We start from the raw sequence: 144,179 nt of genomic DNA, 5'->3' as shown, positions 1-144,179 counted from the left end.
GAGATCTTTTCCATCCCACCGTTTAGTGGCTTTGATGCTATCTCTGAGGTGCACTGCCATGACCTTACAACCTTGTACTTTCCTCTCCAAAAAACTGAAAGAATTTGCCTCCTAAATCCTAGGAATGTGGCCAAGGCAACAAGATAAGACTCAAACATTATTCCAGGGTCTTGGAAGAAGACCTTCTGATGGCAAAGTGCCTCTTGATTTCTTGGAATGCCAGTACAAATTGTGTCTGTGTTGATAAAGTGAGGTCAGCAACAGAAGCCTGATTTGCCCACTCCGGGTCAGTCCATCCAACTCAGCCTCTGAATCTGCTGGCCTCTGTTAAGACATGTGTTAGGATTCTAATTTTCCTTCTCAATTATGATGTCTTACCTTGCAAAAGGAATCTCCTGTGGTGTGACAGACTGATCACAAACCCATTCACAAATTGGCTTTTCTTGGTTAAAGAATCTTTATCAAGAATCAGTTTCCTAAAGAACTGAAGATCTTTTTTCCCCCTAGCATGTTGTTAGGAAAGTAAAGTGGCACAGTCACTCTGCAAAATAGTTGGGCAGTTTCTCTAAAAAACACATATTTAGCATATGACCCAGCAGTTGCATTTATCCCAAAGAAATTAAAAACCCATGTGCACACAAAATCACACAGGATTGTTCATAGCAGTTTTTTTTTTTAAGATGACTTTTTTAAAGATTTTATTTATTTATTTGACAAGCAGAGATCACAAATAGGCAGAGAGGCAGGCAGAGACAGAGGGGGAAGCAGGCTGTCCACTCAACAGATAGCCTGATGCAAGACTCGATCCCGGGACCCTGAGATCATGACCTGAGCTGAAGGCAGAGGCTTTAACCCACTGAGCCACTCAGGTGCCCCTGTTCATAGCAGTTTTAATTGAAATAGCTAATAGATAAGGTACATCCATAGGCGGACTACTACTCAGAGAGTGATACAAAGTAATGAGCTATTTTTTTTTACTATTTTATTTATTTATGTATTAGAGAGAGGTGGGGGAGAGAGAGCACACACGAGCAGGGAGTGCTCAGGCAGAGGAAGAAGCAGACTCCTCGCTGAGCAGGAAGCCCAAAACGGGACTCCATCCCAGGACCCTGCGATCATGACCTGAGCCAAAGGCAGATGCTTAACTGACTGAGCCACCCAGGCGATCCACAAAGTAATGAGTTGCTGATACACCAACAACTTGGTTGAGACTCACGGGCATTTGGATGAGTACTAGCAGCCAATCTCAAAAGTTCACATACCTCTGATTCCACTTATGTAAGCATTCAAAATGGCAAAATTATTGAAATGGAAAACAGATTAATGGTTGCAGGGTTTACTATGGTGGGGGAAGGAACAGGTAGAAGAAGGAAATCTCTGTGGTGTTGGAATAGTTCTGCATCTGAACCACAGTGGTGATCACACAGACAAACACATGAAATAAAATGACATAAAACTATACACACACACCATACCAACGTCACTTTCCTAGATTTGATACTATACTATAGTTACATAAAATGTAACCATGACCTGTACAAAGGAGTTCTCTGTCCAGTCTTTGCAACTTCCTGTGAATCTCTAATAATTTAAAAACAAAATGTTTTTAAGTGCATATTTAAGTCACTCTGGATATCTAGGAAATGGCTGGTATAAAGCAGACCACTTATCCCCTAATTAGGATAGCTAACATGTCGTGTGTGTATAAGGATTTGTGATACATCTCTTAAAATGTTCTATCTTCATAAATGACCTGAACGAAGTTTCCCTTAAATCACTGACTTACAATAACAGTTCTCATTTTTCAGAGCTTCTCACACAAACTTAGCTTCCATCATTTAGGTAAGGGTTGGTACATCCAGGTTTTGTGAGTGCCCAGTACACAGACATTAGTTGAGTAGATGCATGAATATTAGTTAGAATAGGTGTGTAGCAATATTAGAAGACAAATCACCAGGGCAACCCAATGGGAACTATGGAAAGAAAAGGAATAATTGAAACAACTCCCAATTAAGCAGGAAGGTTGCTTCTCACTTAGGGCCATGGTGCTTGGCACATATAGAAAATGATGTTCTCTTCCAAATCGGGCAATCTGATAGAAACTATTAAGATGAACCACAGTTTTATGGGGCACCAGAGTGGTGCAGTTGGTTAAACATTTGACTCTTGGTTTCAGGTCAAGTGGTGATCTTTGGGTCACCAGATCGATCCCCACATCAGACTCTGTGTACACTGCAGAGTCTGCTTGAGACTCTCTCTCCCTCTGCCTCTGCCTTTCCCATTCATGCTCTCTCTCTCTCTCTCTCACTCAAATAAATAAATAGGGTGGACATTGGGGAGGGTATGTGCTATGGTGAGTGCTGTGATTTGTGTTTAAGACTGATGATTCACAGACCTGTACCCTTGAAGCAAATAATACCTTATATGTTAATAAAAAATAAAATTAAATTTTAAAATCTTAAAAAAAAAAAAAGATGAACCACGGTTTTAGGGAAGTTCTTAGAAACTCCTTGGAGTTCCAAGTCAATCCAAAGTCATAGTTACAGATAAAAGGATAACCAACCTTTGAAGGTCTTTCCAATACTGGTTTCAATCCAGTTCTGGAAGTGATTATTGAAAATAGCAAATCATTATATTTATTCTTGGATGGTGGAAAACCATATTTTTTTTTCCCCTGTATTTTTCCTACTCAACCTGGATAAACTCAGCCTCCAGGTCTAGTTTCTCCTGAGGTTTAGTCTGGGGTGGTGAGGTCAATGCTTCCAGGGACCCAGGCATGTCATGTAAATGTATGAAGTCCAGTAGGAGCTAGGTTTATCTAGTGAACAAAAGAGCATGCCTCACCTAAAGTCATTCAAATCCAAATGTTATAAAAAGAAAGAAAACCACACACATTGTGCCCGCCCAACAAATTTGCAACCTCTGGGCATGGAGCAACCCCCTGGGAAGCTCAATCAGTAAACAGTCTTGCAGGTGTGCAGTCACTGAGGTGGAGGCCATGCTTGTTTGTTTTCTTTTGACTCAAGATAAGGAGGTAGCCATAATGAGGAAGTGCTGTCTTTGTTACAATGAAAGGGCTCAGGGCTCCTCCCCAAGACACCTACCTGTTTAACTGTTTACTTTTGAAGAGTATGTCCTGAAATTCTAAGGTATCACCAAGGCACTGAAATGGACTACAGCCCCCAAACCAGTAGTGAGTTAGACACATTAGGGACCAAAAGATTGCTACAAAGCTTGCATGAATCCTACTGGCAGTTCTCCAGCTCCAGGAATTAGTAACATCAATATTGTTCTGGGTAAATTGTGAGGGAAGCAGAAGAAAATTTGCATCAACAGGGAGTAGTTCCTATAAACTGGTCCCAGTGTTCTCTGCTGGGATTCTGTTAGCACTGCAGTTCTAAATCCCAGCAATCACAAAATCTGTTTGCAATACTTGCCGATTGCCAACCTGCGAGACCATCCCCCATCTTCAAGCAAAATAATTCTAAATTTCTGAATGCAGCATAGATACATGGAAGCTCCCATTCTGTGAAATTCAGAGGCTCATTTGATTCAGATACAAGTCATTCATTACAAGAAAGAATGGCACTTATGTCCGTTTACTGGTAAGTAGCATTCAAATGGTTGACATCTGGTCTACCATAAAAAAAATCCTATGTAATCTGAGTCCCGATTTATGATTTTATCTTCCTCGGTCCTCTCCAGATAGAATGTTCGTACAAATACCTTGCCTCTTAATTTCAGGAAACCCAGGATTATCTGGATTTTGGTTTGTTCAACTGCCAGACACACAGAGATCTGATTTGCCCCCTTTTAGGTACTAATTTATTTATTCAATGGCACTTATTGAACTGCTACTATTTACTAGCCGCTATAATAGATGCCAAAAATAAAGAATGAGTGAAATATGGTACTCACCCTCAGCAAAATCCAGTGGAAAGAAATAAGGTAGATGGACATTGGCAATTGTCTACTTAGCATGTGTTTTCTTCCCCCCTTACACCTTCCAAAAACAGAACTCTGGCTGGTGGGCAAATCTGTTCCTCTTGTCAGCATTAGGGCAGATGAAAACTCTGGCTGATGAATCATGAGAATAGGTATCCCCCACACTCTTCAGAACGAGCTTTTGGAAGCATTTGTCATCCAATGGTGATATTGTTCATGGGTCACATGTCCGACTGCCATATCCAGTTCCCTCCCAGCCTGAGGATGCAGCTGAACTGTGGAGAGATACAGAGCTAAGAAAGGAAATGAAGCAAATGTCAATGGATTAAGACCACAAAATATATCATATGTCTGGGCTTCCCCTTATGCAAGTCAATGTATTTCTTTGTCATGTAAGCCAATTTGAGTTGGATTTCCTTACACCTTACTTGCAAACAAAATTGTTTGATAAGCTTTTTAATTTTTTTTTTTTTTTTTTTTTTTTTAGAGAATTTTAGCAGGCTCCATGCCCAGTGTGGAGCCTGACGCAGGCTCCATCTCTCAACTCTGAGATCATGACCTGAGCCAAAGTTAAGAGTCGGATGCTTCACTGACTCAGCTGCCTAGGCACCCCAGTTTGATAAGCTTTTACCAACAGCTCATCCCCTTACATGATTCATGGTTTGCACCATTTTTTAAAATCAATGATTATAGTAACATTTCATGGCATTTGCATTGACTGTGCTTCTGCTTCTCACTATGTCTCCTTTCTTTGCCCTTTTATTTGCAGTGTCCCTTCTCTTATTTCCTGCGAATTTAACCTAAAGGCCTACATGAGAAAAGGTAGGCATTGGAAATTTTCACAAAATATGATTGTTTCTGTAGGTATAAACTAAGTCATAAACATTTTTTCCAGTGAAATTATATTTAAAATTAGAGCTCGGTTGCTTTCATCTGGCGTGGCTTAAGCGTAATTCAACTGAAACAAAGCCATAAAGAGTGGATGCAGATAGAGTAGACTGTCTCTCAAGAGTGGTTCCAGATGCTAACCATGCATACTGTGGGGAGTGGTGTGTAATGCAAAAAATAGTCAAATCGCTATATTGTACACCTGAAACTAATATCACTTTGTACATCTACTACACTTCAATAAAAATAAAGAAAATGGAGAAAAGAGTGGTTCCAGCCCTAGGAGCCTGTGCATCATGACGCTTCATGTAGCACCTTGTTCTACAAATGTTAAGTTAATCCACTTCAGTCCTCCGTTGAGAAGAGCCACAAGTTAACAAAGAAGTGCATTTGAGGGGCTCAATTGCAGAATAGGCGTCCATCATCCAGATGGCTAATTCTGAGTATCTGCCCATCTTGAACTAGTGGTGGCTTTGGGTTTTTCGCCCATTAGCATTTTTACCTGAAACGTAAAGGATGTCATTCTGTGTTTAAATGATCATAGATTCAAGGGACGCCTGAGTGGCTCAGTTGGTTAAGCAGCTGCCTTCGGCTCAGGTCATGATCCCAGCGTCCTGGGATCGAGTCCCACATTGGGCTCCTTGCTCGGCAGGGAGCCTGCTTCTCCCTCTGCCTCTGCCTGCCATTCTGTCTGCCTGTGCTTGCTCTCTCCCCTTTTCTCTCTCTGATAAATAAATAAAATCTTAAAAAAAATAAAATAAAATAAATGATCATAGATTCAAAATTGGGAGGGAGTAGTAATAGGGAGAATATTCCAGAACTGACTTTGAGAAAATTGTGTTTGATTGCTAGCCCATACAGGGATTAACTGGGGATTATAGTCCGATCTTATCTTACACACTTACCCACTATCTGTAGCCTTGCCCTTCAGTCTGAGCAGCCAAATAATTTCCTGTAAGAAAAAACAGAATAGAATCCCTGGGGCCTCAGTACCCATCTACCTTCCACTGGGAGCAGTGACTGCAGGTAATCATTTATTTAATGACCAAATCCTATCAGTTAACATTCGGGAAGTAGAGCCAGTATAAAAAGTGGAAAAACAAAACATCAAAATTAAAAAACAAGCAAACAAAAACCAAAAAAACTTCTTTTTATTTCTGAAGTGTTTAATTAAAATACATTAAGAGTAGAATCCTATAATGTTTATAATTTTCCATTGAAAAGGAAATACTTCATAATAACTTTCAATGTAAATACAAATATTAAAATTGTACTTGTTCTTTATAGTCTGTGTTGCTAAGTAAAGCAAATGATGGCAATTCTATGTTGAATATTATTTTTTCTTTTTCTTTATTACCAATCCAAGAAGAGATTACCATGCGTGTTCCTCAAGCTCCTGTGGATACCGCACAGAGTTTGCTGAATATTTTGAAGTGTGTTTTTGAGGCCCCCATAGTACTCATAGACTAAATATACAGAAAAACATTAAACATTTCTCGCAATGAGGGCACCTGGGGGGCTCAGTCCTGAAGCGTCTGACTTTGTCTCAGGTCATGATCTCAAGCTTCTAGGATTGAGCCCCGCTTCTGGCTCCCGGCTTGGCGGGAAGCCTGCTTCATCTTCTCCCACTCCCCTTGCTTGTGTTCTCTCTCTCACTGTCTCTCTCTCTCTCTCTGTCAATGAAATAAGTAAAATCTTAAAAAAAAAAATTCTCACCATGATAATACCACTTTCTATTTCTATGATACCTTTGGCTTCTTTAAAACACTCCTTCGCATGCATTATTATGTTTTATTTTTCATTTGTGAGGAAGATTTTGTCACACCACTATTAAGAGATTTTAAATATGAGTAAACAGAGCATAAAATTCACAATTAGTAAACTAAAAAGGAAAACTTGAACATGAGGGGCACCTGGGTGGCTCAGTCAGTTAAGTGTTTTTCTTTGGCTCAGGTCAGGCTCCCTGCTTAGGAAGGGAGTTTCAGCCTCCCTCTCCCTCTGCTACTCCCCCTGCTTGTGCTCTCTCTATCTCAGATAAATAAATAAAATCTTTAAAAAAAAAAAGGTTTGAACTTGAGTGTTTTTGACTGCCAATTAGTGCCTTTAAAAATAATGTTCTTGGTGTGCCTGTGTGGCTCAGTGGGTTAAGCCTTTGCCTTCAGCTCGGGTCAAGGTCTCAGGGTCCTGGGACCAAGCCCTGCATGGAGCCCCGCACTGGGCTCTCTGCTCAGCTGGGAGCCTGCTTCCACCCCCTCTCTCTGCCTGCCTCTCTGCTTACTTGTGATCTCTCTCTCTCTCTCTCTGTTAAATGAATAAATAAATTTAAAAAAAAATGTTCTCATAAAAGCACTGGCCATCTTAAAGAATATCATGGACAAACTTCCCTCTGTGAGGGATTCTTCTGAGATATAGCTAAGTGACACAAGCAGCCACTATTTTAGACTATGATGAAACCATTATTTCAATTTTGAAATTGAATCACAAGTTGTTTAAGGGCAACACCCACATGACTTCTCTATGCCCCACATTGCTTAGCCTAGTGCTTTAAATATAATACCATCTCGAATATCGTAAGCCTTCTACCTCCATAAATTGGACTCAGTAGAAGGCACCTGCTAGGGCAGCTTCCATCTTCCCCAGAGGCTCTTAAACACATCAGCAGGATCAGAGGAAAGCATCTTGCTTTGATCACCTCCAACAGGGTCAAAAGAAAGCCCCAGATACCCACCTTTGCCCAGCCACTGACATTCAAAGCCTCAGCACCACTGCCTTGAATCACCAGGACAAATCTCATTATGTCGTGTATACTTGTGCCTGTCAATCACCCTAATAAGGCCCAGACTTTCAGGTCATCTGGAATCTTCCTCATTTTACCCCCACCCCCAAGGCTCTGCTTGGCCCCTATCTGACCCCATCTTCCATTCCCCCTCAACTCTCTGAACCTTCCCCACAATGCCCTCTGCAAGGCACAGTCCATCCTTTGTAAAATACCTACATCCACAAGCCTGTCTGAATGGTTCCTTCTTTTTCTCACTAGAACTGTAACTGACCTCTTCCCTGAGGATACTGTGTCCCCCGCAGCCTCTTGCCCATGGATCTCCTCCCATAGTACTTGTATCACTTGGATGTCTAATAGATGTCTTGGGCTGGCAAACAAAACAACTCCTGACCCTCTGCTGTAGAACTCCTCTTCTCCAGGGTCCCCTGTTCACTGATGGCAACTCCTCCCTTCCAGTCGGTCTAGTCAAAAACCTGGTAGTCATCCTGATTCCTTTTCAGTCACACCCCATGTTCAGTCTGTAAGGAAATCCTGTTGGCTCTCCTTTCACAATATATCCAGAATCCAACATCTTCTGGTCTAGGTTACTCCAGTAACTCTTTAAATATCTTCCTGCTTCCACCTGAGTCTGTTCCACCTCCCTAGAATCTCTTCTCAACCCAGCAGCCAGAGCAAGCCCTTAGGTCTGAACATGCCACCACTCTATGGAAAACCTACCAAAGATTCCTTGTTTGGGCCAGGGTAGGACAAACTGAGGTCCTTACAACAATCTATTGGGCCATACAGGACCTGCCCCTTAGCACTGTGGATTTTTCCTCCTCTCCCTGAGTTACTCTGTTCTACACACTCATTTACCCCTGTTTCCAGGAAGAACGAGCAGGCGCTATGTGCCTTCATGCACTTAAACTGTTTCCTCTGCTTGAAACACTCGTCTTCTAGATACCCCCCAACCCACATACCAGCACTCTTGATCCCCATTCCTTGCTCTATACTATCTCTTCTCTCTCATCCCTTCTAACTTCTATAGACTTTCTTGTGGATCCTGTTTTTGCCCCCCCACCCATGAGAATGTCATGGCAGGTCTTAGAATCTTTGCTTCTTTTGCTCACTGAGGTGTTCCAAGTGCCTGCCTAGAGCAGACGACTGACTCCTGATCATCTCGCACAAACCTGCTTCACCACAGAGCCCTCTCCATCTCCAACAATGGCAACTCCATCCTTACGTGGCCTAGGTCAGAAGGATTGGAGGCATCCCTAACTCTTTTAGCTGTTACACCCACATCCAATCAGTCAGGAGGATTTTTGACCCCACCTTCAAAATAATTGCTCAATAGTTTCATGTTGAAAGAAGAACTACTGATCCTTACAAAACTGGCTAATAACATGACCCAGTCCCACCGAAAGACCATGAGCTAATCCCCAGATCTAAGCTTTACACATATTCCACACATTGGTACCCCACCAATTACATGCATATGGGTGGTTAGTCATTCTAAATATTAATTTTAATTCTACTTTTGTCTAGTTTGACTTCTACTTTGTATACACTTCATTAACTGCTCAAGTGCTGAGAATATGTGCAGGAAGCTTTATAAATCTTATAGGTTCAGTTCAGTTCTTCTAGCTCTGAGGGCTCAGTGCTTGTTGACTGTAATGAAGATAGTGATTTCACAAACTGCAGCTAAAGTCAGAACTTGGACTTCTTAAGATTCTATTAAAAAGTCAATCCAATTGGACAAATCTTATTGAATGGCTATGTTAGGCATTCTACTGGATGCCGAAGAGAACAAAATACATTACTCTCAGATGCACATTGTCTGATGCAGAACACAGACTTTTAAACCGATAATGTCTATAGCGGGTGATAAATGGAATATGAGGATTGGTACAAGGTAAGAGAAATTAACCCCTGGTGAGCCAGAGAAAGACAAGAGCAAGTCAGAGTTCATCAGGAGTACTGGAGGGGGAGGAGAGAAGAAAACAACCCAAGCAAGGAAAATTGAAAAAAACCCTTTGTTGTTAAGCTCCTGTTCTTTATCATTAGTGATGTACTTTTGGCTATAAGAGAGCACATGGGGAAGGAGACTGAATTCATAGACCAGAACACGTGTGCTGGATAAAAATTTTGAATTAAGTGGTTTCCAAATTCCCTTGCAAAACTTTGATATTTTATGACTCAAATGATCAGGAAGGACTGTATTAATTTAGTCAAGTTTTGACTCATGGAATGCTTTTGGCAAGGTTTGCATGAATAATACTATTTCATGTGTCTGATGCCAAATTTGAAATATTAATAGACTGTGTTAAGATTTAAATCAAGTCATAAACATGTCTCCAAGAGAAGATGCAAGACAATTAGGAGAAAAAAATAAGCTGAAGCTGTTTCTTTCTGCCAACCATTAGAACTGCGAACAGCTACAATCTGTCTTTGGAATTTTCCTTGAAAGTAAAATCACGAAATAACAAAGAACAAAACAGCCTGTACCTATACAACAGCCTGGGTATAATTTTGTTTTAATTCTGTTTTAAGAAATTTTGACCACTTGTTAGGGAATGATTTTCTTCTGGAATCTGTGAATTAGTCTCAGCATGTTGCTTTTCTGATAGGCATGGGTAAAGACATTCCCATCTTCACCAGACTAAAAATAGACAACAAATTTCATCTTTCTTTGGGAATAGTGTGTTTCTTTTGACGTTCTTTCAGCGATTCATAAAAATAGAACTGGATTCGAATGCTGACTCCAGCTCATCGGAGGCAATTTTATCCGGGATCCTCTGTTTCTCTATGAAATAGAAATAGCAAGACCTGCCCTATCTCACCAGGTGTTCATATGCCCATATCAGATCTGAGAACACAGCATAAATATACAAACAAGAACTTGGACACGAATGTGCATAGCAGTGTTATTTATAATACCCCCAAAGTGAAAATAACTAACTCAAAGATCCATCAACTGACAAATAACACAGCCATATGATGGAATATTATTTGGCCATAAAAAGGAAGAAAAGGCTGAGCCATGTTACACCATGGATGAACCTTCAAAACTTTGTACTAAATGATAGAAGCCAGACACAAAAAACCACATGATATGACTTCACTTATGTGAAATGTCCAGAGTAGTAGATGGGTCCACAAAGAGTGAGTAGTGGTTTTGAGGGAAGGGGAGGAGGGCTACAGAGTCGCTGCTAATGGGGACAGGGCTAATGAAAATAGTTTTTAATCTTAATGAATGATCTTAATGGGTGATTGGTGCACAACTCTATGAATATACCAGAAACTACTGAATTGTATACTTTCAAGGGGCCTATCTATTGTACATGAATTATATTTCAGTTTTATACAGTATACAATAAAAACACAATATATGAATAATTAGCATTGTCATTATTTAGGAGTCTCTTTATTTCCAGATTAGGGATTCTTCCTTATGCTATTGTTCCTTCCCCCCACCAGAATCTCTCCCTAAAGTACCTAGAGCTGCCCCAGCAGGCTTCTGAACAATAATGAGAAAGCCATTGGTAATTAAAAGAAAGCAGCTGTGAAGGGGCACCTGGCAGGCTCAGCTGGAACATCACATAACTCTTCATCTTAGAGTCATGGGTTTGAGCCCCACACTGGGTGTAGAGATTACTAAAAATAAAAATAATAAACTTTAAAAGTATTTTTAAATTAAATAAATAAATTTACAAACCAGATGTGGAAAAAGGGTTGGCATTCGTTATGTGTGACCACATAACAAGAGCTGCTTTTTCCTTGATAAGTTGAACATCATGAAAAAAAGAGGTAGAATGTTCTTTCACTAATATCACTAATATTACTTTTCACTAATATCCCTCTGGGGATAGATGTATTGTGATATCACTTTTTACTCCATCGCTTTGTGCTTATTTTGAGCTTATAATTTCACCTGAGGAAAAGCGTGTGTGTGCATAAGCACGCATTGTGCACATGTCAGTGTGTATGAACAAAAAAGGTAAAGGCATGACACAATTTGACCAGGGATCTTGTCTCCTTCCAACTAAACTTCACCATTCTTACCATTTCATATGTGTCTGAAGAATGTTTTCTTACTTCCTACAAATTCTGAGTACTGTTATAAAAAATAATTGATATAAAAAATTGGTCAATAGAAAATGAACGATCAAAAATATAACATTAAAGCTTTTTCTAAAATTGCACAATATCATCATGCCAAATGTGGCACATTGACTTCCTATCCACAAATTATTCTTTTTTTTTTTTTAAGATTTTATTTATTTATTTGAGAGCGAGCACAAGCAGAAGGAACAGTAGAGGGAGAGGGAGAAGCAGACTCCCCGCTGAGCAGGGAGGCTGACACAGGGCTTAATTGGAACTTGACCTGAGCCAAAAGGCAGATGCTTAACCAACTGAACCACCTAGGCACCCCTCCACAAACTATTTTCAACCAAAAGGGAATATAATTTTACTCAGTTTGATTATTTTGTAAGAACAACTAAGGTATACACAATATGAGTTCTTATAGAAAATTAATTTGTAATTTACTAATTATTATTTTTACCACCCAGAGAAATAGCATGAAGCAAGAAATGCAAAGAGGCTTTTTTTAAAAAATAATTTATTTAGCAGTATTAAGTGTAGACAGAAAAGTGAAAACCTTAAAAAGCAGCACAGAAAGATGCTCCTGTCTTCATCATTATTACTGTATAAACTTGAAAAGAAAAAGATGCAGAGGGATGTTAATAGCAGCTATCTCTGAGCTCTGCGTGGTGGGCAATCTTAGCTTCTTTGTGCTTATCTGTATTTGCTCACTTTTCTGCAGTAAAGATGTAAAAAAAAAAAAAAGTGCAGTATCATTATAACAAGAAAGAAGAATGTACTTGTAAATAAAAACATTGCTGTTGTTTTAGCTCAATCTTACCAAAAGATGCCCTCCAAACTAAGGCCAGATTCTCTATGATTTTAGGAAGATTGACAAAAACTCCAAGTAAAACAAGGGCAATTTGCTCAAGACTAAGCAAGGCACAAAGAAAATCCTCTCAAGGATCAAATTTTTTAAGTCATTTATATTGTTTTACTACATTTTTCCTTTTTCTGAATTTTGGTGGTCATTGGGGTCTCAGCCTAATTATGGAATCCTTTTAGAGAAATGATTTTTTTCTCATTTTATAATGGTATTTTAAGAATAATTTGTAATTATAACACAGTATGCAAACAGAAGATGATCCTAAGTTTATTATTAAGTAGGTAGAATATTTTTGTTTGCACAATTTTTGCATTAGTAAAATCTATTTTTATAGAAGGACAAAAGGTCCAGTCTATCATGTATATAACTACTATACTGTCACTGAATCTTAACATACTCATCAATGTATAAAGAAGGCCATCCAATACACATAGAGTTAGAGCTCTGTCTTCTCTGACTCCACTCACTTGCCAGAAATTGATCTTTTAAAATATTGGGACTTTTTGCCTATATAATAAATTGCTATTTGTTTCACATCAGATAAAGAAAAAATTCAAACAACCAGACATTTTTAGCAGATAAATAACAACTAAATAAAACTGTTAATGAGAATTTATTTAGGAATTTATTCAGGAATTTATCCTACTTACATACTTATAAAGCGACATAAACTTATATTTACAATTGTGTTAATTATAGAATTATTGGAAACAGCAAGTAACTAGAGACAACCAATATATTCATCAGTCCTCAGTCGGCTAAATTAAATCATTAAAGTGCAACCAAATGATAGAATATTATGCTTTCCTTAAAAAGATACCGGTGGATCTCCAAGATACATCATTAAGTGAAAAATATAAATTATAACCCAATATATTATAAGATCTCATTTGTGTAAAACACAAAAGTGTATACATATAGGCATATCTATGCTTTAAAAGTATCTCTAAGAACACCTTTTGGGTGTTGTTATTTATTTATTACTTACAGTAAGTCTTCTTTTGGGAATCTTTCTATACATGTCTATGAATACATGTGTATATATACACACACACACACACACACACATTTTAAGGAGACACATGGATCTTTCACTCGTGTATATATATATATATATGTACATATATATGTGTATATATATATATATTTTTTCAATTTCTTTAGAGAACTCTAACACATACCAGATTCAAAGAAATGTAATCCCAGAGAAGCTAAGAAACCCAAATCATGCAATTTCTCAACTCTTAGAAGTGGCCCCTCCTCACAGTAAAGTGTTGCAAGGCTTGGAAAAGGGTTTAGACACATGCTCCTAGCACTTCTACTAGAAATATTACTGGGAAATCTGTTTATGTTAGCTGCTTTTCTTCTTTTTTGTTTCGCATATTCTTTAAAAAAAAAAAACAACCCTCAAATCTGTCCTATAAAATAAGAGCTACTGTTTACTCTGTTCCTGCTCATTCAGTGTCTATAAGTATATATAAATTGTGTGTAAAGGTTTGCTTATACATAAATGGGTTTGCTAGAACATGAAAAGATACCGATTTTTAACATGCATGCCTCCAGTCATGGCACATAACTGTAAACCCAACAGACAATACATGCATTTTTGCAGGTGGGTTGTAGATCAAAAGACCAGCCAAGCAGCAGTTGGGATAGGAGTGCCAGGATGGGGAATTATCTTTGTTCAAGTTGTTTTAATAAAATCTCAGAATTTATATACAATCCTGACGTTAACGTGGTGGGATGTAAGGACATTTTCAAAAGGAATGTATCTTATCGCTCATAAGGGAAGCCAAAGACAAAAGAAAATATCTAGGAAATGCAATTTTTCAAGGCAGGGATTAAGAACTACACTCAAACTTTCAGAAAAATGAACCACTTGATGATATCGTCCAGTGGAAACATGCAGACTGTGAGTACATATGCAAAAAATTGAGCAGTGAAAATTCTAACAGAACAATGCTTTCCACCACATGGCTTCATTTGATCTGTCCATCTCCATGAGGTAATAGTAGATCCTATTTCACAAATAAGAACTGTGAGACTTGGAGGCTCTGGTAATTTCAGAATCCTAGACTCTGAATCAGGGTAATGCACTTCCTTCCACCCAAGTCTCCCAAATGTTCTGCTTTTCCTGGCTATTGGCTTCACTGTGTTCATTACCTTCCCTGCAGTCCCAAGACAAGACTAATAGTATTCTTCCCAATCAAAATGCATTGTTATGTGACCCATAGGGTAGACTTTTTCTCTCTCATTGTCCCTTTAAAATATTCACTATCTGGAGGATGGTACTTCTGGACCCAGAAGCTTCTGATGAGGGCTCTGGAGGACAAGGTAGTGGCTAGGGAGGGAAAGAGGCCCATGCCTCTCCCTCTTACAGAGCTGCTTCATGAAACTTTGGTCAAAGCCACCTTGCTCAGGACTACTTGAAGAGTTAAGTAAATCTCAAAAACAAACAAACAAACAACCCAAAGTGTGCAAAACCATTTGGTACAGAGGGTGATTTTTTTTTTTATATTGAATCTGAAGGTCTTTAAGTGAGACACACACTCACCACAACTCCCAGCTTACACTTGGCTGCCTCCAACATTCACGACACATCTGCGGCCCCTGAAGGCATAGAAATTTGTAGCTTCCGAAGCAGATCTTTACTGCCAAGTCACTGGTGTTTATTCCAAAGTTGCACTGAATAGGGAGTATAGGGAGAGGGTATGGGTTCCAACATTGCTCCCCTCGTCTAGATGCTCAGTTCCCTGAGCTTCAGTGTGGTTAAGATTTCATGTCTCACTGTCTTCACTGTGGTTAAGATTTCATGTCATGGGGATTAACCTCATAAGGAAGCAATCTCAAACTTTCAGAGGGTACTGAACTTGGGTCTTCCTTGTTACCAACTACAAGCTCTCCCTCTAATCCTGTCCCTTCTAATAACTCCTCCCTTTTCTTTTCCCAGAACTTTTCATCCCTCCCTCAAGAAATAACCAGATAAATCAATAAGAGAGAATCTGGATAGAGTTTATGCTATATGCCAGGCACTATGTGCTTTAGTATTTTATGTAAAGCTCAAGGGAATTAACAACCCTATTTACATATGAAGAAGCTGAAGCACCAGGCATAGAATGGCATTCTGATGTCACAAACTATGGGATTCCAATCCAGATGGCCAATCCTAGCACCCTTTCTTCTTTCAACCCTAGCCATGTATCTTCTGCCTTTAAAGAGGAAAGAGCTGCATTCAACTCAGGTTGTGAAAGTCTGCCCCAGGAAGGGAAAGGAACTGGGGGTTAAGGAGGGGCAGAAGAGAGGGAAAGTGGGGGACTTCTTAACTGCAACCCTTCACCTATGCCTCCTCTGTGGAAAAGCAAAACCAAATGCATCCACCAACACAAAGGCTTGTTTCATTCTGAAAGTTGGACTGGTGGTCTAGAATAAAAATTCATATTCTTCTCATTAACATGACTTTGACTTTATCTCTTGCAAATTAATATCCTAGTCTAATGAGGCTCAGAAAGCATTCTCCCTTTTATCTAGATCACATCATGGAGCATCCCACATGAACCAGACAGTGAGTAACGCAAGGCCTGAATATCCTTCCCAAGGGAGGAGGCAGGGGAAGCAAAGGGAGAAGTTGAGGAAGAATCTCCGTGCTCTCTTTTATAATTTATTATATGGTACATTTTATTTGAACATTGATGTCTTCTTAATGTCATGTCTTTAACATTCTACATAAAAGAAGAAACAAGACACCCAGAAAATGCATTCTATAGATCTCAAAGGTGGCTCTTTCCCTGTATGTGACGATAGACTAGCTTCCTTCATGGAGGCAGGGAGTTTGTGGGTCATTGAGAAAGGCTGCTAAATGACCAGAGCTTATTGTGACCTAGAAGTCATCTCTAATGGTAACTACAGAGGTTTAGAAAAGTTAAATAAATGACTAAGAAAAACGAACAAGGCATACATGCATTCATACATTTGTGATGTACTCAGGGTAGAAAGCCATTCAAAGCTAATTGCTAAGCAAATTAACAGATGAACTGAATTGCCCAGAAATTGTCATTTAGTATGGGTAACATAATGCAGTGTATTAAATACAAACTATTACTGACCCTAGAGGAACTTTTATTTAAGGAGGAGGAGAAATTGTGCCTTAAGAGCATTCATTTTTTAAGCTCTTTACCATCTGTTTGGGTGAAAGACTATATAAAAGCCAGTAATCACCATTATCACCAATTATCTGTCACTAGAAATTTCTTTCAGTTTACCATTAGCATTAAATCTGAAGTAAGAAGCAGGCTTATTAAATCCTAGAATGGATTTTTATTCTCTGTAGAGACATGTAGCTTACAAAACACTTTTGATGTTCTTATGTCGACTCTAAGCCCTAAAATATTAGCATCTAAGCCAACGTACTTCTGTGCATGGGCCTGCCTGTCCGGGCCTCATAGTGAGAGGGCTGTATAACACGAGCTCAGTGAGGTGCTAGACTCGGGCAGGTTCCAGCTGGGTGTTACCAGGTAGCCTCTGACAACACAGTAGTAACACAGGAGACAATCTCTGGCATGGATTTTGAAGTCCCTGCAACTCTAGGATTTGGTGATTCTAGGCCCTGAAAAAGAAAGGTAATACATGTTTACTAGATGGTGAATAAAACTTTCACTCACTTACCCTCCTACATTCACACAAATGCTTAACACAATGTCAACCCATAGAAGAACCTTGACAAACATGAGTCATTGTCTGTAGTTGTAATAGAATGGCTCTTGGTTTCTTGGCTTGACTTAATCAAATTGTTTCCAGTAATCTAACTTTATTTTAAAAGAGTTGGGGTATCAGATAATCTATCTTTCTCAAGAGCTTCCTAAGCAAACTCGTATTCCAGTTGCCTTATACCTAGATTGTTTCATGCCATGGCTTGATTTCCCTCTCAACACACTGAAAGATCTAATTACCCTGCTCCTTGACTCTGGAGTTAAGAATTTATCCAAGAACGAAAAATATTTTCTAAAGAAGCATGAAAACTTCTCTCCACGATGTGTCTTCTTACCTAATGGACACACTGAAAAATCTAGATGCTTCAGCCAAATGCTTAATACCTTTGACATTCTGTTACCACCTGATACTTCCATCCATATTACCTAGTTGTTCCCTACATGAACCTTGGTTTTGAATCCAGACAATACAGTGATCCCCAAACCTCAAAGCTTAATTAATCTAGAAAATTTACTATAACCTCCTCTTCCAGTAGTAAATTTTTTCTATATTCTATGCACACTTTAAGACTGTGGTAGGTATGTCTCAGAAATATGTCTTCCCAACCTCCCTTTCATGAGAATTGCCAGGATACACCCCACACACAATGCTAGGGCTGCTAAAAGAGTAGATGTAGGTAACAGTGATTTTATCATGTGTTCCCATCCTTACTCTCAGTTGCATAAATTGTGCAGAGTAAATAGCTGACCCAAACTGAACCAATCAGATGCTTTTCCTGGGAATCTAGAATTAGCAGTCAGTTCAACACAGAATGTTATATAAAAGCCCATCTAGGGTATATTCTTGAGTCAGTACGATGTCAACATAAAGCCATGTGCCAAAGTTATGGAGGATTAGAGACCAGGAATAAGCAAAGAAATTTGGTTTTCAAATGGAAGAGATCATGCCTGTGAAATTATGCACAGAAGAATTATGCCACCACTGAAAGAAAAAGGAGCAGTAGTCCTTGGCAGCTCCTGGGGTACAGCTCTGTTCCTCACTGTATCTCATTGATGTGTGTGCTCTGTTTCTGAAAAATAAACCTCCCTTTCAACTGGAATTAATTTGAGTGGATTTCTGTCCCTTACAAACATTGAGTTTTGTCTTTAAAAAGACATCCTTGGGGTGCCTGGGTGATGATGTCAGTTAAGCATCCGACTCTTGGTTTGGGTTCAAGTGATGAACTCAGGGTCAAGAGATCGAGCCCAGTATCGGGCTCAGTGCTCAGCACAAAAGCTGCTTGAGAGTCTCTTACCTTCTCCCTCTGTCCTTCCCACTCGTGCTCTCTCTAAAATAAATAAATAAATAAATAAACCTTAAAACAAACAAACAAACAAACCACCCTCACTCAGAGGTCTCCTCTGTGATACTTTCCTAAGTTGTCCCAACTGGAACAATTCTTGCTTTACTATGCTACCTTGTCAAGACCTGCCCACTTGTCTGTTCTCACTGCTTTCTAGTCACTGCACCTCCTCCTGGAGGCTTAACCCCACCAAAGTCCTAGTGTAGATAGTGTTTTATTATCTGAAGAACTGTTCTCATTCAATCGCCTAGCACGGCTCTGATGGGAGTGAAAGCGGTCAGACTTGAACTTGTTTATGTGACCAAACTTTTATCTTTGTTCTTGTTTTGATAATTGGGTATATGAGAGCCTACAGAATTGATCTTATCTTGCCATGACCAGTCATTTTCTGAAACCACAGTTCTAAAGCAGGAGTTTTGCCAGACCTCCTTAATCTTAGTAACCTTGTGGTTTTAAAGCAGTGGTTTCCAACTGGGCACGTTTGGCAATGTCTGTTATCACAACCGGAAAGGAGAGGGGTTCCACTAGCATCTAATAGGTGGAGCCCAGAAATGCTGGCAAACATTCTGCCACACACAGGATAGCCTCCCACAACAAGGAATCACCCAATCCAAAACGTGAAAAATGTTGAAGCTGAGAAACCTTACTTTTAGTACTGGGCAAATGACCTTGAGCAAGCTACTGAACAACTCAGTGCTTTAGAATTTTCCTCTAGAAACATACAGATGTATTTCTTGCATGGTTATCACATTACCTACTGCACTCCCTTTGGAGCCTTTAGTACTTTGTCATAATTATGTTTGTACGAGGAAAAAAAACTTAAATAATTATGCCTTATCTAACTATTCTTTCCTTATTTAAGACTGCACAATATACAAAATTTTATTTATTCAGTCATCTGTCAATAGACACTTGGGTTGCTTCTACATTTTAGCTACTGTGAAGAATGCTGCAGTCAACATGGCTTTACAGACATTTCTTCAAGACCCCACTCTCAATTCTTTAGGGGTATATACACAGAAGAGGAATTCCTGAATCATACAATAATTGCATTTAAAAAAATTTTTTTAAGGAACAGCCATATTGTTTTCCACAAGGCTATCTTATTTTACATTCCCACCAACAGTGCACAAAAATTGCAATTTCTCCACATCCTCACTAACCCTTGTTATTTTCTGTTTGTTTGTTTGTTTGTTTAGAATAGCCATCTTTGTAGGTAAGAAGGGGTACCTTACTGTAGCTTTGATCTGCATTTACCTCATGATTAGTGATATTGAGCATCTTTCCATGTGTTTATTGGCCATTCGAATAACCTTCTTTAGAGAAATGTCTATTTAAGCCCATTTTTGAATTAGGTTGTTTGGTTATGTTACTGAGTTTTAGGTGTTCTTTATATATTCTGAATATTAATCCCTCATCAGATATATACCTTGCAAATATACTCTCCCAGTCTGTGGGTTACCTTTTGATTCTGTTTATACTGCCTTTTGGGGCACAAAAGTTTTCATTTTTAATGAAGTCTGATTTGTCTACTTTTTCTTCTATTGCCTGTGCCTTTGGTGTTACATCCAAGAAATCATTGTCAAATCCAACATTATGAAGCTTTTGTCCTATGTTTTCTTCTGAGAGTTTTACAACTTATCCATGGCCTCCTCTCATTTGTTTTCAGTGCTTTACTTTTCCAGATAAAATCTGCAGACAAAGTGTCCTGGGTAAAATATACACAGACTAATCACTCATCTCCAAAGGTTTGCCTACCTGGATATTTACATACATGAGTTAGGGTGTCACTTGCTGCAAGAAATAGAAAAACCATTTAACACAAGTACAAGAAAATGTGGGTAAATTAGATAGGTTCAACAAATGGCTAAACAAAACAAAGCAAAACAAAAAACCCAAAATGTGAAGCAATTCAAATGAACAAACATGTTTATGCTTTGCTTATTCAACATCCAAAACAACTATTTCCAACTTATGGCAGGATCTCTTCAAAGTGATGATTTAAAGACCAAAGCTTCTTCCTTCTTGTACCATCTTTAATAAGTTCCATTTGCCTCTAGCTGGTGAAAGGGCAGAGAGAATGGAGAAATTGTATTTGCTTCTTAACCACCTTGGTTTAAAAGTGACATGCGTAAATTCTACTTCCAATACTTAGTTACCTGGCTCTTCCTTGATGTGGGTAGCCAGGAAATGAAGTCTCCGATAGCAGAGCTGCTTGCCAATAATTTTTCTATCCCTGCACTATCCAATATGGTGGCCACCTGCCATTTGAAGCTACTGAGCACCTGGGGTGTGGTTCATTCAAGTTGAGCTGCATTATAAGTATAAAATGCACACCAGATTTTGATATTACTTAGTATGAAAAGAAGGATGCAAATATCCCATTGATAATTTTATATTGAGTACATATTGAAATGACAATACCAGGGATATGTTGGATTAAATAGACTATATTGTTAAAATCAATTTCACCAGTTCCTTTTTATTCTTTTACCATAGTCACTAGAAAATTTTAAATTACATACATGGCTTACTTTCTATTTTTATTGGATTGCGCTGCTATGGAAATTAGCCTCTTCTGTTACACAGATTATCTCATAGAATTAAGATACAGAGTAAATTTGGGCTGACAACAGAACTGGAAGAAGAAATCTAAAAGCTCCGTGGAATTAAGATGTGTGCTTTCTTTTTTCTTTTCTTCCTTTTATCTCCCTCACTGGAACCACAAGTTCACTGGCTTCTGTCTGGATACCTTCTGATTTTACTCTTTTCTCCCTCTTTCTATCTTTCTTTCTCTAGCTGTCTCTTTCATCCCTATTCCAATTAGCTGCTGCCAGAAGGGTGAGGTCAAATGACTTGCCTCCCGTTCGCTGGAAGCAATGGGAACAGGTTCTCAGGAAGAGGGCAAGGGTAGGTCGTACAAACAGACTGACATGTTTGCTCACATCATTTAAAACATGTAAATGCTACATGAGCTTGGCAGCTGTCAACATTCCCCAATTTTTATACTTACTAGATTATACTTCTTTTAAGGACTTCAGTAAGAACTCTGTGTTGAATAGATGACAAATTTTAATCTGAGGGTATACTGTTTAATTCATGCCATCACCAACGAAAACAAGTAACTAATCTTTTTTTCTGGGGCTTGTACCAGTGCCCAGAAATAGTCAACCTCTCTGACAAGCCTTGAATTTTCAACAGTGTACCCTGGACTCAATGTATATTCATATAATGTCAGATCCAGCTCATAGGATAAAGCTTGTCAAACAATAAGCAGAAATTATATGAGGGTACAAAGTTAATAAATGGAGAATACACCACAAAATGTAATCTCCTATAGTTCTAGAAATTTTTAATTTTAGTGCTGTTCTCTAGAGTTTAAAAACTGTCTCCAAGGAGCCCGTTAGAATATACATACAAGATATACATGATATGTATGTATCATATATATATGTATCATATATATAACCTAGAGAGATTACCAGATGGTTTTGTACACCCAGGAAGCATTTATATTCTGGACATTGCCCTAAATTTATTATCACCAATAACAATTTATCAGAAATGGATTTTTCAGATTATTATCTTCCATCCAGCAGAACAAGAACAAGAACAAAAACAAAACAAAGCAAAACAAAAACAGGTCCTTAAGTAATAGGATACAGGGTAGTTATAATTGCTAAAAGATGATATTTGGTTAGCTTCAGAGTATGTCCAGGAAAGACAAGCTTTAGAGGGACCCTTCAGAGGAACACGTCACAGTGCAGGCCGGGCCCGTGGGCATCTAGGAGGGCAGGGGAAGTAGGAGATGGTGCAGAAAGAGAGGACAGCAGTGTCACAAATACACATTTTGCCTCCAACTTCCTGACAGAACTTGAGCTTACACAATGATACTATTTCTGCTAGAGGCAATGGGCTTCAAAGTTAGTAGGACTCTCCTGAGTAAGTCTCTGAGGTTCTTCAGGACTCACCTCAGTAAGTGGATGACCTACCAGCAATGAGCTGATGTTTCCTGGGCATTTTTAGGACAGGCAGGATGGGCTCTAAGTTGAGTTGTTGAGGATGCATGCTTTGCTCTTCTGCCTCCTACAAAGCCTGCTCAGAGTCCATTGGGTGTGTAGGTCTGCCAGCACATTGAACCAGGCCAACCATCTGCCACCAAATGTCCTGAGAAATCTAGCCTTTTCCTGGGGAGATTCTCTTTCCTTTTTGCTGAGTAGAGATGAGGTGAGCAAGCTTCTGCTAGCTATCTTCCCTCTCAGCTTGGAATCTAGACCACCCAGAGGGGCATTTGCCAAGGAGGGGGATGAAGTAATATAATCATCTTAGGTATCTTCCACAACTCGTCAATGGCTTTGAGATCTACGCATAAATCTTGACTGGTGTCATTGGCCTTGTAACTTCCATAACAGGTAGTATTGCTTAGCTCATGTTATTTCTAGTACATGTCCTAGAAATTAAACATATATCTTGCACGTATTCACAACATTTGACTAAAACCAGATTATTGGCACTGTGAGGGCAGTGACCACTTCTTACTGTCTTGTTTTTCCTAGTATCTTTAGAGCTAAAAACTGAGTGCATAAATAAAGGAATTTACCTACCCTCTTGGTGTTGTGTTGTCTATGTTGATTGTACATCTTTGTTATAGTCATTCTTTTAGGGAATAATAAAGTCCATTTTACTTTATTCTTTCTAGGAGAAAGCTGTATCAGAGAACCACTTACTAAAACTTATTTGTTAATAAGCAACTGGGTAAAAACACTTAGAAATTTTAGTTGTAGATGACAAATATCTGTTTCCTCTAAGGTACCAGATCCTTTTGTTCTCTTGCTTTATGAAAAGAAGTAACATGGAGATCACATAGAGGTAATAAATGGTATTTGCCCAGAACTCTATCATGTTAAAATAGAACACTTGCCATATCTTATTCATTTTATTTTTAGAGGAACATCTCAGAAACTGAGCTAGCATTATCAACTGTTTTATTACTAACAGAGTAACACAGTCCCATAGTTGTAGTGTAGTCGAGGGAGCATAACTGTCATGAAACCAGAGGGGTGGGGCTCACTAATTATGATGCGCTATCTACTTTAACTGTGAAATCTGAATACAGAATTTTGCATATTGACTCCTAGGTTACAGACCTCAGATTGCAGCCAAAACCACATTTGTTTGACTCACACATACCTCAGATCTCAGTTCAAATGTCTCTTCCTCAAGGAAGCCCTCCCTTAATTCAACAGGCTAGGTCAGTATCCTTAGTTTATGTTCTCATAGCGTTAGGCAGCTTTCCTACACAGTACTTAACACAGTTGTCTCTTAGGAGCTTTTCTGTGGCATTATTTGAATACTGTCCTGTCTCTGTGGCCAGAAAGCATGCTGTTTACTAAGGTATTCCTGGAGCTTCGTACATAGGAACAAATGTTTAATTTTCAAAATGGAGTTGAAAGACCCAGAAGGCATTCAAAGAAAAGTTAAAATTTATGAATTTGTTTTCAGAGAATTTGGGTGTTTATAGTTCAGAAGAATTTTTAAAATTTAAATAAAGGGAGCAAAGAGGTAGAATTCAATTATTACTAAATAACATTATTTCTATAATTACATATGTGCACAAAAAGACTGTTTAAAACTTTTAAACACATTTAAGGGGTACCTGGGTGGCTCAGTCAGTTAAGCAGCTGCCTTTTGACTTCGGATCAGGTCATGATCTCAAAGTTCTGGGATTGTGCCCTGCGTTGGGCTCCACATTCAAAGGGGATTCTCTTGAGGATTTTCTCTACATCTGCCCCTCCCCCCGCTGGTTTTCTCTCTCTTTCTCTCTCTCTAAAATAAATATTTTTTAAAAAATAAATAAAAATAAAAACATTTGAAACAGTTCTTAACAACTATAAATCAGTCATATAATTCAAACTTATTTTTCAAAAACTTTACTTATTTTATGCTTTCTTTATAAAAGCACAGGTTAAATGCTCAATTTCATTAATGTTTCCTCCCTAATATCCTGAGTATTCTATGCTTAAGAAAAAATATTTTTCATTCATATTATCTATAGCAATATGTTTTATTAAACTGACACTGAGCAAGGATGAAAATGGCTAGGAAATTTCAAGAAATAAAAATACTGTCCACTGTCCTAGTATATATGGATTAAATTTATAGGGAACTCTATACTATCACCTACTTTAAAAAGTTTTATAGGCCAGGAAGACATCTAAAACTTAAAAAAAAAAAAAAAAAAAGTTAACCAATGAAAGAAAGAAAGCCTACAGGTTTTTCCAAATCTGCTTTGTCCATAATAAAAACTAAGCATGGAAGAGAAGTGTAAGTCATTTAGGTATGGAGAAAAACAGAAGCTAAAAACAAAACATGTCTTATTAAAACTGTCAACATCTTAATGTGGAAGATTATGGTTCATTTCCTTTCAGCCTAAACACTGATAAAATATTTATAAAGATTATTATTTTCTTAATTTTTATATGCATGTATATGTTGTGTTAAGATATCCTTAGACAAAGGGAAGAATACCTAAATGAGAAACATCAAAAATGAAAAAAAAAATAAATACAAAACGGGATTCTTTTTTTCAAAGGGAAATTCGTGAGACAATTTTCTTAATAAAAAGACTCCAATAATAAGTAAAAAGTGATTGAGATCTTTAAATAAGAGATTCAGAGCAAGCCCAATGTTCTGTTTGGGGAGAATAAAAAGGTATGGAGATCAGGAATGTTACTAGAGGGAGAAATAAGCAAATCTATAGACCTCTGAAGAATTGGTTTCCCTAAATATGAGTCTCTTTGTTGGTAAGTTGTCATTTCCTTCTCGTGTTATTCTAGCTTAACAGTATAATTTTACCTTAATCAAAAGTTAAGTAGGCTTTCCGAAATTCTTAAGTGTTTTGTTTTGGTGAATTTCATAGTTACTCTGATGCTGATTCACAGGAGTCTGGCATAAATGGTACATAATGCTAGAAAATTGAGTTTAAAACACACTTCTCTTTCATATTCTCGTTCCCATAATAGAATAGAAAATCCAGTCTGATGCTGCTCTGTTACTGACACTTCAAATAAGATTTAATTAGTTTCTCTGACAAAGCAGTAAATCTTTAAATTAAAGAGTTCAGGAGTGCTTAGCCCCATAAATTCTCTAAGGAAATTTAAATAGGAATAATAAGTTTTAAACACATATTTCTTGGTGCTTTCCATGAGGCAGCCAATGTTGGTCCTTGACAAACGGCAAGCATAAATATACCTTGAATCTGTATGAGTCTGTTTCAGGCATTCAGTAAAATTCCTCCATCCTTGCTAGTGATTACTGGGATTATCTCCCAAATAAACTATTTTCACTCATATTCTTATCTTAGAGTCTGTTTCTGGAGAAACTCAACATAAGAGTATTTGAACCCAGACATTCTGGCCACAGAGTCTGTGTGTTTAATCACTATTATATACTGCTCTTTCTCCCCCAAAATGACATATATTTTATAAAAAATGGTCTCAAGATACGTTGGGAAGAAGAATCTGTTTTCCTTTTTTTTTTTTTTTTTTAAGATTTTATTCATTCATTTGACAGAGAGAGACACAGCAATAGAGGGAACACAAGCAGGGGGAGTGGGAGAGGGAGAAGCAGGCTTCCTGCTGAGCAGGGAGCCCAAGCCAGGACCCTGGCTTCATGACCCAAACCAAAGGCAGATGCTTACTGACTAAGCTACTCAGGTACCCCAAGTCTTTGTTTTCATTTTGCATCCCAACTTCTTCTTTAAAAAAAAAAAATTATTTATTTGACAGAGAGAGAGATCACAAGTAGGCAGAGAGGCAGGCAGAGAGAGAGGGAAGCAGGCTTCCCGCTGAGCAGAGAACCAGATGCGGGGCTCGATCCCAGGACCCTGTGATGATGACCTGAGCTGAAGACAGATGCTTAAGCCACTGAGCCACCCAGGTACCCCTGCATCCCAACTTCTTGTCAAGAACTGTGAAGGGTCTGCCAGCAACCAAGTTGGCATGTGACTGTTTGATGAAGTCTGGTTGAAGACACAAGATTCCTGGGTCAGAGATAAGATACTGTATTACACACAGCAGGATCTAAAGAATTCACATTTGCAGCAGTTTCCTGAGGTACATTTCCTACTGGGCAACATGGACAAGCCCAGATAGATAATTGTATGGACACCTGGGTGGCTCAGTCAGTTAAGTGTCTGCCTTGGGCTTAGGTCATGATCTCAGGGTCCTGGGATCAAGTCCTGCACTGAGCTCCTTGCTTAGCAGGGAGCCTATTTCTCCCTATGTCCATCCCCCATCCTTATATTCACTCTCGCTCTCAAATAAATAAAATTAAAAAAAAAAAAAAAGATAACTGTGCATGCAGTGAACTGTGTTCTAGGAGAAAACCACTAAGGTTAGGAATCCAAATTTTTTATAGTAGGCAATCGGTATTCTGATATTTGCTCCAGAGACACCATCTCTGTCTTTCAAGGCTATTAGCTACAAAAAATTTTTGAAAAGATAGTCCATAGTAAAGGCAATAAATACCTCACTTGAAAGGTATGCCAGTAAGCAAGAGATCCACGAAGAATTGTCTTCTCTGTTTTGAAATTAAAAATAAAATTTCATGGTTTTATCACATAATGGAAACATGATTATGTCTTACAGAAAATTGCGAAAACAAAGGACAAAATTTTAGAAATTGTTTATTGTGCCGTTCTTAGTTTTTATGGATTTATTCTTTCGCTGCCAAGTCCTAAATACATTTTCCTCTGATGTCCACAAAAATCCTATCAGGGGAAGTATTTTATAGCTGGTGGAAAACTGGCTCAGAAGATAAGGAGCTTCACTGACACTCATCTAGTGAGTGCTGGAACCAAAAGTTAAACAGAAGATTTCTAAATACAAAGCTGCCAAACATTGGACTACTAGCACTAGAGTAGATGGACAGCTGCCTGGAACTTAAAAGATTTAGTGGCCTCCTTCATTTCTTCAATGCCACATACGCCCTTGCCAGAATTTTGGAAATAGTGTTGAAGGCATGAGCTAGGGTAAAGGAAGAGGTGAAAGCAGAGGAAAGGACATAAATATGTCCATTTTGTTTTTTAATGTTCAACTTCCCTCTTCTATGTTCTTTTTTTTTTTTAGTGGTTTACACTGTGTAAATCAGCCACTGCTAAACTTAAAAAAAAAAAAAAAAAAAAGTTCCAGAAAAGCCGTGGGTTTGGAATTGAGCTGTGAAAAACAAAATTCCAGAATTATCAGTATGGTAGCACTTTAACTCAAATGAATGCAGAATTTCATGCCTTTTTTCCCACCAGGGAAATATGCATAATTTAAGTGCATTCAAAAGCTTAAAAGCTCAAGTTACATCATTGGCCATGCTGTTTATAGCATCAGGGTGCCATTGGTTATGACACATATATGACACTCGAAAGAAGTATTTAGATCACATTCTACTACATCAAATTATAATTAAAGTACATTATGGAAATCTGTTACTTCAAGGAATCCTATAATGAATCCATTTTGTAACAAACAAACAAACAAAAGCGACCAAAACAATAAATGCTCTTAGAGAGACATTATGTTTAGTGACAAAAGCTTTGGTCAAAGAGTAGAAAATTATGGGAGTGCTATTGATCCTTTGTGTCATTTGTAGCATACAGTGGTAAATTAAACTAGATAATTTCTAAATGTTCCCAGTTCAGTTTTCCCCTTCATGGAGCTCAGTGGCTCAGTGAGCTCAGACAGATATGGTCCACCTCCCAGTTGTGTTGCTTACTGGATACACTCTCTCCTGCAAGTTAGGGAAACTTCTTACATTTTTGCCTAACTGGTAAAATAAGGATAGAAATACACACTTCAAACAATACTTATGAGTATTAAGTTAAATTAGATAACACTTACGAAATACTTTGTCCAGTGCCTAGAACATACTAAGCACTTAATAATCTTCAATCAACATCATTTTTAATTATACATTTAAAAAAATATTTTATTTATTTGATGGGGGGGGTGAGGCACAAGCAGGGAGCGCATCAGGCAAAAAGAGATGAAGAAGCAGGCTCCTTGCCTGTGTTCCCTGTCTCACTGTCTCTCTCTCGGTCAAATAAATAAAATCTTAAAAAAAAAATTTTTTTTTCAAATCTGCTATAAAGTTGAGAAAACTATGCAGTGACTATCTAGATACCCATCACCTAGATCCTATAATTAACATTTCACTAGAGTGTTCTCACCTATCTGTCTACCCATTCCCATTTCCCATCCAACAAACCTTTTTTTAATGCATTTCAAATGCAGTGGAAAACATCAGTACTGATATTGTTAAATAAAGTCCAGGTTTTGTTGGTGGTTCTTTTTTTCCCCATTTGAGGTAAAACTCAACATATAATGAAAATATGCATTTATTTTTATATTCTGGGGTGATTTAAATATTCCAAATTGACTCTTGTGGTGATTTCAATATTCAAAATCAGTCACCAACTATATCTGCTGTAACCTGTAACAGAATGTATTGAAATGACATAAAGAGGGCACTCTTACCTTACAGGTCAGCTGAACCATAGCAAGTTAGTCTTCGATGTGGGTGGGTGTCATCCAATTGTTGGGGGCCAGAATAAAGCAAAAAGGTTGAGGAAGAATGAATGTATTCTCTCCTTCTTTTCTCCATTTATTTTCTCCTATTCTTGGACATCAGCACTCCTGGTTCTTGGGCCTTTAGACTCAAAATAAATTATGCCACTGGCTTTCCTGGTTCTTTAGCTGATAGGTGGCACATGGTGGGACTTCCTGGCTTCTATATAAATAATCAGTTGCTTATAATAAGTCTACCTAGCTACCTCTCTTCTATTGGTTCTGGAGAACCCTGATTAATATCACCTGACTCTCAGGTTCTTGGCATTCAAGGTTTGGTCATGCATTGTACTAAATTCATTCTGCACACGTTGAGAGCTTTTTCAAAGCAGGGGGTGGTCCAGCAAGTGGTCATGAGGAGCCTGGATGAGGCAGCCACACACAATTCCCACCAGGGTTCTGTCATCTGCTAGTTGTGTGATCCTGGGTAAACCACATCACCACCTGACCTGACCCCGCCCAAGCTAGGAGTATTATTACATTTTGGGACCATTACTTAAAACTGCAAAAAGTAGTTTGCCAGAGTGTTAGGCCTAGACTTGCCAACACGTGGCAAGTCTAGGCCTGAATTAGTACCCTCCAGGTGCAGAGAATTCAGGGTGATACCAAAAACTATCTCTAATTTTTCAACTTTTTAGGAGTTTTGTCCTGCAACCTTGTGGTGAATAGTGTGTGAAATAGATGATTCAATGGAGAAATAGCACAGTTGTGAAATGTGCAGACCCTAGAATTAGACAAACCTGAAACTAAGAGCTCGAATCCCTCTCTCATGATTTATATATGTGGCATCCTTAGGTAAATAATTTAACTTAATCTCTCTTGTATGACAAGTTACTTGGTCTCACTCAGATAGAACTTTCCGATCTATAAGATGAGGAAAACAATAAAATGAGAGCAGACATTTACTAAATGTTATTTGCAAGGTGGAAGAGCAACTAATTTTTTAAAAAGATTTTATTTATTTGAGAGAGGGAGCACAAATGGTGTTGGGGGAAGCAGACAGAGAAGCAGACTCCCTACTGAGCAGGGAGCTCCAGGTGGAGCTTGATCCCAGGACGCTGGAATCATGACTCGAGCTGAAGGCAGACACTAAACTGACTGAGCCACCCAGGTGCTCCAGAGCTAATGTTTCTTAGATCATTTAATTTTCACAATGATCTAATGAGGTAGGTAGTGTTATTACACCCTCTTCATACAGGGGCACCCAGATCATTCAGCTAATTAGTGTGGAGCTTGGGGTTGAATCCAGAGCTCTCTGTCCCTGCACGGGACAGAATTGTTGGGAAGACAAAGTGAGAAAAACTGAGTAGTGAATCAGACATCTAGCAAATGTTCAGTGGTAGCCCTTCTTTTCCTCTGTATAAGTGCATCTGATTAAAACACCCAGAAAATGTACTTTAGATATTTTTTTTATTTTTAGGAACTAAAATGAAAAAAAAAAAAAACTAGAATGAAAAAAAAAAAAAGAAAGAAAAAGAAAAAGGCAATAAATTATTAAGAATAGATCTGACCTAAAATACGAACTTCTGTTCCCAAAAAGAAGTCTCCTTGTTACACCAGTTCTTTACATCTTGGAGAGACACACACACCTTTACTATCAAACAGTGAAAATGGGATCAAGAGCTTGAAAGCTCGCGTGCCTGGGTGGCTCAGTTGGTTAAGTGGCTGCCTTCAGCTCAGGTCATGATCTCAGGGTCCTGGGATCAAGTTCTGCATTGGGCTCCCTGCTCAGTGGGGAGCCTGCTTCTCCCTCTCCCTCTGCCTGCCACTCCCTGTGCTCATACTCTCTGTATCAAATAAAATCTTTAAAAAAAAAAAAAAAGAGCTTGAAAGGTTCCAGAATGATCAATAAACATTTCTGCATCAAGTATAAACATTTCTGAGCTAAAAATCCCAATACAAAGTTCTCACATACTCCCTTGAGGGGCTAAAATGAACCCAAGGCCATAGTTCATTCTTAGGAAATGTCTTTATTAATTTCCATGGAAATGTAGAGAGGAGCCAACCTCTTGCTCACAAGCAGGAAGTGGAGTGAAGAAGAAACTCTCAGGATGTCCACGCAGTGCCGGGGCTAGGAGAGGAGGAGTTCCCAGAGAGCCACACAGGCCCCTCTCCCCGGAGTTTTAATTTAATGCTTTCTTCCCCATCTATTGACTCAGATAGGGCACGTTATGTGAATCCATTGGTCACATTATCTTCCCATGCGCTTTACATACAGTTGCTTGTCTTGTTGGGAATACAGGTGAATTGATAAAGTTGCTTTTCCCTTTTTAAAAGATCCTGCCTCTCTAGGGAATTTGCTGGTTTCCAGGTACACTTAGTTTCTATGATGTAATAATTAATGCTAAGGTGTTGCAGGCTTAATGTAGTTTTCTTCCCACAGCATTTACTTTTGGAAAGATCTCAGAACCTAACGCTTTACCCGATCGTGGGACCGTTTGTTGGCTTTGGGGCTGAGAGTGGAGTGTTTTGGGGTTCAGAGAGACAGTTAGGCGCCTCTCACACAGTATCCCATGTCTAATTCTCTTGCCCACCTAACTGGATGGCTGGTTTAATCTGTGTTTTTGTGCATTTGGCTTGCTTTGTTTTGTTTTTAGAGGGGAGAGTTTGGAGGGTAACAAGGTCCCTTCATCACCTGTCAAATTGCCTGATGTGGGCAACCATTTTGTCCTTATTTGCTTGTGGCTACCTTTGTCTATACATCTCACGAAGCAGGGAACAAAGAACAAGGTTTTTGCAGCACCTCTGAAAGAGAAGCTTACAGTCCCTGAAAGGAGTGTGCAGGTGTCTGTGTAAATGTGCATGTCCATGGTGTGTTTTTGAAACAAGCTGCACATTTCTATGGGTTCCTCACTCTGATGTTCTTCTCTTTGATCTTATCTGTGTTTAAGGGTTATTCTTTCAGTGTATTTCAAGGCCCAAGATTGTGCTCCCTTGCCCACTTCATTAACCAAACACCCTATTATTCTGTCTCTCTCTGTCTCTCTCTCTCTCTCTCACACACACACACACACACACACATACACACTTCCCACCAAACTTCCTCAAACTCATTAATTTCTATGTAAAAATCTCTTCACAGATAAATGTGCTCTGTACACATAGGTGGTAGTAGTTGACTCACAGTATTTTACCCCAGTATTTAGTATAAACTCTGCCTATTCACTCTTGACACTGTGTGTGTTAAAATAGACATGTAACCTAGTCTTAGCCAGTGAACCATGAGAGTGTCTCCTGGGCTGCTTCTTGGCATAGTTTCTCATCTGGTAACACACAGTCTCTCTTCTTCTTCTAGTCTGGACTTTGTTGTGTCTGGTGAAGAGTTACCCATAACACCTAAAGGTGCCTCCCCCCCGCCCCCCCCGAGGCAGGGCCTTGAGAATTGCCAGAGAGCTGGGCCAGAGCCCTGTTGGACCATGCCTGGGACCCGTACTAAGTCTGGACTGCTTTTACGTGACATAATGGATTGGATAACTGCTTAGTCCAATTTGAGATAGGTTTTCTGTTCCTGGAAGCAAAAAAATAACTTAGCTAATTCAGATGTACTTTTTTTCTGAAAAATTTTAGTTGTTAATAGTCATCTGATTTCATCTATTTCCTCAGATGCTCATCTACTTGAGTGCTTTGATAAAACCATAAGATAATTGCTAATCTTTGAGTTCAAACTACATGCCAGGTATGGCTATAGAGGAAAGTCTGCAGGCTTGTTTTAAAAAGCGATACTGCTTATATTCAGTTAATGTGCAATCCTTCCCTATTCCTACCCAGTCACTCGCTCCCATATATCACTGATTAGTGTCATGTTACGTGCTAGCTGTTGAAGTTCACCAAAATCTGATAGTGAATGAGTTGATTCAATAAGAGCCACATGGACCATTTCTTTGGCTTCTAAAAGTCTGGGCCCAATTATGGAAAGAACTGCCTTCTTATCAGTAGACATAAAAATATTCCAGATAATATAGCATCACTCTTTGACCAAAATCTTAAGGATGAATTTAGTTTGCCACGTACTTATTTTTCAGTTATTGTTATGATGTAAGGCCCAGCTTAGCCATCCTCTTGTATATGACAAGAGTGACAGGGCAGTGGGGAAGGGAATGATAAATTGGCCCATACGTGACTTACAGATCCAAAGTTTATCATTTGTAAGTTTTAGCAAGAAAGAACATGGTATAAGAAAGATAGTGAGGAGTAGGGATACATTGCTTTGTGTGTTTATTTTTAAAAGTCTCTTATTTAACCTTCAAAGAAGTATGACAGATTTAAAGTTTTCCTCCTAGAATTGTGGTGAAACCAAATCTCAAAGCACAGAGACAGTGTCAGTAATTGAAAGTTTGTTGAAGATGGTGACCTATTTTGGAAGTCAAAGCAGAGTTCCCACCACTGTTTCCTCTTTTCATTTGCTTTTAGGGGCCTTGCTGCTCCTAAGTCTATAAGGACAGATAACTGGGGAACTTCCTCCCCAGATAAGAGAAAGCTAGTGAATTGGCCAGAAGGAGGAAAAGTTGCCAAGAAGATGAATGCAGATTGAAAAATGGATGCAATTGAGAGGATGGACATATAGGTACAGATACGGATGTAGCAGGTGATGGGGCTGGGCACTGGGGTATAATAGGTGGAGCAAATGGGGTGCTGCAGTGACTGCATGAATCTAGAAACCAGTTAACACTTGTCTGTCATTTACCAAACCTAGACTAAAGGGTCAAAATGGTATTAGTCGGGCCCCTGGGTGGCACAGTTGGTTGAGCATCAACTCTGGGTTTCAGTTCAGGTCATGATCTAGGGGTCAAGAGATCCAGCCCTACATCAGGTTCCACGTTTAGCATGGAGTCTGTTTGGGATTCTCTCTTCCTTTCCCTCTGCCCCTCCTGGTTGTGCTTGCTTTCTCTCTAAAATAAATAAATCTTTTAAAAAATAGTATTAGTAATTAGCCATGGAATAATCACTAATAGCCCTTGGATTCAAACTATGTGGCCAGTGTTATACAAAAACTTTACCTACATTATTTAATTTGATCCTCATACTAGCCTCATGAAGTTGGCACTACTCTTAATCTAATTTTACTGATGGGAATGAATGGCACTCGCCTGATACACTGCAGAATGCAGATTAGAATCCAGGTAGTTTGATTTTGGAGTTTCCACTCTTACCCATGGTGCTATATTATTTCACAGTCTAAAGTATTGTCAATGCACAGACAAGAAATCAGGATGGTAAGAGAAAGCATCCCCCCCAATTAAAGGACAAATATTACAATAATTAATTTAAAGAATGCGGAAGTACCTTAACAATCCAGGCATCTAAAGCAACTTTTTCCCAAAGCTAAATGTTCATGGAGAGATAGGCACTCTTCAACAAAGATTAGGATTTCAGTAGTAGAGTAGTACTACTTTCAATGTCTCATAAATGAAAATTCTTTAAAAGATTTTCAACTAGATTAGAGTTGCCAGTTTCATTTAAGAAGGCGCTCATGTTGTCTTTCTCAAAACTGCCCATTCAGTGGGTCTTCTGCCCAATAGCCAGATGAAGATTCAGAAACCAGTAACTTCAAAGCAATTTCTCTTTAGGAATTAATTCATTATATCAATATGTAGCTAGAAATTGTTCCAAACAATTTTTTTCTTATTTTTTAGTCTCTTAAAGGTTATTCTTCACCTCTACCAACACTCCTTTGTTTTATCCAAATTTTGATTTTTACTAGTTCAAGATATAGTAAAGAATACCATTTAACTATGAACTAAAGATAAATAGCTTATCGAACAAGTTTGACAATAATGTTATTTTATTACATTTGCTAACTGCTGACCATTGTATTTATAATTCACACAATTACTATATCTAGTGTAAAATTTAATAGCTTCTTTGGAACCATGCTTTATCTCAACTCCAAAATTAACTTACTTCACAAAGACAGAGATGATGAGTTATCAAATTCAACATGTACTTTACTTATCATGAAGGAAAGCAATACATATTCATAATTGCTCTCTGGAGGTTTCTTGACATAGTTACTGCTATCGGTAAGAGGAAATTTTTTCCACAAAATAAATTCTTTTTCTTCAAAATAAAATTACAAAATTGCAGGCAATACCTATAATTTTAAACAAGAATTTATATTGTTAAATTCAGTTGGCTGTATAGATATTTTTATTCCACAATATTAACTTGCTTGATAAATATGAAAGACAGAACACTGCCCAGGCTAACTACAAAGTTTCCAGAGCTGCCCGTGAGATGATCTTATTTAGCATGACAAAATGATGAAAATGGAGATGGGTTTTTATGATACAACAGACATTTAAGATTTTTAATTCAAGATGTAACTTTTCTCACGTGCCCTCACATCTCACAGGCTTCTTGTTCTGGAGGTATATATTAAGGACAAAGTAGAAAATGTACATACAGAAAACCTACAGTTTTCATATATGTAAGTTTTGGGGGTTACATTCTCAACAGGATGCTCCTATAACATGTCATCTTAGAAGCACATATGAATGCTACTACTCTATAAATACGTATAAATTAAATGGCCTACAATACCTATTGGTTGTCTATTGGAGACAAGGAAGAAAGTAGAAGATCTAGCCCTTATTTTCAATGAAGTGATGGTATCTCTAAACCTCCTCCTTTTAATCTGAAAACGATACATCTTTCCCTAACAGTCTTTGTCTCTTCAAAACCATTGAACAGGTCTAATTGAATTGGTAGGCTGTCAGCTCTTTCAATATCTATACAGTCAAATTAGTGATTAAAATGGGTTGGTATCCTGGATACCTAGAAACTTATGGTCAAGAAGAGGCTATTTCCTTTTGTTGGCTTCTCACAGCCTGTGCTATTTTAGACTGGGATGTAGAAAAGGCACTGGCCCACTCAGCCTCCTGGCTTCTCTGACTGCACATGTTCCATACAAATAAATGAAAATAGGGCCACTGTTCTCCTGTGTCAGGACATGGTCAGCATCAGTAAGAATACCACCCAGCAGGCCTGCAACATCTAGTGAGTTCCTATTGCAGCCCTGCGTTCTCTGCTAGATCAGGTGGCAGTTGGTATAAAAACTAGTATTTTGAAAGTTCATTTGTTACTTAAAAATCACAGAACTCTATTAGATATGGAAGAATAGTCTGCAGCTTTAGAGAATATTTCATACATGTTTTGAGATTGCTGGTCTTCTAGGCAGGAAAATCTCTGATTTCAGGACTGGAGTGTATAGGAAGTTGTTGCCAAATCCAACTTGGGTCTGTGGTTTCCAAATTTTGAGATGTGAAAAGGACTCTGTGTTCAGTGATGGCAGGTCTCGTGTGTCTTATTCCCCTTAGTGACTAACATCTAGCAGACTAAAATAAGCAGTTCTTGAGTAAATGAACAAATAAATTAGCAGTGGATTTCTTAATGTCAGTGGCAAATTCATTTTGAAGAGTTTTTCTTAGCCTATTGTGGGTAAAAGCCTAACAAAAGATGCAGTTGACAATAATTCTTTTAAGATGCAGTCAAATTTTGCTTGAGCAAAACCAGCATATGAAAAAATCTGGGTTCACAAAACAAATATATTATCAATTAAAAGGTGATTATATGCTTTGCAATTACATGGAAATATGTACTAATTCAGAAGGTTCCTAAATGCTGGCTCATTACCTTTTCTCAGGTTCATGATGAAATAACAAAAATCAGCTCACTGTATTATTTTTCATAAGAGTAAATTAATTAAAAAACTATCCTTGGGGCACCTGGGTGGCTCAGTCTGTTAGGGGTCTGCCTTCAGCTTGGTAGTAATCCCAGGCTCCTTGCTCAGCAGGGAGCCGCCTTCTACCCCGCCTGCCATTCACCCTGCTTGTACTTGGTCTGTGTCTCTCTTGCTCCCTCTGTGTCAAATAAATAAATAAAATCTTTATTAAAAACAAAAACAAAACCAAAAACGTCCTTTATTCAAAAATTACCTTCTCTTGTTTCCATGGTTAAAATACTTTTTTTAGAAAAACAAGATAACAAGGCTAGTCTATGCTAATTATTCTTTTCTAATGCTCTTACTTGCCAAAATAAAGTTGCCAAGCATGTACTAGTTCCTCAGCTTTTTGAAAAATGTTTTATTGTTCTGAGAAATCCAAATGTTGGAAACTGACTTAGTTTTAAAATAAGATTCATTTATAAAGGATACAAGTACTTAAAAAAATACATACTGAATGAAGGAGAATAGATAGTATACACTTGGCCTTAATTACCCATGATAATAATAGCCAATGGGTGTAGAGGTGCTCCTCCATGCAGAGCACTGCTCTTAGGGCTTTTAAAAATGTGTTAATCATCTAAATTTCACAGTAGCCCAAGAAAGAAGTATTATTTTTTCCCCCATTTTACAGATGAGGCCTCTTGCCCAAAAAGACACAAAATATAGCTAGTAAACTGATAGAGCTGGATCTAGAAATGATGGTCTTTTATTATAAGGAAACTGGGCCATACGATAATGCAACCAATAGAAAAACATTCAGTTGTTATTATACTCTAATGATTATGGAAATGAAGATCCAATCAGCATACAGATTATAAACTCCTACCCAAGACTCCTACTATCTTATATTTATATCAGAGCCCTTCCCAATCCTACCTTATCAACCCAATTCTTGGTGACCTATTTTTAGCTTCAGTATTTACAGAGGTATTGCTTCAAGCAATATCCTTATTTCTTAGACTCAAATTTTAGTTAGCAAATACCAGAAAACAAAGCAAGAAAATAAGGAGTAGTCAACCAAATAGGGGACGAAAGCACAACATTCCTAAATTCGGTCATCATGATTAAGTTAACTTGGGCCAAATTCAACCTTATCGCACACACACAAAAAGAACATTTGTTTACTTAAAGAGTATAAAATTCCAGCTTCCAAATGCAGTGAAAAAGCATTAACACCGTAGCTTTTATAAAGGTATTAAAAAGTATTACAATAAATAAAGTATTAAAACCTCAACTTCCATATGCAACTATCCATCCCAACAATAGGTTAATTAAAGGATTACAGACTTCAGTGAGAACTCACATATTTTTTTGCAGTGTCAGAAGTGCAAATATAATATCAATTCAGCGAAGAGTTATATTGGGAAGCAAAATTCATAACAGCTAAAAAGATAAAGGGCAAAACTGATGAATCCAACTAGACCTTTTGGCTACAATGACAAAAATAAAAAACCTCCAAAATTACATCAAATTTTGGCTTTCAAACCGATAACACTCTTGGTAATGGTAACCATGATTTGGCAGGTTAAAGACAGGTTTCTATCACCCTATCCTCTATTTTTCAGCACTTACCAAAATATTGCACTACATGAAGGGAGCTGTCATTTTACTTCAATGATAACGAAAAAGAGATTTTAACGCTATTAAGTCCTGGGTTCCCTTAGGAAAGATCAATGAATCAAGAGGTCTTAGGGCTTCTGCAGTTTAAGGAAATTTTGTGGATTAACATCTCCACCCCTCAGTCCTGAGAGGATTGTGCACATCCGATCCGACGACCTCGTATACATACAGTACGCTAATTTCTAACAACTGCAGGTAACTCCTGCACAAACTCTTCTTTCCACTTGCCGGCTTCTGCTCAAGTAACCCTCCCTAGTTCACCTGCCCTAGAAAACTACAGAACCAGTTCTAGGACTTAGTTATCCACCTAGCTCCCCTAAGCTCCTCCCCGAGACTGCCCCCCTCCTGGCCCGGCCCCGGCCACAGCCTAGGCCCTAGGCCCTGCCCCCCGGGCAAGCCCGGCCAGACCCTAACCAGGCCCAGCCCAGGAAGACCCAGCCCACTACTGAGACCCAGCTGCGGCTCTCTGAACTTCCCCCGCCCACCCCGTCCACGTGATCAGGGCCCCACCCCCCTCCGCGCTCCACCAATCAGCAACCACCTCCGCCCATAGCTTCGTCTCCTACGCTCCCCTTTCAAAAAGGCAGCTTTCTCCTCCCGCCTTCAGCCCCGCCCCTTTCCCATCTCCCCGCCCTGCTGGTCCCTCCCACTCCCTAACTTCTCATTTCCCTCCTCCCCTCCTGTTGACCCCTCCCGCTCCCAAGCTTCGTCCCGCCCCACCCGGGGCAGCGCGCTCGCCCTCCTCTCGCGAGATCTAAGCGTCCCCTCCCGCCGCGGCCGCTTGCCTCCCCCTCCCGTCCTCCCACCCCCCTCCCCCCAATCTCTCCACTCTCCGGCTCTCCTCCCTTCCTCCTCCCCCCTCCACCCTCTGGGCCGGATCTCGTCTCGCTGAGGCGGAGGAGGAGAAGGAGGAGGAGGACGTTCGGCCTGCGCAGTGAGATGTTTGTCCGTCGCCGCCGCCGCCGCCATCGCGGAGGAGCGCGATAAAGGGAGCCGAGCCGGGCGTGAGGGGGACCCCGCGGAGCCGCCGCGCCAGCGCAGCCCCCCAGTCGAGCCCGAGCCGCCAGAGCCCGAGCCGCTGCCGCCCCCGCCGCGGCCGCCCAGCGGCCGGCCAGCTCCCCAGCCCAGCCCGGGGGCCGCGCCGCCGCCGCCCCCAGCGTAGCCCCTCGCCTGCCCGCCCGCCTTAAATGTGACACCGGCGCCTCGGAGTGCGACCCGAAGCCGCCGCCGGGGAGGGGACGAGCACCATGTCGAATCTGAGCAAAGGCACGGGCAGCCGGAAGGACACCAAGATGCGGATCCGGGCCTTTCCGGTGAGTCTCTCCTCGGCGCCTGGGACCCCAGGGCCGGGGGCCCGGCGGAGAGCCGCACGCGAGGCCCGGGCTGAACTCCCCCAACAGGCCGCAGGCCCGGCTTCCCCTCCCCCACGCCGCCGGCCGCGGGGCGCGAGCCTTCCCGGCAACGGGGCGGCGCGGGGCCCCGGCGCGGCCGCCCTCCCGCGCCGGAGTCCGGCGCCGCGAACCCGCCCGGGAGCTGCTGCTCCGGCCAACCAGCGGGCGTCGGCTGCGGCCAGGGCCCCTTGGCCGGTCCCAGCACCTTCGCACATTCCTGGGGTATAGGCCCAACCCCTAGTATTCCTCTCCCTGCTCACTTCCCGGGACCACCAGACGGCAGGGACGAGGGCTGTGGAAGTCCTCCGTGTATGGGGCGTGTGTAACTTTTCACGTGTGGTCTCGCTGCAGTTTGAAAAATAACCTAGCCCCGAAGGTGGCCAGTCAGACCTTTAGGATGATGAAGGGGACTGTCCTCTATCTCTCTCTTCCCCTCCTCAGGAAGGGTTTTGCCACCAGTCTACCCCCGACGCAGTGACAGTGGTTCCCTGTAATGCTCAGTAGTAACGTACTAACATCAGCTGTAATTATAGCCTCTTTCATCCACAGGCTTCCAGAGCACTTTACAAACTCTCTTGTGCAGGAATTGCCCCGCCACTCGAAGGAGGGTCAAGGGGAAGCAAGAGAAAACACATTGGACAATTGTGTCTCCATTTCTTAGCCATGGAAGCCCAAAAGAACGAGTCGTCACTACCCCGAGTTGCTCTACTCTATATAGTTTTAGTGACAGCAAACGTGTTGTTTAGAAACTTTCTTTTTTAGCATTACGTTGAGTCATATGGTTGAAGTATTAAGCATGTAGAGTATAACTTTGGATGTCATACCTGATTCAGATAGCCAATGGCAAGCAATTAAACTGTTGTAACAGAAACTGGACATACTTGCTCACATCGCTACAGTAACAGGTATACGTCAAGATAGACAAACTAGCAATCGAACTGAAGATTTTAGAACAGTAAAACTAGAGAAAGATCTTGAATGTTTTAGGATTATAAACATAACCTTGTGAAGGGGGAGAATGAGGTTTGAATTCACTTTTTTAAGCACGCTTTTTCAGAAGTGTAATTTGTACTGAGGCAAGACTTACTAATACCAAAGGGACCTAATGAAGTCGATTAGTGTGTTTTCCCTTGTAATAAAATGAGCTGGGTTTATGAATTTTTGGGTAATGTTAGCTTTGCTGCTAAGTCAGTTGTGAATTTTAAATAGTTTTATACAAGTTTTCTAGGGAAAATTTGCCATTTTTGAAGTCTGAGTTTTTCTAGTTCAGATTTATTGCGAAAATGTGGAATAGCTCACATATAACATTAACTCAGTTTTGTTAATATTGTGATTGACCAGTTGTACCTTTAAATATGATCAGCTTTGTCGTCTCTTTAGGTTTACCTTTTCCCCTGGTCTTCATTTCCTCATTTGTTCAATAAATAAAGAGTACTGTGTGCCAGGCACCGTTCTAGGAGCTTGAAATAAGTACTGCTTGAAGTTCAAGATCTCTTCTTTTTGGATGTTGTATATTGTTGGAAGAGACAGGAGAGAATTGCATTATGCCTTTAGTTAAAAGAGTATAATGTATGATAGCACGCAGTGCTGAAACTGATTTTTTAAAAAGTAGTGTTTATGGTTGTGAGCTAATTTGGACCTTTTCTGTTCATAACTTGTTGCCATCTAAAATTTTCTAAAATCTTTTAATGAAGTTTATAAATGATTTGTGTTTGATACTCAGTTTAATGTCAGCTAATTTTTAAAAGCATAATTTTTCATTTTGTGAGTTAATCTTCATAAGTAGTTTCCACTGAAAAGAACCTTTATACTTTTTAATATAAAAATTTTTAAGTCCTGGTTCCTTGAGCCCTCATTAAGAATAGATACATGCCTCAGTTGTATGATATTTCATGACTTACCCTTTGGTGAATGTTTGAGTATCTTATAGACATTTCAAAATTTCTTTATTCTTCCAGGTTAGCAGTCTTCTAGTAGTAAAATGTGTAGTATTCTGTAAAGAAGAAATAGTATTTATGTGTGTACATATGTACATTATTTACAGCTATAGTATTTGCATTAATCTTTGGACATATCGTAGGTACTGTAGTTTAAGAAAATTGTAGTTTAACCAAAGGTCTCAGGTGCTCATTTCAGATTCTGTTTTATGAAATTGAGGTGTAAAAAGTGTAAAAATATGTTTTGAGGTTGTTTTCATTGCAGAATAGAGTGGTAAGTGAACTTAGAGGTTATTTTATATACGTGTAAGCCTATTCCAGATACAGTCCCATCAGTAAAATCAGGCTCTTTTTAGTGTCTTGAATGCATATTCTAAGTGTGCCTTCATCATTGTTCACAAGACTAAAAGTTCATAACACAGTTTTATGCACAATTTTAAGTAGAACTTTTCATAAGGTTTTAAGAGAAATTACTTATTTTTAAGATGGAGAACAATAGGGACTCTCTGGATTTAAAAATTGTTGATGGAGTTAGAGTTTATTTCAGTTTATAAGTTTTCCTGCCCGGCACAAAATACATGTCATTTCACATCTTTTTTTTTTTTTTTTCCTGGTACCCAAAATTAACAGCAAGGGCCACAAAACTTTTTTAAGGAAGGAGGCTGTAGTTGTGAAACTCCTGGAAGCTATATGGATTTGGATCAGAGTGCTGCCCCAAGAAGTTCCTGCTCTTCTTGCCTTGCTGTTGCTGAATGTCTCACTCCAGAGTTTTGTTCCACTATGTAGGATTAGTTGCTGTCAGGTGAACCTTTTGTCCTTACCTTTGAAAAGCCATTCCTCATCACTTGTACTTTCACATGGGTTTTGTCCATATGGGCTTGAAAAATTTGATTGGATTGGAAAGGCTATGTTTGAAAATATTCTTCTCTCTCCTAATAGTCCTTTCTTACCTTAGTCTTCAGAGTTAGCAGTCACATTGTGAAAGGGATTGTCTTTAGAGTGTGATCTGAAAGTTGTTTCAGCGATTAACAAAGCATGCTAAATCACGGTGAAGAATCTTTGAGATGTCCACTTCATAATCCTAGATGAGCTTCACAGAGCTCCACCTGTGTAGCATAGACAGTGAGTGATGTGGAGGTTATTGTTAGATGGAAACCGCAGAGTGAATGACATTAGAAAGAGATGAGTTTTAAGATCATATGCGATGTACCTAATGCAAGAGTTTAAGTTTCAGTGAAGATTATCTGATGTTTGTTAGCAGTTTTCTTAAATTTTTATAAAAGTTACTGGACAATTTGTAGTTTCAAATAATGCAAGTTTGAAATTAGATCTCATTTATTCATTGTAAATGCAGCAATTGCATTTACAATTGGGAACAGTTAATGTTTTTGTTTTTCCTAGCTGTTGTAAAATTTGCTAGCTTTGGGGGAACAGCTTTGATCTTCATAATAGATTTCTCTTCCTTAGAGAAAGTAATTGTTGTCTAGGACTACCTGAAATATGTACAGGAAAGCTGAATAATAGTCTTGCAAATCACACAGGGTGGGGAATTAAGAATTTTTCATTCTCTAACAGAGAAATTATGGAGTAAGGTATAACAGATTCATTAAAGTGTTGCCTGTACTTAGATTGATTCTTTCTGTTTGATAGTTTCAGGACAGCGAGCTATGTTGTAACTGTTAGTACCTCTCTGGCTTTAGAAGTTAAAAAACAAAAGCTTAAAGTAGTTATTTATAAGGTGTTTATATTCTGCATTATCTTCCTAGATGGCAGTTCAGAGGAGCCTGGAAAATTAAAGTACCAGTATTGAATTTGAAATTATTTTAGAGTGTAGAATATAATGTAGAATTTGGCCTTTTAAATAAGGTCAGTTCATTGAGACAAGGTAGAGAAAGCTTCGTTTGTTTGTACATCATTCATTAAATGTAGCTAATAACAGCATTTCTCTAGTTCATCAAGGTTATATAGTTAAGACTAAAAAAAGTATGTCCTCCCTTTGTTTTCTAAATTGCTTCCAACTATCAGATAATTTTTTATCTCATTTTCAGTGAAGATTATCTGATGTTTGTTAGCAGTTTTCTTAAATTTTTATAAAAGTTACTGGACAATTTGTAGTTTCAAATAATGCAAGTTTGAAAATAGATCTCATTTATTCATTGTAAATGCAGCAAAAAAGTAAAGTTACTAGTAAGCACAAATCTCTGAGGTATAATAGGAATTGCAATTAGTGTCTATCAGTGTATTGTGAAAACTATTCAGTCATAATCTGTCAAAGCAATGAATTCATTTTAGTAGGTTTTCTAATTATAAAAATAATGCATATTCATGATAGAATACTTAAGTATCTAAATTTATAAATAAGGAAATAAAAATCACATCTAAATAAGCAACATTTACATTTTGTTGTATTTTCTTTTAATCTTTCATACACTTCTGAGCTCCCAGTAAAATTGAGGTACAATATCAGTTTTTTTTTAAAAAAGCTTTTTAAAAAATGCAGTATTCTCACGTTAAATATATTAAGGATATGATCTGTAAAGACTAGTATTCTGTGGCACCTCAGTTTGCCTAACCATTTCCCAACTGCCAGGTATTTTGATCGATTCCGGTTAATTCATATTTCCTCTGTTATAGATAATGCAACTATGTTTATTTAGGCACATAAATATTTGAACCTATCCATGATTATGGAGTTACTAAGCCAAGCAAAATTGGTACATATTGCCAGTTGACCTCCAGAAAAGTAGGAATAATAATAGCTAACCCTCAGTGAATGCTTATCATGGGCCACAGGCAGTGTTCTCTGTGCTTGGCATGTGTAAACTCATTTCATTTGCACAACTCTATAGAGTACTACTACTATCCTCTGTTTTACAAAGGAGGCCTTGAGAACCTAAGAAATTTGCTTCAGGTCACTGTGCTTGTAAATGGCAGAACTGGGATCCTAATCTGGCTCGTAAGTGAATATTCTTCAGAATTAATTATACCTGTCAGGGTTTCTACTGTGTAGCAGTGTCTTAGCCAACATTTTATATCCTTAATTTCATAGGTGAAAAAATAGTACTCTAATGCTTTAGTTTGCATTTCTTTGACTACTCATTAAGAATAAAACTATGGATAGCCTTTTTTTTTTTTAAGATTTTATTTACTTATTTGACAGCGATCACAAGTAGGCAGAGAGACAGGCAGAGAGAGGGGGGAAACAGGGTCCCTGCCGAGCAGAGAGTCCAATGTGCGGCTTGATCCCAGGACCCCAGGACCCCAGGACCATGACCTGAGCTGAAGGCAGAGGCTTTATGAGCCACCTAGCCCCAAAACTATGTATAGTCTTTAACGGAATTTTCCTTCAGAGTGAACATCAGTGTTAGGAGTATGACTAAAAAATAGAATGAGTATAATAGAGTATGGTGGGCTTTTGGCTGCCAGATTTTGAATGTCATTTACACCTTTTCCTAGCCACATCATCTTTAACAAGTTACTTAACCCCTTCTAGCTTCAGTTTCCTCCTCTGAAATGAAATTATCAGTGGGACCTTTATCACACAGTTGTTGAGAGATTTAAAAAAAAAAAAAAAAAAAGCATTAGTACCCTGTCTGGCATTCAGCTGTGGTTACTGTTTAGGCATGATTATGCCACAATTTAAATGTTAAAATTGTTATTTTTGCAAATAGTTGTATTATAATATTGTTTGCTTGCTTTAGTGATGCTGTGATTTTTTGGGTACTGTTTTTTATTCTGAAAAGCCTGCAGGGCCGATTTGAACCACACTAAAAAGTCAGTCTCAAAGGATAAAGGATTAGGTACCACTGGGGCACTTGAAAAGAATGCTATTGGCTCTTGGGGGTAGTTAAAAAAAGTTCAAGTAATGATTCTTACATAATCATTAAAGTAAATATGTCATTTCTTAGGTAACTTTATTGAAGGAATAAATGAATGTCTGCATACACATTCATTTGGTGTGTACATTCTACTGTGTACTTAAATGTTATCTAAAAATACATTTTGTTTTTCTTCGTTTCCTCCCTTTTTTTTTTTCCATTCCTTCCTTTTATTTATGTTTTCACTCGTGAACTAGAGTGTGGTCCCTGCCCAAAACTTACACGAGACACCCTTTTGAACCACAAAATATTTAGCATCGTGTTAGACACAGTGTGGGTGGTTAGTGAATGATTAAATGAGAAACTGATCCTTTAAGCCAAACCATAGTAATTGATTAATTGGGTAAGTTGATGGAAGTAGTACTCTGAAATGTTTACTGCTGTTTTTGCCACTGTAAGTGAAGTCTTAAGATGTAGTCAATCATTAATGATTTGAAGTCAATCTGGTCTTCTGAAACAATAATGACTTGAAAGTAAAGATAGTATGATGCATTTGCAGTACCGTTGGCTTAATCTTCAGAAGACTAAACCCGTGGCCCAGTCTTGTCTGTTAACTAGCTGTACTCTTACCGTTTACTCCCTCCACCATGGTTCCTTCTTCCCAACCTGTTTAGCTGTCCACTGTAATCTACTTTCATTGCGGATTGACTCTCTGTATCTTCAGCCTGTTCTCAGAATTCCTTACTGCCTTTTCATCTGAAACCTGGCTTTGCCCTGAGAATACTGGCTTATCTTCTTAAATTGAGGTGTCTGTTTTCCTTGTAATCCTTGAATCATTGGGCCCACATACAATATATTACCACATTCATCATCCTTTTTTGTGGCTTGGGCCGTTGTGAACTACTCTTTGTACATTTCCTATGCTTGTCTCTAACTTCTTAAACATGTTCCTTCAGTCATTGAAGACTTTAATACCTTCCTCACAGATATTCATTCCAGTTAAGATCTTAATTGTATCCACTGTGGCATAGACATTGATTCGATTTAAAATAACGTTTATTGGGCGCCTGGGTGGCTCAGTGGGTTAAGCCGCTGCCTTCGGCTCAGGTCATGATCTCAGAGTCCTGAGATCGAGTCCCACATCAGGCTCCCTGCTCAGCGGGGAGCCTGCTTCCCTCTCTCTCTCTGCCTGCCTCTCCATCTACTTGTGATCTCTTTCTGTCAAATAAATAAATAAAATCTTTTAAAAAAAATAACGTTTATTATGTGTTCCTACTGGAGGTCAGGCACTATATACAATGATGATCAAATGGTCCTGGCCTCCTCTTACTACAGTGGTGTTCACTCTGTCTTAGAGCTTGTTATTCCATTGCTTTAGAAATCTTAAACTCCAATATTGCATTGTATCCTAATATCTTCATTTATTAGCTATAATAATGAGCAGATTGCTTAACCTCTTTCCTCCTTTGTAAGGAGAAAACAATAGCACCTACTTTGTAAAAATAGTTAATACATGTAAAGCTCTTAGAATAGTACCTGTTGCAAAGTAGACATTGTAAGTAAATGCCAGTTGTTATTATTTAATTATTCTGTTCTGCTTTCTGCTTGTTTCCTTCTCACATTAATGTGCTCTTGGTCCTCAAGAAGACCCCCTTTGTTCTCCAAATGATGATGCCAGTTACTAGTTGCCTCTTTTTCTTTCTCTAGAGCAAGTCCAGAAATGGCACAAAGTATCTTGGATCATTCCATCCATCTGTCTTCACTGCTTATATTTTTTAGGCTGTTGTGCACTCTTGGGGAAAATTGGAAGATAGTGATATCTAAGCTGGACTCTTAGGGCCCCTTGGCAGTTTTTTTGTGTGTGTCCCTGGTAAGCTCCCTCTCTCTTTTCCTGTGTGAGCTATTCCAGACTTTAATCACTGGTCTTAAGCTCTTTATTGAGAATTCTCTTATCTGTCTTCTTCCAGAAACTTAACTACTGCTTCACTGTCAAAAACTAATGTTATCTTGTGTAAGTTCTTCAGCTTTCTTTTTCAATTGTAGCCTTTAACCTGTATCTTTACTCATTCTCTCAGTGCCTTACCTCAGGTCTCAGAGAAGGAAAATGTTCTTTTTCTGTCTTCCCTGTCATGCTATAACTACCATACTATTTTTCTTCCTATCCAAAAAGTCTTCAAAGAATAGTCTGTATCTCTTTTATTAGAATGTGTATGTTTTTTTTAGAGGCGGCATCAAGTCTTTTTGTATTGATCTTTGTCAGTGCAGCACAATAGTATCCAACAACGTTGAACCAATGAACTAATACACTCTTTATTTTCTCAACTTTAAGATGGGAGCTGGAGCAGTCTTTTTCACAGATTAGTTGTGAGGATTAAAAGAAATATCAGGAAGTGTTTTCTAATAAACAGTGGTATCACTGAGACATTTGAATGAATTTTCTAATCGTAAAGTCAGAATTTTCAACTAAAAAATGTATTATGTTTTATGTAGGACAGTTACTTTCAAACTTGAAGAGCGTCTCCAGGACCCTGGAGGCATAGGAGGAGTGGAATTAGGTGTAGCTTCAAAAATCTCCTTCTCTTGTTATTTAAAGCTGTTCAGAACCTGGCATTTGTATACAAGATTTCATTTTGGAAAAGTTCTATTAACCACTGCTTTAAAATCCAGCCATTTTAAAGTTGAGAAGAGTCCTGCTTGCCCAAGTTGAGACAATAGTAAATTGAGAACTGATTCTTTAGTTGCTTTAACCCCTAATTCAGACCTTTTGCTACTAGAAATCATTCCTTTATTTTTTAAAGTCAGTCTGAAGTTGAAAATGTAGTTAAGTAAAACTTCGTGACTTTCATTCATTTAGTACTTGTGATCACTGAAAAAGGAATGGACCCAAATTTACTTTTTAAATGTGAAAGGTTACTGTTGAGCAAATGAGTAAGGACTTCAAAGGAATATCTTTACCTACTTTAAGAAAATACAAGCTCCTTTAGAGATATTTTTCGATAAAAGCAAGGCTTCATTGCTAAGAGGAATTCTTTAACATAAGATTGCAAGTCATTCTTATTTGAAGCAACTCTTAACTGGGCAACCTTGCGTATGTATTTGTCTGTCCTCTTGAAAGTAATCATGATAAATTCTTTTTTCTTTCCAGTTTATGGATAGTATGAGAAATTGCTTTATAACATTAGTAACAACAACTTGTTGAATGTCTACCTTATGTTAATGTGTTTTAGGTGCTTTGAATTATAATTACCTCAGATCCTTACAACCTTTAGATGTTGTTATGATTTTAAATCTTAAGGCTCAGAGAGACCTTGTAAGGTATGTGTGATATTGCATATCCAACTAAGAAAGGGTAGAGCTGGGATTTAGGTCACAGGTGTATCTATTAAAAGATTCATATTCTTCCCCCTACACTACACTGCGTAGTTGTATTCTGTTAAGCATTTGCTAGATTCTGAAACGTTTATTTAGTAGGAATATATTGAAAAATTAATTCTAAGAATGCCATTCAAATTATTAGCCAGGGGCAGATCCTGGGGCCCTAAAGCTTATATAATGCAGTACTCTATAAAAAGAATTCAAAATTAGTTTTCAGCCAGTGAAAGGAGCTTTTGCAAGTGTAAGCCTCTCTCGATTCAAGGTAAATGCACCTCTCATAAGAGAATAAATGTTGTTAAGAACTTTTAGTCAATGGAAGTATGTTTTCAGTAAAATTTGAGTATATAAATTGCTTAAGGGTATCCCAGTGTGTATTGCATTGAATAAAGCAAAGTTACAACCTATGAGAAGGACACTAGTTGACATATTGGTGAGTTAACACTTTCCTCTTTATAAGGCTGATAGCACACTTTTTAAAACTTTTTGAATATTTATTGAATTTCAATTCAATAGGAATTTATCTTACTAAGTATGTTTCAAAAAGGGATTCTTTGGCATTAACATGTTAAAATACTTTTTTTTTTTTTTTTTTTTTTTTTTTTTTTTTTATTTATTTATTTGACAGAGAGAGATCACAAGTAGGCAGAGAGGCAGGCAGAGAGAGAGAGGGAAGCAGGCTCCCTGCTGAACAGAGAGCCCGATATGGGACTCGATCCCAGGACCCTGAGATCATGACCTGAGCCGAAGGCAGTGGCTTAACCCACTGAGCCACCCAGGCGCCCCAACATGTTAAAATACTTTAATATAATCTTTATTTTTTGTGTTTGAGAACATATTAAATAGTTTAAACAGTAAAACGAATTCTGAAGCACAAGAATCAGGCACTTAAAAATAATTCACTTTATGGTATATGCAAATGAGACATGAGAGAAGTGTGCAGTTTTTTTGTGGGGGTTTTTTGCTGAATGCTAGCCCTAGCCAAATAAACAAGTAATTTGGTTGCTCCTGTTTGTATTCATATTTTAATTTTTAAAAGCTAAGAAGGATTTTGAGAGACTATTCCAGTCTTACGTAATAGATGAAGAAAGGGAGGTCTACAGAGGATGATTTACCAAGGGATACTTTCAGGATTTGAATTTACGGAGAACCAGGACTAGAAGCCTGATTTAAATTAAAGGCTCTTTTTTCTAGACCGAACTGAAACATGCCTGTAGCCATAATAATTCAGTGGTGACATTAGCCTATACAACTATAAAAAGACATCTTAATATTAAACACCCATTGAGTTGACCTGAGGTTAGCAGAAGGACACTTCATTCAGGACGCTTGGATTTCTTCATTGCTCTGATTAGCTGTGTGATCCTGGTTAAGCCACTTAGCCTCAGTTTCCTCATGTGTAAAATGAGATTTTTCTTTTTTAAGATTTTATTTACTTATTTGACAGAGATCACAAGTAGGCAGAGAGGCAGGCAGAAAGAGGGGTGTGGGAAGCAGGCTCCCCGCTGAGCAGAGAGCCCGATGTGGGGCTCAATTCCAGGATCCTGAGATCATGACTCCAGCCGAAGGCAGAGGCTTAACCCTCTGAGCCACCCAGGCACCCCTAAAATGAGATTGTAATTTGTGGTTATCTTAGGCTCATTCCAACTCTAAAAGTTTCATTTAAATAGGTATACTTATGCATAAGTCAAGGAATGGAATGCTGGTGTGTTCTGTTGTGGCATAAAACATTTTGTGTAGTGTTGTGAAAGTCACCTACCTATGTTTTGGATTTAGAATTTTCTTTAAAATAAATGGTTTATTTCAGTGATGATGGTTAAATAGTACGAAGCAGTAGGAAATTAGCTATGTTTTTGTGTATTCTTTTTTGTTTGTGAATTGGTAGTTTTGGAGAAATTTTGAGCAGATTTGATACCAGATTTTTGTAATAATTTCATACGATGGGCTTTTGTCATATCACATTTGCTAACTGGTAATTTATACTTTATCACATTTTTCCCCCTCTCCCTTTGGACTGGGGGTACCTGATAAATTTGTATAGCTTTTTACACATTATCATAGTTTTAGAAAAACAGGGTTTACCCATTTCAAAAACAACAACGATAATAAACAAGTTACCTAAAGAGAAGAAAATATTGTCACTTTTGATTAAAATTAATAATTTTTAGATTGTAGGATAGAAACATGAGATTTAGATGTGCACTTAGATATAAACTAGAAGTGATTTTATTAATAGGGAAGGTCTCTAATTATATCTCTGGATAAAATGTGTTTCAGGGTGCCCAGTTGGTGGCCTTTAGTTTTTCATTTGCAAAAACAGCACCAATAGTAGGACAGTGACAAACTTCTTGCTTCAGTGACAGTACTTAAAATTGCATTTTACTGTGATTATCATCAGACCATGAAATGTTACACGTACCTTTTTTCATATAAGCAAAAGTCATTGAAATACATTGTACTCAAGTCAGTTGTGTCTTAACATGGACTTCAGTAGGCTAATCTGAAAGTTTGATCTTTGGTATTTGAAAAAAAAATGTTTCAAATTGATTTTTGAACAGCCTACTCATGCTGAGGACTTAAATGCAGATTATAATTGAACCTTCTTTTGATAGTTCAGCTTTCTCATTATAAATGTTACTGTTCCATAATGATATTAGAGTCCAAATGAATGTTGATCAGATTCAGTTTGTGATTCACAGAATTATCCCAGGCTCCTGTGCTTTTCTAATTGATAATCTTTCTCTCTGCTCTTTGACAACAGTTTTATTACTTTTAGCAGCACAGTTCTGTGGCCATCTGATGTCCACTGTAACCACAGAAAAGCCAATTAAGCAAACATCAATCTCAACTTTACATTCAGGTTAAGTTATTAAATAAGTAAGGCTCTGTGTCAGTTTTGTGTAGTAAAGAAAACAAATGCATAGAACAAGTGCTGTGTGCCAGATGCTTTCACAGACTTTGTTAATTGCCACAATAGTACATGATCATCTCCTGTTTCTTCTGCCACAAGCATGTGAAGCAAGTAAATTCTGGAAAGTTAAATAACTTGTGCGAAGTCTGAATATCCCATTGTACTCTTCCCTTAACACTTGGGTCTTTGGTTAGATTTTTGATGGTTGAGGTTGCTTAAAGATTAACTGTTGGATAAATGGGATGCTTGCAGATGTTATAAGTCATTGTGTAGTTGTTGGTCACCAAATAAGATTCATCATTATTATTAACCATAACTGGACCAAGTTCAAATCATATTTTTGGAAAGTCACTTAGGCATTTTGCCATGTAGTATAAAGGATACAATAAAATAAAGGAAGACTTTATATTGCTCTGAAGTGCTTATAACCTGGGAGGGAGCGTCCTTACATAATTTATGGCTTAGTCGTATCTGACTTGAATACTGCCATTCCTCAGATATTTGTACCAGAGCAACTTTTTTGAGGCTGAAGCTCAAAATTATGATCAAGCATTTTTCCTTGTTTATTTTTTTCTAGCTGTGTCATTCTGAATTGCCTGGAATTTCAAATTTTCACCCTTTTCCCCACCCACCCTGTTCTAAATTTCTTGTCAAATTATTCACAGGGAACTAAAGACTTCTTGTGCTTTGTATATAGTGGATGTAAAGAATACAGTTCTCTTCGTTTTAGTTTTAATTGGCTCATGCTGTAGTCCTCTCCAACTCTTATTACAGATCCTACAAGATGTGTAAGTATATAACAGACTGATATCCTTCCAAATTCACACTTTTTTTTTTTTTTTTTTTTTTTTTTAAGATTTTATTTATTTGTCAGAGAGAGTCAGTGCGCACACAAGCAAGGCTGGGCAGCAGGCAGAAGGAGAAGCAGGCTCCCCGCTAAGCAGGGAGCCCAAATTGGAACTAGATCCCAGGACCCTTATCATGACCTGAGCTGAAGGCAGCCACTTAACCAACTGAGCCACCCAGTTGCCCCCAGATTTAGGCATTTTGAAGGTTTTTACGTAATTTGAAATAATGTAGATGAATAATCAAAAATGTTTTGAAAAAAAAATACAGACTGTTAGGGTTGTTTTTGTTATTGATACTTACTAATGAGGATATTGTAATCCTGGATTAAGAAGAGGCAAAAGGGGGTGGAGGTCATTTTTAAAAATCAAAGTTTTGTTTTGGTTTTTAAAAGTCTCATTAAACCATAAGCACTTAATGCTTAATTATACCTTTTCTTTAAAAGAGCTTTTGTTTCTTTTCTTGCTGAATGAGTTTACTTTCCCTGCTGATCACTTTATAACTTAAACTTGTTGGAGCAGAATACTGTATATGCTTAATAATTTGCCAACATTAAACGTTTGTGTGTGTGTGCATTTTATTATGTTATTGCTTTTGTTGCAGCATTAACAAAATTCCTTCCTGAGTGTTTTTGCAATTAATGGAACCTAAGGAAATCAGTTTCATCAATGAGTTTAAAATCCTGTTTGAATACTTTAGAATATTATTTTAAAGTACGTTTTAACTCTATTTTAAAAAATACACAGTCTCAAGGCTTTTAAGTTTTGTGACTCTGAGTGAAGTATGGACTGATGTTTTTATGGTTAACATATTGATGACATTAGAGTTCATTTAGCCCTTTTAACTTTCATTGATCATTAATGTTGTATTCCTTACCAAGATGAGTGAGAATTTAAAGTTCATCAGTAACATAATTATTTTGCCATTGTTACTGACATGTTCATTTGATGCCAAGACCAAGGCATGCATATGTAAGAATCTGCACTTAAAGTCCATTTCCTTTCACATATTGTTTTTAGACTTGCTTGAGTTAGGGAAAGATTGTAGTTTATGGATCCTGTCCTGGGGGGCCTTTTCTGGATATGATTTTTCTCCTAGTTAACAATTTATTAATAAAATCAGTGACTAAGCAGTTAAATGCATAGGAGAATCTGAAAACACTGCTTGATAAATGAAATTTAAGAGTTTGTTGCTTGTACATTACTATATTTTATTTGAAAAGGACATTTTATTATTTTAGAATTACATTAATTTATTAATTGCTTAAATTTAATTACATTAAATTTTTTTTCCGTATCTTTGTGCTTACTAATTTAAATGCTCAAACTTGCATTAGTATAATATAGGTAAAGCAATATTCATTCACTGGACATTTGTTTATGGCCATCTAAGTGACATTAAAGAAAAATGCATAGCCCTTTTAGTATCTCTTAGTCTAGTGGAGGAAAAAGATGCACAGCTGTTTATGAATCAGTATGAAGCGTAGGATAGATACGACCTGAGTGTTAGGAAAGCGCTGAGGAGGGAGTCCATTTTGCTTGAGGTGGTCAGGGAAGGAAGATACATATGTGATATACATATATGAGCTGTGTTCAGAGGCTATATAAAGAATTGGATAAAGAAGAGGCAGAGGAGGGGCCTTTAAGAAGACAAGGGAGGGTGGTGAATGAGCTGGAGGTGTGTCATTGGATTAGAATAACTATTGATTTAATGTTGTTAAGGAATAAATGTAAGATAGGTAGTGATGAGTGAAAGTAGTGAAGTTAGAGAAGTAGACATAGACTAGATTTTGAATAGTTTTAAAGTACATCCTTCCACCTCTGTAGTTAATGAGAGTTAGGTTTTGAACAGGTTTATTTTTTAAATGGTGATTCTGAAGAAGATAGATTCTAAGAGGTTATTCGAGTTTATAATAGTTGGAAGGCTGACATGGTGATCTAGGTGCAGTTTTAGAATAGTATGCAGGATGAAAGAATGGGAACATACTTGAGAAATAATCTGGGGTCCTCTGTTGGCTGCACTTCATGATTGAATGAAAGAGGATGAGAGAAGAAAAGTTAAGCCTTGGCTTTTAGCATTTATAACTAAGTGGCTTGTGAATTAAAGAATACAAAAGGAAGATATGTGTGTGTTTGGGGTTCAGTTAACAGGGATTTGGATCTGATAAGTTTGATCTATGTCTAGAACATTTGGCTTGAGATGTCCAGCAGGCAGTTGAAAATGGTAGTTTTAGACTTTGGAGGACTGTCTGGGCTGGTAGTAGAGATTAGGGAGCAATTAATATATAAGCTAGTAGTTTATTCTTTGAGATGTGGACCAAAATTCATTGGAAATGTGATAAGAGCTCAGGACTCATCATCCAGGAAAAAGAAATACGCACATTATATTTGTAAAATTTTGTGTACAGTTTCAGGAGGCTCCAGAATCCCTTACTAATCTGGTGTCTTGTAAATTTTAGAATTTTCTATGTGAGGGTAGTCATTGTAACCATGATAATGGATGGCAATGCATAGTAGCCCAGAGTAGAGTGAAAAGAGTCAGGACAGAGCTCTGGGGGAATAAAATGTTTTAAATGGCACCGAAAAATAGGAGATAGAAAGTAGGGAATAGTGTTTCCAAAAGAAGGCTACACTATACTGACTTGTATGCATACTTGTACTTTTCAGGTACTTTTGTTTTAGTTCCTATCTGTTTGTTTATTAAGCTTGAAAAGTTATTTTATTGTTTTTTTTCTGACAGTTGATGCCCATAGTTGGCAGTTTGGAGATTCTATTATTGGATATTTTATTTAGTCAACTGTGAGGGATTGTGCTGTACCCTGAGCTGGGTTAAATTCTACTGACATTGTTATTTAATCTTCAGGGTAGTGCCTGAGGTAGATACTGTTGTTAAACCTACTTTATAAGCAAGGAAATAAAAGATTTTGAAGAGTAAAGTAACTTGCCCAAGGTCACATGGCCTGTTAATTTAGCAAAGCCATGATACCAACTCAGGCCTTTTGGACAGCAGAACTTATATTCTTTACTGATATACCACACTGTGTTTACCAGGATAATCAGTCACGCTGTGATATGGTATCCTGGATTAGCACAGTGAAATGTAACATGAGTCCAGAGGATTGGACTAGATCTGGGGATATATAAATTCTAATCTCTGAGATTTGGAGTCAGTAGTTTAATGTCTCTGGGTCCATTTTTTCATTTACTTGAAAATTTTTATACCTAAACATTGTTGTCCTGTGACTCCATCTCTGCTCTGTCTATAAAGCATGAATACTGAGGAAAGTACTATGTAGAAATCTTGGATTATAAAACAACTCTTGGTTTATATATGTGAGAAATGATTTATTATAATGTAAGGGCATTTCTACAATATTCAAAGTCTCTTGGTTTATGTGTTTTAAGTTCTTTAATTTCTAATAGAAAATTTAGTAATTTGTTACAGATAGCGACCTTTTTGTACATTTTCTAGCTTTCATGTGGTCTTATCATACAGAGCCTGAAAAGATCATTTGCAGTTTTGCTCAGCTATTCGCAGTATGGTTACCTCTGGAGTTTAGAGTCAACATTAACTTTGGTCTTCCTCTGGAATTTTTCTGAATGTTCTGCTTTATGTGTTCATTATTTAATGTTTAGAGATGGTGTCTTAGTCAGCTTTTTTATAACCTCAGTGTATAGAGTACTTGAGGCCATGATTGTCATATGGACTTGTATCTTTTATTGTGAAAAGTTATGAACAACTACAGCTTATTAAACTATTTTATAAGGATGGCATTCTGTGTATCAGAATATCTGATTAAAAAAGAGTAGTTTCGATCTAGTGGTAAATTCTCTTAAGGCCTTTTCAAAATAGTATTTACTAGACCTGGGATTTGAATAAGATTAAAGTAATAAAAAGGTTGGTTTTTTTTGTTTGTTTTGTTTTGTTTTGTTTTGTTTTTACAGAATTCCTTTTAAGCACTTCAGAAAAGATTAGAATAATAAGGCTCTGTTGGAGTCGTTTGCTTAAGAATCCTCTATGATTGAGGGTTGAACTGATATTTTACTGCTAGAGTAACTGAAAGAACTATTTTGGGGTTATCTAAATTACTTACTCTTTCACATTCATACCCATTGAACATAGCTTGGAGGGAGTGTGGTTTTTTTCCCCCCCATTAATGACTTTATTGAGGTGTGACTGACATGCAAAAAACCATACATATTTAACGAATGTAAGTTGGAAGAGAGTGTGAAGCCATCACCATGATCTATGCAGTAAACATATTTATCACCTCCAAAAGTTTCTTCTTAACCTCTTCAGAGAGGATTCCACTCAGTAATTTCTGTCCATCCAAGTCAGAAATAGGTGTGAAGCTGATGAATAATTGTTGCCATGTTTCCCAGGTTGTGAGTGCAGTACATGGTATAATAACAGCTCCTTAGTCAAAGATTAGCAGGACATCATTTCATCAGCAAGTATGAATGTTTGTTGTATGCCATGTATTACTTCAGTGGCTGAGGGATTCCTCAGTGAAAAAAATTGCTGCCTTCATGCAGTGGACATTGAATGGGAGGAGGGAGGTGGGAAAAGAAATAAGGAAAAAAAATGACTATGGGGTTGGAATTTGGGGGTGACTAGTAAGAGGAGACTGCTATTTTAAATGGAGTATGAAATTAAAGCTTCATTTTTTTTTTAAAGATTTTATTTATTTATTTGACAGAAAGAGATCACAAGTAGATGGAGAGGCAGGTAGAGAGAGAGAGAGAGAGGGAAGCAGGCTCCCTGCTGAGCAGAGAACCCGATGCGGGACTCGATCCCAGGACCCTGAGATCATGACCTGAGCCGAAGGCAGTGGCTTAACCCACTGAGCCACCCAGGCGCCCCTAAAGCTTCATTTTATGGTGATGGTTGAACAAGAATTTTGAGGTTGATAAAGTGAATGAGCCATGCAGATACCTGAGGGAAGAACATTAGAGAGAGAGAGTAGCAAATACAAACATCTTGAAGCAAAAATCTGTTTGACATATTCCAAAGAATGGCAAAGAGAGTCTGCTGTGGCTAGAGCAGGGAGCAAGGAGGAAGAATAGATGAAGTCAGATTATCAGATCCAAATAATGTTCTGTAGTTTGTATAAGTACTTTGACTTAACTTCAAGAGAGATGAAAAGTCACTTGAGGGTTGTGAGCAAAAGAGTGACATGATTTATGTTTTTAGAAGGTCACTGGTTGCTCTTTGATAGTGGGTTAGGAGCAGACCAGTTAGGGAGCTTTTGGAATACCTTGAGAGATGATGGTGTTTTCGACAAGGCTAGTAGTAGTGGAAAGGGTGAGTAGGAGTTAGATTCTAGGTACATTTTAGATGTAGAGACAAAAGAATTTCCTATTGGATTAGAATCAAGTTGAGGGATTACAAGCTTTTTTTTTTGGCCTTAGCAACTGGAAGGATAGAGTGGACATTCGCTTGTCAGAGAAGACTGCTGGGAAAGCAGAATTAAGGGCAAGGATTAGGATTTCTGTAAGTTTGAGATGCTAGTAGATATTCAGTTAAAAATATGGCTGAATATAGGACTCTGGTATCAAGGGGAGAGGGCCAAACACAATATATAAATATTGATGTTAACTTAAGCCATGAGCATAGATGAAATGAGCTTCACCTGAAAACTGAGTTGTGGCTAGACAAAGAAGTTCAAGTTTGGAGGCTGCTGGGAGGGAAAGAACTAGTAAGCAGACTGACAAATAGAAACTAGAGGAATGGGAAGAAAAACACAAGATTGTAGTGCTTGGAAGGCAAGTGAGGAGTAGGAGTGATCAGCTCTTTCAGTTGCTGCCAGATAGGTCAAGAATGATGAGAACTAAGACTCTAGCCATTTAGATTTTGCAGGATGGAAGTCACTGGTGACCTCCTTGGGTAATTTCATTGAAACAGTAGAGATGAAAGACTTACTGGAATAGATTCAAGATATAATGAGAAAAATGAGACTTGGAGACAGTGAATGTAGAAATGTCTCAAGTCTTGTGATTTTGCTGTAAATGGAAAACACAGGCTTGGATGGTACTGGAGAAATGGTGGGTTTGTGAGCATTTGTTTTTAAGATGGGAAATTGATGATTTTGAACGTGTATAGAAATTGTCTAGCAGAGAGGAAAGAATCTGATGATGCTAAGAAGGGAGATTGATAAAGGGAGGTCCCTGAAAAGATGAGTTGGGATGGAACTAAACTTCATTCTGTATAGGTATCACTTGGGGTCACAATGCAGATTATAGTTCTGTAGGCATGGGGTAGAGCCTGAAATTCTGCATTTCTAGTAAGTCCTCGATGATGCCTATGTTTATGGTCCCTGTTTATAATTTGAGTGTAATAACTTTGTACTTTGAGCTCAAGAACAGTAGAGTAGTAATATTGATACATAATCATATGGATTGCTGGATATGGTTGGGGTTTGTACAGTATGTCTTCAGGTCGTTTCTGTTTTCTCAATGGAACAGGAAGCAGGTCATTATCCAAGAGTGAGTTTGGGAGGAAATGGTGTAAAATCATCTAGGAAGATAGTCAGTAGTCTAGAATGTAGGATTATGGGGTTGCACCCAGGGCCTACTTGGTGGTTAGTGATAATGAATTTAAACTGAGACATGTTGAATATTGGCGTATATATGTTATTCATTTACTTTGATTTCCACGTGGTGCATGTGAAGAGTAGGTGGGTAGATGGGGTTTAGAATAGCAAGTATTTCGGTCTGGAGAGGGGAAAGTGATTCATAGGTATATTTCTTCCTGGGAAAGGAAGAAAATAAGAATGCTAGGTTAAACAGAAAGTGTGTGTGGGAGGATTGTTTGTTTTGTTTTTAACTGCAGTTCTTCTTCCAATCTTTAATTTGCTAAGGAGCTCTGTAAATCTTCAGGAGAAGAAGATAGTGTTCATGTCCTCAATTTTTTTTTTCCCTAAGATTTATTTTAGAAAGAGTGCATGCAGGGAGGACCGGGATGGGGCAGAGGGAGCAGAGTGAGCAGGAGAGAGAAACTTAAGACTGCGCTGAATGTGGAGCCCATTGTGGGGCTCTATCTCACTATCCTGCGATCACGACCTGAGCCCAAACCAAGAGTCTGAAGCTTAACGAAGTGAGACACCCAGGCACCCCCTGTATTATTTTTAAAATCATGGAACTCTTTCTGTCTCAGTAGCTCTCTGAGCTTGTGTTCTACTAAATAAACTAAGGAAAAGTGTGCTTTACACTTTTGGCTAAATAAAGCAAGTATTAACATCAGGGATTATGATTTCATTTAAATTGGAGGGGTTTAATGCATATAAGAAAGGAAGGCGGTCTTAAAGTATTTTTAAAAAATTGCTCTGTCATCTCTAAAAAATCTTAAATGTACCCCTTTATTATTGTTAAAACAAGAAGTCTTATAAGTCATACAGATTTATAATCTTAGGCATATAATAAGATAATTACTATATGGACAAACACAGATTTTCAACCATTGGTGTTTCTTTTTGTCTCTTTTTCTCTTTTGGATATTACAGATGACCATGGATGAAAAATATGTAAACAGCATTTGGGACCTTCTGAAAAATGCAATTCAAGAAATCCAGCGTAAGAATAACAGTGGTCTTAGTTTTGAGGAGCTCTATAGAAATGCTTATACAATGGTTTTGCATAAACATGGAGAAAAGCTCTACACTGGACTAAGAGAAGTTGTTACCGAACATCTCATAAATAAGGTATCCAACTTTAAAAGGACTATTGCTAATTATATGGAATCTAGAAAATCCTTTATATACTATATTGTACTTTGACTAGAAATACTAGTTTTAAGGGCTCCAGGAAGCCTATAGAAATATATAGTAATCAATTAATAGTTGTATTATAATGTAGTATAAAACCTCACTCAAAACTTATGATCAGCTAAATCACAATTTTTGATCATTGAGGGAAGGTGAAGTTTGTGATTTACAATAAATACATTCTCTGTAATCATAATTAAGGAAACAGACTTTCATTAGTTTACGAATACTTGTTTATTAATATATGAATTAGAGATCATTATTTTTTCCTTAAAATGCTTAACCAGTCAGTCCATTTTATCTTTCTCTACTTTCTCTGTGTAATAAAACAACATTGTTTAAAAAAATACTAAGACTTTACACCAGTTGAAATTGACATTATTTTAGCTGAGTTTTATAGTAAATGTGAATTGTTTTTTGAAGTAAATTAGTGTTGGGCTATTAAAATTATAAATATTTCTTTGGTGCTAAAAAGATATTTTTACTTTTTAAAATATTTATGTAGAACAAATTCTTCTATTGCAAGTATGTCTTGCTTTAAGATTGTCAGATAAAATAGAAAATTACCATAGGTAAATAAAAACTTCTCAAAGTTTTTGTGTGGTATTAGGGTTCATTTTTTAAAAATTTAGAAACAAAAAAATGGGAAAAGTTGTACCAAATAGTACAATGATCTCTTGTATTGTAGATACACCAGTTAACATTTTGCCACATTTTTGCTAATCTTTCTATTGATACTTGTTATTATTACTATTATTGATATTACTATTATTGCTGAAGAATCAGAGAATAAATTTTAAATTCATTTACCCTCAAATGCTTTGGGATGTTTCTCCTAAAAACAAGGAAATTATCTCACTTAACTGAAGACTAATGTTTGAAATCAGGCAGTTTAACATTAATATAATACTGTTATCTAATATAGTCCATATTCAGATTCATCAGTTGTCCTGTGTAACAGTGATGTCCTCTATAGCAGTTTGTTTTCTGATCCAGGATCCAATCCAGGATCACACACTCAGCTCCAGAGCTTCTTGTCTTTCAGCACATTGACATTTTTCAAGAGTATGGGTCAGTTTTGTAGATTGTCCCTCGGTTTTTGGTTTGTCTGATTGTTTCCTGATGACTAGTTTCAGGTTATGCATTTTTGGCAGGAATAATACATAAGTGATGTTGTGTCCTCAGTGCATCACATCAGGAGGCACATGATGTCAGTTTATCCCATTATTGGTGATGTTAACTTTGATCACTTGGTGTCCGCCAGATTTCTCCACTGTGAAGGTACCTTTTTTCCCTTTGTAATTCATAAGTAATTTGTTCAGATATATTTTGAGACTGTATAAATATCCTTTTCCCCAAGAAACTTTTATGTGATGGTTCTAGCACCCATTGATGATTCTTGCATGAATCATTATTACTGTGGTGGTTATAAAATAGTTACTTTCTATTTCTACTATTCCTTCCATAATTTCTTTCTCTTACATGGGATTACATGAGGAGGTACCTAGTATCTCATGAAGCAAGGTGATTATGTTCTTTATGCAACCAACAGTTTCTTTAGTGCCTACTGTGCACAGCTTTCTAGGAATATACAGTGGGTACAAAGATTTGGTATCCCTTATTTGTACTGTGATCTGAGAGATGATGCAGGCATTTAGATAACAGTGTGAGGCATTATATAATTAAGTGGCAAATGAAATCAGTAGGCAATAAATGGCTTAGGAATTCAAATGAGGGAGAAATTATCTGGGGCTGTAAGATTAAATGGGAAAGTATCAAATTGAACCGAGCCATGAGACATTTGGGATATAAGTGAATAGTGTGGAAGGCATTCCAGGATGGCAGATGTCATGTGATTATACAGAAATAAGTTGGATACGCTTAGGTGGTAAATGGAGTTTGATTGAGGTATGTAAGAATTTATGGGGATTAGTGCATTCTAATATAGTGGTTTGGGAAGAGATTGGAGGAAAAACTTGAATGCCAAGCTAAGGAATTTGGGCTTAACAGTGGAGGTTTATTGGAGGTTTTTAAGTGGAAGATAATGTGACAGAATATTTTAAGAAGATTAAGATGAAAATGGTATAAATGTAGAATTGGGTGTTTGCTGGATGTTTGCTGGAAATTTTGAGTAAAGTAATAGGCTAGACATGATTGGATAGAGGGTGTGAGAGATACGGTTTTAGGTAAGATTGGATATTTTTATAGTTGGAAGATACCTTAGATATTATTTTATATGAGGGAAGTTGAGTGTGAGATCATCATAAAATGCTCAGCTAGAAATACCATGTATTTAGAGATAGATTTTGAGCTTGAGCAGAAACTTAAACTGAAGATGAAGATTGGATGTTTGGTAGCATGTACTCCGAGGAAGAAGTATTGGATTTCAGAGAAAAAAAATCCTAGAGCCAGAGGACGAATTTTCAAAAGCGAGTTATGGTACGTAGGTGTGGGAAATGAAGATGACTAAATAAAGAAACTTGGCATCAAAAGGAAGAAGAAATGTAGAGTGCAAGAGTTTTGCTTAAAGCTCTTGAAGGGGAGATGATTGAAGCAGCTGAGTTCTTGGTTATGGAGAGAGTACGGATTTGAGAACAGAGAAGCAAAGGTTTTAGCAGCAGTCCCATATTGAATGGTGGTAGTGGTCATAACTTACTCTTATTTAGCATTTGTATGTGCTAGGTTCAGTTCCAGTGCTTTTACCTCTGTTAGTGGTCACAACCTAATGAGCAGGATATGACTGTTCTCTCTGTAAGTGGAGAAACCAAGGCACAGAGAATTAGTGATTTGCTGAGATGCACATAGTAAGCGGCCTAGCTGGAACAGTACAGGCAGTGTGGTTTCAGGCTAAGTCCTTGACTCCTCTGTAGATCTACTCCTGAGGCATAATGAATGGATAAGTTGCAATAAACTCAATGAAACTGAGGGTGTAGGAGAGGCTTTGAGTAAATTGGCTCAGTGTTTGTAAAGCTATAGTCCTTTAATTCTAGTTCTTGGTTTATTTATAATTAAAATGAAGGAGCTAGTAGTAATATCTCCTGAGATTCTTTAGTTCTGAAACTATTACAAATCTAATAATTAAGCCATGCATCTTCTGAAGATGAGATGAAGAGACTTGGAGTAGCCCTTCTTGGGAATATACTAAGGAATTGGCAAGTGAGGAAAAAGATAGCCCAATAGGAGTTGGCCTGAATGTGTGATTTGTCTTTTTTGTTTGTTTTGAAGAATTTGCTTTGCAGCTTGGGCATAGATGCATAAAAAAACATCTGTAGTTACATGCTGTATTGAGAGCTGGCTAACCCAAAAAGTGAGGAGAAGAGAGGAGACCAGAGTGGGAAGTCAGTGTATAAGTGATTTTTTTGGACTCCGAAATATGGTTAGGTAGAAATTGAAGTCATGTGACCAATAATTCTATAACTGTAAAAGCTTCGGCATACTTGTGAGTTGCTTAAAGTGATCCCATATCTCAGGTTAGCTGTTATTATTTCAAAATATAGGCAATTCCTTATAATATGTTCCAGAGAACATATATTCAAGTTAATTGTGCTAAAGAAATTGTATACACTAAATTCTTTTTATTTCTGTTGCATAGGCATTAGTCATACATCACCAGCATCTGAAAAAGTTTTTTAATTTTTTGTTTCTTTCACAAAACATTTGACCAGTTTAAACTAGTCAATTTCTGGCCAGGAAATATACCAATACCAGTGTATCTAATGATTAATTTTATTATTTCAGTTGAATTAAATCTTTTAACCTCTGCTAGTGTCTGCTTTCATTTTTGTGTTCTTCATAGATCTTATTTCATTCTTAGTCTTATGAAAACATTTAGTAACCATACAAATACAGTACTACTATATGAATGGGACAAAGAAGTTTGTTAACTGATAGGCAGAGCCATTATGTAATAGCCTAAATGTGCTCTGATGTAGGAAGTGTCTTTTTTTCCTACCAAATGTGCAGAAGCACAGTTTGCATAAAAATTGATATTACCTGTTTATACGGTGCACTTTCTGACTAGAAGGTGAGAAATTGTTTCAGGTTCAGGGTCTTTGGTATGAAAGGAACCGTATTCAGTCTCCCAGAATGTATTCCTTTTTGTGGTTCTGAAAACCTTATGTGTGGTCTAGTCAGGTTGGGTTTTTTGTTTGTTTGTTGGTTTTCTTTGTTCATTATGCTTTTAGCACTTTGCAACTACGTAAGCAATAATACTTTTTTTTTTTTTAAAGCAAAGTTACTTTCTACTGAAGTGAACATTTTAGTGCTGTGGTATATAGGCAGCCAGGACCTATTTTTTCATGTTGAAAGATTCAAATGAAATATAATTTTTACTCAGAGTTTGTTGCTGATATCCTGGTTGCAAGATGAGAATAGTAAATATCTGAGCAGCATCTTTGATAAAACAGCGTGGCACAAACTATCAAGGTGGATGAATGGAGGAACTTTACTGAGATTAGGGTAGCTAATTGTTGGCTTTAGAAGTAAGTTCACAAAATTGAAGCAGCCATAGAAAAGCTAAATGCTTTTCTTTTAACTTGGTAGTATATTCTTCCGATCTCTACAAGAATGTTCCCTTTGAGGAAACTGAGACCCAGAGGAATTCAGTGAATTTCTCTAAACCACAAAGCAAAACTTGGAGTATTATATGGCCTTTGTGCCTTTCCATAAGAAAAAAAATCTCATTTTGGTAAATATGAAAACATTTCAGAATTGACAGGGTTATCTTTAACTTTTGTTTCTAAATAACTTTAAAAGCATGGTTTTACTGGAGAAAAAGTTCTTTCCAGTTTTAAGGATTTTTAAATTATAAATTATTTTGTCAAAGCCTCAAAAGTACCCATGTAAGACTTCTTATTACATAATTCAACATCCAGAAGTATGTTATTTGCCAGCCTCTGACTTAGGTATAAAAAATATGTTGGAATGCATTTGATCCCTGCAGTCATAGAACAGTTAAACGAGTAAATAAATGTTTAGTTATAAAACATGTTGAAGAAAACAGGATACAGTGATAGAGGAAAACTGTATATTCAAGAAATGACTCTTTGAGTAAGAGGGAACTTGAAAAGTGAGAAGGTGCTCATGAGGAGTGTTCCAGGCAAAGGGGACGGCTGTAGAATGTTTTTTCTTTGCAGGACCAGATAGTCAGTATTTTTAGTTTCCTGAGCCATAGATTCTGTTGGTAGTTCCTCAACACTCTCCTCTTTTAGCACCAGAGGAGCAATGGACTATTTGTAATGAATGAATATGGCGGTTTTCCAGTACAACTTTATTTTAAAAAGACAGCAGACCATCCTTTGCCAATCTCTGGAATAGAGAAATTAAAAACAAAGCCTGTTGTGAATGGGGAATTAAGTATTGTCAGTGGGGAAAAATGGGACCAAGATGAGGTTTGGAAAGAGAGGCATTGAAGCCCTGGTATAAGGGCTTCATACTTAATTACATGTACATTAGGAAGCCATTCAAGAATTTTAAATAAGACAGTGACATGATCTGATACAGATTTTTAAAATATTACTTGGGTTGTTGTGTGATGCATAAATTAGGGGGCCCAAGAGTTGAAGTGAGGGGAGTAGGAAGGAATAATCCAGTAATACAGGTGAGTGAGCAGTAGTGGTGATTTATACCAGTGTAGTGAGAGTGGGGATAGAAGATTACAGATTCAGGATACTTTGAATGTAGAAAGATTGTTACTTCTTAATAGATTGGTTGTAGGGAATGAGGAAGAGGAAAGAATTCAAGAGGACTAGGTTTGGTTCTTGGGCAACAGGGTGTTTTCCATTTTCTTAATATACGGATGAGGTAGAGAAAGGAACTCCCTTTGAACAGGTTGATTTTAAGCTGCCAGTGAAATTGAATATGCAAATCTAGTTCTCTGAGAAATTTGAAGTGGAAATGTAAATTTGGGAATCATGAGCGTATAGATGAAGTTACACAGAAAAGAGAAACAAGGAATTTAATCCTGAGGATTTAAAACATTTTAGGTAGATTTAAGGATTGCAGTGGAAACTGAAAAATGACCGGATCAAGCTCTAACTTTAAGTTATAAAATGATGTCAACATTTCTTTAGCAGAGTTGTGGTTTTTGTAACCATTTTAACTCTGTGTGTTTGTGTGTATGTTTAATGGCTAAAGACAATTTTAAAATTAAACATAGTGCTAATCAATTCTGTTACTTGTGGGTAGGGTTAGGTAAGGGTGGAACCATCTCCCACCCTTTGGCTTTATTGAGGTGTAACTGACAAAATTGTAAGATATTTAAGGGTCTTGTTGATTTTTTTGGAGTCATCTTTTAAAAGATACCTGTTTGGGATTTAAACTTGACGGAAAGTGTTTAAGCTCATAGTGAAGTAACTGAAGACTTGCTTTTGCTTCTTGTATCCACTGTTGAACACTTCATGTTTAATAATATGAAAAAATTTAGAAGTAGCTGTAGTGGAAAAAGTACTGGGTAGAAAGTAGGAAAAACTGGGCTTTAGGCTTAATTCTGCTACTAACAGTCATGAACAAATTACTAGACTTCTCTGGACTTCAAATTACTAATTTATAATTGGGATTGATTTTGTTATCCTAAATGGGCTTTAAAGTTATATAATGATTATGTATTCTGAAAATTTTATTTTTTTAAGACTTAGGAATATTAATAGTTTTAAAGTTTACTGTTGTCCTTTTCTGTGCCATAAAACGTATTTAGCATAAAAACATTTCCATTTTTAATTGTTTCTTAAAATCGGGAGAGAAACTTTCTTTGGTTTTAATATGGAAAGAACTTTATTCCAATTTTGTGATGCTTAATAGGTTTCTTAGATTCGCCTTATGCTTAATTTTCTTTTCTCACCCAAATTATTTCTCTTTAGTAATTGAATAATACTATGGTAGCCTCATAAATGAGCTAATTTTTGTACTTTGAAAGTTTGAGCAAAAACGATGCTGACTTTAGCTGTACCAGAAACAGCTTCTTCTTAATAAAAAGAACATTGATTTCAGTGATTTTTAAAAGTATTTCTTTTATATGTAAGTGATGAATTATGTTATTTGTAAGTGTGATATGTAAGTGATGAATCACTAAATTCAACTGAAACTAATACTACACTATATGTGTTAAATAACTGGAATTTAAGTAAAAACTTGAAAGATTAAAAAAAAAGAAGAATCCATTCTATAGATACATTTAAATATGTGTATAAAAAGTGTTTGTACTAATATTTACTGTAGTATTGTTTAAATGCTAAAAAAGGCTGAAAACTATATAAATGTTCACTAATAGACTGTTGAATAAGTGGATTTATATCCACACAATGAAAAAAAATGAAGTCTTTATATCCATATATCCTGTTCTTCAAATATTCTCTTACTTTGGATGGAAGGCAGAATAAGGGAGCTTGATCCTGCTGACTTTTTTCATTCATTTAGAAAACTCCCTATTAAGGACCTCTTATGTACCAAGCAGTGGTCTAATAATAAGCATTTGCATTATATGAAAAGTCCCTGCCTTTGGGGAACTTAAGCACTTGAATCTGTGCCTAGTAATCTGATCAGTTCTAAGCACTTTGTTTTACAGGTAGAGAAACTGAAGCTTTGAAGAATAGTTTGAAATTTTAAATGGCTTTCTCGTTTGAGGTTTTTTGGAGTTTTTTGTAAGTGTGGTAAACTGAAAAATCTTTTATAGCACCTTATTATTTATTTTTTGTATATAGGGTTTCATTTGCTGAAAATGATGTCTCTATATAAACTTTTCTTTAGTATATTGATTTTTCTCCCCATTTTTGAAAGGAGAAAGAGAAGAGCCAGGATTTTAAATGTTATGTTTATTCACCAGTAAATTAAAGTGTTTCTATGAGGGTACTAATTGCATGTGGAAATGAAGTTTGTATTGTTGGTAAGCTTTGGACTGTTTTGTTAAGCCAATTACTTAATAGACTTAGCATTTATAATAAAGCTTTTTTAGTTCTTTTCCTTTCTTTCTAGGCAAATGTGAATAAGTGTAGTGGTTTTTATTTTAATGACATTTAAGTACAAAATATAAGAATAATAATTGCAGTGAATTATAAAAGGACATTGATAGAAACACTCAGGAATAAGATTGTTTGCAAAGACAGATTCATTTCAGAAGCCCACAGATACTGAGTCTCTTGTGTTTCATCTACCAAAAAATAATTAAGACACTATGCCTGTCAGCAAGAATCTTCCAGTTTTAGTGAGGTAATCAGATTTGAAGGAGAATTATTTTGCTTGAGGAATTCAGGGCAAAGTAGAAAGAGCCTCCACTGTTGATGAGCCTTAAAGAATTATTAAAGGTTCATCATACGAACAGAGTGAAAAGATAGTCCAAAAAATGGCATAAATAAAAAAGGCAGGTAAGCATGAGCATAGTCAGGGAATATCAGTGTAGATGGACTATAAAAGGTTTCAGATAATTTTGGGGGAATGAGAGTGGTAAAGTAGGCTGGATTAGGTTTTAGAAAGACATAGGGAATTTGGGTTTTATCCTGTTGGGTGGTGGGAGCTATTGGTTTTTTGTTTTCCAAAAGATACTGACTGAAGTGAAGATGGAGTGAAAGATTTAGTAGACATGCCATCTTAAGTGCTTCATTGCTACATATCTTTTGTTCTCCTGCCATCTTGTCCTTATTTTCTAACTTTTTAAGTTGTTGAAAGAAACAACTATTAAAATGAATATTGAAGTAACTTAGGGTGATGACAGGAGGAAAGCTCTGTCTGAGCTAGGGGTACAAACCTTTAAGAATATGATTTGGAAGAGCGACTGGAATATGATTAGAGGAATCCCCAAAGAGAAAGAGATTTGGGGGGATAATGAAGGGAATAGAGAATATTAGAGATTCAGGAAGATGGCAACCGCGGGATAGGAGGAGCCTAAGAAATTGAATGTTTGAAAGGATTGGAAGAGAAATGGTACTGGGGAGAGCCAAGGTTAAGGTGTTACTTAATTTCACTACTTTGTACTCAGAGAAATCCCGATTTTTCTAACTCTTTTTTTTATATTAACTGAGGACATATTTTTTTAAAATGATGCTAAATTTAGATGATTTCTTACTTGCTTTAACATGTAGCAAATACTCTTTATGTATGGAATTATAAAAATGCATTCTCCTAATTTACCACTGTGTGCCCCTGCTTTGAGCCTCCTGATTCTCTACTGCTATTCATTGTATTCTACTTTGTATTAAGGTCCTATGAATGCTAGTATTAAGCTCCTCTATCCCCCATAGTGGCTAGCACCCTCCTTTGCTTGTTGGAAGGAATCGTTATATATCTGAATTGACAGTTTGAAGAAAGATTTTTATGTATTCTTTTGAATTAAGAGCTTCATTTTGCACACTTCAAAGTGAGTGGGGAAATTCTGCCACTAGGAATGAATTTTAAGTTGAAATTACAGGTAGTGTGCTCTTTATAAAATGTTTAAATTTACATTACTAAGTATTATATATATGTTAGTAAAATTATTTACAGAAGAATGTTCTGACAGCAGTCGAGAAACAAGTTTACCCTGTAGTAGCTATCTTACTGTTTTTTCCATGATACTGTTATGATTCCTCCAATTGAGACTGCCACCTTTTTTTCCTGAATGTTAGTGAAAATAGTGAGAAACAATACTATCAGACTAGAAAATATCAGGAAGGCAGTGAATTTTATATCATTGAGGAATCTTTTGACGTTAGTGAATTCTTGGAAAGTTTAAAAATACCAACAAAGTTTAAGAGACCAGCATTTAAGATTAATGCTCCTAAGCTTAGTACAGTTTGCTTTTGAAATACAAAAATTTTAAGGTTGTTATGTATTGTGAGAGAGAGCAGTATCTATTCAAACTTACATTGAGTATACAGATAATAGATATTAGCTGCTTTACAAACTCCTCTACTTATAAAGTAAAGGGATTCCTTCCAGTTAACAGAGAAATTTGTTTTATAGAAGAAAGGAAAGCAAGAATCCAGTAGAAATTGAGAGTTTAGGAAGTACTATATAACATATGTCACCATATTTATGTATATGTGTTTTGTGTCACATGTTTCTCAAAATCTAAAGCACTTGGGAATGCAGATCCTGATTCAGTAGAACTGACCTAGGACCCAAGATTTTGAGTTTCTAACAAGTTCAAGGTGATGATGATGATCATGATGACAGTCTTGAACCTTATTCTATATAAGGACCACACTTACAGAGTAGCAAGATCAAATATTTATGTGATACTATTATAAATAAGTAATATCAATAACATTATGGTTACAACAAATGCTTATATGACATTTACTGTGGGCTGGGCCCTGTTGTAAGCATTATTTATATATTAACTCATTTTATCCACACAACACCTCCTTGAAGTAGGTGTTGTTATTATTCCTATTTTGTAAAAACTTGATACACAAAGAAGTTACTGGTGGTTATGTATCTATTAAGTGTTGGATCTGTGATTTGCATCAGACAGGCAAACTTTTCAGCAACTGCTCTCCTGTGCGGCCTCTATTCCCTATATAGGACTGTTAACATAAAAATAGCAAAGTATTACACTATTTCTTTTTAATCTTTTAAATTAAGAGTTCTCTGGAGAAAGCGAAGAGCTATGGAGCTTTTTAAAACCTATGTGTGTCAGATTAGGAGAGGTGTCTTCTACACTTCATGGAGATGGACTTCTGTAGGTAGCCACTTTTATCGACAGGTTTATGTCATCACTGATGTAAGTTTTTGAGCTCTTCAAGAATAACTCTTTAATGATATTCTTTAGAAAAATAGGGTTTACATAACTGGTAAAATTTGTAAAGCGACAGGCCCCTGAAAAAATTCAGATATATGTGGGAACTTAAATTTTTGATCATGTAAATGTTGCATATTTATCTAAATAGTCAGATGAAATAAACAATATTTGTTTCAGAATTTGGAGACCAGAGGGTACTTAGCAGATATCCTTTGGCTCTTAATTTTTTTTCCAAAAGATTGGAAAATGCCACTTTTTAAATTCTATGGAACCAGTATAAATCATATTTACTCAGGGAAAAATGGAGCCTACCTTGCAGTAGTATTAAGACATCTTAGTGGAGCAGGAAATAAATGCCATTGTTCTAGTCAACCCCGGTAATAATATGCGTAGGAGGAGCTACAGACCAGGTAAGTTAACTAACTTATTCAAAGTCCTGGTTAGTAACTGCCCTGAAAGTTGTCCTCAAATACTAATTTGATTTTTTAACTTTGAGTGATGGTTAAAATACTTTAGATTTCTAGGAGATTATATGCCTTTAAAGTGTTAGTTTCTCTGTGGTATTTTGTAAATGTTTTTTGTGTAGTTAGCATATGCTCCATGTATTCATGACCCATTTTGTGTTTTTTTAAATTTTTTTTATCGGGAGGCCTGGGTGGCTCAGTTGGTTAAGCAGTTGCCTTCGGCTCAGGTCATGATCCCAGCATCCTGGGATCGAGTCCCACATCGGGCTCCTTGCTCCGCAGGGAGCCTGCTTCTCCCTCTGACTCTGCCTTCCACTCTGTCTGCCTGTGCTCGCTCTCGCTCGCGCTCTCTCTCTGACAAATAAATAAATAAAATCTTAAAAAAAATTTTTTTTATCAATTTTTTTTTTTTTAAGATTTTATTTGTTTATTTGATAGATCACAAGTAGGCAGAGAGGCAAGCAGAGAGAGGAGGAAGCAGGCTCCCTGCTGAGCAGAGAGCCCGATGTGGGGCTTCTATCCCAGGACCCTGGGATCATGACCTGAGCTGAAGGAAAGCAGAGGCTTTAACCCACTGAGCTACCCAGGCGCCCCCACTTCGTGTTTTTAATACACAATGTGTATTTCAGTATTTCAATGCAGAATAATGCTAAATACAGTTTTCTGTACTTCAGAGATTTGTATTTGAATTTAAAATTGTCCTGAGTTTTGAGACTTTTTAAGAAGGAAGTCATTAATTTTCAGTAGTCCATATCACATTAATTATATGGCTCATTTCTAGTTTCAGTGGACTTTAGAGCTAAAATTTTTATAATTAGTTTTAGCCAATGAATTTCTTTGTGTTACCTAAACATTTAATTAGGATTGGCTGGCTGGGATTTTGCCCAGGCATTGAAACTGAGGGGGTGAAAGAAAATTGTAATTAATGATTTAATTGTGTGTGTTGGCAGCAGGGGTGGGGGGAGAGACTTTGCAGATTATTATTAATGTCTTTGACTCTCCAACCAGCCAAGAACTCCTGGCCCAAGGTAGCATCCTTGTCAAGCCATGAAGATACTTAGATAAGAAAACTCGAGGGCAAAGACTGGGAACTTGTAGGTCTTGGCATACTCATGCCTACTGGCCTCTCTTCTCTTCCTCCTTTTCATCCTCTTCCTTTTGCCAATAATTTGATTGAAGATGTGTTTCATGCAACTTGGACATTATCAGTGAACAGATTTTAATTACAGTGCTGAAAAATAAACATTTTCTTTTGATTTAGTAATTCCACTTTAATCTTGGCTGAGGATGTAATTAAAAGGACAGGAAAAGCTATGTTCACAGAAATGAAGAATGTAGTATGCCAGTTTGAATTATTCCAGAGTCATTCATAGGTTGACACCCCTGAAGTAATTAACAATTATTTGGTAATCAGTTTGCCTTTTTTTTTTTTTTAAGATTTTATTCATTTATTAGTACATGGGAGAGAGCACAAGCTGGGAGGAGGGGCAAGGGAGCTAGAGAAGCAGACTGACAGCCCCTGCCACTGAGCACTGGACTTAATCCCTGCAACCTGGAATCATGATCTGAGCTGAAGGCAGTTGCTTACCAACCGAGCCACCAGAGCACCCCTCAAAGTTGCTTTTAAGAATAAACATTGTGACATCCTAGCTTATGTTTACGGTATAATAACTAAACGGCACAATTTGAGAATCATAGTTGTTGCAGATTTTAAAAAGTTGATATTAGCCTTTTATTTTCATATACATTTCTATGAATTTTAGCCCATGTGTATAGATTCATATAAATGCTGCCATAATTAGTATAGAACATTTCTTCACCCTAGAACACTCCCTGTTTTCCCTTTGTAGTCCTATCCTCCTCCTTCCCTGAGATTTGGCAACCACTGATCTATTCTGTGACTGTAGTTTTGTTTTCTCAAGAATGTCTTGTAAATGGAATAATACAGTCTGTAACCTTTTCAAACAAACGTTTTTCATTCAGCATAGTTATTTTGAGATTGCTCCAAGGTGTTGTATGTATTGGTAGTTTGTTTCTTTTTATTGCTGAATGATACATTCTGTTGTGTGAATGTACCACGGTTTACATATCCATTTACCTGTTTATTTGTTCAACGAGTTTTGGATGGTATGTAGTTTTTTTGTGATTATGAAGAGAGCTACTGTGAATATTTATTTAGGTTTTGTGTGTATGTAGGTTTTCATTTCTCTGGGATAAATATTTATGAGTGGGATTGCTAGGTCATACGCCAAACTGTTTTCCTCTAGGGCTATACCACTTTGCATTCTCACTAGCGATGTGTAAGAAGAGTTCTAGTTGTTTGGCATCTTTGTCAGCACTTGGTGTCAGTATATTTTATTTTAGCTATTATAATGGGTATCTTATTTTTTAAATTTTCATTTCCTTAATGGCCAGTGTTGTTGGACATGTTTTCATGTGTAAAATTGCCTTTATATAACCTCTTCGGTGAAGTGTCTTTTCAAGTCTTCTGCCCATTTCTTAATTGTTTGCTTTCTTCACTGGGTTGTAAGAGTTTTTTTTTTTTATCTCTAGAGAGAGAGATTCTGGATACAGATCATTTGATATTTTCTCCCAGTCTGTAGCTTGTTTATTTATTGTTTTAACAGTGTCTGCGAAAGAGAAGTTTCTGATTTTGATGAGGTCCAGTTTATCATTTTTTCCTTTTATAGATAATGCTTTTGGTGTTAGGTTGGCAGTTGGTTAAAATCTCAGATGACTTTTTCTTCCTGCATTTTATTCTGATAGAACCTTTTTTCTTTGAATTGTTATCATGCTATGAAATGCTGTAACTAGGTATTTTTCTCCTAAAGCAGAGGGTAATGTTGAATGTTCATTGTTCTCTAAAAAATCAGGATTCAGAATTCTATCAGTATTATTACAAGTATACAAAACATACTTGTGTTGAAAAAAGAGAGATTGTCTTTTCTTGGTCTTCGGTCAGCCCCTGAATCTTCTTTGTTTTTTAAATAGACTATTTTTTCAGTCATTTTTAGATTCATAGCAGAATTGAGACGGTATAGTCATTTCCCATATTCCCACTTCCTCGCCTACTCTCAGTAGCATCCCATTCCAGAGTGGTACATTTGCTACAGTGACTTGTCATTATCACCCAAAGTCCATAGTTTATGTTAGGGGTCACTCTTCATGTGTTGTACATTCTGTGGATTTTAATGATTGTATAATGAAATGTATCCACCATTATAATACCATATGAAATATTGCATTACCCTAAAAATCCTCTGTGCTCTGTCTGTTAATCTTTCCCTCTACCCTAACTCCTCTAGCACCTTGATGATCTTCTTTTGATTTTTTTTTTTAAAGATTTTATTTATTTATTTGACAGATAGAGATCACAAGTAGGCAGAGAGGCAGGCAGAGAGAGAGAAGGGAAGCAGGGTCCCTGCTGAGAGAGAGCCTGATGAGGGGCTCCATCCCAGGATCCTAGGATCATGACCTGAGCCGAAAGCAGAGGCTTTAACCCACTGAGCCACCCAGGCGCCCCTCTTTTGATCTTTTTATAGTCTCTTTTGTTTTGCCTTTTCCAGAATGTCATGTAGTTGGAGTGATATGGTAGGCAGTAGCATTTTCAGATTGTGTTCTTTCACTTGGTAATTTGCACTTAAGGTGCCTCCATTGGTGGGTTAATGGATCATATCTTTTCAGTGCTGAATAATACTCTGTTTCTGGATGTACCACAGTGTATTGTTTCACCTATTGAAGGAAGTTTTGGTTGCTTCCACGTTTTGTCAGTTACGAATAAAGCTGCTGTAAACATGTGAGTCTGGGGTTTTGTTTGGACATAAGTTGTCAACTTTTTTGATATTTATAGCAAGGAGCCTAATTGATAGATGGTATGGTGGGAGTATATATAGTTTTGTAAGAACCTACCAAACTGTCCTCCAAAGTGGCTGTGTATCATTTTGCATTCCCACCAGCAGTGAGCAAAAGTGCTTGTTAGCTACATTCTCAGCAGTATTTAGTGTAGTCAGTGTTTTGGATTTTGGCCATTCTGCTAAATGTGTAAGGGTGTCTCATTGTTGTTTTAATTTGCAATTTCTTTCTTTCTTTAAAGATTTTATTAAGTATTCTCTACACCCAACATAAGGCTTGAACATACAACCTCAAGACCAAGAGTCGAATACTATACAGACTGAGTCACCCTAGGTGCCCCTCATTTTTCAACTTCTTAATCAGATATTGGACATCTTTCAGTATGCTTAATTGCCATCTGGTTATCTTTTTTGGTGAGGTGGCCAGGTCTTTTGCCAGTATTTTAGATTGGGTTTTCTTGGTGACTTTTATTAATTCCTTGTATATATTGGGTAACAGTCCTTTACCAGATATTTTCTTTCAGTCTGTGTCTTGTCATCTCATGCTCTTGAACAAAATCTGTTGCTCTTCAAGGGATTTTAATTTTCTGCCAGGTTCTTGATCTACTGCTCTTGGCTACGTCTGTATCTTGCTTTTTGCAAGGCTAAGTGCCATGAACCAGCCATCAGTTTTCAATTGCTCATTTTAGCCTCATTGTCACAGCTGGTCCCATCCTATTCTCCGTTTCCATGGTTTTGTTGCTTGGTTTTTCCTTGTTTCACTCCTCAAATTCTAGCTCTTCACCTGGATAACCTTCATGTAGCTTTTCCTATATAGTAATGGTGGATATACTTGGTCTGCTTGCCCCCTACGGTACTGGTACCACCTCTACAGCAGGGTTCTTTCCTGTTTGCCTTTGCTGATGCAAAAACTAATTGTGGTTATGAGGGTGTGAGATTAACCATGTTATTCACACACAACTGACCCCAATTCCTATCTCTTGTAAATTTTATGTATTCTGTTAACAGTTTGTAAAATAAGAGTTAAATCTTTTTATCCCCTACTTAATGTGTTTTTTGGTTTAAATACAAACTTACCTTTTAAAAAGCCCATTTTAATCTTCATAAAGGTTGAATTTTCATCTCATTCCTACCTTTTATTATGTATATTTGAGCACATATTTGTTCACTTTTCATAGAAGGACAATTTTCTGAGGCATCACTAGCAGAAGAATTATTTATTCATAGAGTGATCTGAATAATTAAGAGAATGCACCAAGTGTATATTAAGCATTTATTTTATGTCTTCTAGTCCTGTATCTGTGTGTGTGAGCGTAATCATTCAAAAATAAATGTAACAGAGGGCGCCTGGGTGGCTCAGTGGGTTAAGCCACTGCCTTCGGCTCAGGTCATGATCTCAGGGTCCTGGGATCGAGTCCCACATCGGGCTCTCTGCTCAGCAGGGAGCCTGCTTCCTCCTCTCTCTCTCTGCCTGCCTCTCTGCCTACTTGTGATCTCTCTCTGTCAAATAAATAAATAAAATCTTTAAAAAAAAAATAAAATAAATGTAACAGAGTATGTCTGACCAGCAGGAGATCTTCTGGGGCACCTTTACAACTCTCATGTCCTGTGATAGAGGTTAATTATTGTGAATGTATTTAATATTGAATTTTATTTACACTTAAAAATTACTAAGATGATAAAGTTTACATTATATAAAAATGATGTATCATTTGTGCTTAGGTCATTGGCCAAAGCAGATCCATGACCACATCTAACTTCAACAGTAAAAAAACAAAGTAAAAATAACAAAATGAATAGCAGCTATTTTCTGCTAAGTAAAATTCATTGTTACTGATTTGTCAGGGTAATTTTTTGAGGCATGATGCAAATAAAGCAGTTTTACATTTATGACACATTGTGCTAGTTGATCACATTTTTATTTTGTTGAAAGGCAGGTGTAAGTATAAATATTGGATAAATACTTGAGGTGTTTTATTTGGAAGTGTATATAAATCAGTATATAAAACACGTGTCTTTTAAAAATTTTTTAAATTTGAGTGGTCAGTTTTTCATTCATTTAACAGATATACCAAGCACATTTTTGCATTCCAAAATTAGCGTGACTTTGTTAACATGTAACTTGAATTTATAACAGAGGGGTATTCAGAAGTTAACTTAAGTCATTAAGAATAATTGTTAGATATATAGTACTGTTTCCCTAGTATTGTCATTATTTAATTTAATTGCTATTCAGAATTTAGTGGTTCACTGAAAGTATATGAAGATTGGTGAGGAATTTTATAAATAGGCATATTTTCAGTTTGTGGGGTTTTTTTAGTGTTATCTGTCATGGGAATTTGCATCTGACAAGTGCCAGACTTAATGAATTGGAATAAATGCTTTAGTATTCACTTTACAAAAAAGTATTTTAACACAGTACTATCTATGAACCAACGTGTGTGTCACTTTTGATATAGTCAGTATGCTTATGGGTGATATGTTTTAAAGTCAAGGAGCTTATTAGTCTTATGAAGAAAAGATTACATGTGATACAGTGCTAAATTATGTGATATAGGCTAGTGATTTTCAGACTACACATTTACTAGAAGAGACATTGTTTCATCACTAAGATCTCCTAACGGGTGTTTTTCTTCTAATATGTAAGAAAAATTAGTTACAGTTTTCTCAATTTTAATTTATTCTCCCGTTTGTGGGTATAGTGTGTTTTGTGTGTGTATATATATATATTTTTTTTTTTTCTTTCGGTCTTCGGCACTTGCCACTACTTGTTTATACTTGTTTATAGTAGTGCTAATATGCAGTGACATTTTATTTACTGTTTATAATTCAAGTTTATAGGTATCTATATATCTCAACACACATTAAATAATTTGTTTCTCACAAAACACCATGACTTCAGATTCTCCCCAACCTAAAAATCTTTAATCACTACTAGAGGTGTTTGGGAGCTAGAACGTGTCTGGTTAGGGCTAGACCATGGAGGATTTGGGTGGGTTGGAATAATTAGGGAGGTTGGCAGTATAGTCCCAAAGTTACAGGAACTCAGAGGACAAACTGCTTCTTTATAATAAAGCTAGAATCAGTCTAAATTCCATTTTCTAGTCAGTAATCATATCATTGGACAGATAGCGTAGCAGGAAGTACTAGTAGTTAGGAATTTATTGGAGAAGGTGGCAATATGCTTGGGGACTATGGAAAGGAATTCTTGGAGTCTGAGTAGTCTTAGCAAGATTGCATTGCAAAGGCACTTCAGACTCACGGCAACTTGATGTGCAAAGATAGATACCCTGAAAAAGCTTACCATGTTGATGGTGGATCATGGTATTGGAGGGTAGGGTGAATAAAGTAAAGGGTCTTCTAGATGCCAGGCACTGTTCTAGGTGTGGGAGGCACACATGAAAAAAGACAAAATCCCTGCTGGTGTGGATCTTGCATTTTAGTGAGAGGAATAGTAAGTAGATAAATAGGTAAAACAGTAGGCAGTGACAAGTACTGTGAGGAAAAATTAGTGCAAAGAGTGGAGATAGAAGTTGTTTGAAATAGGGTGATCAGGAAAGACCTCTTTGTGGAAGTGAAACTTGGGTAGAAAACAGGGGTGTAAGCTGTGTGAAATGTGCAGAGCAAAGGGTAGAACACAGTTGTTGGATGCAGCCCCACAGTAGCTGGAGCAGGGTGAGTTAATAGTTTATGCTCAGTAAGTGTTGGCCGAGTGCCAGGCACTGTTCTCAGTGTGTCACTAGTGTTCATTTAACCTCTACAGCAATTCTGTGAAATGGATACTGTTTCACATGTAAGGAAACTGAGGCACAGAGCTGCAATAAATTTACCCAAGGAGACACAGCTAGTCAGGGAGCTGGAGTTGAGCCCAGTAGTTTGACTCCTAAGTCAACATTTTTAACCATTCTGCAAGGATGGGGAAGGGGAGGTGTGGTAAGAAATTTAGTTGGAACAATAGCCTGGAACCAATTCTCTGGGGCCCTGTAGTTCCTTAAAGTATTTAGGATTTTATTTTGACTGTGATGTTAGGTTGGAGGGTTGAGAACTGCCCAGGAGGTTGCTTTATGATTCTGGAGATCAGGAGATGGGTCTGGACTATACAACACATTTGTTAGTTATCTGTATTTAGGTTATATTGTAGCTTAAAATATTTCTACTGGCCTATAACCTATTTCTGTGATGTAAAATTGAATATTCCATACGATTTTATTGAACAGATATGTGCATGTATACATATGAGAGTGTGTTTGTGTGTGTGCACGTGTGTAAAATACTTTAATGAACTCTTCTGTTAATAGGTGCGAGAAGATGTACTAAATTCATTGAATAACAACTTTCTTCAAACGCTAAATCAAGCTTGGAATGATCATCAAACAGCTATGGTGATGATTAGAGACATACTAATGTATATGGTAAGTAGAGCTTTTTTTGTTTTTCCTTTAAGAAGTTGGGCATTTCACGGGCACCTGGGTGGCTCAGTCTCTTAAGCCTCTGCCTTTGGCTCAGGTCATGATCTCAGGGTCCTGGGATCGAGTCCCATATCAGGCTCTCTGCTCAGCAGGGAGCCTGCTTCCTCCTCTCTTTCTCTGCCTGCCTCTCTGCCTACTTGTGATCTGTCAAATAAATGAATAATATCTTAAAAAAAAAAAAAAAAAGAAGTAGGCATTTCAAAACAGTGTCTGTCTTCTTTCTGTCCCTTTAGTTGAATGGCACAGGTCAGTGTGGAAGGTGTTACTTTAAAAAAAATAAATAAATACTTCCTTTACAGGGACCAGCCTTAGCTTATATGAAGTAGAACCTTAATTATTCATATATTTAATGATTAGAATGGAAGACTAAAAGAGAAAGGTCTAATTTTTTTTCTCAGTATATAACACTTGTACTTCAAAATGGAAAATGCTGAATGTCTCTTTTTGAGTAACAGTGGTTGAATGACAGCATGAGAGACGAAAACTTAGTACTCTCTTACATGTTTTTAAAAACCTAATGTCTTTACATCTTCAGTGATGAGGTGTCATTTTATACAAATATGCTTGTAATAATTATATTCTAATAGCTGCTGTCTTAATAGTAAATCTTTGCAGTATATGTTATTCAGATACATATTCCATTTTTTACCTGTTACTATTGTTTTTTGTTTTTGTCAGTCAAGGAGAATACCGTATTCAACAATTTGGAAAACATTGACACGAGCTAAGCTGTTTAATGACTATAAAGGAGATTAAACTATCGAGTTTTTTTCTTACCTTTGTGTGATTATAGAACGGAGCCAGATTCATCAAGCTTAATTACTGTGTCAGTGCAAAATTAACAAGTCTAATAACTTTTCTTGTTACTTCAGTGTTTATATTTGGGAATTGGATATACGGTTTTCTTCTAAGGTTTTACTCTCTGTTTTTCAAATTTTTATTTTCAGTTTCTTTAGTTTGATTCTAGCTATAGTGATGAGAGCATGTCCTAGTTTCTTTCACTTGCTAGCATAAAGCAGTGGTTGGAAAGAATTTCCAATGAGAGTAAACAGCTCTGGAGTTTTTTGTTCTGCTCAGAGAATGCAGTCAGGCCTATTACTCCTGGTTTTACAGGGCTTAGTGGCAAGGGGGTCAGGGAGAGGCTACTTCAATTTTTAGGGGTTGGTAAAAAAGTAGAACAGTATTTAGCCTTTCTGAGCCTCATTTTCCTCTTCAGGATGTAGATTCATTCTGTGCTGACATTTTGAGGTAAATGAGATAGCATGTGAAAACATACAATGCCTTGGATATAAATGTGAAGTAAGTTAGCTTATATTGTTCTCATTAAGTTCTAGAATTGACGAGTCTTTAAATTTTAACACTAACAAACAGTAAGATAGAAAACCACTTGTAATTTTATGGTCCATTACTCTATTGATAAAAGAAGTATTTCAGGATTATACACACAGTCACTCTTACATGTTTTAAAAAATTTCTGCTTCATTTCACTTCCCTTTTGGGGGGTGGGGGTGAGGTTTCCCAAATGAAATGTCAAACCTTGAATCCTGACTGCTATGTGACGAAAGTCAAGAAACAAATCAGTTTATTCCTTGGCTTCCTCATTTATAAAATGAAAATAATATTTTGCTTATTGGGTAGGGTAGCCATGATGCTTGAAGGTGCCATTCATATAGAGTACTATAGCCCCTGGACCAAGTAATGTGCTCCGTAAAAACTCACTAGGATTAAGGTTTCTTGTCCCTTTATCCTTTCATCAAACCTGTGTGATAGGACCACAGCCCTGGATAAAACCAGCAACTTACCTTTCCTGGGCCTCTGCTGGAGGAAACTCCCAACAGGGTAGATAATTACCACTGTTTGTCCTTTGTCACAATGTCCAGTTGACCCTGCACACTGTCCAGTTGTCTTATTTCCCCTCTACTAGTTTCTCTCCAAACCTCCAGCTTTCCTGCTGGCCTCCTCACTCTTAAATGATATTGCCTTCCATGTCTCACAGAAAAGAGCAAGCATCAGGTGGAACTTATATTCGTTTCTTAACCACTAAATCTACAGTTTTACCTGTATTTTTTCCCTTTTGTGTTTTTCCATTTCCCTCTTGTTTTAATGGAGGCATTGTCTTCCCTCATGTTAAAGGCCAGTTTTCCTCTTGTGCTTAAGCAGGATCACATCCCTTTCTACGTTATCAAAAACCTCACGTGTTTTCAGCTTCTACCTTTTTACTGAGTCTTATTTATACACATGAGACATGCTTAGACCACTCACATCCTCAGAATCCTACTAAATTTTCTGTTTTACTCTGTGCTGCCTCCTAGAGTCATTGTCATTCACAGGCAAATGTTGACCCTTGGCTATCTCCCTTTTCTCATCTTTGATTCACTTTGAATACATTCCAGTTAAGCTTCTTCCTCAATTAATGCTCTTTAGTCTTGCTCTTAGGAGGATCACCATGTCCGAAGCAGAGATCACTGCAAATCCTTGTGCTCCTTGATTTTTTTTCTGCATCACTGGGGACAGTTGACTACTCTTTTCTTTTCACATGCTGGCCTTTGGTTTCAGTGACATAGCACTCCCTTGGTATGCCTCCTGCCTTTCCGACTGTTCCTTCTCAGCTACTCCTCCTCCTCTGCCCTTTAAGTAGAGGCAGTCTTAGTAACTTAGGGCTTAGTAACCTGGACTTCCTCCTCCTGGTTCACCTCAGCTCCTGCTGTAGCTTCGGTTAGTGCCTCTGTGCAGATGATTCCCAAATCACGTCTCCATTCTCATTTTCTGAGATTAAGATTTGTTATACTCATTTGTCAAGTTGATGGCCATCTTTGTTGTCTGAGAGGGACTTCAAAGTTGGCGTTTCCAAATGAATGCAAAATTGGTACCATTCTATTTGTTCATGCCAGAAACCTGGGAATTACTCTTGTTAGTGTCTTCACCCTCCATCATATATTTCTAGAATCTGCAGCTTTTCGATTTTCATAATTACCCAGCAGGAAAGCACCTTCGTTTCTCTCTCAGAGCATTTCGTGACTAGTCTTAGAACACTTGCTGTGCTCTTAAGAGTGCTTAGTTGAAAGCATGTGATCGAGTCTGCTGAAGTTCTTATTGCTCATCTTGAAATCTTCATACATGTCTTCTGTGTGGAAATGTTTCTAGAACGTTTCCTCTCCGTATGTGATTTGCTCCTACTTATCCTTTAAGTCTCAGTAGATTTCTGGTAAGGATTCCCTGACCTACGCTGTGTACTGCCTACTGGCCGCAGTTGCTCTCCTTGTACCCAGTGCTCCTCCTTTGTGTCATTTATCACAGTCATCATTAACAGCTGTTTAGGGCCTTGTTTCCCCATTAGACTGAACATTATGAAGAGGGGCCAGTAGTGTCTTGTTACCACTGTGTCCCCAACACCTATCACAGCTTGCACCAACTAGGCATTCAAGTGTAACTTGAATAAATAGATGTACGTGGACTCTTTTTTTAAAAATAGATTATAGATTATAGTAGATATAGATTATAGACTTACAGATTTAATAGATTATACATTTTTAGTAGATTATAGATTATAGTTTTTATAGATTATAAATTAATTTTTAATAAATTATAGATTACAGTTTGCAAAATGCCTTTTTTTTTTTAAAGATTCATTTATTTATTTTGACAGAGAGATCACAAGTAGACAGAGAGGCAGACAGAGAGAGAGAGAGAGAGAGAGAGAGAGAAGCAGGCTCCCTGTTGAGCAGAGAGCCCGACGCGGGACTCGATCCCAGGACGCCGAGATCATGACCTGAGCTGAAGGCAGCGGCTTAACCCACTGAACCACCCAGGCGCCCGCAAAATGCTTTTTAAATTATGCTATTGTTTGTCTGCCTTCGGGTCAGGTCATGATCTCAGTGTCCTGGGATCAAGCCCTGCATTGAGCTCCCTGCTCAGTGGGGAGTCTGCTTCTCCCTCTGCACCTCTCACCCTTTGTGCTGCTTGTGCACACTCACGTACTCTTTTTCTCAAGTAAATAAGTAAATAAATAATCTTTTAAAAAATATACTATTGTTGGGGTGTTGGAGTAGCTCAGTCAGTTTAAGTGTCTGACTCTTGATTTTGGGCTCAGGTCCTGATCTCAGAATCCTAGGATTCACCTGCATAGGGTTCCATGCTCAATAGGGAGTCTGCTTGTCCCTCTGAGCCTTCCCCTGCTTCTCCTCGCTCTTTCTTGAATAATAAAATCTTTTAAAAATACATACTGTTAAGGATTTGGAGAGAATTTCAAGTGTTGTTGATAAGATATCTTCACATTCCACAAGATAGAATTCTTTCATTTTCATGCTCTTTTATTTTCTTTACTTTGCCTTTTTATGCTTAGTATTCTGGGCTTAATTAAATAAGTGCTTTTTAAAATTAAGGTAAAATTTTATACATTGAAATGTGCAGAACTGGAGTTAGAAAATTACTTTGACAAATACAGGCATTTATTTAACCAATACTTTGGTCAGAAAATACAAATGCTTTTAATTGCCAGGAATCTAAGGACTTTTTCCTCTTGATGTCTGCATTTTCTTTGAAGAGTTTTACCATCGTTCCAGAGTTCTCAGGTGACATAACCTGCTAGATAGGGCACATATCTGAATCATACTGGTTGAACTGTCATGGATCCTAGACAGATAACCTTCTGATGGTGAATACCTGCTATAACTGTTGGAATTCTAGATCTCAGGCTCCAAGAGGGAGGAGAGAAGATTCTTCACTATCTACCTACCTACCACCTACCTACTCAGCTAGCTGACTTTTACTCTTTACAAAGAGATGTCTGTAAAATGTCATTCATCAGCCTCGATGTATAGATACTATGGGACACATTGACTCTTGAAAATGAAAGTGGAATCATTGGTTATATGGAGGCAGCCACTGGTCACACTTTGTTCCACATAACTTGGTTTTGCGGCGTGTGCAGCATTTCAAAAAGAAATGTGTACATGTCTCTAGATGGAACATGTCACTTCTGGTTTCTGCCACTCTGCCCCTTCCTAATACTTGAAACTTACATGTTGAACTTCTAAGATTGGTTTGTGGCTACTTAGTAAAAGTTTCATTTTCAGTTTTAATTGTTTAAAAGATTAGTGATTGGAGAAAGATGTGAGCATTTTACAAGAAAATTTGTCCTGGTTCTATAATAGTTTTAATTGTCAATATAGCGCATAAGTATATGTTACTATTCAGTTAATTTTTCTTTGTAAACTGTAAAAATGACGGGATGCCTGGGGACTCAGTCGGTTAAGCTTCTGTCTTCCACACGGGTCGTGATCCCAGGGTCCTAGGATCAAATTCCGCATCGTGCTCCCTGCTTAGTGGGGAGCCTGCTTCTTACTCTACCTGCCACTCCCCCTGCTGTCTTCTCCCTGCCTCCCACTCTCTCTCCTTCCCTCTCTAACAAATAAATAAAATCCTTTAAAAACTATAAAAATAAATATAGTATGAAGGGAAGTTAAAGTTATGGATGGTATTCTATAGGCTACTTTTGAGCAATTAGAATTAATGGCAAAGGAAATAGAAAAACGTTTTCTAATGTAATACATAGGGTTACTGGAAAGTTAGTAGAGAAGTTTTCTGCATAAAGCTATGGCAACTTTATTTTCATTTTTTTACTTGAATTTGTCCATACTACAGTCATTTTCACAAATAGCAGAGCTATAGTGTCATTGCAGGTTTTCCTTAAAGGGAGGCTGTGAGTTCATAGGCACAAGGTAAGAGTTAACCCAGGAAGGGAGGGTCACTGCTTCTTTGAGCTGTTTATTTGGAAAGTCATTAAGGATGAGTAAAGAGGTCAAGCAGAATGTAGCAATAACATTGTGAAGAAGAGAGAAGCTAAAGAACTTTTGATGCTCTTGGTCTCCTTTGTAAAGTAGAAGGTGGGACCATTGGTTTAGGGACTGAAGTATGTGAGGTGTTAAAGAATGGTTAAAGAAGGCTGAGTAATGATCCCCCAGACATGCCCATGACTAGTGTCCGGAACCTAGGGATTGTTACCTTATAGGGCAAAAGGAACTTTGCAGGTGATTCGGTTAAGGATTTTGAGAGGTTGAGATTGTTCTAGGTCATCCTAGTGGGCCTAGTGGAATCACAGGGTCATTACAGAAGGAGGGTCAATAAGAGATGGAGGTGATGTAACAGAAGCAGAGATTGGAATGATAGGCTTTGAAGATGGAGGAGGAGCTATAGCTGAGTACAGCTAGCCACTAGAAGTTGGAAAAGGCAAGAAAGTGGACTCCCTCCTCAGATCATCTAAAAGGAATCAGCCCTGTTGATATATTGACTTAAGTCCAGGGAAACTGATTTAGTCTTCTGAACTCTAGAGCTGTGAAAAAGTAGTAAGCTACTAAATTTGTGGTCGTGTACTCAGCAACAATAGGACTAATGCAAGGAAAAGGTTTGGAGGCTCTCTTGTGCTGGGGTCAGCTCTTTGTAAATAAATGGATCATCTCGTAGTTAGTTGTAAGGGAGTAAATTAGGCAAGAGTTGGCACAGAGTTTACATAGTAGAGTTGATCAGCAGAGTTATTACTTTTTCCAGGTGTACTTGGCAGTCTTAGATAAGAATGCTCAGGTAAATTTAGCCTTACGGTGGGGGGGAGGATTTTAATGTAGTAACATTATCGAAACGGTTGATTGTTGATTGTGAGTCTGTGCTCTTTAATAAGTAGGCATCTGAGTCATAAGATCCCAGGAAATGGAGGTATTAGGTATTAGGGATGAGTAGACCTGGAGAGCCAGTTGAGAGTAAGGAGCAGGTTCCTTTCAGTGTAACAAAGTAGGAAAGGTGTGAGGAAAAAGATCTCCAGGGCCAGAGATATTTGGTGTCTTCTAATGAGGTTCAGGGTTTGCCCATATCCGTATGTGGGTGAAGGGAGTCCTGATAAAGGTGGGGGTAAATATTTAGGCACCTGTAAACAGCATGTCAGATTGGTCATTCTTGTCAGTGTCAGAGTTACCAGTGATAATAGGTGGCAGGAAGCAGAGTTGAAAGAAAGAAGTAAGCTGTTCGCCGAAGCTACCAAGAATTTGTGTGTTTTGGGAAGTCAGAAGATAGGGTGAGAAGGATGAGAACACTGAGATGCTGAAATTCTTCTCCATGTTTTTTCCTGTAGGTTTTGAGGCTTTGAATGTTTCTTCTTTACAGCATTCTAGATTGCACATTTAGAGAAGTTTGAAAATGACTTTATTCTGGAACAACACAGATAGGTTGCTTAAGAGTCTTTTTGGCACTTCCTCTGCTCTTAAAATGTCATATTAAATACAAAATAATAGAAAATAGGATCCAGTGGCTTTGAGATTATTAAGGTTCGCACCTGTTCAATATTTTTCCTGACAGGAACAACAGACTTTCCCCATCTGTGCTGTAGTTTTTGTATTTGTGACTGATAGTATAAATACCTTGGCATTTTTTTGTGGTTAGATCCCAAGCCAAGTACTAGACCTTTATGTTTAAAAAAAGTCATCATCATAAATACTGTTGAAGGTCAAGAATGTTGTGCTTGATAATGAGGATTTCACCTTGCCTTCCATCTCAGTTACTCTTTCTGACAAATTGGTAGACCCGTAAACCCCTTGATTACCATGCCCTGACAACTGTTTTTGTGTGTGGAGTGATGATGTGGCAGTCCATGAGGTTGACTTAAGGGAGGCACGTATTCATTCAGCATGAAGTAGGCCCTGTGGTATGGTCAGAAATAGAGCACATATTTCTTGAGGTAGTAAAGGAAATGAAACTTTTGTTCATAAAGGGTACTGCCCCATGTTGTCTGTATGTGCACAAACTTCTTATGTGTACAGATTTCCTGTGTGTGTGTGTGTGCGTGTGTGTGTGTTTCCTGTAGGAAATGGGGAATAGTGGAGAAAAAAATATTTAATGATGAATACACTTGGCTTTAGTTCCTACATTGTCATTAATTCGCTTAAGTTACTTCTCTAGGTAAAACTCTTTAATTCCTTATTTATAAGGAAAATAGATTTATTGGGTAAGAGCTCTGGTTTTTATTTCTTTGGGGTTTTGACCCTCTACCAAAAGTAGGTATCTGCATCTACATACCATACAACGTAAACTTTTGTTTGCAATTTCAGGTGGTTTATGGGTTCCCTAAGGCCTGTCTATGGGATCGGGTTGAGGATGTGTTGGTTAGATCATTTTAAGTTTTCAAGTCTTTCAACTCTGACATTTTACACCTTTTTTTTTTTTTTTTAAGATTTTTATTTATTTGACAGATCACAAGTAGGCAGAGAAGCAGGCAGAGGGGGGTGAGGGAGCAGACTCCCTGCTGAGCAGCGAGCCGGAGGCGGGGCTCCTTCCCAGGATCCTGGGATCATGACCTGAGCCGAAGGGAGCGGTTTAATCAACTAAGCCACTCAGGTGGCCCATACACCTTTCTAAAACTGAAAGTGATCAGTTACTTGTGTTGTTTGTAATAAAGGAAAAAACAAGAGGTGAGAGTAGATTAGTATTAAGCTGATGACAGTTTCTTTAAGAACTCTTAAAGTGGGTTGATAGAGCATCAGTTGGCTAGGAGTCTATCCAGTACTATTCCTTGTAATAGCACCTAACACTTTCAAAGCCCTTAGTGTGTGTCTGGCATTGTTTTTAGCATATTTAAGTATATTTCATTTAATTCTTAAATTGTTGCTATTTTTATTGTTGCTGTTTTTAAGCAGTAGTTTGGGAAAGCAATAATTTTTATTTTTTACTAATAGAATTTTTATTCTTAAATTTCTTTAAAAAAGTAAAAATACTTTTCTGAATATATAGCAATATATACTCTTTATTACATGACTGCATCTCTTTTCTAAATGTTTTAAATACCTGACCTTCGAGGTAAGTATTGTACTCTCCATTTCACAAATGAATAAATCAAGGTCAGAGAAGATAATCTGTCAAGATCACACAGTTACAATATTACTAGAATAGTGAATCCAAGTCTTTTTTTAATTCAAAGCCCATAGTCTTCACCACTTGGCCTGAACCACCTCAGTGCAGCAGAATTATGTGTATGGACTCTGCTTAACAGAATTTCTGATATTGTTTTTTTTAAAGATTTCATTTATTTGAGAGAGCATACGTGAGCCCACAGGGGAGGAGCAAAGGGAAAGGGAGATAATCTCTAGCTGACTCTGCACTGGAGCTCAGTCCCACAACTGTGAGATCGTGACCGGAGCCGAAACTAAGAGACACTTAACTGACTGAGCCACCCAGGGGCTCCCAGAATTCATGATGATTTACTCAGAGTTGAGCTAACATTCATTTACATTCATTTACCTTCATGCTTATGAGGATAAATTCATTCATTCAGCAAGTATACAATGAGTGTATTATGTATCAAGCATTGCTCTCAACAACTGTGATTTCTTTTTCCAAGTTCTGTCATTGGGCAGTTTTATGATGCAGACATCTGTTTGGGCAGATAGTCTTAGTTCCCCAAATGGAATTGAAGAACATTGACTTTTTCCATGCTCCCAAGTGTAAGCTATTGAAGCATATTAGAATAGTATTCTGGTTTCGTTTCTTCTTATTTTGTTTGAATCTGATATTAAAATTCTCCTTGAAGAGTGACTTGGTTAAGACTTAAGTTTCCCAATTGTCATCAGAAGTTACTTAACACCATCATTACCAGAATATCTAGAAAATCACCAAAAATATTAGATGCCTTAGTGTTTATTCTATCCAGTTGATAGTACTCTAGCCCTGCAGTAATTTGAAAGTCCTCTTCTAATTTTTTTGACACTTTTGTTGACATGTAACATAAATAAAAGTGGAGAAGTCTGTTGTGTGCATTTTTTTAAATGTGGGTTTTGTAGGATTTTTGCTTTTTAGTAATTTGTGGGAGGTTTTTATATATGCTGGGTAAAAGGTCTTTGTAGATATATGTTTTTATTGTTTGTCTGTTTTTGAGCTTAATGTGGGGCTTAAACTCGCCATCCAAGATCAAGACCTGAGCTGAGATCAGAAATCAGGCACTTAACCGACTGAGCCATCAAGGTGCCCTTCTAGATGTATTTTATATAGTTTAAGAGATACTATATTCCATTCTGGGCATGCCTTTTTCCCTCTCTTTTAATGGTGTCTCTGAAGAGAAGCTTTAAATTTCAGTTATTTACAGTTTTTCAAACTGCAGTTGTTGAATAAAGTGCTATATAAACATCTCTTTGGTTAAATTTGTTTAACCATATTCAAATTGTCTACATCTTCCACATCTTCCCTAAATATTTTTGTTTGCTTGTCCTGTCAGCTCCTGAGAAATGTTAAAATCTTTAGATTTGACTATGGATTTGTTTTTTTCTCCTTTTAATTGACATATTTTGAGGGTTTTGTTATAAAATGAATATAAATTTTAGGGCTACTTGATTTTCCTGTTGAGTTGACTCTTATTTTTATGAAATATCCTTCTTTATTTCCTATACTTCTTGCTTTAAAGTCTACTTTGTGTAGTATTACTATATGAGTTTTATTTTGGTTGTTGTTTATATGGCAGATTTCACCCCATCCTTTCTTTTCCACCTTTTTGTGTCCTTAGCATTTATAAGCCCCATACAGTAATAGGCTTTTTAAGCCATCTGACAATTTTTGTTTTTAGATTGAAGCATATGGCTTATTTATGTTTAATATAATTACTAGTACATTTGGGTGCAAGTTTGCCATTATATTGGATTTTTTTTTTTCTGTCTCACCTATTCTTTATTGGATTTTCCCAGCCTCCTGTGCCTTTTTTTTAAGATGAATGGAGTATGTTTTATTATCCATATATACTACCTTGTGTTACTTATATTTATATATTCTCTTTCTAAACTATTTTTGTGGCAACCTTAGAGATTATAACATAGATCCTTGACTTAGAGTTTACTTTATATATGTATATATTTTAACCACTTCCTGGGGGGGGGAGTCTTAGAATGCTTTGACTTCCTGAAGTTTTTTCCCCCTTGGTTTTTAGATATTTGGTACTGGGTATTTTTTTTTTTTTTTTTGGTATGGAGGACAAACCTGCAAATTTTGTCAACATTGTGCATGAAAAATTGGGAGACCCTGGATGGTATCTTCCTTCCAAGGAAATGTAATCATCTTCTGCCAGGCAGGCATAATATGGGCAAATCACCATGATCTAGTTGAAGCTGGCTTTTAGGCTCTAAGTTTGTCTATTTTGAGTTTCCCTTTATTTCTGAATCGTGTCTTTACTCATAGAGAATAGCTATCTGGGGTCTAGATGTTACCATGCCTTGAATTCCATCTTTTGTCTCCTCACCATTTCAAGTCTGCCAGTTGTGGTCTCTTCAGCTCTTTAGCCTTCCAGTGCTGCTTTGTGTTTGGTGTTTGGTGTCTTGCCCATGCTTACGTGGTTTGTCAGTAAACATCTTGACGAAAACTGCTTGCAAAAAGTTCTGGTTCTTCTATGCATTTCTTTCTTTTCAGACTTTGGCTTCCTAAGTCTTAGCTGCTTGATAGGCAGCCTACCTGTGACTTTCTGCTGAGCCTCTCGTTTCCAGTTTCCCAGATAAAACCAATAACCCAAGGAAAAGACTGAGGGTGAATGTTGATCTATTTTCAGTGTACCTACTTGCCTTTTTTTCCAGAATCTTGGCCCCACAAGTCCAGGTTGCCTTTGTTGCTCTTTGATGCTTTTAAACAGTTGGTGTTTGTTTACTTCCCATTACTCTCCCTTGAGCCCGTTGAATTCATCATTGTATTTTCTATTTATATGATCTTGACCAATCTAGATAACTTATATAAATGGAATCACAGAGTATTTCTCCTTTTGTGACTCAGGTTTAATCCATGTTGTAGCATGTGTCAGAATTCCCTTTTTAAGGCCAAATAATAATTCTGTTTTATGTGTGCACTTCATTTTTTTTTAAAAAGATTTTTTATTTATTTGACAGAGAGACAGCCAGAGCAGGAACACAAGCAAGGGGGGGTGGGAGAGGGAGAAGCAGGATTCCTGCAGAGCAGGGAGCCCAACATGGGGCCCGATCCAGGACCCTGGGATTATAACCTGAGCCCAAGGCAGACGCCTAACGACTGAGCCACCCAGGTGCCCCTGTTTGTACTACATTTTGCTTATCCATTCATCTGTCAGGGAGCACTAGGGTTGTTTCCATTGTTTGACTATTTTGCATAGTGCTGCTATGAACATGGGTATTCATTGAGACCCTGTTTTCAGTTATTTTGAATATATACCCGGATGGTGGAATTGCTAGATCATATGGCAACTCCATTTTTAACTTTTGAGTAACCACCATGCTATTTTCCATAGCAATGACACCATTTTGCATTTCCACCAGCAATTCTCAAGAGTTCAGTTTCTTCATACCCTTGTTATTTTCTGTTTTTGTTTTGTTTTGTTTTCTGATAGTAGCTATTTTGATGGGTATGAGGAGGTGGTAGCTTTTTATTTTCATCCAACTTTTATAGTTGTTGGCAACTGTATATAATTGGCAGAGGAATTGGTCTTGTAAAAGCTAGTCTTTCAGTATTAGAAGTGGAAGTAAGTGGAATAGCATTTTAAGGTTGTTGTTACTATTAAGATGAGGAAAGAGACAGATGTTAAAGTCACCCCTAGTAAATGGAAGAGATTGGATTGAAATAACCTATCTGGCTCTTAAATCTGAGCTCTTTGCCAATGAATTCTATTGCTTCTTTAATATAGGCCTTCCGGGATGCCTGGGTGGCTCAGTTGGTTAAAATAGGCCTTCCTTTCTAAAGTCTTACAACCTCATTATTCAAAGATCTGATTTCTTTTCTTTTTTTTTTTTTAAGATTTATTTTGGAGAGATAGCAAGAGAGAGCAAGAGCGGTGGAAGGGGAGCAGTAAAGGGGAGAAGCAAACTCCCCACTGAGCAGGGAACCAGTCATGGGGCTCAGTCCCAGGACCCTGGGTTCATGACCTCAGCTAAAGGCAGGTGCTTAACTGACTGAGCCACCCAGGCTCCCCCAAGATCTTGATTTCTGTTACTTGATTACTCTTCTGGTTCTAATATGGGTTTTTTCCTGCTACCATTAGATTCTTGAATTTTAGAGTAGGGAACAGTGCTTTTATTTTAGGATTTGGTGCAATTTACACAGCCTTAGAGAAACATGACCGAGGTTTTGATTTATTAGATATCCTAGGATACAATTCTTAAAATACATGGAAGTTATTTTCAAGGAGAATTTCTCATAACAATGTTGTTTTAAAAACTTTGACAGCCCTGAGAGAGATTTTAGACCCATTTTACAGTGGTGGAAACTGTGACTTTGAGCTTTAGTCATGGTTGTAAGTTTTCAAGCCATCTGTATTCTTTGCTTTTCTATGTACTTTACCCAGTAGCATTTTTAAATCCAGAAGTGTTAATCTGTCTGAGCAGTTTACTATTTCCTCTCTTACTGGTGCCCTTTCCACAGTGTAGTCAGGACTAACATTGTGGAAAATACTGGGACAGTCAGTTCTTTAAACTTTGCTCTAATTAGATTGATTTTTTTTACTGTAACTGCACTAGAAACTTTTTGTTACTTTTCCCAGGTTTGGTTTTTTTTTTTTTTTTTTTGAAATTTTCTATTTCTGTCTTCATAGTGTTAAGCCTTCTTAACTTGTATTTATTTCATGGCTTGAAAGTGAACCCGCCCAAAGACACTTACATTTACTTGCTGATAGAAGATTGCCTAGTGATTAAGCTTGGGAAAGCAGGTTCAAACTGGTTCTAACAGATAGTAGTTATTTGTTACAGGGTTATTTGCTTTGTTGTTGTTGTTGTTTTAATGAGCTAAACTTTTCAGGGTTTGTCTCTAGTTTATAAGCAGGACAGATGCTTACTATTTGTAAAGATTTTACCCCTGTTTACATTCTTCATCTCCTTCTACCCTCTTTTTAAAATATAAATTTAAAAAAAAAAACAAAAAACCTATTGGTTAAAAAAATTTGCTGAACTATTTCTTGCAGGTAAGTTAAGTATTAAGAATTAGTGTTTCTTTGTTTTTGTTTTTTTAACTTCATGCTCATGGTTTTGGTCTATTTTGATTGTTTTAATACCATTTCTGAGTAATGAATCTCTTTAACTCACAAAGTCACTCCTTGACTTTGTACAGGTTTAGCTTTCATAAGCTCTGCATGTCCACATAGCATGTCTTGGTATCTCTAAGAATATTAGCATCTTGGTAACTGAGTAAACTCATCAGTTAAGGGGGGAAGGCAGATATTTCTCAAGATGGTGGGAGTAGTAATATCTGTGGCTTTGTGGGGCCAAACACCTTGTAGGCAGATGTCCTGTTGTCGACTGGTAATGTGAAGAGCCGTAGGTCATGAGTAGACATTTGCTGAAGATTTATGTGGAAATCTTTTGGTTGGTTGAGGTCTCCGTTTTTTGTGGCAGAGGAAGAAAGACTCTAATCTCTCTACTTCAGTTCCTAGAGACCTGCCTGCCTGCCCTAGTTGATGCTTTTAAACAGGTACTTTATAATTTATCTAGCCTTTATAGTTGTTCTTGGCAGGGAGGTTGGCCTTGCAAAAGTATTCTTTCAAGACTAGGGATAGAAGTAAGAGGGGTAGCATTATTGTAAGGTAGTGTGTTGGGTAGCAGTTGGGTTGCAGGTACAAAAGCAGCCTGGCTTTTCCCCAGGTTTATGAAAACAGGGCCAGTGAGATAGTCCCATCATTATTTATTCCTCCTCACCTCTGGGTTCATTTAGCTTGTGAAGAAGATTGCTTGTTGTAGGTTTGCTTGGCCTAGGAATAGCAACCCTGAGAGAGAATCATAAATAGAGATTGAAAATAGAGTTTATCTCTGTAGCAATGAAACTCCTATCCCTTTAGTAAATCTAATGTTTGACTCAGACATTAAGTTTTCATACGTGTTTTTTAGAACATTATACATTTAAAGTGGTGTATTTTCTCTAAAAAAGGCAAATAGAAGCAACCACCAACTTTCTGTCTCTACTTAGCTTTCTTCAATAGGTAAATGACTCCTGTTGAATTCATACAAACTATATTTTGGTTAAAAAGCCTAAAATTAAAATATTGCTTTTAGGTTATTCTTTAATATTTTTTCTCTCTTTTGGGATGATTTCATCTTGTCCTTCCTTTGAGGTTGTGTTCTTTTAGCTAGTTAGAGGTTAACTAGAGGTGAGATTTTGGATCTTTTTAAATTAAATATTCACTTAGAAACATATATGCAATAAAAGTCCTATGGTGATTTAAATAATTAGAACTACATTATTGTATTACATAAACTCAGCCACTTATTTTTTTAAGAGTTTATTTTATAATATTTTTTAAGTAATAAACCCAGTGTTGGGCTCAAACCCATAACCCCAAGATCAGGAGTCACACGTTCACCGACTGAGCCAGCCAGGCACCCCTAGCCACTTATTTTTTTTTCCTGTTGGAATCTATTAGGAAAATGCTATTGTGTACCCACAGGCTGAATTCCTTCTGATAATACCAGTAAGCAAGAAATAGCAGATTTCAGCATGTTTATTTAGTAAATATTTTAATATATATCATGTGCAGATCACAAGTTTATTGTGTGTGCATTTCTCTTTAACATACGTACATATAAACACTTGAGTATATGCATGTATGTCTTTTATTTTGCTTGGTGGTAATTAGTCATACATATCTAACATTTAATATAAATAACTTATTACTGGTTTAAATAGCCACACATATTTTGTGGGTTTTCTCTTGTCCATTTATTGGTACTCTCAAATCTTAGGGGTAACAGGTTTTCTTAATATTACATGTCATTTAATTGCATTCACTATATACACCTTGAGAGTCTCACATTAAAAGACAAAGGTTTAGATCTTATACTACATCTGTATTTCTTTTGTCTCCAGTCATCTTCCATGGATATGAATGTTGTCTGCCCTACTCAAACACTCTAACCACCTGTACCCATCATACCTGGCTTCCTTTACTAAAGCATTGTTTCTTCCCATACAGAATATATATGAGGAATTCATCATTTGCAACCAACCCTTTTTCTGCCTTTTTGCCAGAGGACTTGAGCTAGACAGCACTATCGGCCAAGGGGTTATAGATTCACCCACATCACTGTGCTTAGGATTGGAAAGAGGGAGACTGGCAACAGAAATAGAAAGGGAAAAATGATAGTGAAGTATATCTTGATCCTTCACATATATTAATTTTTGATCAGAGTTAAGCTTCATAGGAATTATACTAGAGTTTTAGAGATTATGTTTACCGTCCCTTTGGGTTGCCCAAGACCAGAGAGGATAAATGACTTGCTCAAAGTCACATAGCCAAGGTTAATGGTACAGCCAGAGCTCACGTGAAGAATTCCTAACTCCACATCTAGTATTTTTGTATTCAAAAATCTGCTGTAACTGACAAATCCACTTTAGAAAACAGTTTAGTAATTTCCGTATGATGTGGTACTTCCACTTCTAGAAATCTGTCCCAAGAAAAATGAAAGCATATATCCCCAAAGGATTGTACCCATTCACAGCAACATTGTTCATAGTAAACAAAACTGGACACAGCCCCAAATACCCATCAGCAGTTGAACTAAATGTGGCATATCCATACAATAGAGTACTATTCAGCACTACAAAGGAATGAAATACTGATAAATGTTAACACCATTATGAACCTCAGCAACTTTATGCCTGGTGAAAAATCACACAGGAAAGGTTACATATGATTCAATTATATTAAATGACCAGAAAAAGAAATTTGTAGAGAAAAAGAGAGAAAGCAGGGGTACTGGAAGTGGTATTGACTACAAATGGGCCCAAAGGATTTTTTGGGGTGATGGAAATAGTTCTAGAACTAGATTGTGGCCATTGTTAGACAACTGTACTCTTAAAATGAGTGGCATATAAATCATACTGCAGTAAAGCCAGAAAAGGGGGAAACATTAAAAATATTCCACTCTAAAATTCATAATTTACTCTGAAGATTACATTATATGTGCCTTTTTGTCCTGTAATTCTTATAGATAGTGCCCTTTTACGAAAAACAGTACAATCTGACCAAATTCTTTTGACATCTGTCTTAAGAACATTTGGTTTCCTAAGAGGTTAAACTTGCTAGTGTCATATATATGTTATATATGATACTAATCTGACCCCCCCACACCCTACAAGTACCATAGGCATGTAGTAGAGTTGGAACTTGCAGTGCTTGCTGGAATTACCAGTATTTTCTATTCTGTGAAACAGCCTGATGCAGAATTCTGTCACTGCTGTTTCACTGCTTTCAGTATCTCTTCTGTATTTTGCTCTTACCAGTTATTTGTGTTTACTAAGTCAGTTGTATTTATTTTCAAGTCTGTTTATGTCAGTTGTACTTGTTATTAATACATAATTTAATACCCTGTAAATCAATAAAATGGTGTTAAAAATGATAAAACTTTTTCTTTGGTAAACTAGATTGAATGTTTTAGAAAGACTTGACAAAGGCAAGTCACTAAATATTGGTTCAAATTAGATATGAGTAATTAAAAGAATAAGGCAGGGATCGTAATAATCTAGAAGGACTTTTTTACATTCAGATTGCTTCACAAATGTCTCTAGTTTTCATGCTCCATCTTAATGAAACAAAGTAGAAAAATTGCTATGAGGTGAGAGTGTTTGTAAGAAAGAACACTGAACTCCAGTCACAGGATTCTTGTTCAAAGATGGAAGAAAGTTTTGATAGCTCAGTGAACATGTATTGTTTTAAATTAAAATTTTTAAGATGCAAATATGTGAATGTACATTTGTTTTTCTCTTTTTACCAACTATGTTCAGTTAAGCAGCCAGTTACTAGCTTTGATTATTTAGGGTGAGAGTGATACTGTATATGGTACTGTTTAAAACTGTAAACATCAAATTTACAAATGATTTATGCAATAGAGTATTTTTATAACACAGAAGATTCTTGGTGCTTTTTAAATGTTTAGATTTATGTCAGCTTTTATTGTGTGCATCCTGTTTCATGCTGAAAAATAAGGCAGAAGCTCTTGGGTGGCTCAGTTGGTTGAGCATCGACTCTTGATTTCAGCTCAGGTAGTGATCTCAGGGTCATGAGATAGAGCGGTATTGGGCCCAGTGCTCAGTGGGGAGCCTGCTTAAAATTTTCTGTCTCTTGGGGCGCCTGCGTGGCTCAGTGGGTTAAGCCTCTGCCTTTGGCTCGGGTCATGATCTCAAGGTCCTGGGATCGAGCCCCACATTGGGCTCTCTGCTCAGCAGAGTCTGCTTCTCCCCCACCCTCTGTCTGCTCATGATATTTCTCTCTATCAAATAAATAAACAAAATTTAAAAAAAAAAAAGGTTTTCTGTCTCTCCTCTGTATTCTCTGTCTGTCCCCCCCCCAATAGTTGGGGAGACACAGAATTTAAGATTTTGAGGTGGACATGTAAAGCTTAAGAATTTATTGGAGAGAGAACACCAAATGGGGGATGACCCCAGTGCTGCTGGAGTGTCCAGGGATGGGTTCTGGAATGGGAGACGGTAAGAGCTTCCTCATAGGATTTGGCAGCCTCTGCTCAGGGATAGGGCTGGGTCCAAGGCTGTGGAGCTTTCAGGGGCAAGGTCAGACAAGAAGTGGATCCCCATCACCAAGCTGGGCTTGCCTGGTCAATGACACGGGGATCAGATCCCTAGAGGAAATCTCTCTTCTTTCTGCCCATCAAGGAGTATGAGATTATTGAGTTTTTCCTAGGGTCATCCCTCAGGGCTGAGGTTCTCAATGTAGTAACTCTGCAAAAGCAGACCAGTGCCGGTCAGCAGACCAGGTTCAAGGCATTTGTTGCCATCGGACATTAGACTGAATACGTTGGTCTGAGTTAAGTGCTACAAGGAAATAGCCACTGATATCCAGGGTCCCATCATCCTGGTCTAAGCTTTCCAGTATCCCCATTGGGGAACAAGATCGACAAGCGCCACACTGTCCCATGCAAGGTGATTGGCTGCTGTGGTTCTGTGCTAGTATATGCCTCCTCCCTGCCCTTAGAGGTACTGGCATCGTCTCAGCCCATGCTCAAGAAGCTTCTGATGATGCTTTTGGTATTGACTATTGCTCCCCCTCAGCCAGGGGCTGCACTGCCATCCTGGGCACCTTCGCCAAGTTCTGATATCATTTCTAAGACCTACAGCTGTCTCACCCCAGACCTTTGGAAAGACTGTGTTCACCAAGTCTCCCTATCAGGAACTCACCAGTTCTTGTAAAGATCCACACCAGAGTCTCTGTGAAGAGGACCCAGGCTCCTCATGTGGCCACCATGTTAGTTTTATGCAAAGGAAAAAAACGAAAGCATATTTAAAAAACAGAATTTTATCAGAGAGTCATCTGTGAAAATTCTGAACCTATTGAAGTTGCATGATTTTAAAAATGTGAGCTTCTGCCAAGATGATACAGAATGTAGAAATGTGAGCAGCAAAGATACTAATCAAAGAGTGGCTTTCCTTGTAGCCAGGAGGGGTGTGCCCTGGAGGAGCTGAATGGAGGAGGTTGTGGGAGTGATGTCACATGAAGAGAATGGTGCTAGGGGAGAATGTAGTTAGCCCTTGTTGGTCCGTGCCATTTCGGTTGCATCACTGATACCGTTGAGCTTCTGTTTATGTTCACCTGGTGGCTTTGCTTGGTGTTGCATGTAAGGACAGTGTTCCTTAGAAAACTTGTAGAATCACAGTTTGCAGTGGTTCTTAACTGGTTTGGGATCATAAATGCCTTTAAGAATCTGGTGAAAGCTAGTATTATGTACCAGCAGACACACAATAGTTTCATAATTTTTGGAAGTTTTGAGACTGAGGCCCAGAGAGATCCTGGTTAAGAACAGAAAGAAATTCTGTTGCTAATCCTTTTGTGAATTAAAAACTTAGTAGTTTTATTCCAGTGTATTTTGGTATAAATATGGATTTTCAAATAATGCAGAAAATAGGACTTGCATAGCGAATAATTCTGGAATTTATGTGCTGTATAAAGTTGAGGACATACCTGTAATCAAGTTGGCAAGAACTTGAAAATAAGAGGACTACAAGGAATCTGTTTGAAATGACAATAACTAGAGGTGTTCTAATTATGTAGTTCTCAGTGCCGCTGTATTACAAGCATTAAAGCCTTTTAATATTTACCAGTAAGCAATCAGCTTAAGTTACATGGATCTTTATTTATTCAGCTCTTAATTTTACTTCATAGAATATGATCTTTAAGTACGGTATTTAAGGAAGTATGAACCATGTTCATGCATGGTATGGCTCTGGAGAGAAAGGAAAATGTTTCTACCTTGCTGTCTACGTTTCTCCTCTGTTTTCTGCTCACCTGCCTTTCCCTGGATGTGGTGGTTCCCTGGCACTTTTTTTCTTCAGGTTTAATGGGTGATCACCTATAGCCAATTGTTTGTAAATTGTACAGTTATAAACTGTAAAGACTGACTTTTATTCATTTGGGAGGTGCTAAAAAATTCCATGGTGCTTGAAATAGTTTGAAGTGTTTCTCACCTGAAAAATGGGCTGCTTCTGGAATTTTATTTCCTGTATTGTAGCTCACAATGATTATTTTTATGTTTGCAGGAATTGTGCACATGTTTCTATGATTTTGTTTTCACTGCAGGACCGTGTATATGTACAACAAAATAATGTGGAGAATGTCTACAATTTGGGATTAATTATTTTTCGCGATCAAGTTGTACGTTATGGGTGTATTAGGGATCACCTACGACAAACGCTATTGGACATGATTGCAAGAGAGCGGAAAGGAGAAGTTGTAGATCGGTATAATCATCTTTTTATATTTTTATGTTTCGTTTTTTTTAGTGGTTAATATCTTGAGAACCGATTTACCGTCTAGGACATAATGAAAATCCTCAAAAACATTTTTACAATTAATAAAGTTATCTAGATTTTAACTTAAAAGCACATAGCCTATTATTAGAAGAGACCATCCTGAACTTTTATTTAATATACTTTTAAAAAAACAAATCAGCCATTAGTCTTCCCTTTTGGTTTTTCATGTATTTTTTTATGCTGGCATTTTGTTCTTCTTTACTGTGTGAGATAACATTTTTTGTTCCCTTTGTCTTTCTCTTTAAAAGGCTTTAGGCTAGCCTTCGTTCTTAACACATTTGAAGAAAAGTGTTGAACATAATGTACTCAACTCTCCCATGCCCCTTGTGTTAGGTCACATTGTCTCCCCTTCTTGCATGGCTGCAGTATCATTTTTGTGACACTGCAGCTAGAACGGCTTGAAGCATGGAAGACTGCTTTCTCTGTGTGTCTGCACTCAGAGCAATAGAGGAAGACTTGTAAAATTCTTTTTATTTCAGCTTTGGTGCTTGGGCAGGGTTTCCTCAAAGCCTTTGGATTAGGAAAAAAAATTTATAATGCCTCAGAGTAGCTGCGTATTGTACCCGTGTCAAGCAGTATAGCCTCCCCTCTCTCGTTACTGCTTTCTGATAGTTTTTTTAACTGCACAGAAATACTTAGACATTTTAAGTGCATTTTCTTTCAGATTTTAAAGTTCTAACAGTATGAGGACAACTTGAGATAAATGGCTCTATAGTCAAGATACGCTTTTGGATTAAAAATTACTCTAAATCCTTATGTTACAAATGAGTTCTTTATGGGAGCTGGGTCACTTTGATATAAAAAAATGTTCTTAAGGTCTTTCTAGCTACTTCTCTTGCCTTTTTTTTTTTTTTTTACTTGAATCTTTAATATAACTTGATTATCAGGTGGTTTAACTTCTTTTGACAGAGGCGCAATAAGAAATGCTTGCCAGATGCTAATGATTTTAGGTCTTGAAGGACGATCCGTCTATGAAGAAGATTTTGAGGCTCCTTTTTTGGAAATGTCTGCAGAATTTTTTCAGGTAATCAGTGTAGATATAAATAAGTGCTTTTTTAAGATAGTCTCAAAGTAACCGAACATAGCTACTGATTTGAACATTTGACCCTTTTCTCCTAAGGCCGTTTGAGAAGGAGGGTAGGTACAGAAAATACCTTCAGACACCTACTCCCCATGCTCACATTCCAGGGAAGAAACCCATTGAAAAAAAATTGGAAGAGTTTGGAGTTACATACACAATTTTTTAAATTATGTGTTATAACATACAAACTTAGAAATAACTATAATATTTTATTATCTTTACATGTTATAAATTATTTACCATAAATTCACAGGCAGTGTATCACTAATAAAGTCTCACTCTTCAGGCTTTTGGTAGTATTAAGTTATTTGTAAAATAAGTACAGAAATGTGCATGATCTCATAGTGCATATATATATATTTTAAAGACTATTGATGAGGAAATTAGGAATTTTGCAGTATAACAACCCAGAACTAGCTAAATTGCTAAAAGTGAAGTTAAACTAATACTAATTTGTAATGAAATTAACAAAATCTAAGTGTAAGTAAGATAATGATAACAAGGCATCCTCCTGAAAACCTCAATTACAGTAGGATAAGCTTTATAGTGTTAAAACAGACTTAGCTGAACACTGAAAGATTTTACTCCCAGTAGTAGGCTTTTTAAGAAATGAATGAATACAAAGTTAGAATACTTCTTAATAGTTCAGTATAGGTCATTCATAAGAGCCATTGGATGTATTTAAAGATGGAACTCAGGTTTTGGTGTCATTTACACATAAACAAAGAATGGACTTGCCCTTTTTTTTTTTTTTTTTTTTAATTCATTTGTTGCACATCAGGAAGACCTTTGGGGCTTGCACTGGTGAGCCTGGACCTTCCTTTATGAACTGTTAATTTTATAGGAGACAGGCTATATTTTCTAGTAATGTAACAACTAATGGTAGATGTATTTGACAACATTTTTGACCTTTACATTTGTTTTAATTTCCTTCATTACTTTGTAGATGTACCAGCAGAAGATTAATTGTCAAGATTCCAAAATGTGCTGCACTGATATGTGTATGAATGTGCATATATACATAATACATACTATTTTTAACAGTGAATGGAGACATGGTCTCACCAAGAGTTTTATTTGGTGTGTTAATGTCCTTAGAAACTGTATTATTTTCAAGGATTAAAACTACTTTTTGTAAGAAAGTGGGAAGTATTATTAAATTTTATACATAGTTTATATCAAGAGGTCTTCTGTTTTGTAAATCTTAGATATATTCCTGCTAATTATATGCTAATTCCTGATTAGTCCTGCTATCATATAGGTTAAGATAATTCGGATTAATATTTACAGTTTAGTGGAACTTCTGTAAGGCTGGTGTTAGCAGACAAGATTAAGAGTTACTTAAAAACTCTGTTTCTCAAACTTCAGTGTGTGTGTGCACACATAACTCCTTTGAGATTGGGAGTGGGGTGGCAGTTGGACTTAACATAACTAGCAGTATGTCAGCAGAACTATGATAAACATTTATGAGTCTTTCTAATTATACATAAAACAAGTCAAAAAAGACACTTCCACTCTGATTTGGGGTCAGTTACTTCATTCTATACTTTTGACCCGTAATGGCATGTGCTTGCTTTTTCTGCTATTTGAAGTACATTGGCAAAGTTTGAAAAAACACTGCTTAAGGATAATGTATTGATGTCTCTTATGTGATAAGTGCTTTCAAGGATATAATTCAGACTATGTGGATATGTATGATAAACTATAAAATGTTAATAGTGCTTATGATATTTAGCTTGGCTTGTGATAAATAATTATAGAAACACAGTTAAAAGAAGAAACACATTTTGCTTCTCTGTTTAAAAAAAAAAAAGCAAAAAACGTGCTTTTTATTTGCAGATGGAAAGCCAGAAATTTTTAGCAGAAAACAGTGCTTCAGTATATATAAAGAAAGTAGAAGCTAGAATTAATGAAGAAATAGAACGGGTGATGCACTGCCTTGACAAATCAACTGAAGAGCCAATAGTAAAGGTGGTTGAGAGGGAGCTCATTTCCAAGCACATGAAAACCATAGTAGAAATGGAAAATTCTGGGCTAGTACATATGTTGAAAAATGGAAAGACAGAAGGTAAGTGTCAGCAATTGAAATACAGTTAAATCTTTATAATTCTGCCAGGTTCTTAGTAATTTTTAAAAATTTTCCTATAATTAAAATAGATTTAAATGTCAGTCTTAAAGTTATGTGTGTCATTAATTTATTAATTGTTACTTTGATGAGGTTTAAGTGTAAAGCTTTACACTTTATTAATGAAGATTTTTGGTGTTTCTTGTTAATTGAATGGCTCTTTTTTCCTATCTTTCTTTTTAGTCTTCTCACTTTTTTGTTTTTCTTAGCCCAAAGGTCTAATATTCCTGTTTGGTTTTTTTTTTTTAATGTACAAGAGACTAGGGTTCAGCATTGCTCCATAGTCTCTATGTGATTTTTTTTTTTGTGATTCTTCTTAATGTGACATTCCAATCATAAAATTTCTGTAGGCTTTCCTTTGGCAGTGAGTTGTGATAAGGGGGCTGGAAATGGAAAAATAATGTCTTTCATGTGACATTTCAGATAGATTAAGTAGATTGGTTTTGGGAACTTTGAGGTTACAGACTTCAGAGAAAGAAGAATTGCTTTATAAAAGTAAAGGTACACAGTTTTGAGATAACTGTAGCATTTATTTTTATTGGGTTTTTACCCTTTTTTTCCTAAAAACAGTATTTTATGATTTCCCTATGAGAAATTATAAGTAAAAGTAATAGTCACTGTTGTCCTTGTTTTTAATTTCTGAATTTTTACTTCAAAACTGTGACTTTGGAAATTACTGATTTGCTATTAAAAAATAAACAAACATGGTACTCGTGTTATTTTCCTGCTTCTTAGGTGATATGTTAGTGGCATTTTGCTACTACTTATAAAAGAAACACATATTGCCTGTTGAAGTTAAGAGCTTGACAGGGAATGAAAAACAATTTTTAAGTGAACAATTTAAAGGGGAGGAGGGATGTAAGAGGAGAGAAAAAGTAAGATGATGGGAAAGGAGGTTGTTTTCTGTGCTTCCTCTAGTGTAGTCCTTGCTTTGTGTTTTGAAATGCTTATATTTCTACTTATTTCTTCCTGAAAGTTGTATGTAAATTTATTTGATTAAACCAGAGAATGTTGCCTTTTTTTTTTGTTTTGAAGATTTTATTTATTTATTTGACAGAGATCACAAGTACACAGAGAGGCAGGCAGAGAGAGAGGAGGAAGCAGGTTCCTCACCGAGCGGAGAGCCTAATGTCGGACTCAACCCAGGACCCTGGGATCATGACCTGAGCCGAAGGCAGAGGCTTTAACCCACTGAGCCACCCAGGTGCCCCACCTTTTAAAAGATCCTTCTTGGGATGCCTGGGTGGCTTAGTCAGTTAAGCACCTGACTCTTGATTTCGGCTAATTCATGATCTCAGGGTCCTGGGATCGAGTCCACGTTGGGTTCACGTTCTCACTGTGGAGTCTGCTTGAGATTCTCTCCCTCTGCCCCTGATTCCGCTCCTGCTTGCACTCTTTCTCTCTCTCAAAGTAAATAAAATCTTCAAAAAAATTACTTTTGGGGGGTTATAACTTATGCCAAATGTGAAACTGTAAGATTTGCTGTATATAGTTTACTTTAGGACATACATTGCTGAACACTTAACTTTTAATACAGTTTGATCTTTGAAAGTCACTGAAACAAATTTTAGAAGCCCTTTTTGTAAAGCTTGGATCTAACTTTTTTTTAAATATATGCAACTTTAGTTTTAAGTTCTAAATAACTGTTAAAATGAAGACCTGGAGAGGTAAATTATAGCCTGTCCGTCAAATGTGGCCCACCATCAGTTTGGTTAGGGGGGCAGAAAAATCAAAAGAAGAATAATACTTCACTGCATATGAAAATTAAATGAATTTTTAGATATCAGAGTCCTTAAGTAAAATTTTATGGGAACATAGTCTTGCCCATTCATTTCTGTGTTATCTGTGGCTTCTTTCTTGTTACAGTAGCAAAACTGAAGTAGTTGCAACTGGGACCATATGGCCAACAAGTCTATAAAGTATTTACTCTCTGGTACTTTACAAGAAAAAAATCCCCAGCCCCCAGTCTAGAAACTGCTATTCTAATTACATTTTCAAAAGTTCTCTATTATAAAGCTTTTTATATCATTGTATGGTTTTGACACAGTCTCGGTAAGTTCTTATTTCAGAGAAACAGCAGACATAATAGGAAAGCAGTTTAATATTGTAAAAAATAATAGAAAAAATGGACAGAATCCAGAATTACTCATTCTAAATAAGAATAATATAGTGAGATAAACCACTTTTTAAAATATAGGTATTGGCCTAGGAAATCACCTGGTAAATACTAGGGATTGCTTTGAGTGAAATACTAAGGAATAGGAATATATGCTAAAAGTTTCATATAAACTTTGTCATGGTGTGTAATGAAATAAATTCTAGTATATTTTATTTTATTTATTGTCATGTTGTTTGAACTTTGAGATAGACATACCCAAAGATATCTGTAAGATTTTTAATTGGTTTTTATTATGTTGACTACTAGTTAACACAATAATTGAAATTATTCTTTTGATAGATACTGTGTATTATTACTGGACTTTAGATTGGAATTGTGTAGGAACTCAAAGCTGCAGTTTTCATTTTTTTGTGTGGCTTTTTTATTATGCTGTATGGGCGTCTTCCATGTGAAGTAAAATGTTTTCAGACATATTGATGCCCTCAAAGCATCTTATCTGAAAGCTGTATTTCATAAGTTGCAATAGTAATCTTTAGCCTAATTTTTTTCCTTTTGTCTATTTTGCTGGGTGTTTTTGGTAATTTTTTACATGATCAGCAAGTGGTAGTGAAAAGTTGAAAAGTAAGCTTCTTTAAATTCACAAGTCAGAATAAATAGATTCACATTTTTTTCTTAATTCTTAATGTAGTTAATTTGTATGTTCTTTCTGATTGCAGACCTCGCTTGCATGTACAAGTTATTTAGTCGTGTGCCAAATGGCTTGAAAACAATGTGTGAGTGTATGAGTTCCTATTTGAGGGAGCAAGGTAAAGCCCTTGTTTCTGAGGAAGGCGAAGGAAAGAATCCTGTTGACTATATCCAGGTAAGCGAATACAGAAGATTTTCCTTAAGTCTGTGATAAAATAATTTTGACACATGCTAATAAAAAGTTCACTTTTCCTAAGCTGTATTTTGTATTTTTTACTCTTAATTTTCCCAGTGGAAAAATGTAGTATATGTAATTATCCTAAATATTTTAGGATTTTGTCAAGTATGTATGTTTATATCAGGGAACCAAACTGCTACTTTTCATTCATTAACCTGTTTGATGAAGACCTTGTTTAAATTGTTTCAGGAATGGAAATCACTACTTTTTTATATGCTTTAGTGTTCTGTACTTTGGGGTATGAGAAAAAAGTAATTATTTTCAGTTAAATACTTTCTGTTTGAAAATATTGTGTTTTTAAGCAATACTATGAATAAATTATGCCTCAAGTTTTTCATATTTCAATTTAAATAATTGCTTTTTAAAGCTGATTTTTTTAGGCTTTACTCAATCAAGACAAAGAAGGTTGTTGTGGGGAAATAGCACAGAGGTTCTTTAGTTCATCTTCAATAGAGTAATACATAAATGGAAAATGGACTATTTCCCTCATTGCTGACATGTTTAATATGGGCTTAGATAAGTCTTGAAAATAATAATACAGAACCTATAAGTTTAATACCGCATGCACCCATTTATTACCAGCAAGATTAGATAAATATACCTGATAGTAAGTGTATTGTTTATAAAAAGAAAATTATTATATAATGTATCCTGAATTTCTTTGTTTCTGTTTGGAAGGGCTTATTGGATCTGAAGAGTAGGTTTGATCGCTTCCTCCAGGAATCGTTCAATAATGACCGGCTCTTTAAACAAACTATTGCGGGTGACTTTGAGTATTTTCTCAACCTCAACTCCAGGTCCCCTGAATACCTCTCATTATTTATTGATGATAAGCTGAAGAAGGGAGTCAAAGGGGTAAGTATTAAAGCATTTGAAAACACATTATGTTTTATTTGTAGATTTAAAATTGTATATAAAATTAGGAAATACGAAAATAGGACATGTTGTAGGTATGAAATAAAGCCTCTTCCTTTGCTTTGGCTTTAAATTTGTGCTGTGATGTTTGAAAAGGATTGTTTAAGGTATCTGAAATGGTTAAAAGTATTTTGACATTTCACTTAATGTATAATTTACATCAGAACCAAACAGCTACACAGCCACAATTGTTCAACAGCCTGTGGACTGTGAGGGTTTGATATGCTGTAGAGATAACAGGGAACTAGAAGACAACTATCATAGCATGGAATGTTGCTTGCAGTCATCTGGTTCTGGGAGTTACGTATCAAACAATAGTACTTGGATACCAAGAATGTGAAGGAGTAGATTAGAGTTGCTACCAGAAACTAGTTTGAAAGCCTTTATTATGTATCTGGGATCTTGGAGCTTACTATTACTATAGCAAAGAAAAATTAAGCATATTGTGATCACACATACATTGGTCTTGTTAACTTCATCTTAGTGTATGTGAAACAGAAGGGGAAACGGCAAATGGCCATAGGTTTTCAGTCAGCCATAACAATTATAACAATGAAGAAACAAACAAGAAGATCACAATAGGAAAGAACATTCATTTAGTCTTCATATTTTTAAATGTATGCTTAATAAAATCTGCTACAATATCATTTTACTCTTATTTAAAAGAACAGAGGCCTTTTTAGTTTTAATTAAATAACCAATTATTACTCTTCTCTTTGCACAGAAGAGCTGATAGGAAAATACCTGTCTTTTACTTTTTAGTTTCTGCCTAAATGCTATAAAAAAGCATTGTAAGATTCTTTTTTGTGATTAAAATTTCATTTCAGGGGCACCTGGGTGGCTCAGTTGGTTAAGCCTCTGCCTTCGGCTAAGGTCACAATTCCAGCGTCCTGGGATTGAGCCCCACGTAGGGCTTCCTGCTTTGTGGAGAATCAGCTTCTCTCTCTGACCCTCACCCTCCAATCCAGCTCATGATCTCTCTCTCACTTGCTTGGTTTCAAATAAATAAAATCTTTAAAAAAAAAAAACTTTTTTTCATTGCATTTGTTCTTAGTGATCCGTTAATCCAGCCAGTATCCCCTTATTTGCTCCATCAGTGGTAGTCCTCTAGGGAAGGGAACTCCAGTCCCTGATCCATACTGCACTAGATGAGGATGTAGAAGAGTGGTGCTCCTCTAAGAGGCACGTTCTCAAACTAGGTCCCTCCTGACAACATCTGAACCAGACTATTTACATGGTTTACTTGTTTTTGTTTTTGGGGGTGGGTAGGGGAGAAGGAGAAGGGAGAGTGAGAACCCCAAGCAGGCTCCAAGCCTAGCACAGAGCCTAATGCAGACTCAGTCTCACAACCCTGAGATCATGACCTGAGCTGAAATCAGATGCTCAACCGACTGAGCCACCTGGGTGCCCCTGTCCTGTTTTTAAACAGCAGATGAACTGTGGTGCTATTTTTTTAGAACTAAAGTTTTATAGTAAATAAATTGTCTTTTCATTGATTTTGCAGCTAACGGAACAAGAAGTAGAAACAATATTGGATAAGGCAATGGTCCTTTTTAGGTTTATGCAAGAAAAAGATGTATTTGAACGTTATTATAAACAACACTTGGCAAGGAGACTTCTCACAAATAAAAGTGTTTCTGATGACTCTGAAAAAAATATGATATCTAAGTTAAAGGTAAGGTGTGTATAAGCTGGAATGTTGTGCCCCTAACTAATGTTTATCACATGATTGAACGCCACAATGTGATTAGAAAATATTTAATTGATTTAAAATGGTTATTTCTGTACATTAATAAAGCTTTGGTTTTTTGAGCATGTTGCACTTAAGTTTGTTTAGGTTCTAGGACATTCGTAGTTTGCTGGAATTCCTTTTGATGTGGCAGGACACATTCACAGAGATCTGGGGGAGGAGGATTAGTGTGAGGGATACAGGAAAAGGAGTATCACCATTTAGTTTGATTTCACAATATCACCTGAGCTGCCTATTCAACACAGAGGGTTGTTCCATGCCTTTAGTGAGTGTATTGGGATCCCCAAAAGAGTGTGAACCTGCATTTTAAAATAAAATCCATGGGTTACTCTTAAACACACTGAAATTTGGTAGCCATAGGCATAGTGCAGCTATTGGAAAGATTTAGAAAGGCTGTCAGTTACATGAAGAATTTACTTTATATATTTGCATATAGAAAAATCCATTGTTTATTTTTGTATATTTGCATTTTTCTTCCACAGACTGAATGCGGATGTCAGTTCACTTCAAAACTGGAAGGAATGTTTAGGGATATGAGCATCTCAAACACAACTATGGATGAATTCAGGCAGCATCTACAGGCAACTGGGGTAAGATTCTCCATTAATTTCTACTTATGTGTATGTATCTTTGTGAAGTCTTTTGTAATGGGCATTTCCTCCAAGTTAAACTGAGCTGGTATCATTTCTTTAAATACTATTAGTGGCAATATTTGTATTGTCTATTTATACCTTAAAAAATTATTCTCCCCCATATAAGCCCCTCCTTTTTTTTAACTGTTAATGTTAAAATTTTTTTTCTTATTCTCCTAAAACTTAGTTTATCCTCTCCACTTGAGGGAATGTGCTGAAAATTTAATAGAATGATCCCACTGTTTATAACCATTATAGATCGTGGAAAGAAGACAGGGCCTGGGCAAGCTTGCTCCGTTTAGTTAGTACTCTTCCTCTCACTTTACCCCCTAGGATTGTGAGATCGTAGAATTGTTACCTGACCTTCCTCTATGTACTTCAGTGTTCTCATCTGTAAGACAATCAGCATAAAGGGGTCTCATGTTCTCAGAGCCTGTGAGAGATGAACAAGGGTATAAAAATGCTGACATTAGTGTGTTATAAATATGGTTTTGTATTGTAACTCCCAGAAGGGCAGTAAAGCTACAACTTACATGGCTTTGGAGTCCATAGGGTTTTTGTGAGAATTTAATGTTCAGAATTTTGTTTCATTTTTTTTTTAACTGTTTTTCAGCTTCACCTTAAGTTTAAAGAACTCCACAGGTTTTTCTTTAAAAGTTTTCTTTCACAAGTTACCATATACAACTTCATAATTAAGACTTATAACAGCCATTTTAAAAAATTGGAGGTCATTCCTCTTTCTTCTCTCTCTCTCTTTTTTTTTTTTTTTTGAGAGCGAGCAAGCGAGAGCATGCAGGGCAGGGGGCGTTGGTGGGGAAGGGCAGAGGTGGGGAGAGAGAGAATCTTAAGCAGGCTCCATGCCCAGCACAGAGCCTGACAGGGGCCTGGATCACAACCCTGAGATCATGACCTGAATTAAAAATGAGTCAGACGCTTAATCAGCTGAGCCTCCCAGGGTACCCCCATTCCTTTGATAATAAGGTATGAAACCATCGCTTAAACTGCTCCCAGTCTCAACACAGACATATTGTGTGAAAATACCTAATTCTTTTTTTGTTGTTGTTTTTTTAAGATTTTATTTATTTATTTGACAGACAGAGATCACAAGTAGGCAGAGAGGCAGGCAGAGAGAGAGGAAGGGAAGCAGGCTCCCTGCTGAGCAGAGAGCCCGATACGGGACTCGATCCCAGGACCCTGAGATCATGGCCTGAGCCAAAGGCAGCGGCTTAACCCACTGAGCCACCGAGGTGCCCGAAAATACCTAATTCTATAGAAATAGATGCCCGAAAATACCTAATTCTATAGAAATAGATGGGGGTGGGGTGGGGTGGGGTGGGGTGTGTGTGTGTGTGTGTGTGTGTGTGTGTGTAGGCAGGCATTCTAACTCATTCCGGTCTTTCCCCATTGTAAATAGTTAACATAATTTGCCTCATAAAAGTTTATTGTGGACAAGGGCTGAGAGCAGGAAAGATACAAGTCTGTGACAAATAGAAACCTTGGGCATGAAGTGTATAATGTGGTTATCCTAGATGCTTTTTTTCTTTTTTAGATAGTTTAGAGATTTGTACTTGATGCTATCTGATACATTAATATAATTATATTTTCATGTGATAGCATTATTGTTCCTGTTGATGTTTTTCTTACACTAATCCTACACTTACTAAGTGCTATAGGGATACAACCTGGTCTGAGTAAATATATTGTTGAAATAAACCATCTGTAAGAGATATGTTCCTGGATGGGTTTAACAGTCTTACTCTTCAATATTTAAGTGTCTAATTACCTTGTCTGTGATCGGTGAAGGTCTTTTTATAAGAAAATTATGATGTTCACTGTTGACCACTTCGTTACTGTTGCTCATTTTAAAAAAGGGGAGTGGGTTAGTTGTTTAGCATGATGATTTTATCAGATCCTGTTTGCCTTTGTTATTTTCTGTTATAAAGTTTGTGAATTTTTCATTTATCTTAATAACCCAAGTATATCTTATAGTCTATGGTAGAATATTTATTTAATAGTTTGTTAACTGCAGTAAATAGAGTGCTTATCAAGATTCTCAAAGTTACATATCTGTTCATCAGCTTGCAGTTTCCACTTACTGTAAGGCCATTATTTGCCTGTAGTTGCTGGCTTTTTATAATTGTTTATGCTAAGTATCTTAAACTGTGAGTCTTTTTAAGCCTTAATCTGCATTAGGAACATTTGATGACAAGTGGCAAAATAATCAGAACAAATACTGAGCTTTCTGAAATCTTTGAGTCCTTTTAAAATACCACCAGTCCTCAAGCAGACCTTTCTCTAACTTTATTAAGTGCTTTTGGCCTATTGCAATATATCAAGATAGTGGCTCTTCTATTTACTTTTCAAAGTAATAGAACACATGGTTTCTTAAAATTCAAGTAATATTTGTGGTATATTTTATTTTGATAAATCTTAATTATTATGCTGAAGGAAGTTTTAAGTAGTAGTCCATTTTTTTCTTGCATTTTTATTTTAAAAACTGGAACAGGGGCAGGGAAACCAGGCTTGCTATTATATTTTTGTTTATTTATATCAGCAAGTCATATCACATCCCAGCAGACTTTTCTGATACCTCAGTCTCTGTATACTTGCCCCTGTCATGTACTATCTTTGCAAATAAGTTGAATGTCTTCAAAATATTGCTTAAAAAGCTACAGGAAGAGGAAATCGAGATGACTAAAGCAATAGTTTTTTGAGGTTGTTTTTGGTTTTTTTTCCATTTAACAAATAACTCGTTAAGTGCTTTCCATGCCGAACATTGTTTGGGCACTGGGTATACAGCAGAGAATGGAAGAGACTTCATTCCCTTCCATGATGGAACTACCATTCTCATCTGGAGACAGATGACAAGCAAGCACATAGCACCTTACCTGCGGTTAGGAAATATGGAGGAAAATTGTAGTGGCATAGTGGTCAGGGAAGGCGTCCTCTAAAAACTGACATTTTGAGGAAAGATTTGAAGTTTAGAGAACAAGCTATGTGGGTACATGGGAGAAAGGAGAAAAAACTGTATTGTCTTGGGTGGACTGAACCAAGTTGTGACACCATTACTGCCACTTGAAAATGCACCAACTCCCAGTGCCAACCTCTCTCTGCTCATCATCTAAGATTCTCTCCTGTGGCCCTCTCTCCTCCATGGCATCTAAGATTACTAGGTCAACTTCTGTTTTATTTATTTACTTATTTAACAAAGAGAGAGAGTGGGAGCACGAATGGGGTGAAGGCAGTGCAGGGAGCCCGAGATGGGGCTTGATCCTGGGACTCCTGGATCTTGACCTGAGCTGAAGGCAGCTGCTTAACCAGCTGAGCCACCCCGGCGCTCGGCCCCCCACCCCCACCCTGCCAACATCTTTAAAATTGAGTAGTTACTTGGTAGGTACTTGTAAAGAATCTGAGTGTGGCATACTTCTTGATATTTATGAAGTTTAACTGTCCCTTTAAAAAAATCTGCATCACTAATCACCCAGGTTAGGTAAATACAGAAAAATGGTTAGAACAAGCTATGAATATCAATAGTAAAGATAATATTTCACCCTGAGAAATTCCTACAATGTGCTTTCTAGTTTTCTTAAAAATTTATACATAAAGAAGGAAACATCTAACTGTGACCGTAACACTAGCATATATTTTGTAGAGGTGGTTATCAATTATCCAGTATTTGTAGAGCACACTGTATAGAACTAGATCTGCAGTACCCTATGCAGAGGTGGTTAAATTAAGAACTACATATGAAAACATGGAAGTTTTGATCATTGTAGTTGAAATGGGAATGGGATATTAGAAATGGGTTGTTAAGATGGTAAAAATATTTAAAATATTTAAATAAATAAAAATATTTAAGATGAAAGATTAATATCCTTAAAATGAAACGTTCAAAATCCTCTTTAAAATGATACTGATAGGGCCCATTGACATTTTAGCTAAAAAAACCCATAAGGGTCAAAACTTCACTCTTCTCAGTGACACCAGTAAGACTTCGTTTGTATGCTAAGAGCTTTCTTTTGGTCATTATTTTAAAATCAGCATCTTAAGCAATATAGGGTATTTGCCAGGATAGTTAAAATTTTGAAAACACTGATCTCATCTTTAAGAAGATTTATTTGTTAGATATTGGACATGGAGCTGAATACTTGGATAGCTCTAATGCAGTGTCTATATGGAATGGAAAACAAATTCTAGTTAATTTGAGGGAGACATCTTTTTTATCTTTCATACAGGTATCTTTAGGTGGTGTTGATCTCACAGTCCGGGTGCTCACAACAGGATATTGGCCCACTCAGTCAGCCACACCAAAGTGTAACATCCCGCCAGCACCAAGACATGCTTTTGAGATATTCAGAAGGTAAACATAGATCAAACTTTGTAAGTACAAAAATTGTCCAGAGTTGAAATAAACTTGGGCATAAGTGTGTCCTTGATTGAGGATGAATTTACTCTATTTCTTACCTCATGTTCAAAAGGAGAAATTGTTCTTTATGGTTTTTAATATGTAAAAATGAGTTTCATAAACTCTTTGAAGAGAACCGTTTTCCATGGTTAGTATAGTTTGCATTGTTGATGTCTGCCCCTGGCTTAGAGCAAATTCATGGCTGGGTTACTATGGAGAAAAGTGATCTTATGGATAGTAGCAGATGAGCAGCAGGCCAAGGGGCAAAGGATACTAATAGAGATTAATGTTTCTCTTACACGAAGATGCTTACTAAGGGTTGTTATCCTGTAGTTTATAATTCCAAATGTATAAATTACATGATTCTCTAAAACCTGGTTTGATTTGCTAAAGGTTTTACTTAGCCAAACACAGTGGTCGACAGCTCACACTCCAGCATCATATGGGTTCTGCAGATCTCAATGCTACATTTTATGGACCAGTTAAAAAGGTAAATATTGATAGTTTGAACATACTTACATAAAGTAAATTAAAGTTAGTTTATAGAACTCATTGCTGGTTTTTGTTGATCTGGATAAATAATGTATTTCTCCTAAGAATTTCCCTACTTGTTTGAAATACTCTAAAGGGGAAACTGGCGTTAACTTCTGTTCTCTCAATTTGGCTAGCTTCATTGGACAGTATGAAGACTGTATCAGTAGCCCTCCTTCAGGAATATATAATACAATTGTGCATTTTATTTATAAGATTAAATTTGAGACAGTATTGCATAAGAAAATAAACTGTCCCTTTTCAAAATTCTCAGTCTTTTATAATCCTTACTTCCAATAGATCAAAACCAGGAAAATTAATGAGATTTGTGAGATAAGCAACATACTAGTAAAGTGATTATTATAAAAATTAGCAAGGCACTAATGAATTGCCTTTGTTTTTAAAATGTAATTTCTTTTTTATATCAAAAATTGTGAGGTTTAGACCGATAATTTACTTTCATTGCTTGCGTTTAAATCAAATCAAAGTCATTTGCCTTCACATAGAACAATAATAAAAAGCTCTTAGAAAAACATTAAGAAAAAATATCCAAGTTGTTATTTAGGCAGCAAATAAGTTTTATTCTTTATTTTAATAAAAGTGCTACTGGTTTCATATGTTACTGTAACACATTTTTTTACTACTGTCAATGTCTACACATTCTGATTTTTATATTTAATTGAAATGGGAAGTATTCTTTGCAATTCATTTACTGAATAGTGTTTGACACTGCTATACATTTGAGTGTAAGTGGGAAAGTTAAGGATACAAAAAACTCAACTTTTAATTACTCCTTGCTTTTGTGTTAGAGGAGAGGGTTTTTCCCTAGATAACCATGTTTTCTTTTGAAGTTTTATTAAACAGATCACTGGGTTTTAAAAACAGTTCATATGTTAATTACTGAAGACTTAAATTTCTATTTTGTACTTAAATCATAGAGCAGGAACAAGCTTAAGGATGGCAGAGGTTTTCCCCTCCATCCTGTGCTGTTATTTGATCTCTTGCTGTGATCAGACCACACTGAAGGAAACCCCTACTACTTTTGGGAGCTTATAAAATGGCAGTGTTATCTTTTAAATCCATTATCCCATTGTGTACTATTAAAATAATTACAGCTGTAACGATAAGTTATGTTGCTTCATTTTATCAGATACATTAAAATGTTCATAATGAGGAAAAAAAGGACAGTCCTTTAACAGAAATTTAGTGTGTGTGTGTGTGTGTACACATACCCATACACATACCCATTTTTTAAGTGACATTTCCTTTTCATGTAGAAATTAGTTATATAAGGGAAGAAAGAGTTGGATAATATAGTGCTTATCTTTGAAAAACATACAGTTAAAGGTATCAGGAGATAATTTTATCTTGTTTATGTTTCTTAAATAATGAAACAGGAAGATGGATCCGAAGTTGGTGTTGGAGGGGCACAAGTAACTGGCTCTAATACGCGGAAGCACATATTGCAGGTCTCCACTTTCCAGATGACCATATTAATGCTCTTTAATAATAGAGAAAAATACACGTTTGAGGTATGGTGTGGTTGTATAAATTTTAAGCATTGTATTGTCTCTGATTCTCACCTGTTACTGGAGTGTTGCTTATTTGAGTAACCCGTAAAGCTGTTATTATTTGAGTATTATTATTATTACTGTTGTTAGTATTAAGTAACCTTTGAATGCTGTTTGAGAAAACAGCATAAAACTGTAGTGAACAGTTTATGAACTTTATGAACACCATACACATATTAGGTCCCATTTCATTTAGTTTGTTAAAAATTAACTTTATGGAACCATAAGTTTACATGATAAAACATGTCCCGTCTGAGTGCATAATTTGATGAGTTTTAATAGATCTATGCACTTGTATAAGTGCCATCACAATCAAGGTATGGACTATTACTACCTAAATTTTTATACGCCTTTGCAGTCAGATCCCTCCCCCTGTGCTCAGACTGCCAGTGATCTGCTTTGTGTCATTATAGGTTAGCGCTGCCTTACTAGGATTTCAGATCAGTGGAATCCTAGAGTATGTGTTGCTGTTGTCCAGTTTCTCTCACATCACATTTCTGAGATTTGCCCATGTTAGTGTGTGTATAGTTTCAGTAGTTCATTCCTTTTTATTGCTGAGTCCCATTCACCTGTTGAGGGGCTTTGGCTTCTTTCCAGATTTAGGCTGTTAGGAATAGAGAGATGTGTTAAACTTCTTTAAGAGACCCATACTGTGTCCCAAATGTTGTGCTGTTTTACATTCCTGCCAGCAGTGTAGAGAAGTTCCAGTTGCCCCACATCTTCTAAAAAATGTAATAAGTCTTTTAACTGTTTAACTTGGTAAGTGTAATTGTATCTCATTGTGGATTTAATATGCCTTTCCTTGACTCTAAAGATGTTGGGCATCCTTTCTGTGTTCCTGTGCCACTTACATGTCTTGTTTGGTGAAGTGTCCTTATCTTTACTTGTTGTTTAAAAGGTTTTTTATAAATTTTAGATACAAATCCTTTGTCAGACCTGTGTGCTGTGAATAGTCTGTCATTTGCCTTTTAATTTTCTTTAAATGACATTTTTTGAAGAGCAGAAGTTTTTAATATTGATAAAAGTCCAGTTGCCACTTCTTTCCTTTCGATATCATAGCTAAGAGATTATTGGTTACCCTGAGGTCACAAAGAATTTCTTCTGTATTTTCTTCTAAGTGGCTTTTTTAGTTTTAGCTTTCACATTTAAGTCTATGATCAGTTTCAGGTTAATTTTTTTATGTGGTTAAGATTAAGAATTAAGAATTATTTCACCTGCTTGGGGTGGCTGGCTGACTCCGTCAGTACGACATATGACTGGATCTCAGAGTCATGAGTTCAAGCTCCATGTTGTGGGTAGAGTTTGCTTAAAAAATAAATACATAAAAATGAAGATTTATACCCCCTTACACACACAGATAGTTGTTCATTTCCATTATCATTTGTCAGAAAGTTTGTTCTTTTCCCTTTAAATTACCTTGGCACCCTTATGAAAAAAAATCAATTAACCATATATGTGTGGGTCTGTTTCTACACTCTGAGCTGTTTCATTGATTTTTGCATCTATCCTTAGGCTAGTTACATACCAGTTTGTATTACATTACATTAAATTCATTTGGACTTTTCCCTTACCTTTAATGGGTACATTAGAGTTGAAATAAAGATCATGTGATTCTTAAGTTTAAATTGAAGATAAAGAATAAATAGCTTCGAAAAGCTGTAAAATTTTATACTTAAAATTGAAAGTCAGTTTTTAGATCTAGGTGAACATAGAAATAAGTTAAAGTTCGAAATCTAGAGCAAAATTAAATTGTAGGCCTATTTTAATACCTGCCTTCATACTTGGATTTATGTGAAAGATGTAATTAAGAGATGATCATTTTTATGTGATACACCTCAAGGAAATGTTTTGAAACCCAAGTGTTTTAGGTCAGTAGCTAAGCCAAGAGGTTTTGCTCTTACCTTTTTCCAGATGTGTCTTACCTAGGGAGTAATCTTAATTCAAGGACAAGTTACATGTGACTTACTCCCAAGGATATTGATTAAGCAGGTATTGAGTCCCTTACTCAAATGGTAAACCTCTTCAAACAGAGGTGGAATTAAATGATCTCTCACAGCTTGAATGTTTTAATCTGTACCTGCCATGGGTAATACATTTTAAGCAAAATAAATTGCTTGATAAATGCTAATGTTGGTTTTCAGAGTCCTGTTTTGTAAAGAGCTGGTGAAAATGGAGAAACAAAAACTAATTTTCTAAAGCCATTATTAGAATTACTAGTAATTTTAGTGGTTCAGGCTTACTCTTCCCTTTCCCAACTAGCTTGAGATCACTAATGCTAATGAGCATCATTAGGTAGAGGATAAAATTAAGCAGAAAATTCCTCTAATGTTTCACATTTTAGCTAAGTCACAAACCAGATGCCTGAGTGTAAATGGCATATATATGCTATTCCTGTGGCTCCCAAAGCCTTCTGACTGCTTGCATCTTGAACAGGGGGCATTGTGAAAGGCACTTGACGTTTGTACTCATACCACGTGTTTCATTGTAGTCTGCCACGTACGTTAGCCGACTCTTACAGAAATCATCTCCACAAATTAGAGAAGATAGTTAAAAGTATTTAACTTTAATGTTTTTTAAGAGGAACCTGATTTTTAAACTTCAGTGTTGTTTCTTTACAAGTTCAGTAAAATGGTGTATTAGTTACTTAATGCTACATAACACATCTTAAAACTTAGTGGCTAAAACAACCACTAACAATTCATTCTCTTTCCTGGTTTCTGTGGGTTAAAGATTTAGGTGAGGGTCGGTTGGGTAGTTTTGTCTCAGAGTTTCTCATGAGGTTGTGAAGATGTCAGCTGGGGTGTCAATCATCTAATGTTTGTCTGGGGCTGGAAAGTGCATTTCCAAGCTATTGGTATACTCTTCTTCCACAAGGCTGACAAGTTGATTTCCTCTGTTAATACATGGGGAAATGTGTCACATGGACCTTACCACACGATTGTCCTTGCATCCTGGTGGCTAATTCTCCCTGAAGCCAGCAATCCAAGAGACCCAGGCAGAACCTTGAAGTGCCTTTATGACTTAGCCTTAGAAATCAGATATTGTCACTTTCTGATTTTCTTGATCACCCAAGTCAGCCCTGATAGGATAAGGGGATCACACAGGGGTAAAACATACCAGAATCATTACAGGCCATCATGGAAGCTACATGCAAAAGATGGCATTTATTCATAGTGTCACATTCATCCACAGTATTCAGGCTGCTAAACTTTTTCCTCTTCTTAAGTATTTCTTTAAGTAACAGAAGTTTGTATTATTTAAAACGGTTAAGATCAGGACATACATAAACTGGTAAGTCTATAGCTTGGACTATTGTAACCTGCATTTGGTTTTTGAAAGAGATATGGGTATTAATACATATTTTTCTGAATGTTCTTTATTATAGTTCTTAAGTTTTTCTGAGAAAGAGTATGAAGTATAAAAACTAATGGACAGTAGCAAAATTAACGTCAGGCAGTAGACTATAAATAGAAGATGATCAAAATTAGGCAGTAGACTATAAATAGAGAATGATTGAACAACAGTGATAATTGATATTTTGTTAAGAAGTTACAGCAATCACTAAAGGCATATTTTCACATCATATAAAGGAAAACGGTTAGAAGTACAAGGTGAAACACACAGTTCACAATCATACACGTCCCTCACAGATGTAATGACTGACCAGGCAATAAAAAGGAAGATACAGAAGATTTCATAATTAGCAAATTAAAGTGAAAGCTTTAATTTATACAGAGCTGTATATCCTACTGTGGAGAACTTTGAACTCAGAAACAAAACACCCATATTGCTTTTGGGAAATATCCAAGGTTAGCATAACCTTATTACTGAAAGTGAATAAGGAGACTACAAAAAAGAAAAAGCTGTGTAGGTTATTCAACCTTAAATGCACAAATCTTAAATCAAATATTATCGAGTCCTATTCAGCAGTGTATTGAAAGAATTATTCATTGTGTCCAAATAGGATTTATTCCTGAACTGCAAAGAAGAAATTTTTTAGTATTGTTAAATTTTATTATAATAATTAAGTTTACTGACCACTTGCTGTCTTATCAGACATTTCAAGAAGAAAATCAGTTAATGATCTCTATAGATGTACAAAAAGCATTTGTAGAAATTAGTCTTCATTTCATATTTACAGGATGTGGAGGACCCTTAACCACCTAACAATAGAATGAAATACCTTTAATATCATAAGGGTATATCTGATGAGAGACCTAAGCAAGCAGTAGTTAATAAAATATTAGACCCCTTCCCATTAAAGTTAGGAACAAGCTTTAAGATATCTGCCTTTATTACAGCTACTCAGTATTGTTCTATAGGTCCTAACTAACACACCAAGGAAAAAAAATGGTTTGGTAAAATATGTGGAGGTGAGAAAATTTGTAGACAATGTGTAATCAACTGAGAACATCGTCTGAGGAGAGTTCAGTTGAAAGATCAACTTGTCGGTTTGTTCCCGGGTTTCAGCACCCTCCCCCCGCCAAAGAAAAATCAACTTGTCTGTAAATCAGAGTTGATAAGAAAATGAGATGAGGAAAGTTATATTTTAAATAAGAATCATGATCTTCCTAGGAATTATTCTAACAGGAAAGGTAGAAGACTTGTACCAAAGGGGCAATAAAAGCAAAAGAATATGAAAGGGTAAATGTGCTCAGATGGGAAGTTTACATATTATAGAGTAGATAACCCATGTATGTTTAATGTTAATACCATTGTATGAATGGGCATCTTCATGTACATACATGTGTCTTTGTATTCCTGTGTGTGTATGTAGATGTGTAGGAAAAAAGTCATAAAGGATGCACACTGAATTGCAATAGTCACTTCCTGCAATGATCTGTAATTGTAAAAAAACACCTAAGAAGGTATTTCTAGTTCTTTGAATATGATTAAACAGTAGCATATGTAAATAAGTCAGTTCTAGCATGTACATAATAGTTACAATCAACATTCTGATAGCACCTATTTAACTTGCTGGAATTAATAACATACATAGCATTTGACGTGGCTAACTTAGGCATACAGAGATCATTTGAGGCAAAGGAATGTGCCTCATCATCACTAAATTCACATTTCTCTGAATCCTCACTTGCCAGACAGTTCTGTAGAGCAGCCTGAGGTGTTGCTCAGATTTGTGAAAGAATGATTCTTCAAATCAGTTATATAATCAATATCCCCATCTTCATGCCCATTATTCTTGAGCTGCTTTTGAGAAACAGCTTTGTACAGTAAATCAGAGCTGTATATCCCACTGTGGAGATCTGGTGGCATCATACATTCCTGTAGATGTGTAGGAACTAAATCATATTTCTTAACTCTTTTTCATGTTAAGAATTAAGTATTAGGTGTTTAATTTTTTTTAATTTGGTCATACAGGCAGTAAATACAGTCAACTTGGATTATAAATTTTGATTGTATGATAGAAGGCCTTAGCTCAGGCTCACTTTGCTTCTTTCTGTGAAGAAAGTTGCTGAGCAGAAGTACTGTGGATTAATTGGGGAGAAGGATTGTAGAGTATTTCCAAAATTAGCAGTCCTTTGTTGGTTAACACTTTATTTTTACCTAAATATTAAAGCAGGTCAGTAATAAACTCTGCTGGATGACATTTTTAGGCCAGGCCTTGTAACTCCTGAAACAAAAATGTACATGTCTTTTCAATATTTTGTAATTTGAAAAACTTTCTCTCTAGTTTCTCCAAATAAGTGAGATTTTAATGAAGAGTCCTTATTCTTTGTTACAAACTCTTTGTTGTAAAGGGAGCTCTTTGTTGCAAATTATCTCTTCAATGGAATTCCTTCTGACTACTTACTGCTTGGTCAGTTCTACTTTACTAATTAACTAATCTACTATAATCTTTCAAAAAGTCTAACTGTGTTAATCTGATGGAATTTCAGGAAATTCAACAAGAGACGGATATCCCCGAAAGAGAACTTGTTAGAGCTCTGCAGTCCCTTGCCTGTGGTAAACCAACCCAGCGGGTTCTTACGAAAGAGCCCAAGTCCAAGGAAATAGAAAATGGCCACATATTCACAGTTAATGATCAGTTCACATCCAAACTACACAGAGTCAAGATTCAAACAGGTATCTGGGATTATATGGTTCCTCTTTAAAAAAAATGATCTTTTTCCTCAAAAGAAATTATTATCTGTTGGAGTTCTTTCTTTAAAAAAAAGTAATGCTTGGGCTGCCTGGGTGACTCAGTCGGTTAAGTGTCTGCCTTCAGCTCAGGTCCTCATCCCAGGGCCCTGGGATCTAGTCCGGTATGGGGCTTCCTGCAGAGCAGGGAGTCTGCTTCTTCCTCTCCCTCTGCCTGCTGCTCCCTCTGCTTGTGCTCACTCACTGTCTGTCTAATAAATAAAATCTTAAAAAATTTTAAAAAGTAAGGCTTTTCTGGTGCTGCATGACAATAGGCTTAAGGAGTAAAGTAGTTTTTATTCTTATGTGTTCCTGTCAAAATACAGTTGAATCTAAGTACAGTAAGCATTTAAAAAGTAATTGGTACTGTAAAAGTGTACTTCTTTCTGTACGGTTTTCAGTAACGAAATAGAATTTTGTTAATATATTAGAAGTTAACAAAATAACTTTTTAACTGGCTGAGTTAACCAATAATGGACATCTATTTTTATCTTTTTTTTTTTTTTTTTAAAGATTTTATTTAAAAAAGTAGGCAGAGATGCAGGCAGAGGGAGAAGCAGGTTCCCTGCCGAGCAGGGAGACCAATATGGGACTCGATTCCAGGATGCTGGGATCATGACCTGAGCCGAAGGCAGCCGCTTAACCAACTGAGCCACCCAGGCGTCCCTGGACATCTGTTTTTAAAACTGATTTATATATTTCTCAAAGTGTGGTTATCTAGTGTGATTTTTAGATGCAGCCATTTGTTTTAGTAGAGAATCTTTTAAGTTTCAAAACCTTGAAACCAGTATTAGCTCTCTACTTTAAAAACATAGAAATGATCCTATTGTGAATGATTTTTAGTATGTTTTTACTTTTAATTAATAATGAGCATCCTGTTAATTATACATTTACCATAATGTATGAAGTGTGTTTTTGGTGTATTTAAGGGGGAAAAGGCAGCTTATCTTTGTGAATGTTTAAAATTCTAATATATAGTTTGCTCCCTGATTTCAAATTTAGTGTTAGATAAACTTCCCAGGGCTAACTTCATCCATCACAGCTGTGCATGAAGTCTGTGTATTGAAACAGTACTTTAAAATAAGTTTTTAAAATGATTGCAGTTCTTTTGATTTACAAAAAACTATGTTCACATTTTACACTAATAAAAAGATGAGGTCTTTTTAAAAATTATTTTATGTCAAATATGTAATTGATTGCCAGATTACGTTCATTCAAAATGTTACCTACACCCTTCTGCTGACCTTTTTTACCCTAATTGGTATTTGTATGCCCTCTGAAGCAGAGTGGTGTCTCTTTTAAAGCATTGTCTACTTTGTCCCATAGTTGCAGGCCATATCATTGTATCTTCATCACCGAAATGGCCCCATGTTTGGACACAGATGTAAATTGAAAATAAAATAGAACTACACTAAAGAGACTCATGGAATAAAATACCTTGTTTTCCCCAGTGTGAGACATAAGACTTTATAATTTGGGGTAGATTCATGTTCTGGATCTTAGGACTTGTTTGTATTTTAGATTTAGAGGAAGATGTTCGGGGATGTACATACATCTGAATTACCAAACTTCACCATGCTTTAGCCTAAGTATAACTCTGTAATCCCAGATTCCATCATGTCCAATAGTAGTAGTTTCAGATACTGTTATTGTTATCAAAAAAAATAGTCTTCTCTTCATGGATTTTTAATTGTGGGTGGTGGTGGTCTTGGTGTAGTATTTTAGATCTGATTAAAATAGAATTTTTTAGGAGCACCTGGGTGGCCTGTTCAGTTAGGTGTCCAGCTCTCAATTTCAGCTCAGGTCATGATCTCGGAGTTGTGAAATCAAGGCCTGAGGCTCTGTGCTAGGCGTGGAGCCTGCCTGGGGTTTTCTCGCCCTCCCTCCTCTGCCCTCCTCCCACTTTCATTCTCATTTGCTTCCTCTCTCAGATTAAAAAAAATTTTTTTTTGATGTTAAGTGTGTGTGTATAGTACTTTAAATCTAATTAAAATGGGACTAGAGTTGTATATGATAAGAAATTTAACTAGATGATGTCTTTAAAGTTCTTTTCAGCTATAAAATTCTGTGAAGAAATAATGTTTTCATTTTGAAATTTACTTAGATCATTATCATCACTTAAAAATATTTAGTATAAGTTAAAATTTTCTCCCTGGTGTTAAGTATTGTGACCACATAGGTTTCCTTAAGTTGTCAAAATACAGCCCTGCCTTTTGGCTCATAATCAAAGATGCAGAGACTCTTCTGTCCTTACCCAATTCTGCCTTTTCTATAGTCATTAATAGAAGTTCAAAGAAGTTAAAAGTATTAATCAAATAACACAACCTTTGAAAAGATTTGTTGTAATCTACAGCGGTTTCCATAGTTCACCAGTCACCACCACTGGTCACGTTTCCCTTGCCCTTTACTTGATAAGCCAGATACATATGTACCCCATTACACAAGCAAATGCCTCTGTTACCTTCTTCTTAAGGCAGGGTATGGTGTGAGGCTCTGGGAGTGAGCTCCTGCCCTCACATTTTATAAAACATTTAAATTCAGTATGTATCACCACAGTCTTTCCATTTATTTTGGACTAGACCTCTTTAGGCGGCCAAAACCAACAGAACAAAATAGATTGTTTTAAAAAATTATTTCTTCCTCCAACATTTTATTTTAAATATTTTCAAATCCATAGAATAAGTGAGAAACACCATAATGGATGAAGATATATGGCCATCACTGGTATTTATGAGTCATTAAACTTTTTGTCCTGTTTGTTCTGGTGCCTTTGACTCTATCCTCGCCCTTTCCTCAAATATATACATTTATGTATATATTTGCTACAGCTATTCAGCAAACATCACACTTCTCCCTGCCCCAAATACTTCAGCATACATTTACTCCTTTAAGCTATATATTTTCTAAAATAATTGTAATACTATATCATACCCAAGAAAATTAATAATTCCATACATATTTATTTGCATAAATAAATATTTGTGTACCACCCATATATATTTGTCCACAGTTGTCTCAAAAATGCCTTTCAGGGCCACCTGGGTGGCTCAGTTGGTTAACCATCTAACTCTTGATTTCAGCTCTAGTCATGATCTCAGAATCATGAGATCAAGCTCTGAGTTGGGCTCTGCACTTAGCACGGAGTCTGCTTGAGATTCTCTCTTTTCCATCTGTCCCCCACCCACACTCACACACACATACCCACTCTCTCTTTAAAATAAGTAAATTGTAAAAAAAGAAAAATTGTCTTTCATATCACTTTTTAAATCCAGGATTCAATCATGGTGTCCGCATTACATTGATTTTTATGTCCTTTAAATTTCTATTTACTCTAAACCAGTATCTTTTTTTTTTAATGACATTGACTTGTTTGAGGAAAAGCATTATTTATTCTTTTTTAGTAGGTCATCTTAATCTAATTTTACTCTTTTTTTGTTAAGATACTGATTATCTTTAATTTGGGAAAAGATACTGAAAATAGAATTCTTAACCAAGGGGTTCTAATGAGAAACACCTGAATAGATATGCACACCAGAATGATGTTTTGCTAAATTGTAGTGTCTGCTGTCTTGTTGGTGTGCCTGTGCCTAAGTCAGCAATGTCTTACATGCTTCTTTGTAATTTCCAGTTTTTGCCTCCAGAAATTTCATACCTATCTCTTACTGATGACCAAATGAAAAATCAGATGCCATTTTTCTTTCTCTTACTTCAGTTAGAGCAGAGTTGTAAAAGAAAGGGACTTCAGTATTTAATCCCTGAGCAGTTACCTTGAAGACAGTAGGGAATAACGGAGTAAGACTTCTCTTTCCCAGAAGGCTGGAATAGAGTATGCATTAGTGATAATGAGATTGTGATGGAAAAAAATTAATAAGATACATGATAAATTTTTAGGTAGTCTGTGACAAGTACAGATAAATTACTTATTCCTTTAACTGACATCTTAGTGGTACTTTCTAACTATTGAGTTAACTGCATCTTGCCAACACATAACTCTTTCCTTCCCTTAAAGTGTCTTGGGGTGATGTTAGTAAAATACTAGTTGGCTCTGCAATGAAAATTATTTTCTGGTAATTTTTCTACTAAGTACATCTGGCTGCCATTTTTCTTCCAGAAGAGGAATCTATTTTATAAAAATAAAATTGGTTTTATTATCTCTATAAAATTAAATTCCTAATATTTAAAAAGAATAAGTTAGAATTGTAAGATTTTTTAATATCCATGATTATTAATTGTTTAAATATTTGTTAAACATTGAATTAGGCACCTTTTGAATGTTTACTTGAATTAATGTATACTCATATTGAAATTGGTTTTTCTTTGTAGGTATTTTCTAAATTATATTGTTTGTTTATATACTGCATTGTTTTATTAATGGTAGTTACATGGTAAGTGTCTTTCTCTTTTAGTTGCTGCCAAACAAGGTGAATCTGACCCAGAAAGGAAAGAAACGAGGCAGAAAGTGGATGACGACAGAAAACATGAGATAGAAGCTGCTATTGTGCGGATAATGAAATCCAGAAAGAAGATGCAGCACAATGTATTAGTAGCAGAGGTGAGGGTGCTTAAAGACTAGATTAATGTAGGAAAAGCAAAATAATACTATAGTTCACATTTAGGAAATCACTATATTTCAGGTTGTTTAAAATACAGTTTTAAAATTAGGAAACCAGAGTTAGGTAACATTTATCATTAAAAGTATGGCAGTTACTTGATAATTAAACACATCAGTACATCCAAATATGTGCACACTTTAAGAACTAATATATTCGTAATAGAAAATTGTCACACAAAGAATAAAAAATTTTCCCTACTTAATATGAACAAGCTACCATTATTTTTAAAAGTCAGTGTTGGCATTGGAATGGGTAAGAATGATTAGGGCTGAATAAAGTATTGGTAGAGGATAGAGAGCTAAGTGAAGATGAACGGAAGTAGAACCGATAGGACTTACTGGTCATGGGAAACAAAGGGAGTCCAGGACTCCTAGTTTTCTGGTTTGGAGGCTAAATGGAGGGAGGGAGGGGCAGCGTGCTACTCTGTTCTGCATTTGCGATATTTTGTACAAGCTGACTTTTATATCACATTGGCAGAGAAAGAATTATATGAGTGATTGGTCAGTCATTTCAAAACTAATGCCCTATTGCTAATTAGGTAACTCATTAGTTTTCTCAGCCATTTTCATGGCTCTGGTAGAGTGACATTGATGGCAGTGCTTCGAGAAGGAAGTAGAGCTGAAAGCACCAGGAAGGGGCCTTGTCCTTTGAGATGCTGGCTCATGGGAAGGAGCAGAGAACAGTACTAGGGGACTGAGTGTTAAGTTGGGGTGTCCTGGATTTTGTTTTTCTGATGGGAAGATACTCATGTTTATGTCCTAGGAATAAAGAAGGAATAAAGAAAATGGGGGTTGAGGGACAGTTGAAAGGTGAGAGGACTGTGCAGGGAACACAGGTGGGTGCTAGACGTGTTGACAAGGATAGTACTGACTATGCCTCTCTCGAGAACCCAGGGCAGGGTGCCGGGGTGTACTAAACAAGGGTGGATACAAGTGTGAATAAATGTGTATGTGTACGGTGTGGGAATGTGAGGAATTGCAGACAAACAGGATGTGAGGTGAATGGTGCTCAGGAAGTTGCTGAACTTGAACACATGAAGTTTGTGTTACCAGTGTGTACCAGAGAGATCGGTGTAATGTGAAAGCAGCCACTGATAACAAAGGAGTGTGGCTGTGTTCCAGTAAGGATTTACAAAATAGGCCGCAGGGCTGTTTGGCCTGTGGGCCACATCTTGTTGTCTCCTGGTCTGCCCCAAAGGTGTAAAAATGATGACTTTACTCAGCAAAGAACCCAAGTTGTAGATTCTGAATGATGTAAATGTGAAGCAGATTTTTGCTGAAGAGTACCAAAGGAATCTGGGATTTGAGGGTACTGTTCAGAGTGTAGCTGAAAGTAATCTTGCCTGCAGTCTGGACCCCATCAAGGAGGTAGGTCAGAAGAAATTGTTAGTAGCTTAGAAGAAAGGGTCAGAGGATGAGAGATCTTATATGGGTTGAGAACAAGTTTGTTGATACTGGAGGGATAATACCAGAAGGAAGATAGATTTTTAGCTAGAGGCAGAAGTACTGAAGTTCACATTTCAAAGAATTGCTGATCCATTGTGGCTCTGGGAAATGGAAATGAACTCTCCAATAGGAGTAAAAGGAAAGCTGGCTTTTGGGTGGATGGGTGTTCTGCAAGAGAGGCACGAAGGGTCAGTGGGGAAAACGATCTTTGCGGGCAGAAGGTTTGGTTCTCATCTCTGACTCCTGGCTCTGTTTACAATAATGCATGCATGTCAGTCTTACGGTCTGGCTGTTTTCCTCATTTGTAGAAGACAACCCACTTTGCAGGTTTAAGAGCACGGAATAAATAAATAAATACAGAATGACTGATAAACAATGCACAGACTTCAGCTGCTGCTGTAGTTACCATTTTATTTTTACCGATGTGTCACAATACCTAGAATCCTGACAACAGCTGGAGAAAAGAATGACAACAGTAGCATTTACCAGGACCAGGAAGCACCATTAATTCATTTAGCATATGCAATGACTTTACTTTCTCAGGAGCCCAGTGGTCATAAATGGGAGAGCTAGGATTTGAATCTAGAGACTCTGGGGTCCAGAGTCTGTTCTCTTATATACATCATGGTTCCTAAATTCTGTGAGTTGGGAGTAACGGAGAGGTTAGTACATTTAGACCATCAGAATGGTTAAACCATAATGTGCTATGCATTCATATAGTCCAACTAATTCAGTTACTAACCCACTTCAGCATTCATATTCTCATGTGAAGGAGGCATGTTCTAACCCATATATTACATTTTCAAATAAAACCTTCTTAAAGTTAAATTTTTGAATTTGGTAATCTGATTAGTAGAATTTGATCTGAATCTTAAAATGACACATCACTTCTTTTCAAAGATAAGAATTTTTGTGTGTTTATATGGAAGTGTTAATACATTTTAAAAATTTTCTGGTAGGAATTAGTTTTTTTTTACTTTCTCTTTTAGGTAACTCAGCAATTGAAGGCTCGATTCTTACCAAGTCCAGTTGTTATTAAGAAACGTATTGAAGGACTTATTGAGAGAGAGTATTTGGCACGAACACCTGAGGATCGCAAAGTATACACATATGTAGCATAAAATGCGTTCAGAAATTTGATTTATTCTTGGACTGTACTCTTCCGCATGGACTGAGAAGTTCTTTTAAATCATTAAATATTAAGACGACCATCTCTTCTATTAAATTACAGTACATGTTCTAGACCATTCAGATCAAGCCTTTACTCCCTTTGAGAGTTTTCAACATCAGTTGATTGAGCTTCAGGCTTTACAACATTTATCCCTGTAGAGATCATCTTTACAGTTCCTCGGGAAAATGTGAATGTGCCGCGTTTTGTTTTCAATACTGTATGAAAACAGGAAAAAATAAAACAAAAATTTAGAAAATACAGCTCATTAAAATAAAATTGTTGAATTTCATTTCCCCAGGTCTTCAGTGTTGATGTAAATGTGTTTTTGTAGTGTTGCTTAGCACTTTGCGCATTGTATAAGTTGGGTAACAAAAATGGTAAAAGAAATGACACAGTTCCCAGTTATCTTGCTCCGCTTAAGACACTTCTTTAGCTAGTCTTGTTTAATTTAAAGGTTTGATAAATATACACAGACCCAAGCATACATTTGATGAGCATGCTTTATTCTACCATATGCACTTACTAATCTTCTAGCCTTATGACCAGGAACCTTTATTTTGGGCTCTATACACTTCCGGATTTGGTTTTCCCCTCTTGTATTTTGAGATTCCCAAATTAAGTCCTCTCATGATTGGGTTTTGTTTTACGTTATCTCTAGAGAGAAAATATTTTAGTATGTATAAATTGTATAATAATTTTTTGCTGTTGTACTCACTGCTAATAGTGGATTGTATAGGGCAGTGTTTTTATTTCATTTATTATAGACAAAAATAAATGATTTAGTATGCACACACCCACTAATTCAAGTATGTCAGAGCACAAAGTTGGCAGCTGGTTGTATTTAATTCAGACCCTTGAAAAGCACATACAGCCGATACTTTGTTTATAAATATCTTTCTTAGGTTGCCCCTCTCTTAAATATATATTTTGGTGAAGCTGGGGTGCACTGTTAATTTTCTGTTTAAAATGCATTCTAAAGATGCAATAAATATGATTACCTTGGTATTTTTTAACGAGATCTTCAGTTCTTGCAGCTGTGTTTTGGGGAGTGATTAAGCAATATTTTTCAAACCTGATGATTCTTGGGTATTTAGCTATTGTCCTCCAAAGAGTCATCGTTTCATGTTTTCAAAGATGTACTTTGTGCTGAAGATTCATGTCAGTTATCCTGTGCTTCCAACTTTCACCAATGTTTTTTACATGATTGATCCACCAAGGATTATAGTTTGCTTTAACTTCAAAGTATTTTTATCTTCAATTTTATTTAATTTGGTTTCATTTTTTTTTCATAAGACAGTGTTTCAGCCGTGTAATTGGGGCAAACCACTATAGGTTGATGTTGGATAGAAAAGTGGAATGTTACTAATGAGTTGAAATAACCAGCTCTTGGCTGACTATCAGTACTGTTGATACATATATTAGAATGTATGTCTCAGAAGATGGTTTCTGTTTAAATTTATGGTCAAGTTACAACAACTGAATTCTAAAATGGATTAAAAGCTCCACATAAATATTTTCCCCCATGCGTCTCTTGGGTTATAATTTTCCTTTTAAACTTGGCAAATATTCTCTTACTGCATTTAATTTTGTCTCCATTTGTACTGTAGAATTATAAGCCTTATGCTCTTAATCTCTACATTTTCCACTTGTACATGATGCAGTTAAGATGTAGATGAAAACTATCATGAACATTATTCTCAGGATACTTTTACCATACTTGAGCACTAGTAGGGCAGGTGTAGAATGGTGAGCCGAAGGGTTCCACCCTTGTGATTTCATAATTGGATTTCTGTAATGGGAGGGTGTTTGTCTATAGGAAGATACTGGTAGTTTAGGTAGCACAGTTGTTTCGTTGCTCTCAGTCCCCAGTTAAATAATTATGACACCTTGGGAAATAGAACAATTCAGATTGTTGAGTTAATAAATATGAAAGGTGTAAAAACTACATATGAAATTTCAATAAATGCAAATTTAAGTGCTACTTTAAACCACTAAAAATCAGTAAAGTTAAATTTATATTTTGTCTCAAGTATGGTTGTACAAATCAGAGGTAGATCTAGAGCTTTGAGATGCTGGTTTGGGAGTACAGGTTCATGTTTATGCTTCTAAATGCTGATAAGTACATTGAAACACGTTTCTAAACTCCAGTTGGGTTGAATGGCCAGAGAATGATAACTGCAGTGAAAAACAAAAATGGGTCACCTAACACAGTTACACGTTTTGACTCTTAATTATTATTTTAGCTCATAAAGCTCGTAATGGTACGTGTTGACATTGCTTTCTTTTCAGCAAGTGGTCATTCATGCTGTTTTTCTCAGTTCTTTAATGTCTTAATTTCAAAGAATAATACATCCTAATCATTTAATCCTGTTGATGTGAATAAATTTTGATGACTTACTTGAAGAATTTCGAGGGTGGATACATAGTTTTCTAACTGCAAAAATGATGTAATCTTTGTTCACTTGTTAAGTTGTATTCTCTGCTATCATTTTCAAATCCAGGACAGTGTTTATTTTGAATTGTTATATAGTTATATTATTTAAAGATTGAAAATTCATTGCAATTAGGGAACACAGCCTCACAAAATAAAATGTGGTTGTGAATACAAGGATTCTTTATGTCAGTGAATTTTAAAAGGGGATGGGGGAAGGGACACCTGTCTCTCCAAAGGATGTATTAGAATCACCTGTTGTAGCATTGTATACCTAGACATGTACGGCTCCCAAACCCCCAGGATGCTGATAGACCTTCTCCATAAGAATCCTTGTCCTAGTAAAGCACTGTTGATATTCCATTCCCCCAGTGTGTATGTTAGGTATCAAGAAAGGCTTGGGAGACCAGCAGAGTGAGTTCAAGATGATGCCTGCATCCCCAGAAAACTAGTACATTGGCATCATCTGGGGTTTCTAAGTATTATTTAGTTCCTCAATTTGGAAAATAATTTCAAAATGTTAAATCCAGATGATGCTATTTTTGTTACATTTTTAGATACTTATTTTGAATAGCTGAGTAGTACACAGGTTTTATTTTTGCCTATCTACTGTAACTTGAGACTCAATTTTTATAGCCTAATTTTATATAAGCTATCTTTTACTGCTATTAGTTTGTCTCCACTTGGGGAGGAAAACTGTTAGATAATGAAGATTGAAGATCATATATTTTACTATATGGTGCATATAGTAAATAGGTATTTTGTATTCCATGGATATGAACATTAAAACATTTCAGGTTAGCAAAATTATTATGAATTATTTCTATTCCCCAAAGCAGGGATAAATAAAAGTGTTAAGCAAATAGTTAATAACAACATTTATGTCCTTATTACCACGTGCCAGACATTGTTCTGAGTGTTTCATGTGCATTAATTAGTCCTCACATGAGCTTTATAAGATGGAAATTGTCGATTATGTCAATGTTGCCTAAGGGTACTGCTAGGAAAGGGCACAGCCAAGCTGGTTGGGCCTGCATTTGATACTCTGTTCTAACACCTGAGATGGTGTCACTTGATGTGACTTTCTGTTTATAAATTCATTATTTTACTCCATACCTCATTCACAGGAAGGAAAGTTCGAGGATATGGCAAAATTACTCTTACTTAACAAACTAAACTTAGTACACCACGCATCTTGGTATGGAAACTTTAGATACTTCATCTTACTGGTCATCAGTTTTGGGTAGGAAAGGAAATGGAAGGCAATCCCTGCTATTCTGGAAGCTTAGTGCAAGTTTTACATACTTGAGTGGGTTGCATGGAGAGATGCTTAAAATGGAACTTAAATTCAAATCTTGAATTCTAAAAGACATTTTCTCCTTTGCATGCCTTGTACCAAATCCATTATCTAGCTAGAAGTTTGAGGAGACGGAATAGTGACAGTGAATCTAACAGGGAACGGTGCAGAGATGGATCATGAAGCTAGCCCTCAGGAGAACCTGAATAGCTGGAAAGTCTTGAAAAGTCCTTGGTGATTTTAGGGATAGCAAATTCGCAATGGTGTCACTTAAGTGTCTGATCCTCATACTAGGGCCTTAATTGATCCTCCAATGAATGAGTGGAGCAGACATGGCCTTGTAATTTTATGGGAGGAGCTCAAAACAATCTTGCATATTTTTTAATAACAAATTGTTAAATTTGAATAGTTGGATAACAGTACAGTTCAAATAACACAAAACTATACTCAATTCTTGCAGTGTGGGAAAATTAAAATTTGAAGTCTCAAAATTCTTTTCTGCAGTTGTACTTCTTCAGTGCCTCAGCACAATGCCTGGCATGTGGTGGTTGTAGGCGCTCTGGAAGTATCAGACGAATGCACTTCATGATCACCAAGTGTCTTAGCAGGAAGTTTTAAAGGATTCAGCTTCAGAAGTTAAGATGTGTACTGCGTTATTGGAGGTATGACAAATAATATGGTGTAAGAATTGTGTTTTTTACTTTCATTAATAATTTGGTCTTTGGTTTGCAACTAGGTAAAAAGTGGAAAATGTAGACCAACCACTCAGTTGTTCAGATGATATTTAATGCTGATTTTAAAGCCCTCTTGACTTTCACAACATCCTATGAAAAAACTCAGACTTAATGATACAAAAACTTATTCAAGAGCCTATGAATAGTTAACTAGGGTGTGGGGATTTGGGCCTAAATCTGTCTGATTCCAAACCCTATTCTTGTAGTGAGTGTTAACGTGTCCCCAGTGACTGACTTGATTTTGGTTAAGTGTAGACAGAATTTTATAAATTGAATTTGAGTCTGAGGGTAGATTTTTTTGTGTGTATTTTGGTGGAAGTTTCTTTTGATTTATTAGAAAGTATTCCTTGGAGAATCTGATATTGTAAAACTTATAGATTGTGCACAAGAGAGAAATTGGTAATACTAGCTGTGTGTATTGGTATATATGGTATATTCAAATTACTGCATTTATAAAATTTATATAACTGATGTCCAATATCAGTATCTGTAGAATTCATCCTAAATTTTATTTCCCATATTGATACTGTCCTCTATTAAAAAATAACCACTAGTCCAGTTTTTAAATGGAATGGGTTTGTAGGCCAAAAGTGACAGAAAACTTAGCAGAAGGGCATGGAATCCAGCTAAACGAAGAAGGAAAAGGAAGTGGAATGGCCTTCAAAGTTAAGAAAACGAAGGCACACTATGTTCACGCATGCTCTCTTGTTTGTCTGCAAACCCATTTTGCAGTACTCCTACATATTCTCAATGCTTTTTTTTAACAAAAATTGGTATTATCCAAATTTGTAATAAGGCATCCATATTCACCAAACTGACTTGGGCTAATTAAAAAATAATGTAATCCATTCCCAAAGAACTGGAGGTTTGTAGTCATTAAGGTTATACAAGCATACTACAGAATGTTAATTAAAAAAAAAAATATTCCCAAAGCAGATCAGCAAGTGGCACTGGTATTTTAAAACCTAACTGCACACCAGGGTTTTCTAGGGAAGCTTTAAAACAAAACTAATACGTCTTGTAGATTTTGACTTAGAAAGTCTGAGGTGCTTCTTTTGTTCAGCTAAATTTGGGAACCATTGCTTTTGATGGTAGTCATTAAAGCATATAAATTCCTGATATGACTAAGAGAATGTTCATTTGATATACAAGTTGTGAGGTTTTCTTTAGCCCCTTACATGTATTTAGTACACCTCAGCTGGTTAAACAACATGTTGATCAAGAATTTTGATTCCAATGTGGGCCAATTAGTATTAATCAGATAACAGTATTAATCACAACCCACCAGTTGTCATTAGTGGATTCTCTTAAATGGGCGGGGGAGGGGGAAGAGTGGGGTGGTGCAGGGAGGAGGAGTCAGTAATCATGCCCTCATAGTCAAAGAGTAACCTGTGGTCTTACAGTTATAATCAGGCATTCCCATGGAGAGTAACTGAATCCAGAAACCCAGGTATTCAAAGTTCAGTTACCTTTATGCCACTAGTCTAAGAACCACTGGTTGTGAAGCAGTTTAATGAGATCTGGGTAACAAAAATTGGTATGTTTTTGCTGCCGACTTTGTGAGATCATAAAGTATAAGCCATAGTCTCCGCTATTATCGTGTGATCCAAATGGTATGAAGTGTTTCCAGTGAAATTTAGGCTTTTGTTTGACAGTCATCCACATAATTTGACATGAGGGGACTCCCTTAAGAACATGATACTCCCAATTCCCTAATAGCCAAATCTGACTTTTGGATTATTTCTCAGTAATGAGCTTTATAGAATCATCCATATTCTCTTATGTACTAGTAATTTAGTAAAATACATGTTTTTAATTGTTTTTTCTCAATCTTGAAAAAGTTGAGAGTCTTGAAACGATTCTTAAAATGTCGTTCCATCAGTTTGGTGTGTAGAGTAAGTAAGAGCTAAGTGTGTAAGGAGACCCACAAGCTCATCCCCAGGCAAACCTCATTCTCAAGGTTGGTAAAAGAGGGAGGGCCCCCTTCTAGCTTTTACTGTGGTCCCTGAAGGTGCACTTTGGAGAGTCCTCGCTATTGCTGTTGTGCTTAGTACCCTGGCCACAATTACTGCTGTTTCAACCAAAGTGCTGGATACACAGCTGATCAATGTTCACTTGTCTTTATAACTTTTACTTCTCCATTGGCCTCAACTATGAATTCAGTGGTAGTCTGGATGACAAACAGCATTACTGCTCCCAAGGGAGATTTTTCCTCTGTAGCTTCTCTTAGAAGATTTGGAGCTTGAATTTACCAAAGGACTAGCTGGTGACATGCTCTCACTGTAACGGCTCTTACCTGCCTGTTACTTAGTTCTCAAATGCTAACTTCATTCCAGCCCACTAATAACAACAGCATAGCCCCTTCTATATAGTTAGTAGATCTACATATTAACCCAAGCTGTTGCATTAGCCTTGTTAAATACATCGTGCTATAATCAACTGAATTTATGGTCTAGAAACTTGGATTTATAAACTAAACTCGTTCATAATATTCTTCCCTCTCTTTTGAGCTAGTTTAACCTCTTGAAATATAATGTTTATCTAAATTACTTCCTGCAGCCCTTCCTTAAAAGGCCCATTTTTTTTTCTACTTCTTTTTTTGGTAATGAATAGGACCAAAAAGTGAGTTTACTAAAACAGTTACAATCCAATCACGTTGTTGAAATCCAGTTTTGTGCAAATGGTCTGCACATGTTTGTGTGCGTATGGATATGGGTATATGTGTGCACATGGGTGCACAGTTGTGTATGCATGGTGAGTGACATCAGATCTTTGGAATAGTACATAGCTGATAGGTAGATTGATCATTTCTGTTCTAAATTACTAGGTATATAGTTTATCAAGTGGGAAACCAGTTAATAAAAAAATCAGTTAAACTTGTTCTATTTATTTCACTACCTTTGCTAAGAAACAGTGTATTATTAAATATTAACAAAATTCTATGTTAGGCAAAAATATACAGGTACATGTGAGCCTACATAGATGGAACTCTTTAGGAAATTTGTTCACTAAGAAATAAAGTTGTATTTATAAGTTAATTCCCCATGGTTAAGTGTGTCATTGTCAGATATAACAATGTAAATAACTCCCCTCTTCGGTAAACAACACCAACAACAACAACAAAAACCCAAAAAAAAAAAACCACTAGAAATAGATAAAGATGTCTACATATATATGGAAATGTGGTATTTAGTATAACCAGAGATTTACATAATTTATATTCTTTTTATAATTTCAGATGTCAGCTTTCTGCAACTGATACACGTCTACAGCTTTTTGAAAAGAGGTGGGTGCATACATAACCTGATCTGTCTCTAACAACTCTGGGTCCGTGGGCATCAATTGCGGTAGTTCAAGTTCTGTGCCTTTGGGTTGTCTGGCTTCCCTCCCAGTCTGGTTGTGAGTTGCCTCCTTTTTTAGGGTACCTACCTCTGACAGCCCCCTTGCTTCCCCGCTCTGACAGCCTCCTTGCTTCCCCTATACTAGAGAAGAAGCAAAAGAACTACAGAGCACATTTGCTGTCTAGGAGTGAATGAGGCTAAAACAAGGTGGGGAGGAGGAGAGGGACTGGCTTTGTAAGAGTTTGCCTAGATGTTGGAAGGAAATTGCGGTTTGGGTTCTGAAGTGTAGGGGAAATCCAACCTCCAGAATAATGGCATGTAATGGTGTAGTGTGAAATTGCCATCTATCCTGAGTTCTGATTCTTCAAATTTCCGTCATTCGAGGTTTACTAAGAAAACTTCTTTAGAAACGAGTGAAGACATTGAAAAGGGACCATGGAGGATAGGGTGACAAGACTAAATCCTACAAAGAATTCTGATTCGTTCTTTAATTCACTCAAGACAGAGTGTGGCGCAAGCAATTTGTGAAATACACAGGTTCTTTTTAAAAGTTACAGGTATTAGTGGTGGGATGTCCCATTCATCCCCAGGTGGAATTGGGATGTCATTACTAAATGCAGATTCCCCATGTGCTACATAGTGTTTTCATGTATAACCTACTCCATTTAAAGAATGTAAATGTCATGAAATATGTTCACACTATATTAAATGACATTTTTTTCATAGAATTCATTTGTGTAACCATTTATTGTGTATTTTTACGTGTTTAGCCATATTTAAGATGTATTTTCATATGTATTTATCTATACATCTATGTACCATATAGAGTTTTAGACACTGGAGACTCAACAGTGAACAAAACAGACAAAAGGCTTTGCCCTAAAGAGGAGTACACTGGGGAGAATTGTCAATCATGCTAAATTATATAGTGTGCAAAATGTATGGGCTGTGAGAAAAAGTAAAGCAGCTCAAGGAAATGAGGAGTGCCATGGTCGAGGGGAGGTCACATTATAATTCTAAATAGGATGATGAGGGCAGCCGCCTTCAGAAGGTTGTGTCTGAGCTAGATACGCCCTGAAGGAAGTGAAGGAGCAGGCAAGCCATGCCACTGTCAAGGAAGAAAAGTTCCAGGCAGAGAAATAGGACAGGTCAAAGACCTGCCTAGAATGTTCGATCAACAGGGAGGAGGCTGATGTCACTGGTGCAGAGTGGAGGAGGGGGAGAGAAGTAGGAAATTGGGGGGGGGGGGTTACTAGGGGGCAGGAACCTGGAGGGCTTTGCAGGCCTTTAAAGACTGGTTGTTACTGGAAGAAATTGGAGAACTGTTGCAGGGGAATCAGCACGGCCATGACACAAATCTCACTCAGGCTTTAGAAAAAGATGGCTCCAGTTCGCTGTTTTATAGCTATTGCAACAGTCTCAAGGTGAAGACAATGAGAGCTTGGACCCAGGTGATGGGCATGGCTGTGCTGACAAGTGATTAGATCCTGCATGTATTTCACACATAGAACTGAGGAATACGATGTGGGCTCTGAGAAAGAACTGTCACCAGAGCACTGGGTCTGAGGAACTGATGAGATAGTATTGCCATTCCCTAGTTGGGGGTAAAGGTGATTGGGGTAGTTTTCCTTTCCCGTTCCCCTCACTTCCTTTTTTTGGTTTTTGACTGTATTTGGGGGTAGGGGGAGATAGTCATTTTTAGGTTCATAGCAACACTGGTCATTTTGTTTTGAGGAAGGGGTGAGCTGTGGTCACTTTAGAGCCTTTTAAGTTACAGTTTCTGGTAGACAACCAAGTGTGACATCAACTAGGAGTTGGCTGTGCACATTCAGGGTTTAGAGCAGGAGAGTAGGCTGGAAATACAAATTCCAGAGTTGTTAATATGTAGATGGTATTTATAGCCATCAAACTGGAGGAACTCACCAAGGATGTGGTCAGTTATCGGCACACCCTTCCATCTGTGCCAGTGGATCTGAGTCCTTTAATGGTTTTCCTTTACCAGGTGACACAGTGTTAAGTTTTGCAGTAGAAGGTACTAGTGAGGCATCACAAGAGGAATGGTTTCTTGTCCTGGGCCTGATGTTCACCCACCAGGTTTTGAGAGGGCACTTTTTGTTTTTTTCATCCAGTGCCCCACTTGCATGTTTTTCCCACCCCTTGGTATCCGGGGTCTAGCTCTTCCCAGCATTTGGCTGCCCCACTCTTGCCCCAGTGCTTTCTTAAGCCCTTGACCCAGTCATGGCAATTTGGCTGCAACCCCCAAGCAGTATGGGCCTATACCCTACAGCACCAACCACTGCTCCCTCACTTCTCCCCTCAGCCCCCCCCCCATACATGCTGGGAGGCAAGACTACCCTCCCTTACAGCAGTCCAGGCATCTGGGCTGAGTCTGGCACAGAGGGGTACAAGATCCCAGCAGAGCCAGGCCTTTCGAACTCCCGGTTGCAGCAGTGCCTTGCAGTGGTGCCTCAATCCCCTCTGCACATCCAGTCTCCTTTGTTGGACCAATCCCCTGTTATCCCATCATCAGCCTCTGCTCATACCCACCTGGGGATTTGTTTCCCATGGCCTTCCCGACACAGACACCCAACGCCCAATGCACACATGCCTGTCAGCCTCGGCTCACCTGCCTCCCAGAGGCTTGTTCCTGCTTGCACGGTAACAGTGAACCAACAAATTTCTCCTTCCACTGGGCTGCAGTTTCTTCAGGGAGGGCTGAACCCCCTTCTGAGCCTGTCCTTCTTCAAGCACTCTCTCTTGGCTTACACCGCCCCTTACAGTTATCTTGAAATCTGCACAATTAGTTTTCCAAAATGGCTTACTAATTCCTTATTTTAAACTTCCTTCATTTAAGTTACGTGTGGTATCCATCACCTGAGTGGGCCCAAACTGACAAGAGGAGTTGATAGTAAACAGAAGAAGAGGTTGAGGGATTTGAGGTCTGGAGCACCCCACTGTTAAGAGGTTTGGAAGAGGGACTAAGGTGAGACGGAGTAAGCCAAATGGCCAAGGAAGGAGGAAAATAAAAAAGAACATGGCGTATGGGACGCCTGGGTGGCTCGGTGGGTTGAGCCTCTGCCTTTAGCTCGGGTCATGATCCTGGCGTCTTGGGATCGAGCCCCACATAGGGCTCTCTGCTCAGCAGGGAGCCTGCCTCTCCCTTTCTCTCTGCCTGCCTCTCTGCCTACTTCTGCCTACTTGTGATTTCTCTGTCAATTAAATAAACTAAAAAAAAAAAAAAAAAAAAAAAGAACATGGCGTATCACTAGAGCCAAGCAAAGAACACATTTACAAAGAAGGTGGTTATCAGCTATGTCAGAAACTGCTAGTTAGTCACGTATAATGAGAGCTGAGCGTGAAACTCAGGATGTAGCAACATGAAGATCACTAGCAGCCTTCACAAAATTGGAAACATTAGAAGGACTCTAAAGAGTCTATCTACCAACCTGTCACCCAAGGCAACACTGCCTTTGAGATGCCCTTGACAGATCTTCCACCTAAATCTAAATATCTAAATTTGCTTGCAAATCACTATTTAGTTAATTTGTTCTGTTAACTTTGGGGCTTTATATAATACAGTTTTTATAAAAATTAACTTTTCAAATGATCAGAGACATCAGCTATTGTATAGAGAGCATAGAATATTGAGATGTCCTCAGTATTGTATATATCAAGTAATATTTATTGAGCATCTATTGTGTTGCAGGTGTTAGTCTAAGAGCTGGGATATGGTAGTAAAATAGGGAAGCAAAAAGCTTGTCATCATGAAGCTTCCATTTTGGTGAGAGACCAAGTAATAAATTAGGGTGTTTTCAGAATGATATGCACAATGAAGGAAATTGAGTGCCAGGAACAGTAGGGAGTTACTTTGCAATGGTATAAGGATTTAGAAAAACCCTCCCCAAAGCAATTTGAGCATTTGAGCTAAGACCTAACTGTGGACAGCGGTGAACAAAAATCTGCACAGAAAGCATTCTGGATAGAGGGTGTGACATATAGGAGTTTTGTGGATTCAAGGGGCAAAAAGAGAACAAGACTGCAAGCACAGTGTGGAATCTGGGAAAGAAGTAGAAGATAAGATAAAAAGAAATGCAAGGGGAGTTCTAGTTTCTGTCATGATGGAGCAACAAGGGTGAGATTTATACTCCAGCTCTAAGCAATTAGAGAACTGGACAAACTATATATAAAACTGATTTTCAACAGATGAATGGATAAAGAAGATGTGGTATATATACAATGGAATACTATGCAACCATCCAAAGAAATGAAATCTTGCCATTTGCAACGATGTGAATGGAACTAGAAGGTATCATGCTTAGCAAAATAAGACAATCAGAGAAAGACAACTATCATCTGATCTCCTTGATATGAGGAAGTGGAGATGCAACATGGGAGGTTTGGGGGTAGGAAAAGAATAAATGAAAGAAGATGGGATCGGGAGGGAGACAAATCATAAGTGACTCTTAACCTCACAAAACAAACAGGGTTACTGGGGGGAGAGGGTCGGGAGAGGGTGGCTGGGTTATGGACATTGGGAAGGGTATGTGCTACGGTGAGTGCAGTGAAATGTGGAAACCTGGTGATTCACAGACCTGTACCTCTGGGGATAAAAATACATTATATGTTTATAAAAAAAATTAAAAATAAATTTTTAAAAAAAGAACAGTGGTTTTGAGATTTTGGACAACTTGCTTGTGGTCCTTGAGAAAAGGTCCTTTTACTTTGGTCCTTGAGAGAAGGGGAAAAAGAAGGCGATCCCTATGATTGCACTACGTTATTATGGGAAGACTGTTCCCAGGCTTAAGTGCAGGGAGGGAGGAACCTGGACCCCGGAAGTCTTTCTAAGTTGAAAAATCTGATATCAGAGTTTAGGGTGGTCAAAGTATGGATGGAATTTGTGGATCATAGTCCCAAGAAGAGAGGACTGCACCTGGAAACAGTGCAGGACACCTGCAGAGGTGACTTCTCCAGTCTTTGGCTAAGGGTTGAGTTCAGCATTCAGGAGAGGAAATTACCCAAAGCCAAGGAAAGATCCACAAGAAAGGAGAAGGCAGAAGAGTCTCAGAGCCCAAATGGTATTGGGTGTCATTTATGCCCCTATTAGCCAGTCTTACAAAAATCTTACAAAACACAAGGCATTGAATAGAATCCTCAGAAGGGTGTCAACTTAGTAGTGAAGCAAAATTAGCTGTAGACTAAAGGCTGCTCTAGACCTACAACAACAAGGATCAAAAGCAAACCTCAGAAGACTCCAACTGAGTCCAAATACTTTAACTATGAACCAGTATGTAAAAGAATACAACAAAACCTGCAATCAATACATAAAATTCACAACATCTAGCATCCAACAACAACAAAAAAATTATTAGAAGGGGTCTGCCTGGCTCAGTCGGTGGAACAGGTGACTCTTGATCTCAGGGTTGTAAAATCAAGCCCCACATTGGGTGTAGAGATTGCTTAAAAAGAAATTCTTTTTTAAAAAATTACTAGACATGCAAGTAAGTGAAGTATGACCCATTATCAGGAGAAAAAATAAAAGAAACAGACCCATAAAATGGTGATTATGCAACTAGCACCTCTTATAAATACAGTCCACATATTCAGAAAGGAGAGAAAAACAAGATCATAAAGAAGAGAGAAATAGAGGATGTAAAAAAGACTCTAATGGAATGTTGAGAGAGAGAGATGAAATGATCTAAATTATGTGTAATTGAAGTCCCAGTAGGAGGACTAAGGAGACAAAGACTGAAACGTATTTAAGAAATAATCAACGTTTTTCAAAATCTTTTAACTATAGGTCAGTGGTCAGAATACACTCACTTGTGGGCCAAAGCTGGCCTGATGCCTATTTTGTAAATAAAATTTTAATGGGAGGGGCATCTGAGTGGCTCAGTTGGTTAAGCGTTTGACTCTAACTTTGGCTCAGGCTATGCTCTCAGGGTCCTGGGACCCAGCCCCATGTCAGGCTCCCCACTCAGTGGGGAGACTGCTTGAGATTCTCTCTCTCCCTCTGCCTCTGCCCCTCCTCCATGTGCACACATGTGCGTTCTCTCTTTTAAGTATCTCAAGTAAATAGT

At 37.1% G+C, this 144,179-nt stretch overlaps 1 protein-coding gene and 1 long non-coding RNA gene across 4 annotated transcripts; one reads left to right on the top strand and one right to left on the bottom strand.

The window, feature by feature from the left end:
- Positions 1-12,273: 12,273 nt before the first annotated feature.
- Positions 12,274-29,610, bottom strand: LOC101674953. The gene is made up of 3 exons (XR_200232.2): positions 29,136-29,610; positions 16,968-17,163; positions 12,274-12,410 (listed from the first exon to the last, which is right to left on the bottom strand). It is a non-coding gene; the product is annotated as an uncharacterized LOC101674953 (long non-coding RNA).
- Positions 29,611-39,193: 9,583 nt separating this feature from the next.
- Positions 39,194-130,588, top strand: CUL3 (cullin 3). Of its 3 annotated transcripts, XM_045078788.1 has the most exons (16): positions 39,194-39,881; positions 60,345-60,542; positions 79,930-80,043; positions 100,646-100,806; positions 101,788-101,902; positions 103,799-104,027; positions 106,920-107,065; positions 107,807-107,983; positions 109,548-109,718; positions 110,276-110,383; positions 114,661-114,785; positions 115,224-115,320; positions 116,759-116,893; positions 122,830-123,016; positions 127,477-127,622; positions 130,118-130,588. In XM_045078788.1, the coding sequence occupies exons 1-16, from the start codon at positions 39,816-39,818 to the stop codon at positions 130,247-130,249; spliced, it is 2,307 nt and encodes a 768-aa protein (XP_044934723.1). In that variant the 5' UTR covers positions 39,194-39,815; the 3' UTR covers positions 130,250-130,588. The 3 variants fall into 3 exon arrangements, with proteins under 3 accessions (XP_044934723.1, XP_044934724.1, XP_044934725.1); XM_045078789.1 differs by lacking the exons at positions 39,194-39,881; positions 60,345-60,542 and adding an exon at positions 61,760-61,886; XM_045078790.1 differs by lacking the exons at positions 39,194-39,881; positions 60,345-60,542; positions 79,930-80,043 and adding an exon at positions 97,892-97,897.
- The last annotated feature ends 13,591 nt before the right edge of the window (positions 130,589-144,179 follow it).

Source organism: Mustela putorius, unplaced genomic scaffold (assembly GCF_011764305.1).
Source record: "Mustela putorius furo isolate JIRA1106 unplaced genomic scaffold, ASM1176430v1.1 tig00000275_pilon_pilon_pilon, whole genome shotgun sequence".
Classification (NCBI taxonomy): Eukaryota; Metazoa; Chordata; class Mammalia; order Carnivora; family Mustelidae; genus Mustela; species Mustela putorius.
This window is presented reverse-complemented; position numbering and strand designations above follow the sequence as displayed.

Bases quoted from the DNA above. Each gene is read 5' to 3' on its own strand.
- CUL3 (XM_045078788.1), top strand. From the start codon at position 39,816: ATGTCGAATCTGAGCAAAGGCACGGGCAGCCGGAAGGACACCAAGATG. The intron at 60,543-79,929 runs GTATCCAACTTT...TTCTGTTAATAG, and splicing joins CCGAACATCTCATAAATAAG to GTGCGAGAAGATGTACTAAA. The intron at 114,786-115,223 runs GTAAACATAGAT...GATTTGCTAAAG, and splicing joins GCTTTTGAGATATTCAGAAG to GTTTTACTTAGCCAAACACA.